General features: G+C 44.4%; 2 protein-coding genes across 2 annotated transcripts; one reads left to right on the top strand and one right to left on the bottom strand.

Moving 5' to 3' along the window:
* The first annotated feature begins 34,672 nt into the window (after positions 1 to 34,672).
* Positions 34,673 to 58,046, top strand: LOC311128321 (epidermal growth factor-like protein 7). The gene is made up of 9 exons (XM_084160428.1): positions 34,673 to 34,852; positions 44,601 to 44,847; positions 47,450 to 47,575; positions 51,698 to 51,810; positions 51,894 to 51,989; positions 52,133 to 52,333; positions 53,997 to 54,073; positions 55,350 to 55,512; positions 57,409 to 58,046. Exons 2-9 carry the CDS (start codon positions 44,777 to 44,779, stop codon positions 57,426 to 57,428), a joined length of 867 nt encoding a protein of 288 aa, XP_084016554.1. The 5' UTR covers positions 34,673 to 34,852; positions 44,601 to 44,776; the 3' UTR covers positions 57,429 to 58,046.
* A 4,328-nt stretch (positions 58,047 to 62,374) lies between these two features.
* Positions 62,375 to 107,657, bottom strand: LOC311127228 (1-acyl-sn-glycerol-3-phosphate acyltransferase alpha-like). Its single transcript, XM_084159024.1, has 6 exons — positions 107,256 to 107,657; positions 91,518 to 91,651; positions 64,784 to 64,959; positions 64,323 to 64,418; positions 63,340 to 63,412; positions 62,375 to 63,180 (listed from the first exon to the last, which is right to left on the bottom strand). Exons 1-6 carry the CDS (start codon positions 107,429 to 107,431, stop codon positions 63,014 to 63,016), a joined length of 822 nt encoding a protein of 273 aa, XP_084015150.1. The 5' UTR covers positions 107,432 to 107,657; the 3' UTR covers positions 62,375 to 63,013.
* Positions 107,658 to 144,179: the final 36,522 nt, after the last annotated feature.

Raw genomic sequence — 144,179 nt, 5'->3', positions numbered from 1 at the left:
AGGTGACAGCTGAGGCAAATAAAGGATGTTTTCTCTAGTTAAACACAGAGAGCACACACACACACACACACACAAACACATGCACACTCACACACGCACACACACACACACAGACACACACCTGTTTGAACACTCACAAGGACATTTCCCTTTCAAAGATGATGTGCCATTCACAGATAAGTAAAAACAAACGTAACTAATGTATGTACCAGCCAGGTACCTTCAATGGCATATTCTGGGACACACAACAAAGTATACTGTGAAAATAGAGAAAGAAGATTGTACAGTACAGAAGCTTAAAGGATAATTGAATTGAAACTGCTAATGTGAGACTCTGTTTGTAGTGCTGAGCGATTAACCAGTATGAAGGTTATTTTACTATTTTTTAACAACTAATTGATCAATGTCAGTTCAATTATTTGAATTTCATTACCTTAAGTTTGTTTCTGTAGAGATAAATCCGATCAAGCCCGGAACTGTGCGATGTAGTAGGGAGTTGTAGTTTCCAACAGGCCAATATTCTACATAGTTTAGTGCAGAAAACATAGTAATATTCTACAATGACCATAATCCATTGAGCGCCTACTTGTCTGGTTTCTTCTACAGTTACTACATAAAAGAGACAGAAGAATGCGTGATAGAGAGGCATAGAGTAGTTGCTTCGCAAAGTATCTCTACCTGAAAATACAACATTGATAGTTGGTTTTCAGCAGTCATAAGAGTATGCCTTATTTACTTTGAAGAACAAAATTGTGATTTTGTCAGACAGAATAGGCAGCAGCTCTATAGAGATGAGATGATGACTTGGAATTAAATAATAACGTAATCAAATAAAACAAATGTAATATACACAACAACTGAAATATTTTATTAATGTAAAGTAATGTGAATAAATTATGGTTAATAAGTGATAAACAGTCATGGGAAGTCACTACCATCATGGGACTTGTATTAATTGTTTTATTCTGTGTTGTTACAGCATTCAACCCACATAATTCATTTCATGTTTTTAATGTATTTATCAAAACCGAAAAACGTGATTAATTTGTATTGTATTAATCAAACCGAAACTGAACAGACCTCAAAAAGCATTAATTGCTCAGCTACTACTATGTTGGCAAGCGTGACCGAATAAGATCCCCTAAGTGGTACCGTGTAAGATCCCCTAAGTGGTACCGTGTAAGATCCCCTAAGTGGTACCGTGTAAGATCCCCTAAGTGGTACCGTGTAAGATCTCCTAAGTGGTACCGTGTAAGATCCCCTAAGTGGTACCGTGTAAGATCCCCTAAGTGGTACCGTGTAAGTGTGAGATCACCTCTGTTATGGAGTCCGTACCATCTGGGAACCCCCACTGTGACAGGGGTCTTGGGAACAACCTGCCTGGGTTGAGAGGAGGAAGGATGAGGAGAGTACACCCAAAATAAAACAACAGGAGAGAAGAAAAACAAACAAACACAGGGCTAGTCTTACAGCCACCTGCTCCACAGACCACTTCCCCTACACCCTAAACCATAAACTGTACTCAACCCCAGTAAACCTATAGCTACTAGTTGTAACTGCCAACTCACCCTAATCACCAAACCAGATTCTAAACCATTACAATCCCCCAGAAAAGGATTCATTATTTCAATCTGAGTTTGTTTCTTGTACTCTTTGTTTCTTGTGTTCCAATTAGAACAAAATAAGGTTTTCATAGCAATGCCATAGAAAAAACATTTTAGGTTCTCTGAAGAACCTTAAATGGGATGGTTCTTATTTTATACAAATAAGGTGTTGAGCCTTTCAAGTGAATGTTATTGTTACCAGTACCACCCATGACTGTGTTTGTAGCCTGGCCTCAAAGACATAACATAATAAAAGTAAATCTGTGGCACTCAAATTAGTATGATATGTTACGTAAGGAGGAAGGTTGCTCGGGGCAGATGGGTGGGCATATAACGCTAACGTCTTGCAATCCAAAGGTTGCATGTTTGAAACACATCACGGACAACTTTTGCATTTTAGCTAATTAGCAACTTTGCACCTACTACTTTTTAGCTACTTTTCAACTACTTAGCATGTTAGCTAACCCTTCCCCTAACTTTAACCCTAACCTTTATCCCTAACCCTAACCCTAACCTTAACCCCTAGCCTAGCTAACATTAGCCATCCAGCCAGTGTTAGCCTCAACAAATTGGAATTCGTAACATATCATACATATTGCAAATGCGTAAAAATATTGTGTGAATTGCAATTCGTAACATATCATACAAATTGTAATTTGCAACATATCATACGAAATGGATGATGGACATCCACAAATGAATACATACCATATGAAACGTAACATACATCATACTAAATGGAGGGAGACAGATTTACATTTACTATGTTATGTCTACCCGAGTCCAGGTTGATGTTTACTAGTGACAGAGACATGGTTGTTGCATTCATTCATTTTCAGCCCTGTGGCCGTCACCAAGTGAAGATCCAAAGTGAATGTGTTATCATTAAAATTAATATATATATATTTTTTAAAGGGGTAGATCAGCTTTAATATTGCAGATAGATTGTAACTTCCATCAATGTAATTGCCAGGACAACAACCTCTCTCCCTAAACGTGGTCAAGACAAAGGAGCTTATTGTGGACTACAGGAAACGGAGTGACAGACACGCCCCCATTCACATCGACGGGTCTGTAGTGGAGCGGGCCGAGTGCTTGAAGTTCCTCAGTGTCCACATCACTAAGGACCTATCATGGTCCAAACACACCAACACAGTCGTGAAGAGGGCACGACAATGTCTCTTCCCCCTCAGGAGGCTGAAAAGATTTGGCATGGGCCCTCAGATCCTCAGGTCTACAGCTGCACCATTGAGAGCATCTTGACAGGCTCTATCACCGCTTGTGCTCGGCATCCGACCACAAGGAGCTACAGAGGGTAGTGCGTATGGCCCAGTACATCACTGGGCCGAACTCCCTGCCATCCAGGACCTCTATACCAGGCGGTGTCAGAGGAAGGCCCTAAAAATGGTCAAAGACTCCAGCCACCCAAGTCACAGACTGTTCTCTCTGCTACCACACGGCAAGCGGTACCGGAGCGCCAAGTCTGGGACCAAAAGGCACCTGAACAGCTTCTACCCCCAAGCCATAAGACTGATGAACAGTTCATCAAATGGCTACCCGGACAATTTACATTGACCCCCTTTATTATTTATTTATCTTAATTGTATGTTATGTTATTTATATTTGAGTACCATAAGATTAATTAATCAATCAATCAATGTACATGCAAAAACATAGATATTGAAACAAATAAAATCAACCTGCAATAGAGCATGCCGGGAAATATGATAATGATGAGCGTGGTTTTGGTTCAACTTTGGTTATTAACACCAACACCAGGGTTCTTTTACACCACTGAGTGTTAATTTAACTCTTTAAAGTGTTAATTTAACTATTTAATCAACACTATAAATGTTACACTGAAAAATCAACACTAGTTAACACTGGCCAATTTGCTGTGTGCTATGAAAGGGACACATCTGCAGGCTTCCATACATTTCAACAACTTATTCGAATTCTGAATAACGGTAGATGCCACGTCAATAACTCCCCACTTAACTCAAAGGTTCATGGAACCTTAAGAACCATTTAAGAACCTTCATTATTTTCAGTGTGCCAAAGACACTTCATACATTTAAACTCCATGGTAACTCCATGGTAACATTGATTGTTATTCTCCTAGAAGCAGAGAAGACTAAAAAGAGTTATCACCTTCACAGCTTTGAGTTTTCACATCACACTCACTGAGATAAGATTTAATAACTCAAACTTTAATGAAGATGGACTGAAACCATCAATTATCAGGGCGCCACTCTGCTACAAAGAACACATTAGGAGTCTCGTCTGAGTTTGCATTGGGGGGGCACACACACACACACACACTCATTCACACAAGTCATTGATTAGGCTGTTATCAGAACACTAGACTACAATGTGAGCAGGGGTAAGACACACACACAGTGCATTGATTTAGCTGTGAAAGAGACCCAGTGCAGCGCTATCATCATCGTCTTTGTTTCCACTCCCACCCATCGACAGTATCAGCCCAGACACACTAATGTTAAACCACCCCTTCCTCCAACCCCTCCCCTCTGAATACTTACCGAATGTTTACTACACCTGGACATCGTAGAGTTCCCACTCTCTCTCTGTGCCACCCGGTGGACCACACTAAACAGGGCCGGAGAGGGAAGGAGCTGACACAGACAGACAGCTGGAGAATGTCTCCCCTGCTGGGCACATACGTACATCAATTCAACGTCTATTCCACATTGGTTTAATGTAATTTCATTGAAATAACGTGGGGAAAAAGCGTTGATTCAACCAGGGTGGACCCCACTACACTACTTACTGGGCTGTGCCATGACAGGAGGGGACCTCCCACATCAGCAGTCTATAAATCATTACCCCCTCCGTCAGTGGAGGAGTGGAACATGTCTTTACATAGACTAGGGTTGTGCCACACTGCTCCAGGGCACATGCTGTATGTGGATAGAAAGAGGGAACAGAAAGAAATAGGGGGTCAGTACTTCAGGACTCTCGTTCACTATGTGAGATGTGTTTTGGCCATATACAGTGAGGGAAAAAAGTATTTGATCCCCTGCTGATTTTGTACGTTTGCCCACTGACAAAGAAATGATCAGTCTATAATTTTAATGGTAGGTTTATTTGAACAGTGAGAGACAGAATAACAACAAAAAAATCCAGAAAAACGCATGTCAAAAATGTTATAAATTGATTTGCATTTTAATGAGGGAAATAAGTATTTGACCCCCTCTCAATCAGAAAGATTTCTGGCTCCCAGGTGTCTTTTATACAGGTAACGAGCTGAGATTAGGAGCACACTCTTAAAGGGAGTGCTCCTAATCTCAGTTTGTTACCTGTATAAAAGACACCTGTCCACAGAAGCAATCAATCAATCAGATTCCAAACTCTCCACCATGGCCAAGACCAAAGAGCTCTCCAAGGATGTCAGGGACAAGATTGTAGACCTACACAAGGCTGGAATGGGCTACAAGACCATCGCCAAGCAGCTTGGTGAGAAGGTGACAACAGTTGGTGCGATTATTTGCAAATGGAAGAAACACAAAATAACTGTCAATCTCCCTCGGCCTGGGGCCCCATGCAAGATCTCACCTCGTGGAGTTGCAATGATCATGAGAACGGTGAGGAATCAGCCCAGAACTACACAGGAGGATCTTGTCAATGATTTCAAGGCAGCTGGGACCATAGTCACCAAGAAAACAATTGGTAACACACTACGCCGTGAAGGACTGAAATCCTGCAGTGCCCACAAGGTCCTCCTGCTCAAGAAAGCACATATACAGGCCCGTCTGAAGTTTGCCAATGAACATCTGAATGATTCAGAGGAGAACTGGGTGAAAGTGTTGTGGTCAGATGAGACCAAAATCGAGCTCTTTGGCATCAACTCAACTCGCCGTGTTTGGAGGAGGAGGAATGCTGCCTATGACCCCAAGAACACCATCCCCACCGTCAAACATGGAGGTGGAAACATTATGCTCTGGGGGTGTTTTTCTGCTAAGGGGACAGGACAACTTCACCGCATCAAAGGGACGATGGACAGGGCCATGTACCGTCAAATCTTGGGTGAGAACCTCCTTCCCTCAGCCAGGGCATTGAAAATGGGTCGTGGATGGATATTCCAGCATGACAATGACCCAAAACACACGGCCAAGGCAACAAAGGAGTGGCTCAAGAAGAAGCACATTAAGGTCCTGGAGTGGCCTAGCCAGTCTCCAGACCTTAATCCCATAAAAAATCTGTGGAGCTGAAGGTTCGAGTTGCCAAACGTCAGCCTCGAAACCTTAATGACTTGGAGAAGATCTGCAAAGAGGAGTGGGACAAAATCCCTCCTGAGATGTGTGCAAACCTGGTGGCCAGCTACAAGAAACGTCTGACCTCTGTGATTGCCAACAAGGGTTTTGCAACCAAGTACTAAGTAATGTTTTGCAGAGGGGTCAAATACTTATTTCCCTCATTAAAATGCAAATCAATTTATAACATTTTTGACATGCGTTTTTCTGGATTTTTGTTGATGTTATTCTGTCTCTCACTGTTCAAATAAACCTACCATTAAAATTATAGACTGATCATGTCTTTGTCAGTGGGCAAACGTACAAAATCAGCAGCGGATCAAATACTTTTTTCCCCTCACTGTACATTGCAGCCTCCCAAACACTACAGATGGCCCCAATGACAGAGGAGGGAAGGAGGAGTGAGGGAGAAGGAGGAGAGGAGGGGTGAGCGAGAGAGGCAGTGAGGGAGAGGAGGAGTGAAAGAGAGGAGGAGTGAGGAAGAGGAGCAGTGAGGGAGTAGAGGAGGAGTGAGGGGGAGGAGGAGAGGAGGAGTGAGGGAAAAGAGGAGTGAAGGAGTGAGGGAGAGGAGAGGATGAGAGGAGGGGTGATGGGAGAGGAGGAGTGAGGGAGAGGAGGAGGAGTGAGGGGGAGGAGGAGAGGAGGAGTGAGGGAAAAGAGGAGTGAAGGAGTGAGGGAGAGGAGAGGATGAGAGGAGGGGTGATGGGAGAGGAGGAGTGAGGGAGAGGAGGAGCAGGTGGAGGCATGGTGGAGAGAGACAGAAACATTGCTGACAAACAACATGTAGCCTGCAGTGTGGCCGCATCTATGGAGTTAAGAAAGGAAACCCAAATCAGCAGGCTTGTTTTGCACCCCTCAACGCAACCCAATCAAGGCCCAGGGCGGTCGAGAATGAAGAATGTCTTTTGATTTACTTAAGGCCTTTAGATGTGATCGGCATGTTCGTACGGCTCCTGCAGTCTGTACAGTTTGTCCCCACTCCCTCTCTTTCTGTCTTGTTTCTCTCTCTCTTTCTCCTATCTCTCTATCATTTTCCTCAGTGCTCTACAGTAGGCTTGTGTTTGCCCCCTACAGAAACCTCAACACAAACTGGACACCATAAGTATATTATTTTCCAACACAACATTGTCATACCAGCAACAATAGTTAAGGCCATCCTGTTGTTCTCTTTCGCTCTCTCTCTTCTTGCCACCTTTCTTTCTATTCCACATCCCCAGTCTCAATCTACCCTTCATCCTCTCTCTCCATCTGTCCATCTCTCTGCCTATCAGTGTTAGTGTGACTCATATATTATTGTAGTGTTAACGTAGGAAAGCACCCAAGCCATGGGCCGGAAGGTCTGCTTTTGGAGATTGAGTCACTGCAGGCTAAATAGCCTTTCCTGTCTCCCACCATATATATCTCATGCTCTAATATAGCCCTGTAATTCATTACATCAACACAAGAGGCTTATAGTGCAGTTCACAATATAACTCCCGCAAAAACGAGCCTCTGTATGTTGTTTGTGTCAACATTTCGGTTGGAGACGTTTATCAAGACAGATATAGTTTATAGTCCACAAAAACACTTAAATGACCAACTCATGAAGTGTAGATTAGAGCTGGTTGGCAACATTTATATTAGCTATACTGATATACAGCTTTCCTGCCGTTGAGCATCCACGCCTAATGAGGTACTGTAGCTTCCATGATACTGAACAGCTCCTTCTGTCCAAGAACTTTCATTCTCGGGTGGTTGGGTGGAAGAAATTACAGTAACTGCTCCTCAAGAAAATGTCACTGATGTGCATATTTTATTGGGTTGTTTGCAGATGATTTTGAATGAGTTTGAACATTCTTCAAATGTAAGTGAGTGTGACAAAAAATATTTAAGGTTTAGGTGAGTGTCTGGCCCTTGACTGGCAGGGGGTTGGGAGGGGGGTGTCGGGGCATTTTAATGGAGTAAAGAGTCTGGCATTTGAGAGAGAGAGAGTGTGTGTGTGTGTGTGTGTGTGTCTGTGGGTGTGTGTTTACTTTGGTTGCTGGGTGGGTGTTAGGGTGTGGTGGCCGGCTGCAGGGTGCAGGGAGTCCAGTCTGCAGGGTCAAGATAAATGCAGAGAGAGGAGGGGTGAGGAGGTGAGATAGGAAGTCCTCTAACATCACTTCCTGTCTTTGTTTCAGCCGCTCTATTTTCAAGGCTTGGCATGTAAATCCTGTTGAGAGGTGAAGGAATTCAAAACAAGTTTATTAACCCCTACGTTGGGGGTGGAAAAGGCTTCTGAGTGTATCCGTGTGTGTGCGTGTGTTTGCGTGTGCATGCGAATGGGAATGGTTTGGTACCACACCCTCTCTACATCCTGTACCAGCCCTTCTGTACTTCTATCTCAGGCCAGGGCACTGAGGAATGCCAAGCCCCACAGTCCCACAGCACGCTAGTAGAAACACTCACTGACCCTAAAAGGAAATATGTGTGTGTGTGTGTGTGTGTGTGTGTGTGTGTGTGTGTATATGTGTGAACAGCAAACATAAACAGTGATTTACAAAGTGACCATCGCCAGCCCAGGGCTAACGGACAGACAAACACTGCCATACTCTTTATTATGTTATGGAAGCCCACAAAGACAGACCAAGGTTTACTTGCTGTGATAATAAGACAACAACCACATCTAACTTTTAAACTACAGTGTGTTACAACCCGTCTTACATTTTCATGGAGTTGGGCTGGTACTGCTGAGGAGAGAGGACCTCACACACAAACACACACACACACACACACACTTCTTTCCTACTGTATGGTTAGGAGTTTTTAAGTGGAAGGGTTTGTCTCCTATGGGACGTCAGGGAGATACCCGTCTCGGGCTGAGGCTCGACGTCGACAGAGGACAGATTTAGGGTAATCCTCTGTTCCTCTCCAGAAAGACCTCAATCACCCTAATGAGCCTAGGAAACTGCTGTCTGTCAGCAGTACAGGGATTTGAGGTGGACAAACCTTTTCCAACTTCTGTTCACACTATGGGAGAATGTGTGTTTTTGTGTGAATACCATGTGAATTTCCACAGCAAATTGTGTCCGCATAAATTGTGTGTGAGTTGTAGTGATGTACTTCTATTTTAAGTGCATTGTACTATATGAGCGTATTTGATAGCGCTTGGATGAATAATTTTCTATGTGAGTGTGAGTTTGAATGTGTGTGTTTGACTGTGTGTTTTTGTGTTTGTCTGTGTTTGTGTTTGACTGTGTGGACTGATATAGTAGGTGTTATGACCCATGATTTCTATAGGATTAATAGTCCCTTGGGTGAATGACCCCACATGGAAAAACAGTGTGGATTTAACAATCGCTTGGCTGATGGGTTGTTGTTCTTACCTGTGGGAGTCAATCAGCCTTCCCTTGTTTTAACACCCTCCCACCCTCCTCCCCTCCGTTAACTACCCTCTCTCCTTCCCTCGCTTACCAGCAAGGGTGGAAAAAGTACCCAATTGTCATACTTGAGTAAAAGTAAAGATACCTTAATAGAAAATGACTCAAGTAAAAGTAAAAGTCACCCAGTAAAATTCTACTTGATTAAAAGTCTAAAAGTATTGGATTTAAAATAAAGTGCATTCGGAAAGTATTCAGACCTCTTGACTTTTCCACATTTTGTTACGTTACAGCCTTATTCTAAAATGTATAAAATATTTTTTTGCCTCATTAATCTACACACAATACCCCATCAGGGAGGTGACCAAGAACCCGATGGTCACTCTGACAGAGCTCCAGAGTCTTTCTGTGGAGATGGGAGAACCTTCCAGAAGGACAACCATCTCTGCAGCACTCCACCAATCAGACCTTTATGGTGGAGGGGCCAGACGGAAGCATCTCCTCAAAAAGGCACATGACAGCCCGCTTTGAGTTTGCCAAAAGGCACCTAAAGGACTGTCAGGCCATGAGAAACAAGATTCTCTGGTCTGATGAAACCAAGATTGAACTCTTTGGCCTGAATGCCAAGCATCACATCTGGAGGAAACCTGTCACCATCCCTACGGTGAAGCATTGTGGTGGCAGCATCATGCTGTGGGGATGTTTTTCAGCGGCAGGGACTGGGAGACTAGTCAAGATTGAGGTTAAAGATGAACGGAGCAAAGTACAGAGAGATCCTTGATGAAAACCTGCTCCAGAGCGCTCAGGACCTCAGACTGGGGAGAAGGTTCACCTTCCAACAGGACAACGACCCTAAGCACACAGCCAAGATCTGCAGAGAAGAATGGGTGCAACTCCCCAAATACAGGTGTGCCAGGCTTGTAGCGTCATACCCAATTAGACTTGAGACTGTAATCGCTGTCAAAGGTGCTTCAACAAAGTACTGAGTAAAGGGTCTGAATACTTATGTTAATGTGATATTTCAGTTTTTACCTGTTTTTGCTTTGTCATTATGGGATATTGTGTGTAGATTGACGAGGGGGAAAAAACAATTTAATCAATTTTAGAATAAGGCTGTAATGTAACAACATTTGGGAAAAGTCAAGGGGTCTGAATACTTTCCGAATGCACTGTATAATTAAGTATCAAAAGTAAATGTAACTGGTAAAATACACTTAAGTATCACAAGTAAAGTGTAAATCATTTCAAATTCCTTATATTAAGCAAAACAGACGGCACCATTTTCTTGTTTTTTTATTTATTTACGGATAGCCAGGGGCACACTCCAACATTCAGACATAATTTATAAACGAAGCATGTGTGTTTAGTGAGTCCACCAGATCAGAGGCAGTAGGGATGACCAGGGATGTTCTGTTGATAAGAGCGTGAATTTGACCATTTTCCTGCCCTGCTAAGCATTCAAAATGTAACAAGTACATTTTGGTTGTCAAGGAAAATATATGGAGTAAAAAGTGTCATGAGCCCTCTCACTCCACCGGGTTACCACCTTAATTTGTTTCCACTATCTTCCACTCTGCTCACCACTCTCTCTACTCAGCCTAACTAGCTCCACCTGTCCCTGCTCTGCTCTGCTCTAATTACTCTGCCAGCTGCGCTGCATTACCCACTAACCTCTCCCAGTATTTAAAGCCCTGTCTTTCAGCTCTCCTTTGTCAGATCGTCTGCAAAGCTCACACCCGGAACCTGTTTGCTCACGCTTCTGGCTCACCCTTGTTTTGTGACCCCGGACCTGCCTGATCCTTGGATACTCTTCTGCCCCAGGAAAACCAGACCTGCTTTCTGCCATTACGACTCCTGACTACTCTTCAATCCCGGTAACTCTGACCAGCCTTCTGCCTTGCTACAACGTATTTGGATTTCCCTTGAACTGTACTGCTGCCTTGTTTCATCCGCCCCGTTGTGTCTGTGTTTCCCCCCCCCAGGACTTCTGGACCACCCACCACCGGCGTCATAGGACGCATCGCTGCCACTGGGGGGGGCACAGACCCAGCACATTGGACGGGATCCCTGTTACCCCTGGAGCCTTCACTCACTCCCTACTTCCCTTTTCCCTTAAGTTTTAATAAACTTTCTGGTGTGACGCAATTGTGGTCCTCTGGTCGTCTGTCTGAACCGTGACAGTACGATCTGACCATCATGGACTCAGCGCACACTTCCCCCGACATGGAAACCGACGAACCTGAGCAACCCACTGCCATGCTACGCCTGGAACACACTGAGAGAGGGCTAGCCCGCATGAGCGGCGACATCACCTCTCTGCTTCAGGTCGGCCACCAACAGCATCAGCAGTTCCAGCAGCACCAGCAGCAGTTCCAGCAGCAGCAACAACAACTCGCCATGATCATCCAACTCCTCACCAACCTTACCCCAGCCACTCCGCCCACCGGCCCGTTTCCAGGCAGTCTGCCCACCAGCCCTGCCTCCGAGTTACCTGCCCCGGTCATTGCAGCCGCTGCTCCGGAACCCAAGATTGGTAACCCCGAGCGGTTCAACGGCGATTCTACCCAGGTCCGGCCATTCCTGACTAGCTGCCGACTTCAGTTCTCCTTGCAGCCAAGGACCTTCGCCACGGAGGGGGCTAAGGTTGGGTATGCCATCACTCACCTGACGGGCCGAGCTCGACTCTGGGGAACAGCAGAGTTCGAACGTCAAACCCCCGCATGTGCAACCTTCGACCTGTTTGCTGAGGAGATGCTGAAGGTGTTTGACCTGGATTCACCAACCGCAGAGGCGTCTCGTGAACTGTTCAGTATTCGACAAGGCAGACGTACAGTCGCAGACCATTCCATCGACTTCCGAACCCTGGCAAGACGAAGTTCTTGGAACACACCATCGTTGGTGGACGCGTTCTTCCATAGCTTGGCTGACTATATCAAGGACGAGTTGGTCTCCCATGAACTGCCTTCCACTCTTGATGAAGCCATCGCACTGACTGTCCGGATCGACAGAAGGATACAGACCCGTCGTCGTGAGAGGGGGCGCCAAGGTCCACCAACTACCGGCATTCGGAGAGATCCGACTGGGCTCCTGTCATCTACTGCCACTCACCCAAGTCAGCTTGATCAGTCTGAGCCTATGGAGATTGGGCGAGCCTCTCTCACTCCTGCAGAGCGCCAGCGCCGCTTCACCTCAAACCTCTGCCTCTATTGTGGAGGTGATGGACATCGTGTGGTAACCTGCCCTTTAAAAGCCGAAGCTCACCGGGCATAGGGGGAGTCCGGTTGAGCTCAATGACCATCCAGTCCTCCGACCGCAAACCCCTGCTGCAAGTTCACCTCCGCCTCTCTGACTCAACTCACACCCTGGCTGCTCTGGTGGATTCTGGCGCCGAAGCCAACATAATGGACATCAAGCTGGCACGCCAACTGGGACTGGAGAACCTCCGTTTGACACCTCCTATTCCTGCCCGGGCACTGGACGGACACTTACTCGGGTCGGTCACTCATGTCACGGCCCCGGTCTCGATGGGTCTGTCCGGAAACCATCAAGAAACTATCCAGTTTCACCTGCTCCCCTCTCCAGGCCAACCCCTCATCCTGGGTTACCCATGGCTCCGCCGGCACAACCCTCAGCTCGACTGGGTGACCGGGGTGATCAGGGAGTGGGGAGAGGACTGCCACCGAACCTGCCTGCTTGCTGCCGCACTACCCCCTCGGCCAGTACCTACTAACTCCGCTCCTGACCTCTCCAATGTCCCAGAATGCTACCATGGTCTCAGAGAAGTGTTTAACAAAGCAAGAGCCACATCTCTGCCCCCTCACCGACCGTACGACTGTGCCATCGACCTCCTCCCTGGAACAGCCCCTCCAAAGGGCCGTCTTTATTCGTTGTCTGCTCCTGAAAGAAAGTCCATGGAGGACTACATCAATGACTCTCTGTCCGCAGGATTAATCCGTTCATCTTCATCTCCTGCTGGTGCTGGCTTCTTCTTTGTGGGGAAGAGGGACGGATCTCTTCGCCCCTGCATCGACTACAGGGGACTCAACGACATCACAGTGAAAAACCGTTACCCTCTGCCTCTGCTCACCTCCGCTTTTGAGTTGCTCCAGGGAGCCACTGTTTTTACCAAGTTGGATCTCAGAAACGCTTACCACCTAGTGCGGATCCGGGAGGGAGATGAATGGAAAACCGCATTCAATACACCAACAGGCCACTACGAGTATCTGGTTATGCCTTTTGGCCTCACCAATGCTCCTGCTGTGTTCCAGGCTCTAGTGAATGATGTACTGCGGGACATGTTAAACAAGTTTGTCTTCGTTTACCTGGATGACATCTTAATCTACTCCAGAAACCTGTCTGAACACACCCGCCATGTCCAGCAAGTCCTTCATCGTCTTCTGGAGAATTCCCTCTACGCCAAGGCAGAGAAATGTGAGTTTCACGTCAAGACAGTGGCCTTCCTGGGGTACATAGTGGCAGAGGGAAGTATCCAAATGGATCCTGCCAAAGTATCAGCAGTCACTTCATGGCCAGTTCCGGAGAACAGAAAGAAGCTGCAACAGTTTCTGGGGTTTGCTAACTTCTATAGAAAGTTTATCCGGAACTACAGTACCGTTGCTGCCCCTCTCACTGCTCTAACCAGCACCAAGCAACCCTTCACCTGGACCCCAGCAGCCGACAAAGCCTTCAGTACCCTCAAGGTAAGGTTCACCTCCGCTCCCATCCTCCAGATGCCTGATGTGGACCGGCAATTCATTGTGGAGGTGGACGCCTCGGATGTGGGAGTTGGTGCTGTGATTTCTCAGTGGGCTGCGGAGGATAGGAAGCTCCATCCCTGTGCCTTTTTCTCACGTCGGTTGTCCCCCTCTGAGTGCAATTACGACATAGGGAACCGAGAGCTGCTGGCTGTGAAGCTTGCCTTGGAGGAGTGGCGTCACTGGCTGGAGGGGTCCACCATTCCATTTCTCGTTTGGACCGATCATAAGAACTTGGAGTACATCCGCACGGCCAAACGGTTGAACTCCAGGCAGTCCCGCTGGGCCCTGTTCTTCACCAGGTTTAATTTCACTCTGTCATACCGGCCTGGATCACGCAACACCAAGCCAGACGCCCTCTCCCGTCAATTCCAGAAGGATGACACCCCCTCCAAGGATCCTGTGTCGATTCTGCCAAGTCCCTGCATCGTAGCAGCTCTGACCTGGGATGTTGAGGAACAGGTGCTGGAAGCTCTCCGTAACCAGCCAGGTCCCAGCACTTGCCCAGCTGACCGCCTTTTTGTCCCCGAAAACCTGAGGTCCCAGGTCGTTCAGTGGGGACATGACTCCCGCCTAGCTTGTCACCCTGGCTCCACCCGCACTTACAACCTGCTCGCCCAGAGGTTCTGGTGGCCCTCTCTGAGAAAGGATGTACGGGAATTCGTCCAAGCCTGCCCCATCTGCAACCAACACAAGTCGTCCTGCCAGCCCCCAGCCGGATTGCTGCAGCCCCTGCCTGTGCCCAGACGTCCCTGGTCTCACATCGCCCTTGACTTTGTCACGGGGCTGCCCCCTTCAAGTGGCATGACCGTCATTCTCACCATAGTTGACCGATTCAGCAAGATGGCACACTTCATTCCCCTCCCCAAGCTCCCAACCGCCAAGGAGACCGCCCAGGTGGTCCTGGAACACGTCTTCCGGATCCACGGACTGCCAAAGGATGTAGTTTCTGACCGTGGTCCACAATTCTCCTCCGCTTTTTGGAAGGAGTTCTGTCACCTGCTGGGAGCCACAGTCAGTCTGACTTCCGGATTCCATCCCCAATCCAATGGGCAGTCAGAGCGGGCAAATCAGGAGCTCGAGAAGGCACTGCGATGCATGACTTCACGCAACCCCCACTCCTGGTCGCAGCAATTGACATGGGTGGAGTACGCACACAATTCTCTGACCTGCTCTGCCATCGGTATGTCCCCTTTCCAATGTGTTTATGGATACCAGCCTCCTCTATTTGCCAGCCAGGAAGGAGAGGTTACTTGCCCATCTGCACTTGCTTTTGCCCGTCGATGTCGCCGCACCTGGTCACAAGCCCGAGCCACACTCCTCAGATCCGTTGCCAGCTACACTACCGGGGCCAACCGTCGGAGAGTTCCTGCTCCCACCTACCATGTTGGTCAAAGGGTGTGGTTGTCATCGAAGAACCTGCCACTCAGGGTGGAGTCGCAAAAGCTGGCACCTCGGTTCATTGGCCCATTCCCTATTATAAGAGTGATTAGCCCAACTGCTGTCCGGCTCCAACTGCCTAATTCCATGAGGGTGCACCCCACTTTCCATGTGTCTAAGATTAAGCCCATTCATGAGAGTCCGCTGGTCCCTGCTGCGCCTTGTCCTCCTCCTCCACGGCTCGTCGATGGTGGTCTGGTTTACACCGTCCGCCGCCTGCTTCGGTCCAGACGGAGGGGTAGGGGTCTCCAGTACCTCATTGACTGGGAGGGTTATGGACCTGAGGAAAGGACCTGGGTGCCAGCTAGTCGGATTGTGGATAGGACTCTCATCACCGCCTTCCACCAACGGCATCCTGATCAACCTGCAATCCGTAGGGGCCGCCCCAGAGGGGTCCCTAACCGTCCTGCCCGCTCGGCTTCCTGTCCTGTGCCTGATCCTGTCTCGGGACCTGTCCCATCTCCCGACCACGGCCCTCCGGCTTCCTCCGAGGATGAGGACGTTCACTCGGACCGTTCGGAGGAGTTCTAGCCCTCCTCCGGCTCCCCTCCTCCCGCCCGGCGTGGTGTTGCTCTTGGGACTTCTGGGGCCGTCCCTTGGGGGGGGGGTTCTGTCATGAGCCCTCTCACTCCACCGGGTTACCACCTTAATTTGTTTCCACTATCTTCCACTCTGCTCACCACTCTCTCTACTCAGCCTAACTAGCTCCACCTGTCCCTGCTCTGCTCTGCTCTAATTACTCTGCCAGCTGCGCTGCATTACCCACTAACCTCTCCCAGTATTTAAAGCCCTGTCTTTCAGCTCTCCTTTGTCAGATCGTCTGCAAAGCTCACACCCGGAACCTGTTTGCTCACGCTTCTGGCTCACCCTTGTTTTGTGACCCCGGACCTGCCTGATCCTTGGATACTCTTCTGCCCCAGGAAAACCAGACCTGCTTTCTGCCATTACGACTCCTGACTACTCTTCAATCCCGGTAACTCTGACCAGCCTTCTGCCTTGCTACAACGTATTTGGATTTCCCTTGAACTGTACTGCTGCCTTGTTTCATCCGCCCCGTTGTGTCTGTGTTTCCCCCCCCCAGGACTTCTGGACCACCCACCACCGGCGTCATAGGACGCATCGCTGCCACTGGGGGGGGCACAGACCCAGCACATTGGACGGGATCCCTGTTACCCCTGGAGCCTTCACTCACTCCCTACTTCCCTTTTCCCTTAAGTTTTAATAAACTTTCTGGTGTGACGCAATTGTGGTCCTCTGGTCGTCTGTCTGAACCGTGACAAAAAAGTACATTATTCTCTTAAGGAATGTAGTGAAGTAAAAGTAAAGGTAGTTAAAAATATAAATAGTAAAGTAAAGTACAGATACCCCAAAAAACGACTTAAGTAGTACTTTAAAGTATTTTAACCTAGGTACTTTACACCACTGCTTACCAACCCTCCTCCCTTTTCCTCCTCCCTTTCCTCTCCCTCCCCTCCACTGTGTGCTCACTAACAGCCAGTGCCTGGTTGTTGAAGTGTGTTTGTTGACAGCCTGTCACTCACACAATATGAGCGCATTAAGGCCAGGCACTCTTTGACATGTTTAAGAGAGTGCCACGCCCCATAAACGGACTGAGTAGCACCAGGCCCCTGGTCAGGGACACGGCCGTGACAAAGAAGGCCATTTGTCAGGCTTGTTTTCTAAAGCTTTTTGCTACTGTGTACATCTACTTTAACAGTCCTCCTCACTGACTGACTCAAGGTCTTTAGACTCTCTGTGCTACATACTGTATGTAGGATCTTAATTTGATCCCTACAGTCACAGCTAAATAATCCTGCATAAACAGGATTTGAACATTTAGTCCATAATGTTGCTTGATCTGTGGTTAGGCTATTAGCTGGCCAAAATTAGACTAAGTGTGGGTTTTCAGTGAATTTATGTAAATCATAAAGCTCATCTGCATTTCAAATAAAATAAAATAAAAATGTATTTGCCACATGCGGCGAATACAACCTTACAGTGAAATGCTTACTTACAAGCCCTTAACCAGAAATGCAGTTTTAAGAAAAATAAGTGTTAAGTAAAAAATAGCTAAGTAAAAAATACCGGTACAGATGCAATGTGCGGGGGCACAGGTTAGTCGAGGTAATTGAGGTAATATGTACATGTGGGTAGAGTTAAAGTGACTATGTATTGATAATAAACAGAGAGTAGCAGCAGCGTAAAAGAGGGGGTGGGGTGGAGTGAGGGGACAATGCAAATAGTCTGGGTAGCCATGATTAGCTCTTCAGGAGTCTTATGGCTTGAGGGTAGAAGCTGTTAAGAAGCCTTTTGGACATAGACTTGGCGCTCCGGTACCGCTTGCCGTGCGGTAGCAGAGAGAACAGTCTATGACTAGGGTGGCTGGAGTCTTTGACAATTTTTAGGGCCTTCCTCTGACACTGCCTGGTATAGAGGTCCTGGATGGCAGGAAGCTTGGCCGCAGTGATGTACTGGGCCGTACGCACTACCGTCTGTAGTGCCTTGCGGTCGGAGGCCGAGCAGTTGCCATACTAGGCAGCGATGCAAACAGTCAGGATGCTCTCGATGGTGCAACTGTAGAACCTTTTGAGGATCTGAATACACATGCCAAATCTTTTCAGTCTCCTGAGGGGGAATAGGATTTGTCGTGCCCTCTTCACAACTATTTTGGTGTGTTTGGATCATGATAGATTGTTGGTGATGTGGACACCAAGGAACTTGAAGCTCTCAACCTGTTTCACTACAGCCCCGTCGATGAGAATGGGAGCGTGCTCAGTCCTATTTTTTTCTTGTAGTCCACAATCATCTCCTTTGTCTTGATCACATTGAGGGAGAGGTTGTTATCCTGGCACCAGACGGCCAGGTCTCTGACCTCCTCCCTATAGGCTGTCTCATCGTTGTCGGTGATCAGGCCTACCACTGTTGTGTTGTCTGCAAACTTAATGATTGTGTTGGAGTCATACCTGGCCATGCAGTCATGGGTGAACAGGGAGTACAGGAGGGGACTACGGGTCGGTAGTCATTTAGGCAGGTTATCTTAGTGTTCTTGGGCACAGGGACTATGGTAGTCTGCTTGAAACATGTTGGTATTACAGACTCAGTCAGGGACATGTTGAAAATGTCAGTGAAGACACTTGCCAGTTGGTCAGCGCATGCTCGGAGTACACGTCCTGGTAATCCGTCTGGCCCTGCGGCCTTGTAAAACACAAACTGACCTTATCAACTGCCTATGTGGATTTGATCTCTAGCCTATACAGATACAGAACCCCTCTTTGCACCACCTGCCATTGATTCACAGCAGATTTCTCTATTCTTACTGCCCCACCACACACACACACACAAACACACACACACACACACACACACACACACACACACACACACACACACACACACACACACACACACACACACACACACACATACACACATACAGTGATATATATTATTGATGGCAAAATGCTACAAAAGTTGGCAGACCATGGGATATTGAATAGCCAACACATACTGTACGTCTCTATGTAACTTCATTCCTTGCTGAGATGCATCAGTGTCCCGTAACAAATATTTGCGCAAAAACTGTACATTAAATCACAGTTGATCTGAACTACAAGAGATCCTTTAGGACTATTGTGGTGTGAATGCCCACACTTCACACTCACCAGCCTCCTGAAACAACTTTAGGGAATGTTTTGGCTCAAATTCAAGATGTTCCAAACGCTAGAATTTGATTACTATGGTAAATAAGCCAATTGCTGTCACATGTGTTTCTGAGGGAGCAGAGTTTGGGTGGAATGTGTATAAAATCCCAATCTCTCCCTGGCCGCCGATGACAGTTTCTGACGAGGATTGTTGGCAACAGCAACAAGGGGAAGAAATCTGAACAGGAAGGGAGGGAAGCCATAAAAAGGCATGTTTAAAAAATGTGCTCACATTGATATGCACAGTGTGGGACAAAATTAGTCAAGGCTATTCTCATGTATTGTTATGATGTCTAAGCATTTTTACTGTAGGGGCATGGATGGTAAAACCAATATTGTAACATTGATACACTAGTAACAAACTTATCCATCCTACTACTCGACCAGATTACTAGTTTCCCTTACCCTCTCCTGAAGACCAGATAGAGAGGAAGTGAGATTGATAAAGGAGGGTAGCTCTAAAAAATAAATTCAAGTATGTCAAAGCATGACTTAGCTTTAAATGATTTGTCAAATCCCCTAGGATTTGTTCACATTTTGTTGCATTACAGGTGATTTTTTTTTGTCATTGATCTACACAAAATACTCCATAATTTCAATGTAAAACATTTGTTGACACATTTTTACAAAATAAAACAAATTAAATAACTAAAATATAGTCGTTGCATAAGTATTCACCCCCTTTGTTTAGGCAAGCCTAAATTAGATTACCCCTTCCTCTGTCCCCCATATGGGTGGCAGGTAGCCTCAAGGTTAGAGTGTTGGGCCAGTAACCGAAAGGTCGCTGCTTCGAATACCGGAGTTGACAAAGTGAAAAATCAGTTGCAGTGCCCATGAGCAAGGCACTTAACCCTAATTGCTCCAGGGGCGTTGTACAATGGTGTCCCTGGCCGTGACAAATATAAGCACCCCCCCCCCCCCCTATTTTCTATGGGATTAAGGTCTGGAGACTGGCTAGGCCACTCCAGGACCTTAATGTGCTTCTTCTTGAGCCACTCCTTTGTTGCCTTGGCCATGTGTTTTGGGTCATTGTCATGCTGGAATACCCATCCACGACCCATTTTCAATGCTCTGGCTGAGGGAAGGAGGTTCTCACCCAAGATTTGACGGTACATGGCCCCGTCCATCGTCCCTTTGATGCGGTGAAGTTGTCCTGTCCCCTTAGCAGAAAAACACCCCCAAAGCATAATGTTTCCACCTCCATGTTTGACGGTGGGGATGGTGTTCTTGGGGTCATAGGCAGCATTCCTCCTCCTCCAAACACAGCGAGTTGAGGTGATGCCAAAGAGCTCGATCTTGGTCTCATCTGACCACAACACTTTCATCCAGTTCTCCTCTGAATCATTCAGATGTTCATTGGCAAACTTCAGACGGCCCTGTATATGTGCTTTCTTGAGCAGGGGGACCTTGCGGGAGCTGCAGGATTTCAGTTCTTCACGGCGTAGTGTGTTACCAATTGTTTTCTTGGTGACTATGGTCCCAGCTGCCTTGAGATCATTGACAAGATATATTATATATATATTATGCCATTTAGCAGACGCTTTTATCCAAAGCAACTTACAGTCATGCGTGCATAAATGTTTTGTGTATGGGTGGTCCCGGGGATCGAACCCACTACCTTGGCGTTACAAGCGCTGTGCTCTACCAGCTGAGCTACAGAGGACCAGGTCCTCCCGTGTTGTTCTGGGCTGATTCCTCACCGTTGTCATGATCATTGCAACTCCACAAGGTGAGATCTTGCATGGAGCCCCAGGCCGAGGGAGACTGACAGTTATTTTGTGTTTCTTCCATTTGCGAATAATCGCACCAACTGTTGTCACCTTCTCACCAAGCTGCTTGGCGATGGACTTGTAGCCCATTCCAGCCTTGTGTAGGTCTACAATCTTGTCCCTGACATCCTTGGAGAGCTCTTTGGTCTTGGCCATGGTGGAGAGTTTGAAATCTGATTGATTGATTGCTTCTGTGTTCAGGTGTCTTTTTTACAGGTAACAAGCTGAGATTAGGAGCACTCCCTTTAAGAGTGTGCTCCTAATCTCAGCTCGTTACCTGTATAAAAGACACCTGGGAGCCAGAAATCTTTCCGATTGAGAGGGGGTCAAATACTTATTTCCCTCATTAAAATGCAAATCAATTTATAACATTTTTTACATGCGTTTTTCTGGATTTTTTTGCTGTTATTCTGTCTCTCACTGTTCAAATAAACCTACCATTAAAATGATAGACTGATCATTTCTTTGTCAGTGGGCAAACATACAAAATCAGCAGGGGATCAAATACTTTTTTCCCTCACTGTATGATCACACCGGTAATAGATCCGTTGTTGTATTACTTGTGAGGCACAGCTGAGTGAGCATACATTTAAATATTTCCTACTCATTCATTACTGCTGCACTGCTTGTCGTAGCGCTGAGTGGAAATAGGAAGAACGCGCATTTTATTGTTTATAAAAGTGTTGAATACGAAGTGCTGACAGTGCTGAGTAAGAACTTAAACATGAACTCCCTCATAAAAACTGCAGCTCTGCTGTATTCGTTGACAGCCTCTCTCTAGTCATGGTTTTAAACGTTTTGAAATCTCACAATGTTAACTTTGCTGTAGCTTTATTTTATGCCTGCTACGTTACTGCAGTTACGGTAATATGAGCCATCCGATTGGGCAGCGGTAGGTCTATACTGCACTTGATTTGCTCTCTGGGCCTGTCAGGAAGACAGAGTTTGTACCTTCAGACATATGAAATGGTTCAAAATGGCTACAGTTCGCCTACCCAGCGCGCAGGGCAGCTGAATCAGGTGCACCTACCGCCAACAGCCGAGACGAATACAAAAAAATAGGATCACAAGGCTTTATCTTGGGTTTTTTACAGAAATGTTTGGCGATCGACTAGGAATGCCTTGGAGATCGACCAGTCGATCACGATCGACCGGTTGATGACCACTGCTCTACAAAGTTGAGTGAAGTTCAATCTCATGCTTCTCTCTGTGGGCTGATATTTCTGCGCACAGTCCCGGGGGGAAATGCGCGGCAGTCTCGGGGCTTGGCCGGAACATTGGTTATGTGTATTCTTGTTATCTTTAAGGACTAGGGAGTTTTTCAGTATAAAAAATTTAGCTAAGCACAGGCAAAATCCTAAAAGAAAACCTGGTTCAGTCTGCATTCCACCAGACACTGGAAGATAAATTCACCTTTCAGCAAGACAACCAAAAACACAAGGTTCAATCTACACTGGAGTTGCTTACCAACTCCAGTGGTAAGAAATGGTTGGTAAGCAATGATCAACTACCAATTCGACAGAGCTTGAAGAATTTAGAAAATAATAATTGGCAGATGTTGCACAATCCAGGTGTGCAAAGCTCTTAAGAGACTTACCCAGAAAGACTCACAGTACTGACTCAGTGGTGTGAATACTCATTTTCAATACGTTTACAAAAATGTTTTCACTTTGTCATTATGGGGTATTGTATGTAGATAGTGAGAAAAAATCTATTTAATAAATGTTTAATTCAGGCTGTAACACAACAAACTGTGGAATAAGTCAAGGGGTATGAATACTTTTTAAGGCACTGTATAAGCGTGAAGCATGAGAAAGGATTAAGTGTAAGTGCGAGCTAACATGATAGTACCCCAGGAACCCAAAGTAGAATGCTTAAGAGTGAGGCTAGTGATTAAGGTGAAAAGACCAAATCAGAAACCATAAATCGCATGAAGGAACAAGAGTGATAGAATGAGTTGTGAACTCGCCATTGAAGGAACCATGGAAAACCAGTAAGAAAACAGCCTTGTGGAGACGTCAATATGGAGGGAACCGCCTTGTCTGAGGCTGCGAGCATATGCTGAAAAATAGGAAGTAGCAAGTACACTATATATACAAACGTATGTGGACACCCCTTCAAATTAGGCTATTTCAGCCACACCCGCTGCTGACAGGTGTATCAAATAGAGCACACAGCCATGCCCTTTCCAACAAGTCAGTTCGTCAAATTTCTGCCCTGTTAAGAGCTGCCCCGGTGAACTGTAAGTGCTGTTATTGTGAAGTGGAAACGTCTAGGAGCAACAATGGCTCAGCCGCGAAGTGGAAGGTCACACAAGCTCACAGAATGGGACTGCTGAGTGCTGAAGGGCGTAGCACCTAAAAATCGTCTGTCCTCGTTTGCAACACTCACTACCGAGTTCCAAACTGACTCTGGAAGCAACGTCAGCACAAGAACTGTTCGTCGGGAGCTTCATGAAATGGGTTTCCATGGCCGAGCAGCCGCACAAAAGCCTAAGATCATATTGCGCAATGCCAAGCGTTGGCTGAAGTGGTGTAAAGCTCGCCGCCATTGGACTCTGGAGCAGTGGAAACGCGTTCTCTGGAGTGATGAATCACATTTCTCCATCTGGCAGTCCGACGGACGAATGTGGGTTTGGTGGATGCCAGGAGAACGCTACCTGCCCGAATGCATAGTGCCAACTGTAAAGTTTGGTGGAGGAGGAATAATGATCTGGGGTTCAGGCCCCTTAGTTCCAGTGAAGGGAAATCTTAACGCTACAGCATACAATGACACTCTAGACAATTATGTGCTTCCAACTTTATGGCAAGAGTTTGGGGAAGGCCCTTTCCTGTTTCAGTGTGACAATGCCCCCGTGCACAAAGTGAGGTCCATACAGAAATGGTTTGTCGAGATCAGTGTGGAAGAACTTGACTGGCCTCCATTGAACACCTTTGGGATGAATTGGAACGCTGACTGCGAACCAGGCCTAATCAGTGCCCAACCTCACTAATGCTCTTGTGGCTGAATGGAAGCAAGTCCCTGCAGCAATGTTCCAACATCTAGTGGAAAGCCTTCCCAGAAGAGTGGAGGCTGTTATAGCAGCAAAGGGGGGACAAACTCCATATTAATGCCCATGATTTTGGAATTAGATGTTTGACGAGCAGGTGTCCACATACCTTTAGTCATGTAGTAGCTGAAGGTAGAGATTAAAACTGTTTTGATTTGATGAACAGTCGTGCTGATTGGATAGAAATGGGAAAAGATGGTACGAGACAAAGCAACTAGACGTAGTAGTGCCTAACTAATGCGATTCATCTGGTGTGTGACATGCTGACGCTAGGCCTATGATTTCAGCCCCACTAAGGAGTAACCTATTATCTGTAATGTAAACCCAATGAACTGCCGACTTTGAGCGTGAAAATCCCCCCAAAAGTAAACGGATAGGAAGCATTTGTAGTAAACCCATACTCAGAGCCAACTGTCTAACCCATAATGAGATCTGAGATCAGGCGCTATTGCGACGTGACCATAGAAACTGTAAGACCAACCATGAAAAGGCACTTTAGTAAAAGTGTTATGAGTGCTACCCAAACCCGTGCAGGTGCCAGATGAACCTTGCACACTAGCAGTAAAGGAACCAGCGTGGTAAACCCATTACTGGACACGATGTAGCCTGGGACCAGGTGTAAAGACGGCTGGATAGCCAACAGTGTCGGGTCGTTGGTCACAGCAGCCGAGAAAGGGGCCCGGGTCGAAGTGGTGGAGGAGCCGCGGAGGCTTCATGGGTGCAAAGGAAGCAGGAACAGCCTGGTCGGAGGAGCCCATTGACATGTACAGTGGGGAGAACAAGTATTTGATACACTGCCGATTTTGCAGGTTTTCCTACTTACAAAGCATGTAGAGGTCTGTAATTTTTATCATAGGTACACTTCAACTGTGAGAGACGGAATCTAAAACAAAAACCCAGAAAATCACATTGTATGATTTTTAAGTAATTAATTTGCATTTTATTGCATGACATAAGTATTTGATACATCAGAAAAGCAGAATTTAATATTTGGTACAGAAACCTTTGTTTGCAATTACAGAGATCATACGTTTCCTGTAGGTCTTGACCAGGTTTGCACACACTGCAGCAGGGATTTTGGCCCACTCCTCCATACAGACCTTCTCCAGATCCTTCAGGTTTCGGGGCTGTCGCTGGGCAATACGGACTTTCAGCTCCCTCCAAAGATGTTCTATTGGGTTCAGGTCTGGAGACTGGCTAGGCCACTCCAGGACCTTGAGATGCTTCTTACGGAGCCACTCCTTAGTTGCCCTGGCTGTGTGTTTCGGGTCGTTGTCATGCTGGAAGACCCAGTCACGACCCATCTTCAATGCTCTTACTGAGGGAAGGAGGTTGTTGGCCAAGATCTCGCGATACATGGCCCCATCCATCCTCCCCTCAATACGGTGCAGTCGCCCTGTCCCCTTTGCAGAAAAGCATCCCCAAAGAATGATGTTTCCACCTCCATGCTTCACGGTTGGGATGGTGTTCTTGGGGTTGTACTCATCCTTCTTCTTCCTCCAAACACGGCGAGTGGAGTTTAGACCAAAAAGCTATATTTTTGTCTCATCAGACCACATGACCTTCTCCCATTCCTCCTCTGGATCATCCAGATGGTCATTGGCAAACTTCAGACGGGCCTGGACATGTGCTGGCTTGAGCAGGGGGACCTTGCGTGCGCTGCAGGATTTTTTATCCATGACGGCGTAGTGTGTTATTAATGGTTTTCTTTGAGACTGTGGTCCCAGCTCTCTTCAGGTCATTGACCAGGTCCTGCCGTGTAGTTCTGGGCTGATCCCTCACCTTCCTCATGATCATTGATGCCCCACGAGGTGAGATCTTGCATGGAGCCCCAGACCGAGGGTGATTGACCATCATCTTGAACTTCTTCCATTTTCTAATAATTGCGCCAACAGTTGTTGCCTTCTCACCAAGCTGCTTGCCTATTGTCCTGTAGCCCATCCCAGCCTTGTGCAGGTCTACAATTTTATCCCTGATGTCCTTACACAGCTCTCTGGTCTTGGCCATTGTGGAGAGGTTGGAGTCTGTTTGATTGAGTGTGTGGACAGGTGTCTTTATACAGGTAATGAGTTCAAACAGGTGCTGTTAATACAGGTAATGAGTGGAGAACAGGAGGGCTTCTTAAACAAAAACTAACAGGTCTGTGAGAGCCGGAATTCTTACTGGTTGGTAGGTGATCAAATACTTATGTCATGCAATAAAATGCAAATTAATTACTTAAAAATCATACAATGTGATTTTCTGGATTTTTGTTTTAGATTCCGTCTCTCACAGTTGAAGTGTACTTATGATAAAAATTACAGACCTCTACATGCTTTGTAAGTAGGAATACCTGCAAAATCGGCAGTGTATCAAATACTTGTTCTCCCCACTGTATCTTGGAATTTCCCCTTCGCTGGTGAAGCCTAATCTGGAGCCTTTTCTTCCCTCTGGGGGACGACCTCTTCTCCAGCAAAGGGGATGCTGTCGTCTGGGAGTTGCAGAGATAAGCAGAGTACATCCATAGCCAGATAAGAGGAGCTCGTGGCTACTAGATGAATTAAAAGTGACATGCCATTCAGACCAGCCTTCCTGATTGAACTTTCGTAAACTACATTTCTAACATGTATTGACTCAGGGGGTTGAATACCTAACTAATCAAGGGATATTAGTGTTTTCTTTTTCTTCCATTTTAACATTACAGATCATTTTGTGTAGATCATTGACAAAAAAATGACAATTAAATCAATTTATCCCACTTTATAACACAATAAAATGTGAAGAAATCCAAGGGGGGTGAATTCTTGTGATACCCACTGCATGGTCCATAAAGCCTTCATCATTATTGCTTGTATAAAGTGAGATGGGTTGATGACTGTAAAATGAAGAAAAAAGGGGTCTTGGTGAAAAGAGGGGTTTGAGGTCTTGGATGCAGGATGTCCTGTTTGGCTTGACTGAATGGAAATCATGTAATCACTGTGGTAGTGGTGGGGAGAGGTCTAGAGCACAGGGAGAGGGGGGTGAAGAGTGTGTGTTGGGGGGGGGGGGGGGGCTATATGAGGGTCCCAGAGGGACTTTTCTTCCCATCTTACTCTCTTCTTCCTCTTCCTCTCTTCTTCCTCTTCCTCCTCATCCTCTCTTCTGTCTTATCTAAGCAACACGCAGTGTCATGACAAGGATTAGTATGCAGGGTGTGTGCTTTTATAACAATGTGTGTATGCATGATTATGTAGGAACAATAGGTGTGCATTTGCACATATCTGTACACACATACTGTACATATCTCAGTGTCGCCCTCACACATGCTCAGAAGCCTTACAGTACAAATCTCCACAGCATCCAGTCTCTTCATTCTAGTCTCCAGCATGTAGACAAACAGACAGAGACCGTGCAGCACATCATCATGTTAAAGTACTGTATCAAGTATCTGAAAGCGTCAGTAATGTTAAACTGAGCCCATTCTGCTGACTATGTTTGTACCCTCACATTCCTCCATTACTGGTGAGGACAGGCCAACCGTCTTAGAGTTGGCCAGAGACTCTAAACACAGCACAGATCCACAACTAAGATAGAGAAGGGGGGGAAGAGGGAGGGGGAGAGAGAACGAGAGAGACAGAGAGAGAGGGGGACGGGGGGGGACGGGGGAGTAGAGAGAGAAATAATTTTCTATCAATGCTCTGTTTATCCATTCATGTTTTAAAGAGCAGATAGATATCAGTGGTGGATCTAAGTGCCTGCAGCCACAGAAGAGACAGGAACAGACCAGGGCCAAACTGTGTAAACACACTGGTGATGTCATCAATACTCAGAGACAGGGAGGGAGATGTTCACTATAGTTCAGTAGCCAGGGAGAAATATCTGATGTCTCCCGTCTGAGAAAACACACACTGGTCACACACACACCGCCCGCCTGCACACACACACACACTGGCACAACCAGTGCTTTCTACATAAACACAATCCTATGCTATTGTGAAGCCAGATGATAAACCAGAAGCTGAATGTGGTGGGAACGCTACAGACCTATTTGTTTGTCAGCAACAATAATATTTACTGTATTGTATGCCCTTCTTTACCCCACCTCTCTCTCTCTCTCTCAGCCCTCTAATGCTTTACCTCTCTCTTATGACACTTTCTCTCACCTTAACCTCTCTCCTATACTCACACCTCTTAGGCCTCATCAGGAAAGTTAGTTCATGTTTCTAACCCTCTTCAGACCATAGCATGGGCACAGCGACCCTTCTCTCTACCCTCTCCAGGGTCAGTACTTCTGCCCTTTAGCCAAATCTGTCAGGTCCCCTTTGACGCACGTCCGCTTCCTGTACAAGTTAGATTTGTATTGTTCCAAGGGACCCGACTCCAGAATCTCACTACCACAGCCATTTCCAGCTTCCTCTCCAGGAGGAAGTGCTGCTTCGCTTCAGTTTTTTTTGGGTCTCAGCAATCGGCCTACAAAACTTTGCTTGCATCAGGCCAAGCCTTGATTTCAAAGAAATAAAATAATTCCTTGAAAAGAAACATACACACGCTCACACACTTGCACATTTTGCATCTCACGTTCCTTGAACCTTTCCTGCCACTCACCCTTGGCAGAATGTCCTGAGTGTGTGTTGGTGTGTGTGGTCACCTGCGACCCCCAGCCATGGTGCTACAGCACGTTGGCTTCTTCGTTGTCGCAGTAAAAACAGTATGTGTGCAGGTAGGGTCACATCGCTAGGCTACAACCCATATCGCTGGGCTCTTAACTAACCTCAGGAATAAAACTAACCTCAGGAATAAAAACATGCCTCACTTTAGCAAGTTTGGTATTTTTGTTTACAACTAATATGTTATTCTATTACTCTGGTGGTTTTGTAACGTCTCTGTTCACCAACATCAAATTATTACCAACAAAAATTTTAACCAAATGTTAACCTCTGAACAAATTTCATAACATCGTTTAAAGAGCCTTAGATGTAAAAAAGAAAAAGAAATAAGTATTTTACTAATAAATTCAGCATACAGTGCCTTCAGAAAGTATTCATACCTCTTAACTTATTCCACATTTTGTTGCATTACAGCCTGAATTTAAAATGGATTAAATTGATACATTAGGGTTCAATATTTTCTGGTTATTTTACAAATGTTCCATTCCGAGAATAAATCACTTTTCTCACCCGGTATTTCCCGCCAAAACCTGAAGTGTCATTCAAAAACATTATAAAGCATATACAGTACCAGTCAAAAGTTTCGACACACCTACTCATTCAAGGGTTTTTCTTTATTTTTACTATTTTCTACATTGTAGAATAATAGTGAACACATCAAAACTATGAAATAATAATAATAATAATATGCCATTTAGCAGACGCTTTTATCCAAAGCGACTTACAGTCATGTGTGCATCAATTTTTACGTATGGGTGGTCCCGGGGATCGAACCCACTACCCTGGCGTTACAAGCACCATGCTCTACCAATTGAGGTACAGAGGACCACATATGGAATCATGTAGTAACCAAAAAAGTGTTAAACAATTCAAAATATCTTTTGATTTTAGATTCTTCAAAGTAGCCACCCTTTGCCTTGATGACAGCTTTGCACACTCTTGGCATTTTCTCAACCAGCTTCATGACTAATGCTTTTCCAACAGTCTTGAAGGAGTTCCCATATTTTCTGAGCACTTGTTGGCTGCTTTTCCTTCACTCTGCGGTCCAACTCATCCCAAACCATCTCAATTGGGTTGAGGTCGGGTGATTGTGGAGGCCAGGTCATCTGATGCAGCACTCCATCACTCTCCTTCTTGGTAAAATAGCCCTTACACAGCCTGGAGGTGTGTTTTGGGTCATTGTCCTGATGAAAAACAAATGATAGCCCCACTAAGCGCAAACCAGATGGGATGGCGTATCGCTGCAGAATGGGTTGAAAGTCCAACGGACCTTTTCAAAGGCTCCTTGGTGATTTGGGCTCTTGAATATGGAATAACATTAGTTGCGTTAACAGCCCTGCTTTCGATTCTGAGGTTCCATCATCCAACCTTGCCAAAGATGCAAGGACCCTCCTCAATACTAACAGAGGCTACAGAGTTGACAGGGTTGCTGGTGGCACTTTTTTTTTTACTTTGGTTTTCTATATGACTGTAAGTCGCTTTGGATAAAAGCGTCTGCTAAATGGCATATTATTACTATTATTATTATTCTAAGTTCTCTGTCTGGCACACTTGACAAACTTTGGCAGAAACTCCCAAATAGGTATACGTTGAGATTACAACTAAATTTTGATGGGCTTCCTCTTTTCAAAAGTTAGACTATGCAGCTATGGCCCATATTGGGACTGATGCAAGGATTTAACATGAAGAAACCCTTTCTGATTGCACTTTTTGGTGGAACATCTAAACCAAATTCATTGGCAGCGTATCTAAAAGATTTAGTGGAAGAAGCAAAACAATTGCACTCTGGCTTTACGTTTAAAGGGAAACAACTCTTCATTACAATTAGTTCAGTAATGTGTGATGCCCCTTCACAGGCTTTCATCAAAGGCATCAAGTCACACACGGGCTATGCTGGGTGTGATAAATGTACAGCATATGGTTTGCATTTTCAAGGTAGGATGACCTTTCCTGAGACTAAATGTGCCCTAAGAACTGATAGGATCTTTAATGCACAGTCAGATGAGGAACATCACAAGGAGACATCCCCACTAAGCAAACTTAAGTTTTGGTATGGTAACATCATTTCCCCATGACTACATGCACCTTGTATGTCTTGGAGTGACAAGAAAACTGTTAGAGCTATAGAGTGGCAGCACTGGTCCACTTCAATGCCGGTTATCATCTCAGAGGGTTACTCAGTTGTCTCAGAATCGACTTTCTCTAAAAAGCTATACTCCCTCTGAGTTTGCAAGAAAGCCTTGGACTGTTGCTGAAAGACACAGGTGGAAGGCTACTGAATTCAGACCGTTTTTGTTATACACTGGGCCAGTTGTGCTGTACAATGTTTTGAGCGCACCGGTGTACAATAACTTCATGCTCCTTTCAGTTGCAATATCAATTCTTGCTAGTCCTTCCCTATGTGTTCAGATGTGTGTCTTTTGTAGAGCACTTTGGCCAGCTCTATGGGGTTAGGAATTTGGTAGACAATGTGCATGGACTTATGCATCTAAGTGATGATGTGAAACAGCACGGTCACCTTGATACTATCTCGGGTTTTCCTTTTGAATACTTCTTAGGTCAAATTTAAGAAATGGTTAGAAGTCCACACTTTCCTGTAGCACAAGATATAAGATGGATATCAGAGTTGGAACATATGAACTCTGATGGTTGTAGTGACATTTCTTACCCTAAAGTGAAAACAATTCACAATGATGGTCCTATTCCACAACATGTTACCTGTCCAGTCAGTGAATACAAGGAAATATATCTAGCCAAATTCTGCATCAAGGTTGTCACTGGTGACAATTGCATCAAAAGCAAAGACAGTATAGGTTTAGTTATAAATATATTTTTGATTAAAGGGGATCCCTATGTTGTATATAATGAGTTCACTTCTGTCACAGACTTTTTTGACTACCCAGTTAAATCATTACAGTTGGGAGTCTTCCTTCTGTCAGATTTGTCTTTGAATCTGAAATGTTTCAAGGTAGATGAAAGCCTTCTAAAGTATGTGCTCTTGCCATTTAAAAACACATTTGTGGGTATGCCCCTTCTTCATTTGGTTGACGGTTAACAGCTGCAATCTGTAACCTAACAGATATTGCCAGATTCTTGATTGTATTTTACAAACATAATATATAATACTGCTGCATTTTGGTTGGATGCCAGAGCTGAAAGATTGTTTTTTATAACATCAGTATGTAAATGGTTGTGTAAAAAGTGTGAAATATAAGTATTTGAACTATTCTAAATACAAATGTGTCTTTTAAAGTGCATGAATTTGTGTCTAAAGTAATGAGCACTACATCATTCATATCATATTGAAATATTAAGTAATATACATATACACTACAAACCTGTGATCATACATAAGTCACCAACTAGCATGGGAAAGTAAAACATGTCTAAAAAATAACCATGACACAAATACACAATCTAGTGGGCTAAATGTGGGACATTCAGAATCAGTGAGGGTCAGCGGTTACAATCAACACCACAGCCTGCATTTGGCTGGTCAGTAGAGCTAGTCCTCTTAGGAGAGTCTTACTTTCAATACTATAAATGATGCATATTCATCTCAATTTACACAGCATGTTTCACATTGTGGACTTTATATCCGTGGAGAAGAAGGAGACCGAAGTTGTGCCTTCATCATGGGTCCAGGATGGCATGAGCTACTGGCCACCTTTTACATCCACAGAACGCTGCACAAGGGCAGTGAAATGTCAAGAAGCACCTGACGAAACATGGGGTTTGTTTGATGTGAACATCAGGTACACTAGAGGTGAGTTAATGTTATATTTGCAGTCAACTATTTATAACTGACATCAACCTCCTGAGACAACAATATGTATCTGCAATCTAAACACAATACATTAATATTCCCTTCCAGACACATATGAAGAGGCTCGCTGTAAGCTTCCTATGGCTGTGGTCCAATCTGATCTTCAGACTGTGGAGGAGGATGACCTCCCCGCATATATGAAGAGAAAAGGAAGGTATAACAACTATAACAAATATGATTTTTTTTTAAACATCTCTCAGTGGATGGCCTAAATATCCAACATATGTTTACTTCACTGGTCATTCTTATGAGTTCAATAACCTTATATTTTTAACATCAGGGGCACAAATATGCAAATATTCAGTGCCACTGAAAGTGAGGATGAGGAGCCAAAGGAAAAGTTTCCACTCAAGGGCCAGTCAAACAACTCTAAGGGTTTGCCACCTGCACCAGTTATCAGACCTCCAGTGGACAGAAGAGAGACACCTGGGAATTCTGATAGGCCAACAAGGATTAAGCCAAATATTCAACAACAGCAGCAGCCAGTGTGTGATCGTAAGTGTTAGATGTAAGCTACATCAAAGTTGCCCACCCCTGATCTATAATGTGTTTGCGTTGATTATGTTGTTTATATTGATCTTTATTATCCTTTATAACTTTAACTACTGAAAGAATGTGAGGGATAAAACACATGTATTGTATTTTTGCAGCAATTCTTCGTGAGATCTTAACCTCCATAGAAATGACTAAGCAACAGCAAAAGCTGACTTTGACAGACCTTCGATTTCCAATGTCCTCGCTGGAAGACTTGAGGAGAGTTGAAGGCCAACTTTCAGATCAAGACTTAAAAAAGAACCGCGTATGACAAGATATCATTATATCATTACATGTATTGCTGAAAAGTAATTAACCAAGCCACAATCTGACCCAGAGTACCATTCCAGCTTTCTTCAAATTAGTATTATATTCATCATATACAAGTTTTTGTTTTTCAGACCATATATTTGGGACTGTCTGGAGGGATGACCACCAAGGAGAATGTGTGGAGAATCCTCTCAAAACTCCTTACAAATGGCCTGGCCATGAAAATGAATTGGAGAGGGGCCAATGGGAAACAGGCTTTTGAACCTCTTGCCTTAAAAAGTGTTGTTATCGGTAAGTTTGCTTTCAAGGCCACTGAATGGGGCAGAGAGGCATAATGTCACACTAGTGATTAATTAAATAAAACAGGCCAGCATGTCAATTTGATTGTTTTCAAGGCAGGAAGAATATAATGAACAGGAAATATTTAACAAAAAGCCATTGATAAAACTATTTTGTAGGGATAGGGGAGTTGCATAAACTATGAGTCATATTTCAGGGAGTATTTCAATAAGTGTTCTATTTTCTCTCTTTCTGATATTTACAAAGGTGCGTCGCAGCCATTCTGAAGTTCCTGATGTGGAGATAAGACGATGGATGCAGCTAGCCCCTGACAGAGATGGAGGGAGAAAAAGGAGAGCGCGAGTGAGAAGTGACCAGACCTTGGAGGAGTGATGGAGAAAACTGAATGCCTACCAGAGCTTAAATAGAAAGAAAGCTTAAATAGACAAAATCAAACTACTTCTCATTGTTTCTGTGATCAAAAAATTAAATTAACATTTAAATTAAATTCTTTAAGAGTCTTTCCTGTTTAAGTAGTATTTTAGTATTTTGATACTTTGTGCAAGGCAATTGATAAGCATTAAACACTTTGTGGATGGGTATAATTTGTATGTATAAAATATATAATAGTAATATTTAAAATTACTAAATTGGGTAATTTTATATACATTTATTTAAATTTGCATCGGGCCGCTTCTGGGGGGATTCTGGTAAAATGCCGGCAAAGTCGGCTGAATTCTGGTAGACGGAACCGGCCCTATGTACTTGGGCCGATTCTGGGCAGTCATTCAGTCAGTTCCCGCCCCCCGGAAGAGGGACGCTTTTGGGCCGATTCCTCATTGCTAGCTGGGCTATTTATTTGAAAAGTCTTTCAATTGTTTTATTTTAAATGTCAATCACTTCCTAAGTGACTCCCTTTAATTCGAATTGACCCCATCCCTGACAATAGTCAGAGCAAGACGCCTTTTCTTGTCCCCTTCAAACTCTGATCGTAGACTATAGGCCTAATGGGGGCAGAGAATGCTTTAAAAAGTGATTGACAAAGCGGTTTAAGCAGGATGAAGAGTGTTTGTGCAGTAGAATGGTTTTATCAGCGTGAAACACTCACAGGAATTCCGGTTTGGGATTGTCCATCCAATTCCTGAGTTCCACAGGAAGCTCTGCATAAAAAGCAACTGAAAAACGCCCAAAGTCATTTCATTTCTCTCCAGTCGGTTCACGGGGAGCATCTAAACATAACCGTTTAGTTATTTATTATTTTATTACAAAATACATTGTAACGATGGAAGAGTCCTCTAAACTGGCTGTCAAATGGTTGGAGTTGGTTCCCATGGCAGCATCTGCTCAGCGCGCGCGATACGCACCACCACATGACCTCATACTGAGGGGGTAAGAAGTAGTAGTTTTTTCGTTTATCTTAAAACTCATAATTTGATTAACTTTTGAAGAAAAAACGTATTTACTATACTTATGCAAGATGTTTTGATTGTGTTGATGAAACAAAGGTTGCTATTGAGCCATCTTCTAGGCCTACTGCCACCAGTAAAAGGACACAGGTCTATTTGGATGTAATATTAGACATGCATAGCCTAACCTTACTAACCACTCATTCAAAGATGCCACATCATTGCCATATCAATGGGACCCGTTCAGATCAAGCCACAGCCGACCACTACGACGGGCGCGAAACGACTAAGGGCGCGAAACGGAATAGCTTTATGATATGCTATGACCATTTATGCGCCTGTCTAAATGGAAATTGCCAATTCGTCGTGGGTGTGGCACAATGGCGGGGATGGAGGGGATGTAGCCTATACTTGATAACCTTGAGAAAATAGCTTGAGACATTGGGATATGATAGGCCTTCATGTTATTGATGTAATGCACTCCCAAGCATTATGTTAGTCAGCTCATTGCAAAAATATATATTTATTAATGTCTGAGAATGTTGTACGCTACAGCAACAATTAGCCTACATTTAACAATCTATTTAGAAAGTTGTCATATTTCAACAAAATGTATCACATTTTATATGAGAAAATTCCCATCATTTCAATGAAATTATGTTGAACCAACGTGATTTTAGACGTTGAATTGAGGTTTCTGCCCAGTGGGTTGTCATTTTCCCTGGTAGGCCTAGGCTATCAATAGCTCTGCTAGAAATAGACAACAAAACATTAATGGGGATGCTGCTATTTTTAGGACCTGTAGCCTAGTATTTTCAAAAGACGCCCAAAGCATAATCTCTTTCTCCAATGCAACTCCAGTTTCTTTCGCTCTAGGCCACGGTAGCGCTTGTAATAGCCTACAAATAAATTCATGTGAAATCTCCGTGTAGTAACGTAACGCGGGGAGTCCCCCCTCGACCCGTCGCGGTCGGACACCCAGCTGGCTAGAGCCGGAGGAGGTGCTGCCGCGGGTACCCCCCATGCGCACTCTGACAGTAGGTTTGTTGGCTACTTACGGAGACGGAACCTGCATCTCGACTGACAGAGATATTACTACAAGGCTATAACACAAGACGACTCACAGGGAAACGCTCACTAGGCTACTTACTAGCCTATGTTTAGTGAGTGGTTTCGACCGAGAAGGTTTTTTCCGTTTTGCTAGGCATTTCACATTTTGGGCAAGGAAACAGTGCATGGCTACTTAGCTGCACATGGTATAGTTGTACATTTGAAAGTGAAAAAGAATATCACTTAATTTCACAAAATTACAAGGAGCACATTGGAATTACTATATCCGAGACTTGTAAGTTGCACGTTTTCATTCCATTTCAGCCCATTAATTATATAGCCTACGTGTACGATCCGCTTACTTTTACTTTTGATATGACCATATCAATGCTATAATTTCTATAGGCTAAGCTTGATATACTTTGTGACTATGATTAACATCGGTAACTTTTGCATTATGTTGTAGGCTACTGAGAATAAGTGGATATAAGTGTATGTGCCTGCGTGTGCGTGCGTGTGTGTATGCGAGAGTGAGTTAGAAAGAAGAGCAAGAGCATCTCTGGCTCAGAGTCAAGTTTGCGGTGTGTGATCTAATGATGAAAGTATTGTAAAACACTGCCGTCTGTTGGCCACTGTAAGAAATGTGTCACTTGTGTCAACTGCTTAATTATATAATGATGCATTGACTAGACCAGTGTTGCCCTAGCACTACACAGCTAATTCAAATAACCAAATCATCATCAAGCTTAATCAGCTGTGTAGTGCTAGGGCAAAAATCCAAAACGTGCACCCAGGGTAGGACCTAGGACCGACTTTGGGAAACCCTGGACTAGACCAGGGTAATGAGGGCATGTTCCATCCATTGACTGCTGGCATAGCTGTTGTTTACTTTGAATGCCAAGCTCATTAGCAGAAAGAACAATATTTTAATTTCTCAACTAGATCAATATTTACCAGAGTTCACAGCCTGGTCTCGTAGACTAGACATAACATAGTAAATGTAGGGATGTAGCTCAGTTGGAGCATGGCATTTGCAATGCCAGGGTTGTGGGTTCGATTCCCACGGGGGGCCAGTATGAAAAAAATAAAAAAATAATGTATGCACTCACTAACTGTAAGTCGCTCTGGATAAGAGCGTCTGCTAAATGACTAAAATGTAAATGTAAATGTAAATCCCGGACACTCAAATTAGTATGATATGTTAAGTTTGGTAAGGTTACATAAGACAGATGGTTACTTAAGGCAAAAACGAAAGCAGGGTGGTTGGTCAGGGTGGATGGATGGGCGTATAACGCGAATGTCTAGCAACCCAGAGGTTGTGATTTCGAGTCTCATCACGGACAACTTTAGCATTTTAACTAATTAGCAACTTTTCTTCTTCTAACCCTAACTTTACCCCTTTTAGCTAACCCTTCCCCTAACCTTAACCCTTTAACCTAACTCATAAACTTAACCCTAACCCCTAACCCTAACCCCTAGCCTAGCTAACATTAGCCAGCTAGCTAACGTTAGCCACCTAGCCACCTAGCTAGATTTCTTAACATATCATATGTTTTGCAAATTTGTAACATATAATACAAATTGTAATTCAGAACATATCATATGAAATGGGTGATGGACAGCCACAAATTAATACATACCACATGAAACGTAACATTAAATGGAGTATCTCAAATGTACGTAGAGAATAATACGAAATGCTCTAAGACCAGGTTGGAGTTCAGAACACTTGAGCAATTAACCCATTCATCAGTCCAGGTGAAGCTGTTCAGTTTTGTTTTGTTTTGTTTGGCCAGGTCTGATTTGACTCAGAGTACTGTGTTCTCGGCTGGGGAGAGTTCTGGTTAGATCGTGCTGCGTGTGAACTGGAGGTGAAGTCACAGTGTGAACTGGAGATGAAGTCACAGTGTGAACTGGAGATGAAGTCACAGTGTAAACCGGAGATTAAGTCTCATTGTGAACCGGAGATGAACTCACAGTGTGAACCGGAGGATAACTCACAGTGTGAACTGGAGATGAAGTCACAGTGTAAACTGGAGATGAAGTCACAGTGTGAACTGGAGGTGAACTCACAATGTGAACTGGAGGTGAACTCACAGTGTGAACTGGAGGTGAACTCACAGTGTGAACTGTGTGTGTTTTAGGGCTCCATGCAGTCAGGGAAGATACACAGCATGTCTCAGTCAGAGTCAATGGCTTTGGTTTATGATTCTGCCAGTGTCAAATCTCACCTCATGCACTCTCACGCATCCCCAGGGGTATGACATAATTATCTTAGGTAATCCATTCAGGAAGGTAGAGGTGTGTGCTCTTCACCTTACAGCCAACACACTTTTTTATCTGAACATGGAAACGGCAGTGACTTTTGACCTGCCCTTGTCCTGCCCACCCTTCCCATTTTTATATTTTAGTAATTTAGCAGACGCTCTTATCCAGAGCGACTTACAGTAGTGAGTGCATACATTTTTCATTTATTTCCCCCCGTACTTGTCCCCCGTGGGAATTGAACCCACAACCCTGGTGTTCTTTGCATATCCCAACTCCGACCGGGGGAGTGGGGTCACGGCCAGGGTCTGCCATTATCAACAGCGACCCTGGATTTTTCACCATGTCGGCTCAGAGATTCGAACTAGCGACCTTTCGGTTACTGGTCCAATGCTCCAAACGCTAGGCTACCTGCGTTCCCCTACCATCCCCTCTCTATCTTTCCACAGGGGAGAAACCCTCAGACACAGATGTGGTAGTCTGTCCCCCCACCCAACTCACCGTCCATAACCCCTCCTTGGGCCTGACCTTGGTAACCCCCCGACAGGCACGTTGTGTTGTAAGTTGATCCCACTGTCTGAAGCCATTAGGGAGATATCTTCCACACTTAGACAGATAGGCAGCCCCCAGCCACTCTTCACCTGTCTGTATGTCTGTCTGTCAGCATGGACATCTGCCTGGGTGGGGTCACCTGGGACACTGCAGAGAGGAAGGGGGTGGAAGGGGGGCACTGAGATATTGGAGTATGGGGTAAAGGGAGAGTTGTTTGTATGGGTCTTTATTGTATAAAAGTCTTTCCTATATGGTGCTTTATCACCTGTGGAGGGGAGTGTCATGTTGTGTCTGTTGTGCAGGGAGAGTGAACCCAGGCATTGGCTGCTTGGCTTAATATGTTTCTATTAGAGAGGATAATGTCTGTAGAAATGGATTGTATGAAACCGACAAGATTGTAGGTTCAATTACGTGTTGATATCATCCACCTATATCTCAGGTTATTATATGTACTATATTCCCTGTGGGAGTATGACTTCGACTATTGGCAGCAGTAACCGGTCTCGCAGCCTTACATTTAACTACAATCTAATCATCAGCAACACGGCTGCCGGCTATGATGTTCTCAAACCACACCAGGCACTTTGTCAGGCAGCAAGGCTGTGATAGCTGCACACCCTAAGGTCTTCTTTGATACTTAACATTTGCACTTTAACTACTCTAAAGATAAGAGCAGACTGGAGCTAGGCTGTACTGTACTATCGCTGTGGCGATTTGTGAATGAACCCAATCTGAGTAAGGTTTGCGTGTTTGCTCTCTGGGAGTGGAGCCAATAGAGGATCAGTGAGACATGCACGCTGTCAGCCAGGGCTTAGCGGCACCTCCAGCCTAACTCTGTCTATGTCCCAAATGGCACCCTGTTACCTATATAGTGCACTACTTTTGACCAGGGCACATAGGGCTCTGGTTAAAACTAAAGTATGGGTGACATTTGCGATGCAGGCGAACTCTTTGTTCCCTGTCAAGCTAGCTGCTAGCCCAAGGCTAAGAGCAACCCCCCAGGGTAACATTAGTGTTATGCTATCGGCTAGAACAAGAACCAAGGCTCTGGCCTATATAGGATCAACTCCAGGTCTGCTTTTTCATCCCAAATGGCACCCTATTCCCTATATAGTGCACTACATTTGACCAGAGCCCTATGAGCCCTGGTCAAAAGTAGTGCACTATATAGGTAACAGGGTGCCATTTGGGATGTAACCCAGGTTAACTGTAGTGCCATCATACTGCTCTCTTGGAGGCTAAATCAACATTTAGAGTCAGAGTACCCCCAGCTCTTCTGAAGGTTAACCAAACTCCTGCTATAGTTCTCCATCAATCTAACAGAGTGTAAAGGGAGCTAGGAAGAGATTATGGGACAGAGCTGGAGGTAGACCTATCTTCACTTTATGTTCTGAAATACAGGTCAGTGTGAGTTCACCCTGGCCTCACAAAGGATCTGTCTCTGTGTGTGTATGTGTGTGTGCGCACGTGCATGTGCGTTATATGTATGCATGTGTGTGTGTGTGTGTGTGTGTGTGTCGCCTTGGTGTGGGTATGTGTGTGTGTGTGTGAGTCAATAGACAATATAACAGAGCTATAACAATGTCCTGGGTTTTAGGGCGGATCAGGGGTTCTAATAAAACCACTAAACCAGCGGTGCGGTTTCTCAGGGCATCATGTGGTCCTCTGTAGCTCAATTGGTAGAGCATGGCGCTTGTAACGCCAGGGTAGTGGGTTCGATCCCCCGGGACCACCCATACGTAAAAATGTATGCACACATGACTGTTAGTCGGTTTGGATAAAAGCGTCTGCTAAATGGCATATTATCTTATTATTATCATCCAGACCGCCCTGTTGGCTCCATGGCTGAGTCCCAAATGGCACCCTATTCTCTACATAGTACACTACTATTGACCAGAGCCCTATCTGCCCTGGTCAAATGTAATGCACTACATAGGGAATAGACACCCCATGATGTCACCTTTCTCCCTGTGGCCTGGCTGTGGTGGGGAGTGACGGGTAAACAGCCCTCTCATTTTTATTTTTTATTTTACCTTTATTTAACTAGGCAAGTCAGTTAAGAACAAATTCTTATTTACATTGACGGCCTGCACCGGCCAAACCAGGACGATGCTGGGCCAATTGTGCGTGGCCCTATGGGACTCCCAATCACGGCCGGTTGTGATACAGCCTGGAATCGAACCAGGGTCTGTAGTGACGCCTCAAGCACTGAGATGCAGTGCCTTAGACTGCTGCGCCACTCGGAAGCATGACATGTCATCATCAAATCAAATCACATTTTATTTGTCACATGCACCGAATACAACACAGTGAAATGCTTACTTACAAGCCCTTAACCAACAATGCAGTTCAATAAATAGAGTTAAGAAAATATTTACTAAATAAACTAAAGTCAAAAAATTTAATTAAATCAAAAAGTAACACAAGTTAATTACATAAAAATTATGAGGCTATATACAGGGGTACCGGTACCGAGTCAGTGTGCGGGGGTACAGGTTAGTCAAGGTAATTTGTAAAGTGACTATTCATAGATAATAAACAGTGAGTAGTAGCAGTGGAAAAACAAAGGGAGGAGGGGGGTCAATGTAAATAGTCCGGGTGGCCATTTGATTGTTCAGCAGTCTTATGGCTTGGGGGTAGAAGCTGTTAAGGAGCCTTTTGGTCCTAGACTTGGCGCTCCGGTACCGCTTGCCGTGCGGTAGCAGAGAGAGCAGTCTATGACTTGGGTGACTGGAGTCTTTGACAATTTTTTGGGCCTTCCTCTGACACCGCCTAGTATATAGTTCCTGGATGTCAGGAAGCTTGGCCCCAGTGATGTACTGGGACAGTAGGGGTCCAGTGCCAGAGGAGTCTACAGGATGTTGGTTAGCAGGGAACATTAACCCAGCAAAGAGAGCATGGTCAATGTTTACACCCACACATGGACATAGACACACGCGCCCGCCCACCCACCCACACACACAACCTACCGCCCGACAAACCATCTAGCTCACAAGCCCAAAAAAGCCCAAATGATTGTGCTGTTATCCAATACATATATGATATAGGCTACTGCACATTACACATGACAGAAAAACATAAAAGCCCATAGATGTAGCTAGCTATATGCTCTCTTGGGTAAATAAATGAAACTAGCTCCAGTAGGTTAATCTTTTTGTGTGTGGACTGTATTACAGTACTGTATTGTATTATACTGGATTATATGACTGGAATTACACACATGATAAAGCAGAAGAGAACATGCAAATCTGGTGCAGCACATGCAGCCTACAAAGTTACAAGTAGAGGCTAGCGAATTCGATTTTAATTTGGAAAAATAATAGCCTATTTGTATAATTAGTAGGCTGACACATAGATACCTTCCATAATATTTCCCCTAATGTTATTAGCCTACCTCCTCTTTCTCTCTCTATTGTTGCTTCATTCCTTCCTCGCTTTCAACAGTTAAATGAAATAAGTTTTGTGGTCCTTATCTTCATCATTCTAATGGCATCCTTGAATAATATAGGACTAGAATTAGATGCAGAAGGCTTTCACTTCACCATCGCGCGTTCACTCTTCTTTCGAACTACCCGTGAGTTCTATTGGCTGCTGTATTTAACATTCAGTAAACAAGAGCTTGCGTCCCTCTTCGAATAGTCTATTGGTTTAAGAAATGCTATTCTAGTCTAGCTTTTCCTGCATGGGACTCCAAGAGCTAAGAAGCATTTTTTAACGAGAGAGGCCAGCGGAACACAGGTGCGTGCGTATTGCGCAAGAGACAGAGGCTACAAGTCAGAAGCGCATTATGCATAACCCATCATTAATTAGCTAAATATAAGGCTAATACTGCATTGAATTATATTACCTGAAAGAGGTAGGCTAGGACATCTATATATAGGGCTATATATCAATCTAGAACAGGATTTTCTATTTTGGATGCAATTTGAATGGAGTTGAAGGAGAGAAAGAGACTGCGAGAGAGTGCTCGGCGTGCACTGATTTAAAGCAACGATATTTGAGTGATGGGCTGTTTTAAAACTGCAGCTGCAATAAATAAACACAATCTTTGCAATAAAAAAATGAGGTGACCCCGAAGGTGGCCAGATGGAGATGGGTAAATTACATGCATTCTGTCTTTATATTACTGTAGCATAGGCTATGCTGCACCAAACTAGGCCTATCTGTCACAAGAAAAAAAGTTACCATGATGAGATGATAGGTATATAATGCATTGTGAACTGCGCTCCATACTGAGATGGGCTGTCTGTCCCCACCCTGAGCGTTGATGATTCATCATGCAGAGGCCATAGAGAAGCCAGATTTAGACATTGCATATAATTTAACAGTTCCATTTCACGCCATGCTGTTCATATATATAATTTATTATAATTTACTGGTTTCTCACTGTTATTTATCTCGGGGAAAATGGAGTGGTTTTGGGCGGTAAATCTCGGTAACCGGGTTCCCGCCATTCAACCCTAGTGTGAATGTAGTGAATGTTGAACGAGTCATTTGCAGTCAAGTGAAATACATGTCAGTGCTGGTATGTTAATCACTGGCACATTTCTTATAATACAGAGCGAGTCGTACTGTTTCTCTGAGTCTCTGACTTGACCTCTCTCTCTCTTTTTTTTCTGTCTTTCTGTGTGTGTGTGTGTCTACCTCTCAAACCCCCCACCTGTACCCCATTCCATTACAACATCTTAGGCCAGGATTCAATCTGATCGTCTCATTTTGGCAATGCACCATTTAAAGGCAATGTTACCGCAGTCGCAGAGACGGCATTCAAACAATGCAGATGTTGGCTCAATCAGAAATGTCAACCGCGCTACAACGTGGATCTTCCGGATTGAATCCTGACCTTATTTTAGTAACAGAGCTACACTCTTCACTGCAGATTCAACCTTGGCATAGTATTAGAACAGTATGCACCATCTGTTTTAACTTAAATTATTACATTGCCCATTGCTCTTTATGTTACACTATCACTCCAGAACTCGATTTGAGGTTCAAAGTCAAGCAGTAAGTCTGTAATATTTCAGCGTGCTCAACCCTACCTGCCCTTTAAAGCGAATTGTTTATGACTAAAGTGTGGTAGATGGGGGTTGGAGACTGGGCTCTGACACTGTTTAATGTCCTCTATTAGGACCTTTCACCACAGCTCTACTGGTCTAATGCTTTCAGGGTAGCTCTGGGTGAAGCTCTAGTGGAAGTTTAGGGGTGTTAACCCCAGTGTCCTGGCTAAATTCCCAATCTGGCCCTCATATCATCTTGGCCACCCAATCATCCTCAGCTTCCAATTGGGTCATTCATCCCCCCTCCTCTCCCCTGTAACTATTCCCCAGGTCGTTCCTGGAAATAAGAATGTGTTCTCAGTCAACTTACCTGGTAAAATAATGGTAAAAAAAAGAAGGGGGGCGAGGAGGAGTGGGAGGAGGAGGAGGAGGGAGAGTGGGTGGGTGGTTTGAGTGTTCTCACTGACACGACACAGCTGACAGTATGACAGCATTCATTGGTCAGAGTGAGTCTCTCAAGTGGCCCATATTACGCTATAGAGAGATGTTTTCTGGAATGTTAGGAGATGGATTCTGTTTGCGTGTTTATAAGTGGGGGTAACACTTAAGCCTTCCACATCAGATATGAGAGTGGAGAAGGAAGCTAGTACTGTCTCTGATGTTAGAACTCAGTGAACTTATTTCTATCAAGGATTCTCTAAAAGGTGATATATGTTGCAATGACCAACTGGGGTTCAAACCCGGGTCGTCTGTGCATCACAAGTGGAGTGGAAACGTCAAGTGGAAATGCATGAAAGAGTGAACAGAAGTTACTCTTCACTTTCTGACCCCTAACCTCTGTGTTTGTCCCTCTGTGTGTCCCTACAGGTAGCTGTCATCATCCTGCTAGAGGTCTAACACAAGGGGCTCTAACATCAGAGAGAGAGAGAGTGAGAGAGACACAGCCACAGCCCTTCTCCCCTTCCCCTCATCCTCCTTTCTTCTCCCATCGGACAGAGAGAGCGAGGGAAAGACCGAGTGAACGTGAGAAAGAAGAGGGAGACATGTACCAAACACTCCTCATCTCCTCCTCACTCTTCATCCTCCATGTGATGGCCACTCCACAGTTCCATGGGTAACCGCTCCCTCATTCCATTTCCTGTGTTTGTTATTGGCCGTCACTCATTGGTCGGTTAAGATATTGGTCCTTGGGATGGCTCGGCTACATGGGCCTCTAGCTTCAGTTACACACCAACCATTTACGCAGTTAATTGAAGGCTACAGTGAGAGAAAAAAGTATTTGATCCCCTGCTGATTTTGTACGTTTGCCCACTGACAAAGACATGATCAATCTATAATTTTAATGTTCGGTTTATTTGAACAGTGAGAGACAGAATAACAACAAAAAAATCCAGAAAAACGCATGTCAAAAATGTTATAAATTGATTTGCATTTGAATGAGGGAAATACGTATTTGACCCCTCTGCAAAACATGACTTAGTACTTGGTGGCAAAACCCTTGTTGGCAATCACAGAGGTCAGACGTTTCTTGTAGTTGGCCACCAGGTTTGCACACATCTCAGGAGGGATTTTGTTCCACTCCTCTTTGCAGATCTTATCCAAGTCATTAAGGTTTCGAGGCTGACGTTTGGCAACTCGAACCTTCAGCTCCCTCCACATATTTTCTATGGGATTAAGGTCTGGAGACTGGCTAGGCCACTCCAGGACCTTAATGTGCTTCTTCTTGAGCCACTCCTTTGTTGCCTTGGCCGTGTGTTTTGGTTCATTGTCATGCTGGAATACCCATCCACGACCGATTTTCAATGCCCTGGCTTTCAATGCCCTCACCCAAGATTTGACGGTACATGGCCCCGTCCATCGTCCCTTTGATGCGGTGAAGTTGTCCTGTCCCCTTAGCAGAAAAAAACCCCCAAAGCATAATGTTTCCACCTCCATGTTTGACGGTGCGATGGTGTTCTTGGGGTCATAGGCAGCATTCCTCCTCCTCCAAACACGGCAAGTTGAGTTGATGCCAAAGAGGTTGATTTTGGTCTCAACTGACCGCAACACTTTCACCCAGTTCTCCTATGAATCATTCAGATGTTCATTGGCAAACTTCAGACAGGCCTGTATATGTGCTTTCTTGAGCAGGGGGACCTTGAGGGCGCTGCAGGATTCCAGTCCTTCACGGCGTAGTGTGTTACCAATTGTTTTCTTGGTGACTATGGTCCCAGCTGTCTTGAGATCATTGACAAGATCCTCCCGTGTAGTTCTGGGCTGATTCCTCACCGTTCTCATGATCATTGCAACTCTACGAGGTGAGATCTTGCATGGAGCCCCAGGCCGAGGGAGATTTACAGTTCTTTTGTGTTACTTCCATTTGCAAATAATCGCACCAACTGTTGTCACCTTCTCACCAAGCTGCTTGGCGATGGTCTTGTAGCCCATTCCAGCCTTGTGTAGGTCTACAATCTTGTCCATGACATCCTTGGAGAGCTCTTTGGTCTTGGCCATGGTGGAGAGTTTGGAATCTGATTGATTGATTGCTTCTGTGGACAGGTGTCTTTTATACAGGTAAAAAGCTGAGATTAGGAGCACTCACTTTAAGAGTGTGCTCCTAATCTCAGCTCGTTACCTGTATAAAAGACACCTGGGAGTCAGAAATCTTTCTGATTGAGAGGGGGTCAAATACTTATTTCCCTAATTAAAATGCAAATCAATTTATAACATTTTTGACATGCGTTTTTCTGGATATTTTTGTTGTTATTCTGTCTCTCACTGTTCAAATAAACCTACCATTAAAATTATAGACTGATCATTTCTTTGTCAGTGGGCAAACGTACACAATCAGTAGGGGATCAAATACTTTTTTCCCTCACTGTATATATTTAAAATGGTTATTTGCTTCACTTAACATTCTCACCCTGAGTAAATGTATACTGATATACAGTTAAACATTAACGACGGTGACACTTTGGGACCACCAAAGCTCAACCTGCCTGTCTTAATACTATTAGACCTATGTCAACTCTAAGGAGATGCAGGTTCTATCTTTGAGATCTCAGTTGATTTGGCCAGAGACCAAAACAAACTACAACCCTCACGAAAGATCAAAGGGCGATGAAAGGTTAGAGGTGACTCTCAACTCTGACAGGTTCAGTGGCAATTACATTGGCCAATCAGCATCAATTACATGTCAGTTAACTGCCATTGACACAGAGACCTCGAGGTCACGTCATCAACTTAGGGTTAAAATGCTTGACCGACTGATTAGTTCTCAGACTGGTTAAGAGAGACCACCACACCAGGTTTTAAACCCAGTCTCAAACTGTCCCTGACACAGCACATTCTATAGGTGAACGCTTCAGAGGGAATAGAGAGTAAGTGGTGTAATTTCACATTTTAAACCATTACAATTCCTGTCAGTGATTTCACTTCCAACATTAAGTAAATGGTTCATTTGATGTCAAAGATTTATGATTATGTTGAATTTCATGACTTGGAGTGTAGCTAGCTGTTAAACCTAACACAGTGACAGACTGATAACAACAGAGTCCTAATTTAATATAATATATGCCAATTAGCAGATGCTTTTAACAGTTAAGCATGCATAACTTTTTTACGTATGGGTGGACCCAGGAATCGGACCCACAGTTCTCATATGTTCCAAAGAATACCTCACTAGTCTCTACCTGTGTGTGTGGTCTCACCTGTGTGTTCCTACCTGTGTGTTGCAGGAGGAGGATGTGTGGCACAGATATCCATCACAGCAGTGTCGTCACCACGACAGAGTCGTTCGTCCAGCCCGTTCACAAACCCTACATCACCCTGTGTCAGGGGCACCGCCTCTGTAGCACCTACAAGTAAGAGACACAGCCATGACTCTCATGACCACTACTGTCGCTATCACTGCAAACCCACTGGGCACACACTAGTTGAGTCAACGTTGTTTCCACATGACGTTGAACCAACGTGGAATAGACATTGAATTGACGTCTGTGCCCAGTGGGAACATCCCACCTAATCTTATCATAATACCATGTACAGTAGAGGTGTGCCGATTAGTCGGACAAAATGAGTATCGTAAAGGAATATGGGCAATTTTCTGGATACAATTATGATTGGAGTATTTTTTGTAATTATCCGTGATCGGAAATAAATTACTTTTCGGGTGCCAGAAGGCATCTTTCTCATGTCAGTCAGTCAGGTGAGGTGCTACGTAGTCTAAATAACTCAACTGGCTAGTTTGCCTGTCTGTAAAGAGAAGGGCGGGCTGTACGTTGATTCTGCTGAACTAATTGGATAGAGTGAAGCTGTATTTCTCGGTCCATTTGCTTCATAATTTCACCCGATCACTTTCACTTCTCTGTTTTGGTCTGATCATTCAGACTGCTGCTGCCCAATGTTCTCTCTAAGCTGCATGCGTGCGCGGCTGCGCACCTCCTCCAGGACTGCCACGCAGAACAAATGCCAGGCCACGCAGAGACGCAAGAGATTGAACTTCACTGAGTCCGCCCCTTTAGTTTGCACTATATAGATCAACGTTTTTTCTGTGATCGAATCAACATTATATCAGCCCCTTTTCAATGCAACAATCCAAAACAAATCTAACTTTGCAAGATTGAGTCTGTGATTTTGTTGTAGGCAGAGCCAGAGTGCAACGGAGTAGAATTCTATTGGCGGGGGTAGCCCAAGTGCAGTCTTTCAATCACCTGACAGTGAATGCGCTTTTCAGATCAGTTCAGATCAGACCGCAGGGTGGTGTGCACATTTGTTGATCTTCTTTGCTAGTTACCGAGTTATTAGCTGGGTTATAGATAAGTATAGGTCAGCAATGGGGAGTTACTGCTTCCTACAAGAGCACAAAATGTGTAGGCTACATTTCAAGCTGTCTTTGAAAAACCAGTCAGGTAAAAATCTTATGTCTTAATTAAAGGGGCAGTGTTGTATTTTGAGACAGGCTTGAATATGCAAATAAGCCAATAGGCAGAGGGGTTGCCTACATTGTCAAATTCTCTGTATAGTAATAATAATAAATGGTATTTTGTAAAGTGGTTTCTTGCATTATGCAACACAATACAATGCAATTTACAGTCCCCTATTTGGCCCATGGTGTTACAGACCAAGTAAAAAAATCATAAATTAATGTCAAGCTCTTCATAATGTAAAAAGGTTTTTAAAAGTCTCATGCAATGTAGGCCTGCATTGGACACCACATATAGGCTACTGTAGACTATATCATAGAAATCAAAAGCTATTTCCATGTGAAAATGTTATGGGATTTGCTCCATTGGTTTTGTTGTTAGGCCTACATTATACTTAAATAGCCACAATAGCCTATTGCCTACTGTCTAAAACTGTAAGGGTATAGCCTCAGTTGTCACCTTAAACGCAAGTTCAAATTTCCGCTCACAAGACCTAAAATTTGCTCAGTGCCCCCCAACATTTGAGGGAACATTACTGCTACCTTTTGTTAGTCTGCTACTATGATACATCATATGGCAAGGACGTTTGCTATCAAACTATCATGTGCATAATATCTAACAAGCAGGGCGAGGGTAGGGAAAAATATGGAATGCTGACGCGCATTCTGACTGATAGCAAACTTGTTGAGGATACAGACCACTCTATGGCTCCTAATCTGCAGCTTGTTTGGTCTATAAACGTGCAGGGAGATAGGTATTTTTCCAACATCTAGTTAGGCATATTAAAACGTTTAATTTTTTTTAGATCATGAGTATCATCCGATTCGACTATCAACTGTAAATTTACAGAGTATGGCCATGTCAGCACACCCCTAATACCATGCTAATGACACCACAAGGTCCATATCACTGCCCATTCAACTCTGCCCAAACAGGACATCATTTATTAACTACACAAGCAGGGACCATCGTCCAGTCTGTTCCCAGCTGTACCATATTTAATATATGCCATTTAGCAGACGCTTTTCTATTTTTTATTTTTATGTATGGGAATCGAACCCACTATCCTGGCATTGCAAGAAGAGCCATGCTCTACCAACTGAGCTACAGAGGACCACATATTTAGCATTGTCTATACAGTCTGGCCTCAGCCAACCTCATGCAATACATTAATCTCTGACACAGAAGATGTTACGGTGAGGTTATACAATGTTCTACAATGTTTATTTGTTAGCTGGGCTACGCTCTAAAGAAGGTAAACAACTCCTGATATGTTTTGACAGAGTTGATGAGTCTTATCCCTCCAGTAGAAGACCTGCCGCTGTCCTCGCTCCATCTCTGTTTTTGTCTCTCTCTACCCCCGCCTCCATGTCTCTCTCCTTCCCCCCCCCCTTGTCTCTCTCTCCCCTCTCTGTCTCTCTCTCTCCCCCTCCCTCTGTCTCTCTCCCTCTCCCCCCTCTCTCTGTCTCTCTCTCCCCCCTCTCTCGGCACTCTCCCTCTTTCTCTCCCCCTCTGTCTCTCTCTGTCTCACTCCCTCTTTCTCCCCCCCTCTCTCCATGTCTCTCTCCGTCTCGCTCCGACTCCCCCCCTCTCTCTCTGTCTCTGTCTCTCTCCCCCACCCCTCTCTCTGTCTCTCTCTCCCCCCCCCCTCTCTCTATGTCTCTCTCCGTCTCGCTCCGACTCCCCCCCCTCTCTCTATGGCTCTCTCTCTCCCCCCCCTCTCTCTGTCTCTCTCTCTCTCCCCCCTCCCTCGCTGTCTCTCTCTCTCCCCCCCTCTTACCCCCCTCTCTGTCTCTCTCTCCCCCCTCCCCTCTGTCTCTCTCCCCCCTTTACCCCCCCTCTCTCTCTGTCTCTCTCTCTCCCCCCTCTCTCTCTCTCCCCCCTCTCTCTCCGACTTCCCCCCCGTCTCTCTCTCCCCCCTCTCTCTCCCCCCTCTCTCTGTCTCTCTCTCCCCCTCCCCCCCTCTCTCTCTGTCTCTGTCTCTCTCCCCCACCCCTCTCTCTGTCTCTCTCTCTCCCCCCCCTCTCTCTCTATGTCTCTCTTTGTCTCTCTCTCATATCATACTTGGACACAGAAGTGGGTCACGGCGGTACATATTTTGGTGGAATATAAATATCAAGCAATTTGTGTAACTACGGGAAATGAACAGCCAGCCCACAGAGACCACTGCTGTGTTTATCTTGGACAACCTCTCCCTCTGTGCTTACGCACTCTTTCATTCTTTCCCTCCTTCATTTCTCTCTCTCCTTCATTCTCCCTTTCCCTTGTTCTCTCTCTCTCTCTGCACAGTAATGTGGGCAACGCAGCAGACCTCTCCCAGCCGACAACTATAATTATAAACTTTCCTTCCCACCATGAGGCTGATGTTACTGATTAATTTGTGAGACATCTTTTGTGAGGCTCCCTCTCTCTCTTTCCCTCTCTCTCTCTCCCTCTCGCTCTCCCTCTCTCTCTTTCCCTCTCTCTTTCCCTCTCTCTCGCCCTCTCTCTCTCCCTCTCTCTTTCCCTCTCTCTCTTTCCCTCTCTCTCTCCCTCTCGCTCTCCCTCTCTCTCTTTCCCTCTCTCTTTCCCTCTCTCTCGCCCTCTCTCTCTTCCTCTCTCTCTCCCTCTCTCTCTTTCCCTCTCTCTCGCCCTCTCTCTCTTTCCCTCTCTCTCTCTCTCTCTCCCTCTCACTGAGGACAATGCCAGGAAACATTTGAGCAGATTTCAGTGAAACAGCAGAACACAGAACTGGCTTGGCGTCAACCTCACCCCCTACCATCCTTTCCACATCCTACCCCCCTTGTCACACACACACTTGGTAACCATTGGTCCATGGTCTAGCCTAAGATTCCTGTGAATTCTCATTCTACATTCTTCTCTGCTGACATGGAGAAAACTCCAGGAGCTCCGCACGCACACAGTGTTGTCAGACAGGGGAATCGGACCAAATGCTACTCAACAGTGTTAGACTAGTCTCAATTTCTCAGGATCATTACTCACACCCATTTGACTGGCTCTGTGTGGGCAGTAAAGACCCTGTCTGACCTAGCTGTCACTTTCTGTTGTGTGTTTCTCCAGGACAGTGTACAGGGTGGCGTACCGTCAGGTGACCAGAGCAGTGCCAGTCTCACATTCTTACCCAGAATGCTGCCCGGGCTGGCGACGACTCCACTCACACAACTGTAACCAAGGTAACGGGGGCTTACACTCTCCTAGTATGCTGTGTGTATGTGTGTGTTTTCATTTTTATTCAGTTTCTCTCTGTCCTCTCCAGCGGTGTGTGGCCAGTCCTGTGTGAACGGAGGAACATGTTTAAGACCCAACTACTGTGCCTGTCCTCTGGGCTGGATGGGACGCCACTGCCAAACAGGTACACACACACACACACACACACACGCGCTCATGCATGAACACATACGCTCTCTCGCACGTGCGCAAGCATACACACTAATGCTTGTACACTAAAATAAACAATATCAGTGACACCCAGTCTCTCCTCCCTCTCTCTGTCAGATGTGGATGAGTGCAGTGAGCAGCAGCCCTGTTCTCATCAGTGTGTGAACATGGCAGGTAGCTACCGCTGTGTGTGCAGAGAGGGCTACAGGCTGGCAGGAGACGCACACTCCTGTGAGAACCTTCCTCCTTCTCCTGCCCCTCCCACCCGCCCCAGTCAGACAGCAGCAAACGATCACAGACCCCCCTCCAGTGATACAGGTACACCTCCACCATTATCTTTATCCGCAGACATGATAATCAATCACGTGTGTGTGTGTGCTATGTGTGTGTGCGTGCAAGCATGTGTGTGCGTGCATGTGTGTCGTGTGTGTATGCGTGTGTTTCAGCAAAGCCTCCTATGGGAGTGAAGAGGAGGACAGACAGGACCACAGCCAGGCTCTTGGTCCATTATTACTTTTGGTACGCGCTATGCCAAACTCTACTCGTACCGTGAGTAATAATGCACTGAGACTGGTACAGACTGCGAAGTGGACCGCATGCAGTCAACAACCAACAAAGTGTGGTCGGGTATGGTATGACCAGATGGACCACACTGATAACCAGTATAACAAAGATTGATAGACCAACTGTAAGTGGACCACATGCGGTCAGCAACCAACAGTGTGTGGTCATGTACAGTACGGTATGACCTGATGAACCATGCTGATAACCACTATTTGAACATCAGCTAACCGTTTGATGTTGACCAGGTATGGGCAACTTTGATGGGGGTGGGGGCCACAAAAAATCAGAACTCATCATGAGTGGCTGCAGTGGCTTCTGGGTCTGCATACCCACATCCATACCCACACATGCAGTCAGAGCCGGCCCTAGTCTTTTGGGGCCAGGGTCCCTAAGCTAAATGTTGTTCTACTATTCTAACTATCTGCGGGAGGGGGGGGGGGGGGCAGTTGCCCATCCCTGATGTAGACTTACCTTCCCCATCTTTAACTTAGGAAAACTTCCAACCGTTACAAAACGTTCCTTTAGTATCGAGTGAAACATCTTCCTCTCCAACACTTTCACACACTCAAGCTATTCTCTAAACTGCTGCATATTACTGAAGAAAAGGAAAAACATAGTTCCCATAGATGTGCTGTGTTTGGCGTAACTTAGCAACAGGCTAAAATAACCTCCCCTGTCTAGAAGTGTCTGGATGGAACCCAAGAAAATTCCCATTTCTCTCAGACTGTGTTAGCCAGTAAACTGTAGTACAATGAGCATACAGTACAATACTGTACGCACATAAAGAAAGACTAATCATTTCCTCTACTCTTATGTCTGTCTGTCTGTCTGTCTGTCTGTCTGGATAGAGGTGAGATATACAGGAGAGATTGTCTTACACACTAAAAGACACAAAGAGAGAAAAACAGCAGTAAAAAACATGACAGATTGTACTTGGTGAAAGTGACGCCGGGGGAATATGTGCAGGCTCAGTACAGTTCTGTTCTCCTTGCCAACAAAGTGCAAGGCCAGCAGGCTGCCGCAGCATCAACATCAGCAGCAGTATTGTCTTGGTTAATGGTCATATTATATCCATGAACTGTTCATATCCAGGCTGAGGTCTGATGTTGATGAAGATCACCAAGATAAACATGGGAATAAATGCCCTGCTCAGACCGTAACAGCTCACGTCTGAACCCCTCCTTCCTCCCTCCCTCCCTCCCTCCCTCCATCTTTTTTCTTCCTTCTCTCTCGCTCTCTCTTCTTGGCCTGGGACTCCCGCTCTCATTCCAGCTTCATCTGCTGGGGGTCATTCCTCCCCCTCCTCCCTTTCCGCTCGTCTCAGTAGTTCACATCTGGGAGAGATTGAGCTGTTAGAGGGTGTTTTAGATACTGGTGATCCACAGTATTTTCATGTGTTTGTGTGTGTTGTCTACAGGTGGAAGGTTTGGGCTGACTGAGAACGTCACAGAGGAGGTCCAGAGCCTGAAGAAAAGAGTAGAGCTGCTGGAGCAGGTATGACTGCACCCCCTGTCCTCTACCATCACCTGCAACACAGCTATGCTTTGGGGAATTTTCAGGACTTTCTGGGGAGTAAAAATGTATTCCCATTCAAAATCCTATTTTCCCTAAACCCACACTCTAAACCTAACCCTCAAGCCAAAAATTGAATTTTAACAAATTCAGGACATTAAAAAAGTCCTGACTTTTCAAAAAATATGTTGTTTTCCTACCTTGTCAGAACATTCTGGTGACTTGTCAGGAGATTGTGGTCCTGATAAAGTAGGAAAACATTTGTACACACACATTCACACCCTCTCACAAACAGGCGTACATACCCTCTCCCTCCCTATCCAGTGTACATGCCCCTTGTAAAGTCCCCCTTAAACCCTTGCCAGTGCCCCTCTAGCATCTACCACCCACCCTGAACCATCCCCAGGCAGACACAAGTTAGACTGTTACGCTGGTGTATTATCAAATACCACTCAAGATGTAATCATTAACATTTGTTAATCAACAGAGAACACACGCACTCACAAAACCCAGTATCCTTTGAAACGCCAGACTGTCATAGTGACCTTTTAAACGTCTTTGAGTTTTTCATTAGAAGTCGTTAATGCTCCGTGCATTACAGTAAAAGTGAATGAGGGGATGCAGGCAGCTGAAATGGGAGGATCCGTATAATATAGCAGTACTTTCACATTACAGCGACCGCTGCGATGGCAAGACGGTCTGTATTGCTGTCATCCTCTCTGTTGTTGTGTTAGTCACATACAGTACAGTGGTGCTGGGAACACATTGATTGATTAGTTAATGATGTTTAACAGTATGAAAGCACTTGGGCACCCCTAACTAAACCCCCTCATATTTTCTCCCTCCCACTGCCCTTCTCCTCTCTCCCTCTTCCAAACCTCTCCCCCTCTCTCTTCCCTTCTCTCTCCTGTCTCCCTCTTCCAAACCTCTCCCCCTCTCTCTTCCCTTCTCTCTCCTCTCCCCCTCTCTCTTCCCTTCTCTCTCCTGTCTCCCTCTCCCAAACCTCTCCCCCTCTCTCTTCCCTTCTCTCTCCTGCCTCCCTCTCCTCCCTCTTCCAAACCTCTCCCCCTCTCTCTTCCCTTCTCTCTCCTGCCTCCCTCTCCCAAACCTCTCCCCCTCTCTCTTCCATTCTCTCTCCTGCCTCCCTCTTCCAAACCTCTCCCCCTCTCTCTTCCCTTCTCTCTCCTGCCTCCCTCTTCCAAACCTCTCCCCTCGCTCTCCCAATCTCCTCTCTCCCTATCCTCTCCCTCCTCTCCAGAAGCTCCAGTTGGTCCTGGCCCCCTTCACCAGTCTGTTCCCCATGTCACTGGACGAGGGCGTGTCTGAGAAAACCAGCTTCCTGTCCCACTCCTTCCAGCAGCTGGACCGCATCGACTCGCTTAGCGAACAGATCGGCTTCCTCGAGGAACGCCTCGGAACCTGTGAGTGGATAAAGACAAAGTTTTAAACGTTTTTTTCGTTGTACTCCTCTTGTTGGACAGGACAAAGTGGCCATATACAGTTGAAGTCGGAAGTTTACATACACTTAGGTTGGAGTCATTAAAACTCGTTTTTCAACCACTCCACAAATTTCTTTTTAACAAACTATTGTTTTGGGAAGTCAGTAGGACATCTACTTTGTGCATGACACAAGTAATTTTTCCAACAATTGTTTACAGACAGATTATTTCACTTATAATTCCAGTGGGTCAGAAGTTTACATACACTAAATTGACTGTGCCTTTAAACAGCTTGGAAAATTCCAGAAAATGATGTCATGGCTCTGATAGGCTAATTGACATCATTTGCGTCAATTGGAGGTGTACCTGTGGATGTATTTCAAGGCCTACCTTCAAACTCAGTGCCTATTTGCTTGACATCAAGGGAAAATCAAAAGAAATCAGCCAAGACTTCAGAAAAATAATTGTAGACCTCCACAAGTCTGGTTCATCCTTGGGAGCAATTTCCAAACGCCTGAAGGTACCACGTTCATCTGTACAAACAATAGTACGCAAGTATAAACACCATGGGACCACACAGCCATCATACCGTTCAGGAAGGAGATGTGTTCTGTCTCCTAGAGATTAACGTACTTTGGTTCGAAAAGTGCAAATCAATCCCAGAACAACAGCAAAGGACCTTGTGAAGATGCTGGAGGAAACAGGTACAAAAGTATCTATATCCTGTAGCTCAGTTGGTAGAGCATGGCACTTGCAACGCCAGGGTTGTGGGTTCGTTTCCGGTGGGGGGCCAGTATGAAAGTGTATGCACTCACTAACTGTAAGTCGCTCTGGATAAGAGCGTCTGCTAAATGACTTAAATGTAAATGTAAAACGAGTCTTATAACGACATAACCTTAAAAACCGCTCAGCAAGAAAGAAGCCACTGCTCCAAAACAGCCATAAAAAAGCCAGACTACGGTTTGCAACTGCACATGGGGACAAAGATCGTACTTTTTGGAGAAATGTCCTCTGTTCTGATGAAACAAAAATAGAACTGTTTGGCCATAATGACCATTGTTATGTTTGGAGGAAAAAGGGGGTCGCTAGCAAGCCGAAGAACACCATCCCAACCGTGAAGCACGGGGTGGCAGCATCATGCTGTGGGGGTGCTTTGCTGCAGGAAGGACTGGTGCACTTCACAAAATAGATGGCATCATGAGGAAGGAAAATTATGTGGATATATTGAAGCAACATCTCAAGACATCAGTCAGGAAGTTAAAGCTTGGTCGCAAATGGGTCTTTCAAATGGACAATGACCCCAAGCATACTTCCAAAGTTGTGGCAAAATGGCTTAAGTACAACAAAGTCAAGGTATTGGAGTGGCCATCATAAAGCCCTGACCTCAATCCTATAGAAAATATGTGGGCAGAACTGAAAAAGTGTGTGCAAGCAAGGAGGCCTACAAACCTGACTCAGTTACACCAGCTCTGTCAGGAGGAATGGGCCAAAATGCACCCAAACTTATTGTCGGAAGCTTGCGCAAGGCTACCCGAAACGATTAGCCCAAGTTAAACAATTTAAAGTCAATGGTACCAAATACTAATTGAGTGTATGTAAACTTCTGACCCACTGGGAATGTGATGAAAGAAATGAAAGCTGAAATAAATCATTCTCTCTACTATTATTCTGACATTTCACATTCTTAAAATAAAGTGGTGATCCTAACTGACCTAAGACAGGGAATATTTACTAGGATTAAATGTCAAGAATTGAGTTTAAATGTATTTGGCTAAGGTGTATGTAAACTTCTGACTTCAACTGTAATGGCTTGAAGTGGATGTGAAGTGATTTGGTTGACTATGGATAGTAACATTGATTTGTCCTGTGTTGCTAAAGGTTCCTGCCAGGAGAATTAGACACAACAGGACTGGGTCACCCTCACCAACCAGACATCTCCACATAAGTCTGAGTCCACAACACAATAACAATAGGAATGGAATGCATGCCCCAGCCCAGCGATATGGGAGGACGAGGAAGAACATTAGTAAAACATAGGCCTACTCGTGTATTCCTGTTCCTATACCAGCCCAAAGGCTAACCCTAACACTAGCTCTATGATGGGCAACCCTGTCAACCAACCCTGTCATGTGCTATATGTCAGTGACACAGACAACCCATTTAAATGTCCCTTTCCTTCACTCCCAACAGCGTCATTTCATGTCATTGCTGTATTACGGAGAGACATAGAATAGCATCACCACCTGTGACAGGGTTACAGGGGCCTCATTCTCCCATTACCACATTACCTGAGAGTCAAAGTTCAAACTGCCAATTTCACTCTGAAATATCTGGTTTCCATGTTTTAGGTTCACATCAGTCCACTGTCAGAGCTCCCATGGTGGGGCTCGCATGGACAGCTGTATTTATGTTTTTAAGTTATAATTCCTTGTGCTTATTTCATAGAGCTACCTACAATAGATAGTATTTTGTTTTTTACCTTGTTTTGTAAATTTTTGTAATAAAATTGATTAATCAAAAATGTCTAGTAGAAGACTTGTGTGTGCTCCACGTGGAAGAAGAACAAGAGATCTCATTTGAACACATTACTAGTTGCCGATTTCAATTCTATGGAGAGATAGGAAACAGTCTCGCAGGGTCCAAATCTCGTCTGCGAAGCCTGGGTCTCCGAGGCTAGGAAACACACAGCAATAAATAACTACATCAGCTCCTTAAGAAAAAATTAATGACATTTATTGATTATTTTCCAAGGAATTCATCAAACACATTTATCGATATTTCTATGAAATCAAGAAACACTACATCATCGATATTAACCAGATACTACAATGGGCTTCTATGTTGTCGTGTGTGTCCGTACACACCACACACACACACACGGCTCAGCAGGATGTCGTAAGACAAAGATGCTTCGGCCAGCTCAATTGTTCATAGTCATCTAAAGCTACCAACAGATTACACTTTAATAGCTTTGGTGAAATTCATATATTTTGATAAGATTTGTTCTTTTTAAATATAACCACGCAAACTCAACATGAAAAGTGCTTTATTCATATTTAGAATACTTTAAATCTTTCTCCAATATCTTAAATATAATTTTGTAAACAACAGCCAGATCAACCGACCAGGCTCTCTCAAGAAGTGCTGCAGAGCCTGTTGAGTTAACATATGATCGTCATCGAGTCAATGACGCTTTTAGCTGACACACTAGAAAGTTAAGCTACAAAATGACCATGAAAATTATCATAAAAAGATTAACAATAGGCTAACTATTGACCATTGTCTAAAAATCAATGACAGTATACATTTGGTTGAAACCAATTTGGTAGCATCTTTGATGAACATTCAAACCTCTGTTGTAAGATTTAAAAAAAGACACCACTCCATTTGAAGATAAGCAACAACAAAAACCATGAAAGACTTACTCTCGTTAATATATAGTTCTATTAACAAAAACAAATGTCACAGATTAATTTGATGTATTCGGACCGACTGGCGTATGTATATTCCTTACATTGTGGTACTGGCCTTCAAGAACATAAAGATGAGGAAAGCCCGAGCCTTGAGTTGATTTACTCCTAGGAGCCAAGTAAGCCAAGAGCCCAGCAGGTACCGGTAAAGCTACTGCAGCCACTCGACTATGAAGAGGCCTCGTATACAGGTTTAATACCAGACAAAGAATAGATGATTTCACTCCTACAGCATGAGCGGCTCAGCAGAGTTGGAGTCAATCAATTCCATTTTTCAATTCAGTCAATTCAGGAAGTAAACTGAAATTCTAATTACAAATTTTTCAGAGAAGCATTGAGGATAATTGAAATTGAAATGTCATTTGTTTTTGGAATTGACTGAATTTAAATTGATTGACCCTCAACCCTGTTCCTCAGGAAGTTTGGGTGCACACCAAAGAAAAATGCTGGAGATAAACGAATTAAACACTTAATTTTACCTTAATTCTAAATAAATACAATTAATAATTGACATTTCTTAGTGTCAGAAACCGACTGTATGCAAGACAACATTCCATTGAAATAAGTTATACTTGAAAATTCAAAAAGGATTGAAAAAGAAAGTGTTAAATGCAATAAGTAGTACACAAATAATCCTGAAATACATTCTCAGACCGGTGTTTTTGACGGGCAAAAAGTTTCAAGTGACGTCATATTAGCCAACTGTAATGTAAAGGCAGTGAATATAAAAAATGTCAAGATCTGGATACAAATTATAATGATAAGAAGCTGCGTTGCCATACATCAAAAGTATTTCAGTCATTCCAGTCACCTGTCTATTAATTACAAAATATAAAACCTCACAAGTTTACGAACTTTGATTATTACTACCTTGAAAACAAGGCCAAAAACATTCAGCCAATTCCTTCCTTCCTTTAAAAATAGACAACGCCTTTTCCCCTCAGAGTTCTACATATGATACACCATCCATCGATAAAAACATCAATTTAATATTCTCCTATGCCTGTATCCCTCTTCCCCATTCCCCTATATTAGGAAAAGCACCGGTTTATCAAGTATAAAGCTAAGGTGACCACTCTGACAGCAGCCCTTCTATACTGAACAAAAATATAAACGTAACATGTAAAGTGTTGGTCCCATGTTTCATGAGCTGAAATAAAAGATCCCAAAAATGTTCCATTGGCACAAAAAGCTTGTCTCTCAAATATTGTGCACACATTTGTTTACATCCCTGTTAGTGAGCATTTATTTTTTGCCAAGGTAATTTAAGTGTGGCATATGAAGAAGCTGATTAAACATCATGATCATTACACAGGTACACCTTGTGCTGGGGACAATAAACGGCCACTCTAAAATGTGCAGTATTTCTGTCTGTAATAAAGTTTTTCCCCCTAACAAATTCTGATTGGCTGGGCCTGGCTCCCCAATGGGTGGGCTTTGCTCCCAAGTGGGTGGTTCTATGCCCTCCCAGGCCCACCCATGGCTGTGCCCCTGCCCAGTCATGTGAAATCCATAAATTAGGGCCTAATGAATTTCAATTGATTGATTTCCTTCTATGAGCTGTAACTCAGTCAAATCTTTAAAATTGTTGCGTTTAAATTTTTGTTCAGTATAGTTACCAGGTAACAATAAGGAACATTTTGCCAAGCAAAGAATGCACAAGACTTAGCTAATAAAGAAATGTTACTGTGCTGTTTAGCAATTGTCAATTTCCTGGGAAAATGAATTATACAACATATTTGGGTATATGTTACTGAACTATGGGGACTGCTTTCATGATGGTTACCAAAATACAGGTTGGTGTTGATTCCCATTTCACCTCTTCTGAGATGTGTTTTGGGGGTGTAGGCTGGGACAAGCAGGGTTTATTAGTAGTTAGTAAACATTCAAGTTAAGATTAACATTAAAACAAAAGAGAACTTAACCACGTCAAACATGATTAGATTTGAGATGTTAAGCCTCCTGATATCATTACGATACCATCGTCTCTGCAGTGCAGCGAGGACTGAAACCGTAAAACCGATCAATCACTAACAGATCACGGGGTGGTCACACTTTAACCGTCACGTGTTACATTTAAAACACTCCCCTAATTAGAACACTTCGTACTGTACCCGTGTTACATCTAGATCACTCCCCAATGTGTTCTTTTAAACACTAGCACACTTTTGCCAACAAAAACCAGAGTTTCTATTGGACAAATTCAAGTAGATCCCGCCCCGTTTCGTTCCGTTTGCTCCATTTGCTTTGTTTGGCTCTTAAAACGGTTTCCGATGCAATATGTAATGAATACATCCCAGAACTCTTGCACTTTGGAACAGTTTTTCTTGAACAGCTGGACATTGCACTTCATGAAATCACCTTTGACACTTCTTCAATAGGTTCTCCACGCACGAAGAACAGAACTTTAAGACATAAAAGTCACATAAAAATAAAAACACCATATGATGTAGAAATAAATAAAGAGAAATATAGAACACAGCTGAAAAAACAAAAACACTTTGCTCAATGTTACATGCAGGTTATTTCTTAGGTGGTTAGAAAATTAAAAATAAGAACATCTGTGTAGTACACCAACAATGCACAATGTTTGGAAACTGATGAGTCCAGTAAAGTCCATGAATTCATTGATGATGGTTCTCGTCTTCGTTGTTCTTTGTACATGTTTTGTATCCCTTGTCGTGGTACAGTATATCATGGTACAGTATATCAGTGTACAGTATATCACTGTGGTCCTCTGTAGCTCAGCTGGTAGAGCATGGCGCTTGTAACGCCAAGGTAGTGGGTTCGATCCCCGGGACCACCCATACACAAAAATGTATGCACGCATGACTGTGAGTCGCTTTGGATAAAAGCGTCTGCTAAATGGCATATTATTATTATTATTATTGAGCTATTGTGATCAGGTGGTTGAGAAGCCAGTGTGGTATATATTTATGTATGTATGTATGTATGTATGTATGTATGTAACGATATAGAGTGGATTCCACTGAGACACAGATAAGGAACAAGTCCCTAGTCAACTACTGTTGACCTCTCCTCATGTCTCTGTTGCCCTCCACCTCCCCTCCAGACCCTGGTTCTACAGACCCCCTGGTCCAGACCCTGGTTCTACAGACCCCCTGGTCCAGACCCTCTGTTCCCCCTCTCCTTCACAGAGGCAAGAGGCTGGAATGCAGAACAGGGGAGGATATACTGGGGTTGGGTGGGATGTGGTGCTGGGCGGGGGGTGGTTGTGTGTTTTAAGCAGGGTGGTTGTGTGTTGTGCGTGTCTTTAAGAGCGCATTAACAAAAAAGGTATAAGTATCCACTGGTGACATTTATGACAATCAAAAGTCAAGCCGGAGGGAGGGAGGGAGGGAGGGGGAAAAAAGACAACCATAAAGCCTCTTAAAAACAGATCAACAAAACAACAAAAAGGTGGACAACAGAGCTATCCTAAAGGAATGCATGATGAACTCACATCACATCCATACCGTTCTATTCTAACCTGCAGAGCAAACAGAGCTGCTGCAGTGAGAGGTCAGGGCTGGACTGTACTGGGCTGGGTCGGACCAGGAACCAACCACAACCAAAACTAGACCAGGCCAAAACAACAGAAAACAGAGAAGAGATCATGACAGAGACCCGGTGTGCGTTCTGTCCTGGTAGAGATACACTCAAATATATTGGCACCCTTGCGCGATTCACTATTTATTTTAAGATAAGTTGACATTTAAAAACATTTGGTGTTCACACATGTATTTGTTTGATTTACAACTGCACAGGCCCAATACACTTTTTTATTGTATTACTGATATTGAGATTATTCACTTCAAAGTAAAAGAATGTGCCTACAGGGTAAAAAAGGGAAGACAGAACATTCTGCTCCACTGTAAAGTGCGAGGGTGCCAATATATTTGACTTCATTTGTAAGTAGGTAGGTAGGGAGCTAGGACGATGCGGAGGGGAGAGAAGAGGGGGAAAGAGTTTGGTATCTCGGACAGGAGAACGAGGAGGAGGGTTGTTCATGTTTAGTGGTGCGAGGAGGGCCCGTTGCTCTGGGTTACGGGGGCAGAGCCAGAGATGTCCAGGAAGACAGAGCGCATGAGGTCGTAGGACTTGTCGGAGAGGTCGGCCACGTCGTCTGACGTCATGCCCTTCGTCTCGATCTTTGGAAGGATCTTCAGTGTGATGGTCCCTGGTTAGAGCATAGCATCATCATCATCACAATAACCCTCATCATCGTGTTTGCATACAAGCATAGGACAACATCTTTCTATAAATAATATAATGAGCCATTTATGTCAAGAGTAGCTGTGGATAAGCCCTTTTCAATATGAACTACAAACATCTGTACCCGAGTTGAACTGCTTTTCTTTCCGTAGGTAGAAGTTACTGTAGGAGGAGAACACGATGGGAATGATAGGAGCCTGGAACAGAGAGAAAGAGAAGCGAGAGAGAAAAGAGAGAATTACCATGACAGTTCGTTCCACATTCGATTTACCAAAATACCATTATATTTTCCAAGATCACAAACCAACAAGTATAATCTACTTTTCAAGGATGTTTCACTCCCTCAGGCAAGACAAAGACAAACAACATGAACACAAAGACATGCATGGCTGACTGGGCTACACACATCTATGGGCACGCGGGCACAGGCACCATCTCCTCCAGCCCTGCCGAGGCAGATCTAGAGATAGCGTTAGCTCTGCATTGGAGCACAACAGTCATGTGCTAATGATATTGTAAACACCTCAGATGTTTATGTGTTAGTTAATATGGACCAGCAGGTCTTTCTCTCGGATCTATCCACTGATACACATCTACACACACAACCTTTGAGCATGCAGGCGCACAAGGCCTACATTGAACACAGGCTACAAAGACACTGTACAATAAGCACACATTCGCACACACTTCAACACCTCATAACCTGGAGTGAACCTGCAGCGTTTGTTTGGCTCTGTTTCATGTAACGTTGTTCTTTAATTTATTCCACCCGTCTGTCTCCCTCACCCTCTCTCCCTCCAACACTCATCCTATATCGCCCTCTATCTGCTACTTTAGAAACCCTTTCCATTAGGCGCTCTGGGTCTCTCTCTCCCTCTGTAACGCTCCCTTGGTCTTTGCTTCTCTCAGTCTCTCTCTCTCCTTTGGCGCTCTCTCTTACTCTGGCTCTCTCTTTGTCTTCCATCTATGCCAAAGGTAGTGAAAATGTCCTCTGCAATTCAGATAATGTTCAGTCAGTATCCATGCTAAGTTGTTAGCTCCCCCTTGTGAACACCGGAATAGAGGCATGCACGCACACTCTCAAACACACACGGCCCTGTGGCTCACTTGCGCTTGCACTGCCAGGTGGAAGGCTCCCTTCTTGAAGGGCAGCAGGTCACCCCTCTGGTTCCGCGTACCCTCTGGGAACACCCACAGACGGATCTACAGGGGGCAAAGGCCACGGGTTAGGGGTCAAAGGTGAGGCCCATGTGGAAGCATGGACACAGTATGTGAATATCAGTGGTGGAGAGGTCTAGACACGAAGCCAGAAATAAGCATGGGGGAAAAAAAAGAAATATCAAGTATACACACTTGAATGGGTTACGTTTCAGGATATATTGGCTTGGGAATTAAATAAGTCAGTCATTCAAAGTCTTATGATCTAACAGTATGTCACTCTCTGACATCATTACCAATCATACATTTTTGGGCTTTTAGAATGGAAGTAGTCGTTACATTGAAGGCTCCAGAGCACAGCAGGGGGGTACGTATTAATCCGGTCCAATAGGTTAGTTCTGTTGAATTACCTGGTCGTCCAGCATGGTCTTGGCAGCGTCGGCCATGACACTCTTGGCGTCGCTTGTCTTCTGGCGGTTGATGAAGACAATACCGCCCAGCCAGCACACGATGCCCACAGTGCCTGCGTACACCAGCTCCTTCTTGGCAACCATGGTGCAGCGATCTGGGAGGACCTCCATTAGACCTGGGGGTTGGAAAGGTTCTGTTAGTGGATCTGTTACAGGACCCGGTAGGATCTCCATTAGACCTGGGGGAGAAAATTATCTTTGAAAAGATCTGTTAGCGATTAGGATCTAGCCTATTAGATCTGTTTGGCATTTACACAGGCAGCCCAATTCTGATATTTGTTCACTAATTGGTATTTTGACCAATCAGATCAGTGCTGAAAAAGATCTGATGTGAAAAGATCTGATGTGATTGGTCAAAAGACCAATTAGTGAAAAAATATCAAAATTGGGCTGCCTGTGTAAACGAACCATTCAAGGATCTTTTAGATCTGATTTCTGGGATATTTCATCTGTATGAAATCTTCGTCATGTGGGGTTGAATCTAAACGTACAATCCAACCATGCATGTAACTGAATGTTTTGCAAAATGATTTCATTGACACCACTGAATGATTTGGAATGAGACTTAGGCCTTTAATGCACAGTGGTCTGACTCTTAGACTTTGGCCTTTAATCAAATAAATAAAATGTTATTGGTCGCGTACACATATTTAGCAGATGTTATCGAAGGTAAAGCGAAATGCTTATGTTTCTATCTCCAACAGTGCAGTAATACCTAACAATACAAACAAAACCCCAAAATAAAAATAAAGAAATCAAGAAATATCAGAACGAGCAATGTCAGAGTGCTGAATATTTAAGGGATAATCAACGAGGGGCTGTGCGTTCTATGGAAAATAATGAACAACGTAGGTTTGTTACACAACGCGCTAACGGAGTGGAACTAACCATCCACAGAGTTGCATTCTTTTCCAGAGAACACATAGCCCCTTGTTGATTATCCCTTACATATTCCGGACTCTGACATTGTACCATGGCTATAATCTAACACATTTGCCGCAGAAATGTGTTCAACATCCACTGAAGTAGCTAGCAAGCTTACTAGATAGCTACTGTAGTGGCCTTGGTAACCTAACAAACAGACTTGCTGGTTTAGCTAACCAAACAATCAGTCCTAGCTCCCTATTATGAATATTCGAATTCAACAACGCCAATAATGTTTTCAATTCGACTTCGATTCGATTTCAAAAGCAGCTGAAACATAAAACATGTAAGAATGAACTATAACCATTAAATTCTTTGTGCTTGATATACCGTGCGTTATAGGGAAATAATGCACTCTAGAATGTACTTCAAGCCAATCAGAAAAAGGATTCAACAATGCAATGGTATAAAAATATAAGTACACTGAACAAAAATATAAACACAACATGCAACAATTTCAAAGATTTTACTGAGTTACACAGTTCCTATTAGGAAATCAGTCAATTTAAATAAATAAATTAGGCCCTAGTCTATAGATTTTACATGACTGGGAATACAGATATGCATCTGTTGTTCACAGATATACATACCCCCCCAAAAAAGGTAGGGGCATGGATCAGAAAAGCAGTCAGTAGGCCTATCTTTTAGGGCTGTCCTTTCGACCAATCGACTGGTCGAAGTTTTAAAACGTGTATTTTTCTATATAGTGCATTCGGAAAGTATTCAGACTCCTTGACATTTTCCACATTTTGTTATGTTACAGCCTTATTCTAAAATGGATTTTTTTTAAAATCAATTTACACACAATACCCCATAATGACAAAGCAAAAACAGATAAAAAAAAAAAAAATTTGCAAATTTATTAGAACGAAAAAACGGAAATACCTTATTTACATAAGTATTCAGACTCTTTACTCAATACTTTGTTGAAGCACTTTTGGCAGCAATTACAGCCTCAAGTCTTCTTGGGTATGACGCTACAAGCTTGGCACACCTGTATTTGGGGAGTTTCTCCTAATCTTCTCTGCAGATCCTCTCAAGTACTGTTAGGTTGGATGGTGAGCGTTGCTGCACAGCTATTTTCAGGTCTCTCCAGAGATGTTCGATCGGGTTCTAGTCCGGGCTCTGGCTGGGCCACTCAAGGACATTCAGAGACTTGTCCCGAAGCCACTCCTGCGTTGCCAGACACTCAACTCAGTTTAAAGTGGGCAAAAGTAGTGACATTTTTTGACATCCTCCAACGTCTACATAATTTGGTCAGATGTAAAGACTAATGAGCATGAAAACTTGCTGAAGGTTGTTAAATAATTGGCAGATTTATCTAACCAAACCCCTATGTACAGTATGTTCCAACTAACATACAACTAAACAGCTTTTTTCCATCTACGTAACATTGCAAAAATCAGAAATTTTCTGTCCAAAAATGATGCAGAAAAATTAATCCATGCATTTGTTACTTCTAGGTTAGACTACTGCAATGCTCTATTTTCCGGCTACCCGGATAAAGCACTAAATAAACTTCAGTTAGTGCTAAATACGGCTGCTAGAATCCTGACTAGAACCAAGAAATTTGATCATATTACTCCAGTGCTAGCTTCCCTACACTGGCTTCCTGTTAAGGCAAGGGCTGATTTCAAGGTTTTACTGTTAACCTATAAAGCGTTACATGGGCTTGCTCCTACCTATCTTTCCGAGTTGGTCCTGCCGTACATACCAATACGTACGCTACGGTCACAAGACGCAGGCCTCCTAATTGTCCCTAGAATTTCTAAGCAAACAGCGGGAGGCAGGGCTTTCTCCTATAGATCTCCATTTTTATGGAACAGTCTGCCTACCCATGTGAGAGACGCAGACTCGGTCTCAACCTTTAAGTCTTTACTGAAGACTTATCTCTTCAGTAGGTCATATGATTGAGTGTAGTCTGGCCCAGGAGTGTGAAGGTGAACGGAAAGGCTGGAGCAACGAACAGCCCTTGCTGTCTCTGCCAGGCCGGTTCCCCTCTCCACTGGGGTTCTCTGCCTCTAACCCTGTTGCAGGGGCTGAGTCACTGGCTTGCTGGTGCTCTTTCATGCCGTCCCTGGGAGGGGTGCGTCACTTGAGTGGGTTGAGTTACTGACGTGATCTTCCTGTCTGGGTTGGCGCCCCCCCCCTGGTTTGTGCTGTGGTGGAGACCTCTGTGGGCTATACTCGGCCTTGTCTCAGGATTGTAAGTTGGTGGTTGGGGATATCCCTCTAGTGGTGCGGGGGCTGTGCTTTGGCGGAGTGGGTGGGGTTATATCCTTCCTGTTTGGCCCTGTCCGGGGGTTTCTTCGGATGGGGCCACAGTGTCTCCGGACCGCTCCTGTCTCAGCCTCCAGTATTTATGCTGCAGTAGTTTATGTGTCGGGGGGCTGGGGTTAGTTGGTTATACCTGGAGTACTTCTCCTGTCTTATCCAGTGTCCTGTGTGAATTTAAGTATGCTCTCTCTAATTCTCTCGTTCTCTCTTTCTCTCTGAGAACCTGAGCCCTAGGACCATACGTCAGGACTACCGGGCATGATGACACCTTGCTGTCCCCAGTCCGCCTGGCCTTGCTGCTATTCCAGTTTCAACTGTTCTGCCTGCGGCTACGAAACCCCTACCTGTCCCAGACCTGCTGTTTTCAACTCTTAATGATCGGCTATGAAAAGCCAACTGAGAGACCTGAGCCCTAGGACCATACGTCGGGACTACCGGCCGTGGTGACTCCTTGCTGTCCCCAGTCCGCCTGGCCTTGCTGCTATTCCAGTTTCAACTGTTCTGCCTGCGGTTATGGAACCCCTACCTGTCCCAGACCTGCTGTTTTCAACTCTTAATGATCGGCTATGAAAAGCCAACTGAGATTTATTCCTGATTATTATTTGACCATGCTTGTCACTTATGAACATTTTTGAACATCTTGGCATGGTTCTGTTATAATCTCCACCCGGCACAGCCAGAAGAGGACTGGCCACCCCTCATAGCCTGGTTCCTCTCTAGGTTTCTTCCTAGGTTTTGCCTTTCTAGGGAGTTTTTCCTAGCCACCGTGCTTCTACACCTGCATTACTAGCTGTTTGGGGTTTTAGGCTGGGTTTCTGTACAGCACTTCGAGATATTAGCTGATGTAAGAAGGGCTATATAAAATAAAATTGATTGATGATTGATGTTTGTGTGTGCGCGTATACATTTCTGTCTTGTCTGGATAATAAAGTATGATATATATATTTTTTTATCTTCTTCTTCACAACAGCTGCAGATATAAAGGACAAATTCTGCATCATAGGATGAATCTACAGCAGGCAGGTCAAGAAGGTGGAGGGGGGCAGAGGCTGATGCTGCTTACATCTGTTGATGGGTACTTCACCCGGCTGGACTTCCTGGGGGACACATTTAGACCATGGTAAAGCTAGAACAATATGGCCAAGCCATCTTCAACTACAAGACCAGTAAGTGTTCCTATTGAGAAACACTGATTTAGATCATGTGATTCAACTACTTTTAGAAGATGCTTTTGGAAAAAATGTTATTTTACGAGAACCAGCACACAGCCACAGTCTGATCCATCTGCAGTTTTTGGGCTGCTACCAAGGAGATGCAACAAAGACTTCGCTAGATGGCCTAAAGTGGACATCCATCAATTGCTGCTAAAGTATATTTTTCAAGATTTAAGTAGTGAGTGAGAATTGAGAGAGCAGAGATATTGAAATGTTGAATTATATGTTTGTGTTTATATGCATTTATTGTGCATACATTAATTATTACAATCGATTAACCTACAGATGTGACTCATTACCCTAAACATTTTTTTTTTATTATTACGATGGATAAGTAAAAACATTATGCATGAAATGGAATTCAATAGATTTTAATTGATATAGGCAACAACAACAACAAAAAGTTGCCATAATAGTTTCTGAAATAATTAGGGCTACAGCAATGTGGTGTTAAAGTGTGACAGTGGTTATTGGAAAAGGTTCCGCTGCCAGCTGACTGCACCCTCTGGCGAGTTGAAGTTGTCCTTGTTCTCTGACATTCTTGACTTCACTGGCTTAATTATGGCTGGAACCTGCCCCGATATCCAGCATGGACTCTGTAGGAGCCTCGGAGCGCCACTGGACAACAGTGGTGGAAAAAGTACCCAACTGTCATACTTGAGTAAAAGTAAAGATACCTTAATAGAAAATTACTCAAGTAAAAGTCACCCAGTAAAACACTATTTGAGTAAAAGTCTAAAAGCATTTGGCTTAAAATATACTTAAGTATCAAAACTAAATGTAATTGCTAAAATACACTTAAGTATCAAAAGTAAAAGTATAAATCCTTTCAAATTCCTTATATTAAGCAAACCAGGCACAATTTTCATGTTTTTTATTTATTTACAGATAGCCAGGGGCACACTCCAACATTCAGACATAATTTACAAACAAAGCATGTGTGTTTAGTGAGTCCACCAGATCAGAGGCAGTAAGGATGACCAGGGATGTTCTGTTGATAAGTGAGTGAATTGGACAATTTTCCTGTCCTGCTAAGCATTCAAATGTAACGAGTATTTTGGGGTGTCAAGGAAAATGTATTGAGTAAAAAGTACAATATTTTCTTAAGGAATGTAGTGAAGTAAAAGTTGTTAAAAATATAAATAGTAAAGTACAGATACCCAAAAAAACTACTTCAGTTGTACTTTAAAGTAATTTTACACCACTGCTGGCCAGGCATCACCACTCCACTCCCCACATCCTCCCTGTCCACCAACTCTGGAGGTGAGCACACCGCACTCTTCTGCGACCTCAGGAAGTTGAGAAGAGCCGTTGCGGCCAGGATGAGATCAGGACCGATCTCAAAGGCATTTTCCACACAGCGCCTTGCTCTTCAAAGCCTTGCTTGAAAAAAGAAAACCATGGAATTATAATACACAAAACACACATTTGCTGGAGAGGCTGGATCAGCAGCCAAATGAATACGGGGTTGGCTTGGTTAGATACATCTCCCTATTATTTAACAAGCTTCAGCAAGTTTTCAGGCTTATTAGTCTATATATCTGACCAAATTATAAAGATGTTAGAGACTGTCAAAATGTCAGTACTTTTGCCCATTTTAAACTGAGTTGAGTGTGTGTCTGGCTTCTTTCCTTGTCTGCTAAACAAACTTTAGGAGGCAGGGCACAGCCTGGTTGCAAGCAAACAGTGTACATACAGTGCCTTCGGAAAGTATTCAGACCCCTTGACTTTTTCCACATTTTGTTACGTTACAGCCTTATTCTAAAATGGATTAAATTGTTTTTTCCCCCCTCATCAATCTACACACATATTAATACCCCATTATGACAAAGCAAAAACAGGTTTAGAAATGTCACATTTACTTAAGTATTCAGACCTTTAACTCAGTACTTTGTTGAAGCACCTTACAGCCTTGAGTCTTCTTGGGTATGACGCTACAAGCTTGGCACACCTGTATTTGGGGAGTTTCTCCCATTCTTCTCTGCAGATCCTCTCAAGCTCTGTCAGGTTGGATGGGGAGTGTTGCTACACAGCTATTTTCAGGTCTCTCCAAAGATGTTCCATCAGGTTTAAGTCCAGGCTCTAGCTGGTCCACTCAAGGACATTCTGAGACTTGTCCCGAAGTCACTCCTGCATTGTCTTGGCTGTGTGCTTAGGGTCGTTGTCTTGTTGGAAGGTGAACCTTCACGCCAGTCGCTCTGGAGCAGGTTTTCATCAAGGATCTCTCTGTACTTTGCTCCGTTCATCTTTCCCTCAATTTCCCAGTCCCTGCCGCCGAAAAACATCTCCACAGCATGATGCTGCCACCACCATGCTTCACCGTAGGGATGGTGCCAGGTTTCCTCCAGAAGTGACGCTTGGCATTCAGGCCAAAGAGTTCCATCAGACCAGAGAATCATGTTTCTCATGGTCTGAGAGTCGTTTAGGCAAACTCCTAGAGGGCTGTCATGTGCCTTTTACTGAAGAGTGGCTTCCGTCTACCATAAAGGCCTGATTGGTGGAGTGCTGCAGAGATGGTTGTCCTTCTGGAAGGTTCTCCCATCTCCACAGAGGAACTCTGGAGCTCTGTCAGAGTGATCATCGGGTTCCTGGTCACCTCCCTGACCAAGGCCTTTCTTCCCTGATTGCGCAGTTTGGCAGGGCGGCCAGGTCTAGGAAGAGTCTTGGTGGTTGCAAACTTCTTCCATTTAAGAATGATGGAGGCCACTGTGTTCTTGGGGACCTTCAATGCTGCAGAAATGTTTTGGTACCCTTCCCCAGATCTGTGCCTCCACACAATCCTGTTTCCGAACTCTACGGACAATTCCTTCAACCTTATGGCTTGGTGTTTGCTCTGACATGCACTGTCAACTGTGGGACCTTATATAGACAGGTGTGTGCTTTTCCAAATCATGTCCAATCAATTTAATTTACCACAGGTGGACTCCAATGAAGTAGAAACATCAAGGATGATCAATGGAAACAGGATGCACCGAAGCTCAATTTCGAGTCTCATAGCAAAGGGTATTTCTCCCTGTTGCTATGGTGTCTACTAATGGCAAACACTCAAGTCCATTACCTAGTTTCTGGGGATGTAGACAAGAGGACGGCCTATCCCCAACGTTATTCATTCTGTCGCTAGAGCCTTTAGCACAACATCTAAGGCAGAATGTAATTGCTTCTCCTGTACTGATTAAATCTTCCTCTCATTTCATTCACTATATGCGGATGACTTTCTCCTATATACGACAAATATTCAGAATTCAATCTCATCTTTATTATCCACATTTGAAGAATTCTAATTGCTGTCCGGGTATAAGATTAATGCTGATTTTTGTCCAATTTATGTTGCTTAATGAAGCGGCCAAGAAAGTTTCACTTCCCTCAACAATTCCTATGAAAACACAGTTCACTTATTTGGGTATTAGTATACAAACATCTTTGCATGGTCTGGTGAAGTTTAATTATGACAAACTTTACAAGGACGTTGAATGAGATTTAACCATTTCGGAGAAGTTGCCTGCTTCTTTTACAAACTAGGGTTGCTTCCATAAAGATGAATGTCTTGCCATGTATTAGTTTCCTGAATATGATGATCCCACTCCCTCTACCAGTAGGCTATTGGGAATGATTGATAAACGTATACATAAATACCTTTGGAATGCCAACCATCCAAAGATTAGGTTTGAGGTGTTACAACGACAGAAGTGTAATTTTGGACTTGCATTACCAAATTGTTGTATTTACCACCAATCTTTCCAGTTACGCCCACTTAGATCATGGTTTGATTAGTCTACATCAGTCTCTTGGAGAACTATGGAGGAATAACTTATTTCACCTATTAGATTGCAGGATGTGTTATTTTCTGGTATATCTAATAAGAAATGCATGTTGTATTTTGGTTCTATTATTTATAATACAATAGAGCATTTTAGGAAGGTTGAGAAGTGTGTAGGTGGTAACTGGAAATGGCATCTCCATACCCCTCTGTGGCATAACAAGACTATCACTTCCGGTAATTAACCTTTTGAGTCTAGAGCCTGGTCTGCAAAAGGGGTCAATAATCTAGGGGATATATTCAACTCAAAAGGGTCTCCTTAGTTTTCAGGAACTCAGTCTTCCTTTTGATTTGCCAGGGTCATTATTATTTCTATATATTAGACTGCAGTCAGCGCTTCCTGCCTATGGTGTCCCATGGGGTACAAGTTTGGGAAGGTACCCGGTGAGACTGGATTTTTACATTCTCGTCCAGAGGTTTTGTGTCTGCTATTTATTCTCATCTTCACCTATTAAAGCAGAAATATCTTTCAATGGTTAAAGCAGAAAGATCTTCCAATGGTTAAAGCATGGGTAAATGATTTGGCTGTCGATGATGAGGCTATTGATTGGGAGAATGTCTGGGAGAATATATTTCACTTGAAGAACCCAAACTGTCAATTCATTCATTTAAACTTGGTCAGATCTTACTGGACACCACTTGTAAGATTTCATGCACAACAGGCTCAGAGCCCATACTGTGACCTATGTAACCTCAATACACTTGGCACATACAAACATATGATATGGGATTGTCCTGAGGTTTACGAGTTGGAGGAAAGTGTTGTATATTCTCTGACATGATTGATAAAACTGTACCCCTTGAACTAATTATGCTGTTGCTTAACGACGATACAGGTATGCAGCTGAATGAGAAACAGTGGAAAGTTAGGCTAGCTGGGTTGAATGCTGCCAAAAAACTTGTTCAGCGCTGGTTGCCACCACATTAACTTCATATGGGCTCCCGAGTGGCGCAGCGGTCTAAGGCACTGCATCTCAGTGCTTGAGGCGTCACTACAGACCCCCTGGTTCGATTCCAGGATGTATCACAACCGGCCGTGATTGGGAGTCCCATAGGGCAGCGCACAACTGGCCCAGCGTCGTCCGGGTTTGGCCGGTGTAGGCCGTCATTGTAAATAAGAATTTGTTCTTAACTGACTTGCCTAGTGAAATAAAAGGTTAAATATATAAGGAAATGGCTAGCATAGTTTCAGGACGTAATTATGTTGGAGTTATCCACTGCCCATGTGAATAAAGCCAGTCCTAGCACTTTGGAAACATAGAAAGTAGCCGCCTCAAATCTCTAAACTGATGGATATGATGTAGGTGTGTGATGTAAAATGCTTACTTGATGGTGTTGTAATAGGAAATGACTTGGCTGTGTAGTGCAGTGTTTCTTTTAATTTGATAAAAACCATATCTATCTATCTATCTATCTATCTATCTATCTATCTATCTATATATATATCTATATTTGATGGGTTGTCCAAGGTTGGGGATAGGGTGGGGCCGACAGGGGTATGTTTGGAATGGATGGGAGGGTGTGTAAGTAAAAAAAGAATAATAAGGAAGTGTAATATTGTATTTGTATGACTGTATTGCCCTTGTTACCCAATGAAAAACAATTGTTGGCAAAATTGTTTGTATTTTTCATACATTTACAAAAAATTATTACAACCTGTTTTTGCTTTGTCATTATGGGGTATTGTGTGTAAATTGATGAGGCTGTAACATAAAGTGTGGAAAAAGTCAAGGGGTCTGAATACTTTCCGAATTTCAATTTTAGTCATTTAGCAGACGCTCTTATCCAGAGCGACTTACAGTTAGTGAGTGCATACATTTTTTCATACCGGTCCGAATGCACTGTATATGATGGTGTGTGTATAGACAGTTTATGAATCGAAAAGGTGTGTACAGCAGTAGTTATATAGGCTGAGCCTTGACTAGAATACGTGCCTTCAGAAAGTATTCATACCCCTTGACTTATTCCATCCACATTTTGTTGTGTTACAGCCTGAATTCAAAATGGATTTTTTTTAAATTCTCACCCATCTACACACAACAACTCATAATGACAAAGTGCCCCCCCCCCAAAAATACATTTTTGCACATTTATTGAAAATGAAATACAGAAATCTCATGTACTTAAGTATTCACACCCCTTTGATATGACACTCCAAATTGAGCTCAGGTGCATCCAATTTCCTTTGATCATCCTTGAGATGTCACTACAATTTGGGAGTCCACCTGTAGCCAATTCAATTGTTTGGACATGATTTAGAAAGAAACATACCTGTCTATATAAGGTCCCACAGTTGACAGCGCATGTCAGAGCAGAAACTATACCATGAAGTCCAAGGATCTGTCCATATATCTCCGAGATAGAATTGCGATGATGCATATACAGTGGGGAGAACAAGTATTTGATACACTGCCGATTTTGCAGGTTTTCCTACTTACAAAGCATGTAGAGGTCTGTAATTTTTATCATAGGTACACTTCAACTGTGAGAGACGGAATCTAAAACAAAAATCCAGAAAATCACATTGTATGATTTTTAAGTAATTAATTTGCATTTTATTGCATGACATAAGTATTTGATCACCTACCAACCAGTAAGAATTCCGGCTCTCACAGACCTGTTAGTTTTTCTTTAAGAAGCCCTCCTGTTCTCCACTCATTACCTGTATTAACTGCACCTGTTTGAACTCGTTACCTGTATACAAGAAACCTGTCCACACACTCAATCAAACAGACTCCAACCTCTCCACAATGGCCAAGACCAGAGAGCTGTGTAAGGACATCAGGGATAAAATTGTAGACCTGCACAAGGCTGGGATGGGCTACAGGACAATAGGCAAGCAGCTTGGTGAGAAGGCAACAACTGTTGGCGCAATTATTAGAAAATGGAAGAAGTTCAAGATGACGGTCAATCAACCTCGGTCTGGGGCTCCATGCAAGATCTCACCTCGTGGGGCATCAATGATCATGAGGAAGGTGAGGGATCAGCCCAGAACTACACGGCAGGACCTGGTCAATGACCTGAAGAGAGCTGGGACCGCAGTCTCAAAGAAAACCATTAGTAACACACTACGCCGTCATGGATTAAAATCCTGCAGCGCACGCAAGGTCCCCCTGCTCAAGCCAGCGCATGTCCAGGCCCGTCTGAAGTTTGCCAATGACCATCTGGATGATCCAGAGGAGGAGTGGGAGAAGGTCATGTGGTCTGATGAGACAAAAATAGAGCTTTCTGGTCTAAACTCCACTCGCCGTGTTTGGAGGAAGAAGAAGAATGAGTACAACCCCAAGAACACCATCCCAACCGTGAAGCATGGTGGTGGAAACATCATTCTTTGGGGATGCTTTTCTGCAAAGGGGACAGGACGACTGCACCGTATTGAGGGGAGGATGGATGGGGCTATGTATCGCGAGATCTTGGCCAACAACCTCCTTCCCTCAGTAAGAGCATTGAAGATGGGTCATGGCTGGGTCTTCCAGCATGACAACGACCCGAAACACACAGCCAGGGCAACTAAGGAGTGGCTCCGTAAGAAGCATCTCAAGGTCCTGGAGTGGCCTAGCCAGTCTCCAGACCTGAACCCAATAGAAAATCTTTGGAGGGAGCTGAAAGTCCGTATTGCCCAGTGACAGCCCCGAAACCTGAAGGATCTGGAGAAGGTCTGTATGGAGCAGTGGGCCAAAATCCCTGCTGCAGTGTGTGCAAACCTGGTCAAGACATACAGGAAACGTATGATCTCTGTAATTTCAAACGAAGGTTTCTGTACCAAATATTAAGTTCTGCTTTTCTGATGTATCAAATACTTATGTCATGCAATAAAATGCAAATTAATTACTTAAAAATCATACAATGTGATTTTCTGGATTTTTGTTTTAGATTATGTCTCTCACAGTTGAAGTGAACCTATGATAAAAATTACAGACCTCTACATGCTTTGTAAGTAGGAAAACCTGCAAAATCAGCAGTGTATCAAATACTTGTTCTCCCCACTGTATCTGGGGAAGGGTATACACATTTCTAGAGCAGGGGTCACAATCAAGTTCAGAAATATGCATTTTCAAAACGCAGACCGTCAAAAAAAAATCTGCGTTTTATACAGTGGGGAAAAAAAGTATTTAATCAAATCAAATCAAATCAAATTTTATTGGTCACATGCGCCGAATACAACAGGTGCAGACATTACAGTGAAATGCTTACTTACAGCCCTTAACCAACAGTGCATTTATTTTAAACAAAAAAGTAAGAATAAAACAACAACAAAAAAGTGTTGAGAAAAAAAGAGCAGAAGTAAAAATAAAGTGACAGTAGGGAGGCTATATATACACAATAGAATAAAGTGACAGTAGGGAGGCTATATATACAGGGGGGTACCGTTGCATAGTCAATGTGCGGGGGCACCGGCTAATCAGCCACCAATTGTGCAAGTTCTCCCACTTAAAAAGATGAGAGAGGCCTGTAATTTTCATCATAGGTACACGTCAACTATGACAGACAAAATGAGGAAAAAAAATCCAGAAAATCACATTGTAGGATTTTTAAAGAATTTATTTGCAAATTATGGTGGAAAATAAGTATTTGGTCAATAACAAAAGTCTCTCAATACTTTGTTATATACCCTTTGTTGGCAATGACAAAGGTCAAACGTTTTCTGTAAGTCTTCACAAGGTTTTCACACACTGTTGCTGGTATTTTGGCCCATTCCTCCATGCAGATCTCCTCTAGAGCAGTGATGTTTTGGGGCTGTCGCTGGGCAACACAGACTTTCAACTCCCTCCAAAGATTTTCTATGGGGTTGAGATCTGGAGACTGGCTAGGCCACTCCAGGACCTTGAAATGCTTCTTACGAAGCCACTCCTTCGTTGCCCGGGCGGTGTGTTTGGGATCATTGTCATGCTGAAAGACCCAGCCACGTTTCATCTTCAATGCCCTTGCTGATGGAAGGAGGTTTTCACTCAAAATCTCACGATACATGGCCCCATTCATTCTTTCCTTTACACAGATCAGTTGTCCTGGTCCCTTTGCAGAAAAACAGCCCCAAAGCATGATGTTTCCACCCCCATGCTTCACAGTAGGTATGGTGTTCTTTGGATGCAACTCAGCATTCTTTGTCCTCCAAACACGACGAGTTGAGTTATTACCAAAAAGTTATATTTTGGTTTCATCTGACCATATGACATTCTCCCAATCCACTTCTGGATCATCCAAATGCACTCTAGCAAACTTCAGACGGGCCTGGACATGTACTGGCTTAAGCAGGGGGACACGTCTGGCACTGCAGGATTTGAGTCCCTGGCGGCGTAGTGTGTTCCTGATGGTAGGCTTTGTTACTTTGGTCCCAGCTCTCTGCAGGTCATTCACTAGGTCCCCCCGTGTGGTTCTGGGATTTTTGCTCACCGTTCTTGTGATCATTTTGACCCCACGGGGTGAGATCTTGCGTGGAGCCCCAGATCGAGGGAGATTATCAGTGGTCTTGTATGTCTTCCATTTCCTAATAATTGCTCCCACAGTTGATTTCTTCAAACCAAGCTGCTTACCTATTGCAGATTCAGTCTTCCCAGCCTGGTGCAGGTCTACAATTTTGTTTCTGGTGTCCTTTGACAGCTCTTTGGTCTTGGCCATAGTGGAGTTTGGAGTGTGACTGTTTGAGGTTGTGGACAGGTGTCTTTTATACTGATAACAAGTTCAAACAGGTGCCATTAATACAGATAACGAGTGGAGGACAGAGGAGCCTCTTAAAGAAGAAGTTACAGGTCTGTGAGAGCCAGAAATCTTGCTTGTTTGTAGGTGACCAAATACTTATTTTCCACCATAATTTGCAAATAAATTCATAAAAAATCCTACAATGTGATTTTCTGGAGAGAAAAAAAATCTCAATTTGTCTGTCATAGTTGACGTGTACCTATGATGAAAATTACAGGCCTCTCTCATCTTTTTAAGTGGGAGAACTTGCACAATTGGTGGCTGACTAAATACTTTTTTCCCCCCACTGTATTAGAAGTCAAGTGTTTTTTGCTTCAATAGTGATCAGGGGCGCGCAACTAAAGTTTTCCTTCAGAGAAAATACATTAGTGCAACACATTCGGCGGAAAATAGCTTCATTTTTATCAGATGACAACAGAAGTGCAACGCTATTTGGCTAGCAGACACACAAGCTAGCAGGTCCACTTCCAAGATGGCGAAGTAGTGCAGTCCTGTTTCTGTCGTGTGTCTGTAAATAGCCTGTAAATACCCTGTTTTTTGTATTTTTCGTACATATTTCCCTATCAGACTTTTCATCCTTCTACAAAATATACTTTCCTGCAACCCGCCTCACTCAATGTGGAACAGATTCTATTATTGACTTACCTTCTATCTAGAATCTAGAATCTCCAGTTGAAACTAGCTAGCCAGCTAACTAGCTACTTGCTATTAGCCACAGCTAGCGGTGTTTCACCCAGAACATTGGATTTTTTTCCGCGGGATTAATTTTAATCACTGGACATTGATCACCGGATATTCGGCCAGTCTGCACAGCGCGTTATCGACCCAGAACATATCAGTTTTTCCGCCGGAATCACTGGACCTTTAACTCCGGATTCATCGCTACCAGCTGGCTACAACAAAACGGACGCTGTGGTCTGGCTAATCATCCTGAGCTAGGCCCATCTCCCGGCTATCTACCTCTCTGTCAACCGGACGGGACCCCCTAGTGTTGACACGGAGCCCCGCCGATCCTACACGACTGGTCTGCCGACGAAATCGTCTGATGTGGTTACGACGTTAACCACGAAGATTCCATCCATCTGCTAGCCCTGGCCCGCTAGTACACGCTAGCCGTGGCCTCTTACTCATTAGCGCTTCACCACCGGACCTTATGATAACTCAGCTATACAGCTGATATCTGCTGGACTGTTCCTTTTTACGGTACTACATCCTGTTTATGTTTAGCCTCAGCCCAAACATGGTTAGTTTATTGTTGTTTCGGTTATTTCTAATGTACTATATCACTGTAGACCCCCCAGCCTAGCTAAACCTGCCTTAGATAGCTCCTTTGTCCCTCCCCCCATACACTCAGAGACCGACTCAATTGATGCCTCTAGAGATACTATCTCTTTCATTGTTACCCAACGCTTAGGTTTACCTCCACTTTACTCATATCCTTCCATATCCTTGTCTGTACATAATGCCCTGAATCTTTTCTATAACACCCGGAAATCTGCCCCCTTTATTCTATGTACCCAACGCACTAGAAGACCAGTTCTTAAAGCCTTTAGCCGTATCCTTATTCTAGTCCTCCTCTGTTCCTCTGGTGATGTAGAGGCTAACCCAGGCCCTGCAGCCCTCAGTATCACTCCTACTCCCCAGGCGCTATCATTTGATGACTTCTGTAATCGCAAAAGTCTTGGTTTCTTGCACATAAATATCAGAAGTCTACTTCCTAAGTTTGAGTTATTCACTGCGTTAGCACACTCTGCCAACCCTGATGTTCTAGCAGTGTCTGAATCCTGGCTCAGGAAGGCCACAAAAAATTCTGAAATTTCCATCCCCAACTATAACATTTTCCGTCTAGATAGAACTGCCAAAGGGGGTGGAGTTGCAATCTACTGTAGAGATAGACTGCAGAACTCTATCATACTATCCAGGTCTGTGCCCAAACAGTTTGAGCTTCTACTTCTAAAAATCCACCTTTCCAGAAATAAGTCTCTCACTGTTGCCGCTTGCTACAGACCCCCCTCAGCCCCCAGCTGTGCCCTGGACACCATATGTGAATTGATTGCCCCCCATTTATCCTCAGAGTTTGTACTGCTTGGTGACCTAAATTGGGATATGCTTAATACCCCAGCCATCCTACAATCCAAGCTAAATGCCCTCAACCTCACGCAAATTATCAACGAACCTACCAGGTACAACCCTAAATCCGTAAACATGGGTACCCTCATAGATATCATCCTGACTAACATACCCTCTAAATACACCTCAGCTGTCTTCAACCAGGATCTCAGCGATCACTGCCTTATTGCCTGCGTCCGTAACGGGTCCGCGGTCAAACGACCACCCCTCATCACTGTCAAACGCTCCCTAAAACACTTTAGCGAGGAGGCCTTCCTAATTGACCTGGCCCAGGTATCCTGGATGGATATAGATCTCATTCCGTCAGTAGAGGATGCCTGGTTGTTCCTTAAAAGTAATTTCCTCTCAATCTTAAATAAACATGCCCCATTCAAAAAATACAGAACTAAGAACCGATATAGCCCCTGGTTCTCCTCAGACTTGACTGCCCTTGACCAGCACAAAAACATCCTGTGGCGTACAGCATTAGCATCAAATAGCCCCCGCGATATGCAACTTTTCAGGGAAGTTAGGAACCAATATACACAAGCAGTCAGGAAAGCAAAGGCTAACTTTTTCAAACAGAAATTTGCATCCTGTAGCACTAACTCCAAAAAGTTTTGGGACACTGTAAAGTCCATGGAGAATAAGAGCACTTCCTCCCAGCTGCCCACTGCACTGAGGCTAGGAAACACTATCACCACCGATAAATCTACAATAATCGAGAATTTCAACAAGCATTTTGCTACAGCTGGCCATGCTTTCCATCTGGCTACCACTAACCCGGCCACCAACTCTGCACCCTCTGCTGCAACTTGCCCATGCCCCCCCCGCTTCTCCTTCACACAAATTCAGACAGCTGATGTTTTGAAAGCGCTGCAAAATCTGGACCCCTACAAATCAGCTGGGCTAGACAATCTGGACCCTTTCTTTCTAAAACTAGCCACCGAAATTGTCGCAACCCCTATTACTAGTCTGTTCAACCTCTCTTTCATAACGTCTGAGATCCCCAGAGATTGGAAAGCTGCCGCGGTCATCCCCCTCTTCAAAGGGGGTGACACTCTAGATCCAAACTGCTACAGACCTATATCCATCCTGCCCTGCCTTTCGAAAGTATTCGAAAGCCAAGTTAACAAACAGATCATCGACCATTTCGAATACCACCGTACCTTCTCCGCTATGCAATCCGGTTTCCGAGCTGGTCACGGGTGCACTTCAGCCACGCTCAAGGTCCTAAACGATATTATAACCGCGATTGATAATAGACAGTACTGTGCAGCCGTCTTCATCGACCTGGCCAAGGCTTTCGACTCTGTCAACCACCGTATTCTTATTGGCAGACTAAATAGCCTTGGTTTCTCAAATGACTGCCTCGCCTGGTTCACCAACTACTTCTCAGATAGAGTTCAGTGTGTCAAATCGGAGGGCCTGTTGTCTGGACCTATGGCAGTCTCTATGGGGGTGCCACAGGGTTCAATTCTTGGGCCGACACTTTTCTCCGTGTATATCAATGATGTCGCTCTTGCTGCTGGTGACTCTCAGATCCACCTCTACGCAGACAACACCATTTTGTATACATCTGGCCCTTCATTGGACACTGTGTTAACAAACCTCCAAACGAGCTTCAATGCCATACAACAATCCTTCAGTAGCCTTCAACTGCTCTTAAACACTAGTAAAACTAAATGCATGCTTTTCAATCGAACGCTGCTAGCACCCGCCCACCCGACTAGAATCACCACTCTCGACGGGTCTGACCTAGAGTATGTGGACAACTACAAATATCTAGGTGTCTGGTTAGACTGTAAACTCAACTTCCAGACTCACATAAAGAATCTCCAATCCAAAGTTAAATCTAGAATCGGCTTCCTATTTCGCAACAAAGCCTCCTTCACTCATGCTGCCAAACATGCCCTCGTAAAACTGACTATCCTACCGATCCTTGACTTCGCCGATGTCATTTACAAAATAGCCTCCAACACTCTACTCAGCAAATTGGATGTAGTCTATCACAGTGCCATCCCTTTTGTCTCCAAAGCCCCATACACTACCCACCACTGTGACCTGTACGCTCTTGTTGGCTGGTCCTCACTACATGTTCGTCGTCAAACCCACTGGCTCCAGGCCATCTATAAATCACTGCTAGGCAAATCCCCGCCTTATCTTAGCTCATTGGTCACCATAGCAGCACCCACCCGTAGTCTGCGCTCCAGCAGGTATATCTCACTGGTCATTCCCAAAGCCAACACCTCCTTTGGCCGCCATTCCTTCCAGTTCTCTGCTGCCAATGACTGGAACGAATTGCAAAAATCTCTGAAGCTGGAGACTCTTATCTCCCTCAATAACTTTAAGCATCAGTTGTCAGAGCACCTTACCGATCACTGCACCTGTACACAGCCCATCTGAAATTAGCCCACCCAACTACCTCATCCCTATATTGTTATTTATTTTGCTCTTTTGCACCCCAGTATCTCTATTTGCACATAATCTCTTGCACATCTAGCATTCCAGTGTTAATACTATTGTAATTATTCTGCACTATAGCCTATTTATTGCCTTACCTCCATAACTTGCTACATTTGCACACACTGTATATATATTTTCTGTTGTATTTCTGACTTTTTTTTTTTTTTTTTACCCCATATGTAACTCTGTGTTGTTTTTATTGCACTACTTTGCTTTATCTTGGCCAGGTCGCAGTTGTAAATGAGAACCTGTTCTCAACTGGCTTACCTGGTTAAATAAAGGTGAAATAAAAAAATAAAAAAATAAAAAAAGTAAATGAGCTTACAATGAAAAAGCAAGGTCTTTTTTGCAAAAACTATGCATGGCCAACATATGTCTAATGTTTATCATAGAAATAATGTAGCCAGCTACATTTCCTAATGTTTTGTTTAAAGTTAATCTTGCATTTACTGGAGAAAAGTATGCTACACCGAGAAAAGTACTAACACATCAGTCTGTCTGCTCATAGAATGCCCATTCGTGAATTCTCATTTGAGTGGAAAAGTGCAACTGAAGTACAAAATTTGTCTGATGCCGAGCAGAAATCACAAGAAGCATTTTAGAGCTGTGTTTACAAAACGCTGCAAGATATTTATGCATTTTATAAAAACAATTGTGTGTGAAAAACACATAATTCTGCATTAACACGACCCCTGTAGAGTGTGCCTAGAGCTGGCCTTCAGACCAAACTCAGCAACCAGGCCAGAAGGACCTTGGTCAGGGAGGTGACCAAGAACCCAATGACCACTCTGACAGAACTACAGAGCTGCTTGCTGAGATGGGAGAACCTGCCAGAAGGACAAAAGTCTCTACAGCACTTCATCAATCTGGCCTTTATGGGAGAGTGGCCAGACAGAAGCCACATGACAGCACGAAAGACCGAGCATAAGGCAAAATATTCTGTGGTCTTATGAGACAAAAATTGAACTCTTTGGCCTGAATGCAAAGCGCAATGTCTGGAGAAAACCAGGCACAGCTCATCACCTGTCTAACACAATCCCTACCGTGAAGCATGGTGGTCGCAGCATCACGCTATCGGGATGCTTTTCAGCGGCAGGGACTGGGAGACTGGTAAAGATGGAGGAAACAATGAATGGAGCCAAATACAGGCAAATCCTAGATGAGAATCTGTTTCAGAGTGCAAACGACCTTAGACTGGGGGCGAAGATTTACGTTCCAACAGGACAATGACCCCAAGCAACACAGCCAAAGCAATGCTGGAATGGCTTCAGAACAAGAATCTGAAAGTCCTTGAGTGGCCCAGCCAAAGCCCAGACTTGAATCCCATTGAAAATCTGTGGAAAGACTTGAAGGTTGCTAATCACCGCCGATCCCCATATAACTCAACAGAGTTTGAGAAAATCTGCAAGAAGAATGGAAGAAAATCCCCAAATCCAGATGTGCAAAGCTGATACAGACATACCCAAGATGACTCAAAGCTGTAATCGCCGCCAAAGGTGCTTCTACAAAGTATTGACTCAGCGGTGTGGATACTTATGTAAATGTGATATTCCTGTATTTGATTTTCAATAAAATTGGCAACATTTTCTAAAAACACGTTTTCACTGTCATTATGGGGTATTGTGTGCAGGTGGCTGAGAAAAATATATATTTAATCCATTTTGAATTCAGGCTCGAACACAAATGGGGAAGAAGTCAAGGGGTATGAATACTTTCTGAAGTGGGTAAAACAGTATGTAAACATTATTAAAATGACCAGTGTTCAATGACTATGTATAGGGGCAGCAGTCTAAGGTGCAGGGTAGAGTACCGGTGGTAGCCAGCTAGTAACAGTGACTAAGTTTAGGGCAGGGTAGTGGGCGGAGGCAGGCTAGTGGTGACTATTTAACAGTTTGATGGCCTGGAGATAGAAGCTGTTTTTCAGTCTCTCGGTCCCAGCTTTGATGCACCTGTACCGTCTCTGCCTTCTAGATGGTAGCGGGTGAATAGGCCGTGGCTCGGGTGGCTGAGGTCCTCGATGATCTTCTTTGCCTTCCTATGACCCCCGGGGAGCTGTAGATGTCCTGGAGGGCAGGCAGTGTGCCCCTGGTGATGTGTTAGGCTGACCACACCACCCTCTGGAGAGCCCTGCAGTTGTTGACACAGCCCGACAGGATGCTCTCAATGGTGCATCTGTAGAAGTTTGTGAGGGTCTTAGGGGCCAAGCTGAATTTCTTCAGCCTCCGGAGGCAGTTGCACATTCTTCACCACACCGTCTGTGTGAATGGACCATTTCAAGGTTGTCAGTGATGTGCACGAAAAGCTTAAAGATCCATGTCATTTTCCTGGCACCACTCCGCCAGGGCCCTCACCTCCTCCCTGTAGGCTGTCTCTTCGTTGTTGGTAATCAGGCCTACCATTGTTGAGTCAGTGGTCTGATTATTAGACTTTGGCCTTTAATGCACAGTGGTCTGATTATTATTGTGAGTCTATAGAGGATGTTGACACATGAATGGTGTTCTCTCACCTATCTGGGATGAGCTTTGGCCTGTTGGCCATCTTCTCACACTGGCCTTCTAAAGGCACAGCTTATATGTCATCTATTTGCAGTGCTCTACACTGACCTTTTTCACAAGGTCAGTGTAGAGCATTTCCTGCACTTTTATTATCATTTCCACACTGTGCCATGCAGTATGATATGGGCAAAAAATATAGGCCTAGTTAATTGGTGAACTGTTGTAAATATGATTATTCTAATTATAGTTGGAATATAGTGGGCAGGACCTTGAATACATTGTTGTTTGACATGACAAAGAATGAGTAAACCAGGGAGGAATTATTGACAGCGTAGGAACCAAAGTGTTGGTCACCTACCCTTACTTCATGTAGTTAGCTAGCTAGCCAACATATTCAGTTAGCTAGCTAGCCAACATATTCATGCTTCGCATATTTCTCTCTGATAAGATACGGTTGCACAAACATGCTTATCTGGGCCTACACCAGCACCAGTCAGTACTAGCTAGCTACGTTTGCTCTGACTCTTAGTACATTTAGCACACTAGCACGCTAGCTAGCTAACACAAATTATTTTAGGAACACCTTGCTAAGAAAACACAAACTAGAAAATAGTTTGCAGACAGTAAGATACACAAATTAATAGTATATAGAACGCTTGTGAAAGCAGCATGTCACCAACATTGTTGCATCCATCTGACCATACAGAGTGAACTGCAAGAAAGTGCTTGTGACTCCGTGGTCGAGCAACTGCTCTCTCCTTGAGTGACAACAGGCAGGGCTTGGTGTGGTTAGCGGCGTGCAGCAGCAGCAGGACAGGGAGAGAGATGACTCAAGTATCAAACGGAGTAAACTATAAAAACTGATATTATACATGCCGGAGTTGCGTATCACATTTAACAAACCAAACATTGAAATACCGTTATAGAAAGTAAAGTAAAAACTCAAACCGGTCCGTGCATCAACGCCGGTATATAGTAAAATACGGTATACCGCCCAGCCCTAATAGGTAGCATAAACGTAACCACATGTAACATACGGATTTGCATTAGTATATGCATCAAAAGTCCCAACGCAAAGTTAGCCTAAACATCAATTTTCTATTACATAAAAATGATCAGAATTCGGAAGAATGCCGAAGTCATTTCGGAAAATGTTTTTCCAGGTTGTGATGTAATATGGAGGACCCGGCAAGCCAGCCTATTCCCTATAATGTAAACTCCAACAGAAATAACTTCAAAAGTATACCTTCAAATTAAACCAAACCCTTGGAAATACATAACGCCATCTAACCAGTTATCAAAGAATGTTAGCTATATGCAGTTATCTTAGCCAGCAAGCTAGCCAGCCAGCTAACGTTAGCTATTTAACCAAGTAGCTATTAGCCTAGCCAGCCTAGCCAACCATCACGGTTATGGTCGGCAAGATAGAGCCCAACTACTGGAGACCAGCTAGAACACAACTAACATATAATCGCGGAATAAAAGCAAAGAGAGAGCAGAGACTTACAGATTGATGGTTGGGGCCCATCCGATGGTAAAACGTTTAATTGAGTGCAGGCTGAGTTCGCTACCAAAGCGAGGGGGAGGTGGGCGCTTCACTGGGCCGAAAACCAAAATAGATAGATTCCAGATGCAAGTCAGCTAGTGCGGTGGCACCAAGCCAAGGTGGAAAAAGTTACAAAACTCCCATAGCCTACTTCACAGAGAACGTGCCGAAACATTAACAAAACAAAAAGGAGAATGAATGTTAGCTCAAATTCTTCAACTGATGATCAGGTGTAATGATGTTCAATAGTGAGTATACTCAGTGGTAAGCAGGAAACACAGACTTCGTCAAAGTATTAGAAGGATCCTTTAGTAATGCAATTTGCAGGCAGAAGTTAGTACAGAGCAAAGTATTGATAGCTCTCCCCAAGTTCTGCAAGGTGTCTAAGACTTATAAAGCCTCCTCAACCCTTCCTAGCGTGACTTCCCCTAACAACAACAGCTTAATAAATCTACCTATCCCTGTAAGCGCCAATCATCTTGTCAGTATTTTAATAATTTATAAAACATGGGTTTGACCGATACTTGACTCCTCATACTGGAACTAGACAGTATCATCTTGCCACATTCGACATTTCATAAGGGCTGTGGGTAGTTTAGAAATTATCCGGAAAAAAGTTAATGAATATGTAATAACCCCAAAACATAACTATGTTTGTACGTACAGGTAACCAGATCATGACTATAACTAAGTTAATAAGTATTTGACCATGCTGTGTTACATTGGTGAGTAAAAACTCATGCTACCTACCCTTTAAAGCTAGAATGGTGCTCCTAAATTAAAATGTCAGTTCTCACAGAAAAATATTTAGTCACATATGCAAGTAAATGGTCACACTGTAGAGCCCTGTATTTGTTTGAGGTGGCTGATGCAATCAGTAATGTTTTGCATTTGACTGGTCTGGTATTTGGTACTGGGTCTGGTATTTGGTACTGGGTCAAGACGCCATGGGTTGTAGTGAGTTGTAGGGCAGTCCCCGACTAAAAAAAAATATTGATCGACCAAGAGTCAAGTCATCTGTTCTTTTGACCAATCGACTGGTCAAAAATTGTAAACTTGTATTTTTCAATATATAGATATGTGTTTTAATAAAATCAACTATATGTAGGCTACTGAGCTTGTCTGATGCTTTAAGTGCACTGTGATTAAATAATTAAGACACACAAATGACTCAAGAGGGAGCCAGAAATCAAGATAGCCTAACCAGAAGAAGAAAAACCTGTTCCCGAACCACCTCCTCCAGCTGCTGCTGGCCTTCGCAGATTTTGTCATTAGGCTCCTGAAGTTGCCGTTAATAGGCTACACCAGGGGTCGGCAACCTTTTCCATTTGGAGTGCCAACTTATCTTACCATTTCTATCGTTCTGCGTGCCAGTTATGATTTTCATATGCACATTTCCGTGGAACAGTTTCATTTCTTTTATAATAAAGTCTTCATATCTCAAAATCATTGTCATGTGATTAATACAAATTCTATCTAAATAAAAATTATACAAATCTAAAAGTAACTTCTATTGCCAACTATGAAAAATAGCCTACATAAAGCCATCAAATAAAAACATTGCAGCCTGCAGGTAGAAAATATCTTGATAAAAATAAATCACATTGGCTAGGCATGGCCTGTCTGCAAGGAACTTGAAACATTTTATCAACTTGGTCCAGCCTCAAGCTTGCACTAACAAACTTGCAACATTGTATAAAGTATTCTGGACCCTCAGAGTTTCCCAGCCAGTGAGATCCAGACACACAGCTGTAGGCTATTTGCGCAAGGGATAAGAAGTAATCAGGTAGGCCTCTTTTATGACGTTTCCATCTGATCAGAGCAATACTTTCTTTTCCCCTTTCACCCAGAGTGGTTATCGAAAGGGAGAGAGCTGGAAAGATTTATAAAATAGGCTACATTGAGGAACTACTGTCATTCTCAATGGACGTAAAAACAGACTTCGTTTACTTGCTGTTTTATGTGAAGAGAAAATGACTTTGAGAAGCTCCACAGCTCATTAGTGGTGGTGAGTTAAGACAAACATAAATACTATCAGATCCCCAAATGGGCACATTTATGAGCCTACATTTGCGCGCAGGCTAGGTAGCCTAGGCCTACTTCAATGCGTAAAATCAGGTGTGCGTCCTTACTCAACATTGACAGGAGCGCTCCAAACAAAACACAATGAATAAATTGCCAACTCGTATTTTTGCACTGTTCGACTAAATAATTATTGGTCGACCAACAGCCTATCGACCAAACAATAGACTAAATGGGGTCAGCCCTAGAGAGTTGTCTGTAGCCAATGTAATAAGCAGTGTATTGATTGTTTGAGCGAGTCTGATCTGTATCGTTGGCATGCGTCTGTCTGGTTGGTTGGTTGTTTTGGTGTCCTGTCAACCCAGTCGGCCCAGCAAGACATGGAAACAGACAGACAGGAGGTCTGTCTCAAACACACACAACTGATTCCTGTGTGTGTGTGTGTGTGTGTGTTAACGAGATAGAAAGAGAGTGACCTGTGCTTTCCATTAAGCAGCCAACAAAGTGCTCTTTGAGGCCAGGAGCAGAGAGAGAAGCTAGAGGCAAAAGGCCGGGATTGTTCATGAGGAGGGAAGCTAGGGACAGAAGGCCGGGGTTGTTCATGAGGAGGGAAGCTAGGGACAGAAGGCCGGGGCTGTTCATGAGGAGGGAAGCTAGGGACAGAAGGCCGGGGTTGTTCATGAGGGGGGAAGCTAGGGAAAGAAGGCCGGGGTTGTTCATGAGGAGGGAAGCTAGGGACAGAAGGCCAGGTTTGTTCATGAGGAGGGAAGCTAGGGACAGAAGGCCTGGTTTGTTCATGAGGGAAGCTAGGGACAGAAGGCCTGGTTTGTTCATGAGGAGGGAAGCTAGGGACAGAAGGCAGGGGTTGTTCATGAGGATTGGGATCAGCAGGTGTAGCAGTAGTTCAGTGGATGATCTATTATGGGAGGTTGGTATGGTAGATCAGCAATCAGCCTCCTGCTGTGTTCTCTCAGCTCTAATGAAGCACCTCTCTCCTTCTCTCCCGCTGTCAGACACAATCTTCTTCTCTCTTTCTCCCTCCCACGCGCTCCATCTCTCACCCTCCCCCTCCCTTACGTTCCTGCTGTCAGTCTCCTGGCTTGCAGCCATCTCACATCACGCAGTCACCACCAAGACACATACACCGACTCCTCCAGCCAGTTGTTAACGCAACCCCCCCCCCACACACACACACACACACACACTTAAATCAGTGTGACACACTAGGAGCCTAACCTAGGCCCTATGGGAATCGAGTAGGACACATGCTAAGAATTCCTCTCCTCCTCTGCTCACTGACTGGCGTGGTGGGAGAGACTAACTGAACAACTCTGAATAGACATCGCATTCAAAAAAGGCTTTTCATTCAAAGGACTTACAACGTAAACAAAATCTCCCATGAGGGGATCCCAAAGATGATCAACTTTGATGTGAAAATACATAACACAATCTGCATTCAATAACTAAATACAGCCAGTCAGCCACCTCATGGCACTAATTAAGGCTAGTGCTGCACAATCCTCTGGTGCCAAGCATAATGCAGCTTATATTGATCCATGCCTTTCTCTACTGTCAAACATCTGTAACCACATTATTTACAAAATACACAGTCTTAAAATAGTGCTGTTGATTGATTAAACGCACCAGTCTAGCCCTAGTGTTAGGTTACACAGTCTCTGTTGGATTTAGACTAACTTCCTTAGACAGCCATGTCAGTGATCAGAGCTTGTGTGATGCTATACCAACTGATAGCTGTCAGTCTTGGCCCACAGAAACCATGAGTATCATTCTCCACCATCCTCGTCTCTCAGAATAACAGAATAGAGTGCTCTGTGACTGGGAGCACGCCACACCATTACTAGAAGATTCCCTTATGAAGTGAGCTATGGAGGGTAAGGTGGAGTTAGTGAGAAGGGAGAACCCCAGTGTTTGCATTCAATACAAGAGGGAAGAGACTCAGAGAGACTAGGGAACCGCCCCGATCCTATTCAAAAGTGTTTGTGTGTGTGTGTGTGTGTGTGTGTGTGTGTGTGTGTGTGTGTGTGTGTAAGCTCGCATTTCTGTGAATGTGTGTCGGTCCATTCGTCAGTCCATGTGTGTCTCCTACCCAGTACGTCCAGGGAGCTCTGGTGGTTGGAGATGATGACGTAGGGTCCCTCTGTCTGCAGGTGTTCCAAGCCGCTCACGTCAAACCTCAGACCCAGGAAGTACTTCACGTGACGAACCAGAGACCGGATCACCCTGGAAACAAAGGAAGGAACAACAATAATCAATTAAATCTTTATTTGAAAACTGTTTTCAGTGTCAAACGGTGTGACTAGAAACAAAACATAAAGACATCAACGGCAGTGTTTCAGAGCATCAGTTCTGCTCAGCCCGTGGTCACCAAGTGAGCAGACTGACTACCTACGAATTGTAATGAGTAGGCTAGTTACACTATATACACACACAAAATGTGTATATATGTGAACACCCCTTGAAATGAGTGGATTTGGCTATTTCAGCCACACCCGTTGCTGACAGGTGTATACAATCGAGCACACAGACATGCAGTCTCCATAGACAAACATTGGCAGTAGAATGGCCTTCCTGAAGAGCTCAGTGACTTTCAACGTGGCACTGTCATAGCATGCCACCTTTCCAGCAAGTCAGTTCGTAAAATTTCTGACCTGCTAGAGCTGCCCCGGTCAACTGTAAGTGCTGTTATTGTGAAGTGGAAACGTCTAGGAGCAACAACGGCTCAGCCGCGAAGTGGTAGGCCACACAAGCTCACAGAACAGGACCGCCGAGTGCACTCACTACAGAGTTCCAAACTGCCTCTGGAAGCAACGACAGCACAATAACTGTTTGTCGGGAGCTTCATAATATGGATTTCAATGGCCGAACACAAGCCTAAGATCACCATGCACAATGCCAAGCATCGGCTGGAGTGGTGTAAAGCTCGTCGCCATTGGACTCTGGAACAGTGGTGAATCACGCTTCACCATCTGGCAGTCCGACATACGAATCTAGGTTTGGCGGATAACAGGAGAACGCCATCTGCCCGAATGCATAGTGCCAACTGTCAAGTTTGGTGGAGGAGGAATAATGGTCTGGAGCTGTTTTTCAAGGCTCCTTAGTTCCAGTGAAGGGAAATCTTATCGCTACAGCTCCAGTAAGCATTCTAGACGATTCTGTGCTTCCAACTTTATGGCAACAGTTTGGGGAAGGCCCTTTCCTACCTTAAGCATGACAATAGCATCGCAGTGCTAACTGTGCCACTAGAGATCCTGGTTCGAATCCAGGCTCTGTCGCAGCTGGCCGCGACCGGGAGACTCATGGGCGGCGCACAATTGGCCCAGCGTCGTCCAGGGTAGGGGAGGGAATGGCCGGCAGGGATGTTGATAGAGCATGGCGTTTGCAACGCCAGGGTTGTGGGTTCGATTCCCACGGGGGGCCAGTATAAAAATAAAATATATGTATTCACTAACTGTAAGTCGCTCTGGATAAGAGCGTCTGCTAAATGACTAAAATGTAAATGTAATGTCCCTGTGCACAAAGCGAGGTCCATACAGAAATGGTTTGTTGAGATCAGTGTGGAAGAACTTGACTGGCCTGCACAGAGCCCTGACCTCAACCGCATCAAACACCCAACATCAGTGCCCGACCTCACTAACGCTCTTGTGGCTGAATGGAAGCAAGTCCCCCGCAGAAATGTTCCAACATCTAGTGGAAAGTCTTCTAAGAAGAGTGGAGGCTGTTATAGCAGCAAAGGGGGATGGACCAACTCCATATTAATGCCCATGATTTCGGAATGAGATGTTCGACGACTAGGTGTCCACATACTTTTGGCCATGTAGTGTATATTAAAAGTATAGTTCCTCACAGTAAGCTATTTTAAAAATCTTTCCCAACTATCTCCCCCTCAAGTCACCATTTCCTCAGTGTGAAAGAGCAATGGAAGTTATAGGCCTACTGCTGCATTGGCCTATAGGATATGAGTTCCATCTCTTTCGCCGCTAATGGCTCACGGTGTATCAATGTGTCCATATGGCAGAGGCTGGTGATGTCGCATTAGTTGACTTATCATTTTAATTCCAATTTTTATGATTAACCACGCGAAAATGATTTTGAGAAACGAAAACGTTATTATTGAAATGAAACTGTTCCACGAAAATGCACATATGAACATACGGCAACTGTACCGCCCACAACCGCAGGGCTCTCCAGAGGGTGGTGCGGTCTGCCGAACGCATTACCGGGGGGCAAACTACCCGCCCTCCAAGACACATACAGCACCCGATGTCACAGGAAGGCCAAAAAGATAATCAAGGACATCAACCACCCGAGCCACTGCCTGTTCACCCCGCTATCATCCAGAAGGCGAGGTCAATACAGGTGCATCAAAGCTGGGACCGAGAGAATGAAAAACAGCTTCTATATCAAGGCCATCAGACTGTTAAATAGCCATCACTAGCACATTAGAGCAGGGGTGTCAAACTCATTTTAGCTCAGGGGCCACATGGAGGAAAATCTATTCCCAAGTGGGCCGGACCGGAAAAATCATGGTATATATAACTTAAAAACAACAACTTCAGATTGTTTTCTTTGTTTTAATACGATCAACATACAACATAAAGCTGGAGCCTGAGGACAGTGTGTCCAAAATAGTACAAGCACAACATCACTATTAATCATAAAACACGTCAAGTTTATTTGAAAATTCTAAAGAAAAAGAACACAAACACACACTGCCTCAGTGATTAACAGAACTGTTTCACAGATCACAGAACTATATCAGGGTGTCATTTCTCAGGCAGAAATGTAGATAAAAATAATGAAATCCTGTTCCCCAAACAAGTGCAAGAACCACAGAGTCAAGAATAGGTTAAATATACAAATAAAATAAAATCAATTAAAAACAATAGCACATCAACATAAAAACATATAAACATAAAGCTGGAGCCTGAGGACAGTGTCCAAAAGCACAACATCACTATTAATCATAAAACACCTCAAGTTATTTGAAAGTTCTGAGGACAAAAAACACAAACGCACAATGCCTCAGTGATTAACAGAACTGTTTCACAGATCACAGAACTATATCAGGGTGTCATTTCTCAGGCAGAAATGTAGATAAAAATAATGAAATCCTGTTCCCCAAACAAGTGCAAGAACCACAGAGTCAAGAATAGGTTAAATATACAAATAAAATAAAATAAATTAAAAACAATAGCACATCAACATAAAAACATATAAACATAAAGCTGGAGCCTGAGGACAGTGTCCAAAAGCACAACATCACTATTAAATCATAAAACACCTCAAGTTATTTGAAAGTTCTGAGGACAAAGAACACACAAACACACAATGCCTCAGTGATTCAAAGAAGTATATCACAGAACTATATCAGGGTGTCATTTCTCAGGCAGAAATGTAGATAAAAATAATGAAATCCTGTTCCCCAAACAAGTGCAAGAACCACAGAGTCAAGAATAGGTTAAATATACAAATAAAATAAAATCAATTAAAAACAATAGCACATCAACATAAAAACATAAATCTGAAAGCGTTGCTCAAACTCCCGTAACAGTCCCGTTATTTTATCTTTGAACCGCTTCATGTCTGCCACATGTTGGGTCGCGCACACATTTTTCAGACAGGGGAAGTGAGCTGCATCACCACCGGCAAGTTGCGTCTCCCACAATGACAGCTTCAACTTGAAAGAACGTATGCTGTCATAATACTGCGTGACAACTTTGTTGCGCCCTTGCAGCTGTTTGTTCAAGTTATTCAGGTGCTCTGTAACATCCACCATAAATGCAAGGTCCTGCATCCATTCTGCGGAATGAAATTCTAACACTGGTTTGCCCTTTTCTTCCATGAACTGTTCAATTTCTTCTCGTAAATCAAAGAAACGCCTCAGCACAGCACCTCGGCTTAACCATCTTACCTCAGTGTGGTATGGCAGGCCATAGATGTGGTCTTTCTCTCTGAGAAGGCTGTCAAACTGACGGTGATTCAGGCTTCTGGATCGGATGAAATTAACAGTTTGGATGACCACCTTCATGACGTTATCCATCTTTAATGACTTGCAACACAAAGCCTCCTGGTGCAAAATACAGTGAAAAGTCAAAAAATCACGTCCTCCATTTGCAGATTGCACTTTCTCTCTGAACTTTGTCACAACACCTGCTTTTTTCCCGATCATTGAGGGCGCACCATCTGTAGCCAGGCTGACAGCGCGGGACCAGTCCACTCCGACCCTGTCCAGCGCGCCGACGAGTGCGGTAAAAATATCAGCTGCTGTCGTTGTATCTGTCATCGGCACCAACTCCACGAACTCCTCGGTGACGGTCAATGTGTCATCAACTCCGCGGATGAAAATGGCCAGTTGTGCAACATCTGTAATGTCCGTGCTTTCATCAATTGCAACCGAAAACGCAATAAATGACTTTACTTTTTGCTTCAACTGGCTGTCCAAATCCACTGAAAGATCGGAAATCCTGTCTGCAACTGTGTTTCTTGTCAGGCTGATATTTGCAAAAGCCTGCCGCTTTTCAGGGCACACAATCTCCGCTGCCTTCATCATGCATGTTTTTACAAATTCACCCTCACTAAATGGTTTTGAAGCCACTGCGATTTCATTAGCAATGAGGTAGCTAGCTTTCACTGCAGCGTCACTGATGTCTCGGCTGTGAGTAAACACAGACTGCTGTTTCTTCAGACCCGCCAACAGTTCATTCACCTTCTCTCATCTCCGCTGTCCTTGAAAGTTGTCATATTTGTCGGCATGAAGACTCACATAGTGGCGACGAAGGTTATATTCTTTCAGCACTGCAACATGCTCTGAACACACCAAACATACAGCTTTCCCATTCAATTCCGTGAATAAATAGAAGGATGACAATTTTTCTTGGAACACTCTGCACTCTGCGTCCACTTTTCTCTTTTTTGACAGAGACATATTGGGGCAATGAGGGTGCCAAAGCACATAATGTTAAAAGTAGAAGCCGTAATAAATATCGCGGGCAAAACAAAGTAGCTCATTGGCTGCACGTGCTTGACCTACTTGCTCTGCCCTGGTATAAACAGTTTGCTTGCTTAACACAATTGCTATTGCGCCATCCAGTGGACGCAATTGGAACAGCAGTTTATTTTATTGAAAAATTGCAGCGCATTTTTATACTTGACAAAATTATTATAATTTTTTTAAATAATTTTTATTTTATTTATTTTTTCAAAATCATCTCGCGGGCCGGATTAAACCCGTTTGCGGGCCTGATCCGGCCCGCGGGCCGGACGTTTGACACCCCTGCATTAGAGGCTGCTGCTGCCTATTGAAATCACTGGCCACTTTAAGAAATGGAACACTAGTCACTTTAATAATGTTTACATATCTTGGACTACTCATCTCATATGTATATACTGTATTCTATAATATTCTATTGTGTCTTAGTCCATGCCGCTCTGTCATTGCTTGTCCATATATGTATATATTCTTAAATCCAATTCCTTACTAGTTTTGTGTGTTTTGGGTATGTTGTGAAATTGTTAGATATTACTTGTTAGATATTACTGCACTGTCGGAGCTAGAAGCACAAGCATTTCGCTACACCCCCTATAACATCTGCTAAACACGTGTATGTGACAAATACAATTCGATTTGAAAATCATAACTGCCACACAGAACGGTAGAATAAATCGTAAGCTTCCCCAAACTTGAAACTCACGCACTGCCTATGAAGTCTTTATAAAATCATTGCCCCCACGTTTCCATGGTCGGATCCTGCCTATAGGCTACTTTGAAGCAAGGTAAGACATGCCTCATAATATGAACTAAAACATTCAGGTTTCAAACAATGAAGTATGTTTTCAAAATGCATACTTCCACCAGCTCACATTGTAAAGTGGCGGGTGACGTGCTGATAGCCTGTTGCCTGCACTTGAATGGTGAATGGGAGGCGTGCTTCAATTACAAGTTGAGAAATAAAAATAGTAGCTCTTTTTAATCGTGCACCAAAACAGTTAACACGCGATTGCATTTAGAATTGTTGTGCAATAAATAGGCTTATAAAAGCATGTTTTACTCCAGCAGCAACCAGCTCAGATCTGTATGCTGTGTGTGATAGATAAATAAGATACATGATGATAACGGAAATACACACAAGCCAATTTAATTCCACTAAATTATGCTAATTAACCTATAGACCAATAAGCATGACGATCAAATACATTTATATCAACTGGTATTTCCATCAATGAATAAAAAGCATTATTTTGCAATGTGATTATTTCCTCATTTTATTTTATTTTATTTTTCGGCCAAAAGCCGGCAATTGCCAGCTAACGGAAACCCTGAGCACAAGTTACAATAACATAGTTATATGTACCATTACGTATAATAACATGGTTAGACTCATCTGCTGTTCTTGTTCTTACACAACCATAATAAGTGGAAGGAAATGGTTCTCTTAGAGTTGGGGTCAGGTATAATATAGCCTACCCTACTACCCTATGTAACAGATATGAATAATGATAGCCTACACCATAGACAATGGCATTTAATCATAAGCACAATGTTGTCTACTTCCACCCTAATACTATTTAGTTTCACACACAGTAGACCGGCCTGAGATGTCTGTTTTTTGTTTTTCTTATTACTGACTATGTATCTTAGTAGGCTGAGGCTCTCTCTCTGCTCTCTGTCAGGAACGCTGAAGAGAGGAGGGCAAGGCAGCCGTAGCATAACCTCCCCAATCTGTCCTGAACACGAGGCTCGCAGTGCATGCTCTCTAACAGATGGCCTTCATTACTGGAAGACTACAGCCTCTGTCCCTAAAGGATGTTTGGGATGAAGGAAGGAGAAGGAGGAAGGAGAAGCACCTGGTTTCTGTTTACTCCAGTCTAGTGTTTAGCGTACTGTCCACCTCTGTTTATTCTTTACTGGCCCCTCCGTGTGGATTTAGAATACGATCAACACTGCTCAGTCATGTGTAGGGTAGAGTGCAATTATTTTTATTTTTTATTTATTTCACCTTTATTTAACCAGGTAAGCCAGTTGAGAACAAGTTCTCATTTACAACTGCGACCTGGCCAAGATATAAAGCAAAGCAGTGCGATAAAAACAACAGAGTTACATATGGGGTAAAAAAAAAACATAAAGTCAAAAAATACAACAGAAAATATATATACAGTGTGTGCAAATGTAGCAAGTTATGGAGGTAAGGCAATAAATAGGCTATAGTGCAAAATAATTACAATAGTATTAACACTGGAATGCTATATGTGCAAGAGATTATGTGCAAATAGAGATACTGGGGTGCAAAAGAGCAAAATAAATAACAATATAGGGATGAGGTAGTTGGGTGGGCTAATTTCAGATGGGCTGTGTACAGGTGCAGTGATCGGTAAGGTGCTCTGACAACTGATGCTTAAAGTTATTGAGGGAGATAAGAGTCTCCAGCTTCAGAGATTTTTGCAATTCGTTCCAGTCATTGGCAGCAGAGAACTGGAAGGAATGGCGGCCAAAGGAGGTGTTGGCTTTGGGAATGACCAGTGAGATATACCTGCTGGAGCGCAGACTACGGGTGGGTGCTGCTATGGTGACCAATGAGCTAAGATAAGGCTGGGATTTGCCTAGCAGTGATTTATAGATGGCCTGGAGCCAGTGGGTTTGACGACGAACATGTAGTGAGGACCAGCCAACAAGAGCGTACAGGTCACAGTGGTGGGTAGTGTATGGGGCTTTGGAGACAAAACGGATGGCACTGTGATAGACTACATCCAATTTGCTGAGTAGAGTGTTGGAGGCTATTTTGTAAATGACATCGCCGAAGTCAAGGATCGGTAGGATAGTCAGTTTTACGAGGGCATGTTTGGCAGCATGAGTGAAGGAGGCTTTGTTGCGAAATAGGAAGCCGATTCTAGATTTAACTTTGGATTGGAGATTCTTTATGTGAGTCTGGAAGGAGAGTTTACAGTCTAACCAGACACCTAGGTATTTGTAGTTGTCCACATACTCTAGGTCAGACCCGTCGAGAGTGGTGATTCTAGTCGGGTGGGCGGGTGCCAGCAGCGTTCGATTGAAAAGCATGCATTTAGTTTTACTAGTGTTTAAGAGCAGTTGGAGGCTACTGAAGGAGTGTTGTATGGCATTGAAGCTCGTTTGGAGGTTTGTTAACACAGTGTCCAATGAAGGGCCAGATGTATACAAAATGGTGTCGTCTGCGTAGAGGTGGATCTGAGAGTCACCAGCAGCAAGAGCGACATCATTGATATACACGGAGAAAAGTGTCGACCCAAGAATTGAACCCTGTGGCACCCCCATAGAGACTGCCATAGGTCCAGACAACAGGCCCTCCGATTTGACACACTGAACTCTATCTGAGAAGTAGTTGGTGAACCAGGCGAGGCAGTCATTTGAGAAACCAAGGCTATTTAGTCTGCCAATAAGAATGCGGTGGTTGACAGAGTCGAAAGCCTTGGCCAGGTCGATGAAGACGGCTGCACAGTACTGTCTATTATCAATCGCGGTTATAATATCGTTTAGGACCTTGAGCGTGGCTGAAGTGCACCCATGACCAGCTCGGAAACCGGATTGCATAGCGGAGAAGGTACGGTGGTATTCGAAATGGTCGGTGATCTGTTTGTTTAACTTGGCTTTCAAATACTTTCGAAAGGCAGGGCAGGATGGATATAGGTCTGTAGCAGTTTGGATCTAGAGTGTCACCCCCTTTGAAGAGGGGGATGACCGCGGCAGCTTTCCAATCTCTGGGGATCTCAGACGTTATGAAAGAGAGGTTGAACAGACTAGTAATAGGGGTTGCGACAATTTCGGCGGCTAGTTTTAGAAAGAAAGGGTCCAGATTGTCTAGCCCAGCTGATTTGTAGGGGTCCAGATTTTGCAGCTCTTTCAGAACATCAGCTGTCTGAATTTGTGTGAAGGAGAAGCGGGGGGGGCATGGGCAAGTTGCAGCGGAGGGTGCAGAGTTGGTGGCCGGGGTCGTGGTAGCCAGATGGAAAGCATGGCCAGCTGTAGCAAATTGCTTGTTGAAATTCTCGATTATTGTAGATTTATCGGTGGTGATAGTGTTTCCTAGCCTCAGTGCAGTGGGCAACTGGGAGGAAGTGCTCTTATTCTCCATGGACTTTACAGTGTCCCAAAACTTTTTGGAGTTAGTGCTACAGGATGCAAATTTCTGTTTGAAAAAGTTAGCCTTTGCTTTCCTGACTGCTTGTGTATATTGGTTCCTAACTTCCCTGAAAAGTTGCATATCGCGGGGGCTATTTGATGCTAATGCAGTACGCCACAGGATGTTTTTGTGCTGGTCAAGGGCAGTCAAGTCTGAGGAGAACCAGGGGCTATATCGGTTCTTAGTTCTGTATTTTTTGAATGGGGCATGTTTATTTAAGATTGAGAGGAAATTACTTTTAAGGAACAACCAGGCATCCTCTACTGACGGAATGAGATCTATATCCATCCAGGATACCTGGGCCAGGTCAATTAGGAAGGCCTGCTCGCTAAAGTGTTTTAGGGAGCGTTTAACAGTGATGAGGGGTGGTCGTTTGACCGCGGACCCGTTACGGACGCAGGCAATAAGGCAGTGATCGCTGAGATCCTGGTTGAAGACAGCTGAGGTGTATTTAGAGGGTATGTTAGTCAGGATGATATCTATGAGGGTACCCATGTTTACGGATTTAGGGTTGTACCTGGTAGGTTCGTTGATAATTTGCGTGAGATTGAGGGCATCTAGTTTGGATTGTAGGATGGCCGGGGTATTAAGCATATCCCAATTTAGGTCACCAAGCAGTACGAACTCTGAGGATAAATGGGGGGCAATCAATTCACATATGGTGTCCAGGGCACAGCTGGGGGCTGAGGGGGGTCTGTAGCAAGTGGCAACAGTGAGAGACTTATTTCTGGAAAGGTGGATTTTTAGAAGTAGAAGCTCAAACTGTTTGGGCACAGACCTGGATAGTATGATAGAGCTCTGCAGGCTATCTCTACAGTTCTATCTAGACGGAAAATGTTATAGTTGGGGATGGAAATTTCAGAATTTTTGGTGGCCTTCCTGAGCCAGGATTCAGACACTGCTAGAACATCAGGGTTGGCGGAGTGTGCTAACGCAGTGAATAACTCAAACTTAGGAAGTAGACTTCTGATATTTACGTGCAAGAAACCAAGACTTTTGCGATTACAGAAGTCAGCAAATGATAGCGCCTGGGGAGTAGGAGTGATACTGAGGGCTGCAGGGCCTGGGTTAGCCTCTACATCACCAGAGGAACAGAGGAGGACTAGAATAAGGATACGGCTAAAGGCTTTAAGAACTGGTCTTCTAGTAAATTGGGTACATAGAATAAAGGGGGCAGATTTCCGGGTGTTGTAGAAAAGATTCAGGGCATTACGTACAGAAAAGGATATGGAAGGATATGAGTAAAGTGGAGGTAAACCTAAGCGTTGGGTAACAATGAAAGAGATAGCATCACTGGAGGCACCAATTGAGTCGGTCTCCGCGTGTGTGGGGGGTGGGACAAAGGAGCTATCTAAGGCAGGTTTAGCTGGGCTGGGGGGATCTCCAGTGAAATAGTACAATTTGAAATAACCGAAACAACAATAAGCTAACCATGTTTGGGCTGAGGCTAAACATAAACAGGATGTAGTACCGTAAAAAGGAACAGTCCAGCAGACATCAGCTGTATAGCTGAGTTATCATAAGGTCCGGTGAACAGCAATAGGATAGTTCGGAGGCTGCTAAAGCACTAGCGAGTAAGAGGCCACGGCTATCGTGTGCTAGCGGGCCGGGGCTAGCAGATGGAATCTTCGTGGTCGACGTCGTAACCACATCAGACGATTTCGTCGGCAGACCAGTCGTGTAGGATCGGCGGGGCTCCGTGTCAACACTAGGTGGTCCCGTCCGGTTGACAGAGAGGTAGATAGCCGGGAGATGGGCCTAGCTCAGGATGATTAGCCAGACCACAGCGTCCATTTTGTTGCAGCTAGCTGGTAGCGATGAATCCGGAGTTAAAGGTCCAGTGATTCAGTGATTCCGGCAGAAAAACTGATATGTTCTGGGTCGATAACGCGCTGTGCAGACTGGCCGAATAATAGTCCAGACTAGAGCTGGCTGGTGAGTGGTGCAGGCCACGGACAATGGTGAAAAACCGCTAACGGTAGCTGATAGCAAGTAGCTAGTTAGCTGGCTACTCCCGTCCGGCAGACCTAGAGGTAGATATGAGCCTGGATCTAGGCTAGCTCGAGGCTAACTGGTGCTTGCATCGGGGGCAGTGGTGATTAGCCAGACAGCAACATCCATTCGGTTGCGGCTAGCTAGTTGCGATCCGTTGATTAAATTAATCCCGCAGAAAAAAAATCCAATGTTCTTGGTGAAATACCGCTAACTGTGGCTAATAGCAAGTAGCTAGTTAGCTGGCTAGCTAGTTTCAACTGGAGATTCTAGATAAAAGGTAAGTCAATAATAGAATCCGTTCCACATTGAGTGAGGCGGGTTGCAGGAAAGTATATTTTGTAGAAGGATGAAAAGTCTGATAGGGAAATATGTACGAAAAATAAATAAAAAAAAACAGGCTATTTACAGACACACGACAAAAACAGAACTGCACTTTATTCGGGGTTCAAAAATCAAAAACACCTCTATCTCCTCACTATCGCAACGATAAAACCGTCTAATCTTGTGCAAAGGCATGTGTGATTGTGCAAGCTGCTATTCTTATGAAACACAGCACAGTGGTAAAGAGGAAGAAATGTGCCTTAAAAATCGGTTGCAATCGCAATGTCAACAACTGACATATCACAACGGTTATCCTCTAATAATCACGTTCAGGTTGTCAGTTAACTTCTGAATGTCATTGCATGACTGCTCTCTAAAATACTAATTTTAACCCTTGTTTTGAAGAATGCCAAAACGAGCAAAGCCAACAGTATCTTCTACAAAAGTCTTCACTGTCTAAGTGTTTCACTGAAATGTTAATTGAGCAAGGTGAGGGTGACCTCAAATCTATCCCAAAGTATTGTTCCAGTTTCAACAGACAAACGTGCCAAAGTTCCAGTCTAAGCAGTCCGAGAGACAGTTGACATAACCCAGAGAAAATAGTTGACAACACACTGCAATACACTACACAGCACGTCATGGCTCACTAGCACACTGACAGGTCTGTAGTACATTTTACATCATAAGCAATTCCCCTTGAGCAGCCTAGGAGACTGTAGGTTAGTTAGTGTCTAAATCTCGTTTGTTTGTTTCCATCCCAAAACTCAATGTGATGATTCAGGTTGGAATCTTGCAGCAACATTCCGACAGGGACGCAGACAGTTCTATCGCTGTCCTGGCTGAGACTATCTATTCTAGACTAATTGCTAGAAATGCTTTTGGCCATGTGATAATGATCAACACACCAGTGCTAGTTTGGCAGGAAAACAAGGCCAACCTAAAGGCTTTCAAAGACACTAAGCAGTGAGTGGGTGTTTGACCTAGGGCTGTAAACCAGGGTCATTCACACAGAGTGAGCCAGCGTCAAGAGTCAAGACCTTCCCAGTTTCCACTACCAATTTGAGGGTTGATGACTGTGACAGGCTGTGCTATCCTTCCGTGTTGAATCAGTGAACTCTTTCGAATACGGCCTGCCCCCTCTCGGTCTGTGTCACTGTGTGTCTGGGTCTAAATCTTTCTCTTCTTCTCACACACTCACTCTCTCTGTCTCTCACGCACATGCAAACACACTCACACACTTGTTGGTGACTGTGAATAGGGTCCAGCTCCAGAAAACCTTTGGGTTAATAGAGAGAGAATGCTGCCAGGTGCAACATGACACCACAGCCAATACTTCTGGTCTGCACACACCTGGCTGTGAAACAGTTCAGTTATTACAAGAGCACTGAACGTGAGCCAGGTCAGTCTGCCAGTTGTGTTATCACTAAAATAACAAGGACAACAGGCAGCACAAGGCTGGGGGATGACATACATTGATTTCTAGGGGACCTTTCAGAAGAGATAAGTTATAACCAGTCGGTAACACGACCCTGAAAGGGAGGGACAATCTATCTTTATTTTATTTCACCTTTATTTAACCAGGTAAGCCAGTTGAGAACAAGTTCTCATTTACAACTGCGACCTATCTGACCCCCACTCCTCTCTTATTAAATACCGGATAGTCACTTGTGTCCAACCGGCCGTGTCTCACTAGCCACAGTACAATATGTCCCAATCCACCTGGCCAGAAGACCAGTGGACTGACACATAGTCCCTGTGCCCAAGAATGCCAAGGTATCCTGTCTAAATGATTATCGCCCTGTACCACTCACATCTGTAGCCATGAAATGCTTTGAAAGGCTGCTCATGGCTCACATCAACACCATCATCCTAGACCCACCAATTCCCATACCACCCAAATGGATCCACAGATGACACAATCTCTATTGCACTGCACACTGCCCTTTCCCACTTGGACAAATATATCACCTATGTGAGAATGCTGTTCTTTGACTACAGCTCAGTGTTCAAAAACATAGTGGCCTCAAAGCTCATCACTAAGCTCAGGGCCCTGGGACTGAACACCTCCCTCTGCAACTGGATCCTGGACTTCCTGACAGGCCACCTACAGGTGGTGAGGGTAGGCAACAACACATCCGCCATGCTGACCCTCAACACGGGGGCCCCTCAGGGGTGAGTGCTTAGTCCCCTCCTGTAGTCCATGTTCACCCACGACTGCATGGCCGCACACGACTCCAACACCATGAATAAGTTTGCAGACGACACAACGTGGTAGGTCTGATCACTGACGACGATGAGACAGCCTATAGGGAGAAGGTCAGAGACCTGGCAGTGTGGTGCCAGGACAACAATATCTCCCTCAACATCGACGGGGCTGTAGTGGAGCGGGTCGAAAGCTTCAAGTTCCTCGTTGTCCACATCACTAAGGATCTATCATGGTCCAAAAACACCAACACATTCGTGAAGAGGGCATGACAACGCCTCTTCCCCCTTAGGAGCCTGAAAAGATTTGGCATGGTCCCTCAGATCGTCCAAAAGTTACACAGCTTCATCATTGACAGCATCTTGACTGGCTATAATCACCGCTTGGTATCACAACTGCTTGGCATCCGACCGCAAGGCGCTACAGAGGGTAGTGCGGACGGGCCAGTAGATCACTGGGGCCGAGCTCCCTGTCATCCTGGACCTCTATACCAGGCGGTGTCAGAGGAAGGCCCTAAAAATTGTCAAAGACTCCAGCCACCCAAGTCATACACTGTTCTCTCTGCTACCGCACGGCAAGCGGTACCGATGCTCCTAGCCTGGAACCAACAGGACCCTAAACAGCTTTTACCACCAAGCCATTAGACTGCTAATAGCTACCCGGACTATCCGCATCGACCCTTTTTGCACTCACTTTTTTGACTGATCACATACACTGCTGTTACGGTTTACTATCTGTCACTTTATTCCTAGTTATATGTACATACAGTATCTACCTCAAATACCTCGTACCCCTGCACACCGATATAATACCTGGTACACCTTGTATATAGCCAAGTTAACATTTACGTGCACAGTAATAATTCGATATTAATAACCCCCTAGTCTCAAATTTGCATAATAATAATACAAATCCCCATAAAAGCCCTCAGTTTAAGCTAGATAGGACCGGGTGATATGGTCAAAATATCATATCACCTTTTTTTTTTTTTTTTTACAGTATGACTGTATTTAACGGTATTTTAGGTTTTAGAATACAAATTCTCTTTATGAGTAGTGTGTGACCCTACGGTGGCAACACATACATTTTATGTGATTTCAATGGGTCTTTCTCCATTCTGATTGTTCTTTGCCATTATTAAATTAAACTTAAACCAAAAATAATTATTTATTTTCATTTTCTGCACTCATTTGAGATAATTTCCACAATCCCAGGTAGGGCTGGACAATATTCGCAACAACAAATAATTCTAGGCCTTCATTTTAACCACCAAATGTTGCAATTGCGATTTGACTTGCCATTTACACTGAACAAATAAATATGTAATACGCAACAACTTCAAAGATTTTACTGAGTTAGTTCATATAAGGATATAAGTCAATTGAAGAAATTTGAGGAAATGATTTGACGAACTGAAATAAATTCGTACAAATTTCTAAATGCCTGTTTTTGCTGTCATTATGGGGTATTGTTTGTAGATTGATGAGGGGGGGAAACAATTTAATCCACTTTAGAATAAGGCTGTAACGTTACAAAATGTTGAATAAGTCAAGGGGTCTGAATACATTCCGAATGCACTGTGTCCAATGACATTAAACCAACTGATGAAATAAAACATCCTCTTGCCTTGGTCCTGTTTAGACTTGAAACAGACATAAAATCGATGCCAACAATGCATGGATTAAAGTGGCATTTTTTGCAGTTGTTGTTTTACATCTGTGCAAAGAAAAAAACACGCCTGTTGGATACATGTTGTTTCGACCTGATTCCAGCCACAGAAATGTCGGGCCCTGAGGCCATGTCTGAATGCCAGATGTAACGACAACGTTAGCAAGCTACCTAGCATTAGCCTCGTGGTACGGTACAGAACGTCCCAAACATCTGGCAATGCATTGGAGCTAGCTCGCTCGCTAAACGGTAGCCTTCTTAGCAACCGCTGGATAGCCATCTCGCATTCCGTTTCAAAATGCAACAACGAACAGGTGAAAATATGCGCAAATAGCTTTTCTGCAAGTAGAAAAAATTGTGATGTTATGGTTGCATTATTTCAGTCTTTGGCACGCTATCTAGCTACTGTAGCCATCTTCCATTCCCATGAGCAAACGTTAGCTAGCAATGCACCGCTCGCGCTGTTGTACAACCTGGAACTTACCTCATGTTTTCGATGTCCCTGCCGCCGCTTTTCAGGATAGTAAGGGGAATCGCAATCGCAGCCAAAACCATCATATAGGCCACGTAGAAAGACTTTTTGAAATAAAAAACAAAAGTGCTGCTGGTCCATAGCAGGAGTGGGACCAGCAGCAGTAGGAACACCAAAGGCGCATCCATACTGATTCCTCCACGGATACTGCCAGAAAAAGAGTATCTGATGGTGACTAGCTAGTGTGCAAGCGTTAGCAGCACTGTCTGGCACCGACTAACATTACAACTGTCAAGAGGCAACACACCACTTCGATGGTGCACGACTCGTTCTCTAGATAAATATAACGCGACCCTTTTAAGCGTGGACAACAAATAAGACAACACTGTTCAGTCAACGATGGTGAAAGGTAGCCTCATGTAGAGGTTCCGAAGTGAAATTGACGTGGAATTTGATGTTTTCTTCTGTTTCCGGTTGCACCTTATATGGTTCCTCGGTCACCGCTCTCAGATCACATCCAGTGACGACAGTCCAGCCCAAAGCAAATACTGTAGTAAAGGTTTCCAGAAGTAAGGGAATGTAGAAAAGCAAGCTTTGTACTGTGACTAATATTTTCTGGTAAATATGTTTTGAAATGTCAAGTCTTTAAAATATATATTTTTTATGACATTACGGTTTCAATAGGAGTAGCCTGCAGGCTGCAGTTATACATTCAGCTAATGACTTAGGCTGCTGATCTCATTCTCTCTGAGATTTGTTTCCACATGTATTTCCAAAGCAAAATATAGTGGGCACATTGAAAAATGCATTATGTTGCTGTTGATGCCTGGGGCCAAACTCAGGTCAAAACTCATGTTATTTGTCATCCACTTAAAATCTTCATAAGATATTTGTTGGGCTGTGCAGCATCTTATCTCTCTATCTCACTTTCTCTCTCTCTCACTCTCTGCATGTGTGTGTAACTATTTAAAGGAAGGAAATATATATGCAATATCTTTGTTGTTCTGTCCTTTTAAACATGTCTGAAGTTGGCTTTCAAATCTAGTAGCTGTGCTACTAGAGATCCTGGTTCGAATCCAGGCTCTGTCGTAGCCGGCCGGGAGACCCATGGGGCGGCGCACAATTGGCCCAGCGTCGTCCAGGGTAGGGGAGGGAATGGCCGGCAGGGATGTAGCTCAGTTGGTAGAGCATGGCGTTTGCAACGCCAGGGTTGTGGGTTCGATTCCCATGGGGGGCCAGTATGAGAAGAAAAAAATGTATGCACTAACTGTAAATCGCTCTGGATAAGAGCGTCTGCTAAATGACTAAAATGTAAATGTAATATGACACAGAAAACACAGACTTTGATTTGTATCTAAACCAGGATGACTCATGTTTGACTCACACACACCGTGGGACTGAGGACGCTCTGAAATACATGTTGGTGGACTCCCTACCAGGAGTGCGAGATGGACCTGATCCATAACTTACTACATTTGCACACACTGTATATAGATTTTCTATTGTGTTATTGACTGTACGTTTTGTTTATCCCATATGTAACTCTGTGTTGTTGTTGTTTTTATCGCACTGCTTTGCTTTATCTTGGCCAGGTCGCAGTTGTAAATGAGAACTTGTTCTCAACTGGCTTACCTGGTTAAATAAAGGTGGGGAAAAAAATTAAAACAAATGGTTTGAGGTCTGCAAAAGAAAAAGCAGGAAGATGAGCGGTAAAGCCAAACATGCATGTCTGCAACAAAATCCTAGTCAACTATGGTCCAAGCGTAACCAGATTTCAGCATTTCTGACAGTGAAGAGACATTTACACGTTTATCCCTCTTATAAATCAAGATGTTAAGGCGTCAATGTGCCAGATTAAGACTACAGATATAACAGGATTAGTTGTGATAATCCAGGAGCGTAATCTAGCCCTGCCCGGCGCCTCATCCTTCAAACCATGTATCTGCAGTTTGTTAACTAGAGACGCTTTGGACCATGGCCAGATAATTAATCCCTGAGGGACTGCAGTGATTCTTACTATACCACTACTACTGTTCTACTCAATCAAAACCTGTAACCCTGCAGCTTCAGGAGTAGGCAAAACAGCATTGAAAAACAACATCGATTCATTATGATTGTCATTCACTTTCATTATTTACACAGTCAACATTTTTTTTATGGTTTTTATAAAATCAGTAGTTGCAGTAATCTGATTGGAAGAAACCTCATAGGAAGTTATTGGATGATTTATATTTATGACTACTCTATCATAGAAAATCGTTTTATGGTTTTGGACAAGAGCCCAAAGATTTCCGTAGAAAATACTGTGTTGTTTATTGCTTATGTATCAATCCATTTTTTACTTTTCATGTTGAACTGAGTTGTTTTTTCCCCAACTGCTTCTCCTCATGTGAGATCACCCTGGTACCTAGCTGAGAATTATTATTGCGGAGTAGGGAATTCTCAGCCTGTACCCTATTTTTGTCAATCATTCAAGGTACTCTGTCTCCACCTACTGGAGATCAGATGGACTGCAACCCATTTAAGTCAAACTCAGTTACAAGAACGAAGTGTGACTCTTATACTGCTGTGACTAATAGCGTAAATCCTTTTTTGTTCCACTGTGGATGTCTGTGTATTACAGTCATGTCTGTTTCCCTGAATAATCTACAGTTATCATTGGGTCTGACTTCACAAGAATCAAATCAGAGAGCATATGTAGCCTACATGTATATGAGTTTCACCTAATTCCTGACATTTTCATGACAGTGACCTGAAGTCAAAGAGAAGGGGGCAGTATCTAGTAGCCTCTCAGGTATTACCATGTCCCCCCCCCCCCCCCCCCCCCCCCAGAGATCCTTAGTTCTACAACTATAGCAGCTAAGGGAACAATGTAACTACACTGCATTGTCACTTCAAATGTACAGTGGGGAAAAAAAGTATTTAGTCAGCCACCAGTTCTCCCACTTAAAAAGATGAGAGAGGCCTGTAATTTTCATCATAGGTACACGTCAACTATGACAGACAAAATGAGAAAAAAAAATCCTGAAAATCACATTGTAGGATTTTTAATGAATTTATTTGCAAATTATGGTGGAAAATAAGTATTTGGTCAATAACAAAAGTTTCTCAATTCTTTGCTATATACCCTTTGTTGGCAATGACACAGGTCAAACGTTTTCTGTAAGTCTTCACAAGGTTTTCACACACTGTTGCTGGTATTTTGGCCCATTCCTCCATGCAGATTTCCTCTAGAGCAGTGATGTTTTGGGGCTGTCGCTGGGCAACACAGACTTTCAACTCCCTCCAAAGATTTTCTATGGGGTTGAGATCTGGAGACTGGCTAGGCCACTCCAGGACCTTGAAATGCTTCTTACGAAGCCACTCCTTCGTTGCCCGGGCGGTGTGTTTGGGATCATTGTCATGCTGAAAGACCCAGCCACGTTTCATCTTCAATGCCCTTGCTGATGGAAGGAGGTTTTCACTTAAAATCTCACGATACATGGCCCCATTCATTCTTTCCTTTACACGGATCAGTCGTCCTGGTCCCTTTGCAGAAAAACAGCCCCAAAGCATGCTGTTTCCACCCCCATGCTTCACAGTAGGTATGGTGTTCTTTGGATGCAACTCAGCATTCTTTGTCCTCCAAACACGACGAGTTGAGTTTTTACCAAAAAGTTATATTTTGGTTTCATCTGACCATATGACATTCTCCCAATCCTCTTCTGGATCATCCAAATGCACTCTAGCAAACTTCAGACGGGCCTGGACATGTACTGGCTTAAGCAGGGGGACACGTCTGGCACTGCAGGATTTGAGTCCCTGGCGGCGTAGTGTGTTACTGATGGTAGGCTTTGTTACTTTGGTCCCAGCTCTCTGCAGGTCATTCACTAGGTCCCCCTGTGTGGTTCTGGGATTTTTGCTCACCGTTCTTGTGATCATTTTGACCCCACAGGGTGAGCTCTTGCGTGGAGCCCCAGATCGAGGGAGATTATCAGTGGTCTTGTATGTCTTCCATTTCCTAATAATTGCTCCCACAGTTGATTTCTTCAAACCAAGCTGCTTACCTATTGCAGATTCAGTCTTCCCAGCCTGGTGCAGGTCTACAATTTTGTTTCTGGTGTCCTTTGACAGCTCTTTGGTCTTGGCCATAGTGGAGTTTGGAGTGTGACTGTTTGAGGTTGTGGACAGGTGTCTTTTATACTGATAACAAGTTCAAACAGGTGCCATTAATACAGGTAACGAGTGGAGGACAGAGGAGCCTCTTAAAGAAGAAGTTAAAGGTCTGTGAGAGCCAGAAATCGTGCTTGTTTGTAGGTGACCAAATACTTATTTTCCACCATAATTTGCAAATAAATTCATAAAAAATCCTACAATGTGATTATCTGGATTTTTTTTCTCAATTTTTCTGTCATAGTTGACGTGTACCTATGATGAAAATTACAGGCCTCTCTCATCTTTTTAAGTGGGAGAACTTGCACAATTGGTGGCTGACTAAATACTTTTTTTTCCCCACTGTACACAACCGGTCAAAAGTTTTAGAACACCTACTCATTCAAGGGTTTTTCTTTATTTTTACTATTTTCTACATTGTAAAATAATAGTGAAGCCATCAAAACTATGAAATAACACATATGGAATCTTGTAGTAATTAAAAAAGTATTAAACAAATCAAAACATATTTTATATTAGAGATTCTTCAAATAGCCACCCTTTGCCATGATGACAACTTTGCACACGCTTGGCATTCTCTCAACCAGCTTCATGAGGTAGTCACCTGGAATGCATTTCAATTAACAGGTATGCCTTCTTAAAAGTTAATTTGTGGAATTTCTTTCCTTCTTAATGTGTTTGAGCCAATCAGTTGTGTTGTGACAAGGTAGGGGGGGGTATACAGAAGATAGCCCTATTTGGTAGAAGATCAAGGCCATATTATGGCAAGAACAGCTCTAATAAGCAAAGATAAATTACAGTACATCATTACTTTAAGACATGAAGGTCAGTCAATACGGAACAGTTTCTTCAAGTGCAGTCACAAAAACCATCAAGCGCAATGATGAAACTGGCTCTCATGAGGACCGCCACAAGAATGGAAGACCCAGAGTTACCTCTGCTGCAGAGGATATGTTCATTGGAGTTAGCAGCCTCAGAAATTGCAGCTCAAGTAAATGCTTCACAGAGTTCAAGTATCAGACACATCTCGACATCAACTGTTCGGAGGAGACTGCGTGAATCAGGCCTTTATGGTCAAATTGCTGCAAAGAAACCACTACTAAAGGACACCAATAATAAGAAGAGACTTGCTTGGGCCAAGAAACACGAGCAATGGACATTAGACTGGTGGAAATGTGTCCTTTGGTCTGGAGTCCAAATTTGAGATTTTTGGTTCCAACCGCCATGTCTTTGTGAGACGCGGTGTGGGTGAACGGATGATCTCCACATGTGTATTTTCCACCGTAAAGCATGGAGGTGGAGGTGTTATGGTATGGGGGTGCTTTGCTGGAGACACTGTGTCAAGGTGACGTGTATGCGGTGAACGAAGTCAAGCGCAGGACACCGAGCTACTGGCAGACGTACTTTACTAGCACAGTAAAGGAACATACAAAACAAACCTCCTAACAGGGAGGAACAAAACGCGCATACAAACAGCAACTGCCGACCTCAGGGAAAACAATCACACACAACAAACAATGAGAGACAGGGGTACTTAAAGGGAATACAATGTAACATAATGGGAAACAGGTGTAAACAATAAAGACCAAACAAGACAAACACTGAAACATCGATCGGTAGTAGCTAGTACTCCGGGGACGACGAACGCCGAAGCCTGCCCGAGCAAGGAGGAGGAGCAGCCTCGGCTGAATCCATTACAGTACCCCCCCCTTGACGCGCGGCCCCAGCCGTGCGCTGACCCCGGCCTCGGGGACGGCCAGGAGGACGCGGAGCAGGGCGAGTCGGATGACTCCGGTGGAAATCCCTCAACATGGAGGGATCTAGGATGTCCCTCCTAGGGACCCAGCACCGTTCCTCCTGACCGTAGCCCTCCCACCACGAGATACTGCAGGCCCCCCATCCGACGCCTCGAATCCAAGATGGACCGGACTGAGTACGCCGGAGCCCCCTCGATGTCCAGTGGGGGTGGAGGAGCCTCTCATACCTCACTCTCCTGGAGTGGACCAGCTACTACCGGCCTGAGGAGAGACACATGGAACGAGGGGTTAATGCGGTAATTAATGGGCAGTTGTGACCTATAACATACCTCGTTCAATCTCCTCAGGACTTTAAATGGCCCCACAAACCGCCGACCCAGCTTCCGGCAGGGCAGGCGGAGGGGCAGGTTTCGGGTCGAGAGCCAGACCCGATCTCCCGGTGCATACACCGGAGCCTCACTGTGGTGGCGGTCGGCGCTCGCCTTTTGCCGCCTGATAGCCCGTTGCAGATGGACATGCGCAGCGTTCCAGGTTTCTTCCGAGCGCCGAAACCACTCGTCCACCGCAGGGGCTTCGATCTGGCTCTGATGCCAAGGTGCCAGGACCGGCTGATACCCAAGCACACACTGAAAAGGCGTAAGGTTAGTGGAGGAGTGGCGGAGTGAGTTTTGGGCTATCTCTGCCCAGGGGATATATCCCGACCACTCCCCCTGCCGGTCCTGGCAATAGGACCTCAGAAACCTACCCACATCCTGGTTCACTCTCTCCACCTGCCCATTACTCTCGGGGTGAAAACCTGAGGTAAGGCTAATCGAGACCCCCAGACGTTCCATAAACGCCCTCCAGACTCTAGAGGTGAACTGGGGACCCCCATCAGACACTATATCCTCAGGTACCCCGTAGTGCCAGAAGACGTGTGTAAACAGGGCGTCAGCAGTTTGTAGGGCTGTAGGGAGACCTGGCATAGGACTGAGACGGCAGGCCTTCGAAAACCGATCCACAACGACCAAGATCGTCGTGTTCCCCTGGGAGGGGGGAAGGTCCGTGACAAAATCCACCGATAGGTGAGACCACGGCCGTTGTGGAACGGGTAGGGGTTGTAACTTCCCTCTGGGCAGGTGTCTAGGCGCCTTACACTGGGCGCACACCGAGCAGGAGGAAACATAAACCCTCACGTCCTTAGCTAAAGTGGGCCACCAGTACTTCCCACTAAGGCAGTGCACTGTCCGACCAATACCGGGATGACCAGAGGAGGGTGACATGTGAGCCCAATATATTAATCGATCACGAACCTCGAGCGGCACGTACTTCCGACCCTCTGGACACTGTGGGGGAGTAGGATCGGTACGTAACGCCCGCTCAATGTCCGCATCAACCTCCCACACCACCGGTGCCACCAGACAAGACTCCGGAAGTATGGGAGTGGGCTCAATGGACCTCTCCTCTGTGTCATATAGTCGGGACAGGGCATCTGCCTTAGCGTTTTGTGACCCTGGTCTATAGGTGAGCTTAAATACAAATCGGGTAAAAAACATAGCCTGGCGAGGGTTCAGCCTCCTCGATGCCCGGATGTACTCCAGGTTACGATGGTCAGTTAGAATGAGAAAAGGGTGTTTAGGCCCCTCAAGCCAATGCCTCCACACCTTCAGGGCTTGAACCACAGCTAACAGCTCCCTGTCCTCCATGTCATGATTGCGCTCCGCCGGACTGAGCTTCTTAGAATAGAAAGCACAGGGGCAGAGTTTTGGTGGCGTACCCGAGCGCTGAGACAGTACAGCACCGATCCCAGCCTCGGACGCATCCACTTCCACTTGGAACGCCAAAGAGGGATCCGGATGTGCCAGCACTGGAGCCGAGGTAAACAGGTCCTTCAGATGTCTAAAAGCCCTGTCCGCCTCAGCCGACCACTGCAGACGCACCGGACCCCCCTTTAGCAGGGAGGTAATGGGAGCTGCTACCTGTCCAAAGCCCCGGATAAACCTCCGGTAGTAATTGGCAAAACCCAAGAACCGCTGCACTTCCTTCACTGTGGTGGGAGTCTGCCAATTACGCACGGCGGAAACGCGGTCAATCTCCATCTCCACCCCTGACGCAGACAACCGATGTCCCAGGAAGGAGATGGACTCCTGGAAGAACAGACATTTCTCCGCCTTCGCATACAGGTCATGCTCCAACAGTCTACCAAGCACCCGACATACCAGGGACACATGCTCGGCTCGTGTAGCGGAGTATATTAGAATGTCATCAATATACACCACTACACCCTGTCCATGCAAGTCCCGGAAAATCTTGTCCACAAACGATTGGAAGACTGAAGGAGCATTCATTAAACCGTATGGCATGACGAGGTACTCATAGTGATCCGAGGTGGTACTGAATGCTGTCTTCCACTCATCTCCCTCCCTAATGCGCACCAGGTTGTAGGCGCTCCTGAGATCCAATTTTGTGAAAAATCGCGCCCCGTGTAATGACTCCGTCATACTAGCAATCAGAGGGAGAGGATAGCTGTATTTGATTGTGATCTGATTGAGACCACAGTAATCAATACACGGGCGTAAACCCCCATCCTTCTTCTTCACAAAAAATAAACTTGATGACGCAGGGGAAGTGGACGGCCGTATGTATCCCTGTCTCAGAGATTCGGTGACATATGTCTCCATAGCCGCCGTCTCCTCCTGAGACAGAGGATACACATGACTACGAGAAAGCGCAGCGCCTACTTGGAGGTGAGGTGGTAATTGAGTCGCCTTCTTTTTACAGAAGGCGAGTGCCAAATCGGCATATTATTTATTATATTATATTATATTATATTCAGGTGGAATGTGCATGGTGGGAACTTGGAAACCCGAAACACTGATCAGACCATCCCTTGAGAGCCCTCTGTTGCCATGACATGTTGGGGTCATGAGATGTTAACCAGGGAAGCCCCAACACCACGGGAAACGCAGGAGAATCAATCAAATACAAACAAATTATCTCCTCATGACCCTCCTGCGTTTTCATCCTGAGAGGCGCTGTGACTTCCCTAGTCAATCCTGACCCCAAAGGGCGGCTATCTAGGGCATGGATGGGGAAGGGCACATCAACGGGTACAATAGGAATCCCTAACTTATAGGTGAACTGGCGATCGATAAAATTCCCAGCTGCGCCTGAATCTACTAGCGCCTTATGCTGGGAGTGAGGAGAAACCTCGGGAAACACAACTTTAATACACATATGGGCAAGAGAGAGCTCTGGGTGAGTTGGGTGCCTACTCACCTGGAATGACTCATCAGTGCGCTGCCTACTGCCTCGATTCCTAGGAGACCCTCCCCAGCACCGACCAGCAGTGTGTCCTCTGCGGCCACAGTTGGTGCAAGGGACGGCCTCTCTCCTGGTCTCTCTCCTGGTCTCCCTAGCACCAGCACCTCCGAGCTCCATAGGGGTCGGCTCGGAAGTGATGGGGGATGGCGTCTGCGGGTAGCCAACAGGGTATCCAGGCGAATTGACATGTCCACCAGGCTACATCTGTAGTGGTCGATGAGGGCCCTCTCATTCCATCCCGCGTTGGCAGCCAGCGTCCGGAAGTCCAGTGCAAACTCCTGTGCGCTCCTCTTCCCCTGTCTGAGGTGGAATAGATGCTCACCCGCCGCTTTACCCTCTGGTGGATGATCGAATACTGCCCTGAAGCGGCGGGTGAACTCCGCATAGTTGACAGTAGTGGCGTCTATTCCCCCCCACTCGGCGTTGGCCACTCCAGCGCCTTGCCGGACAGACAGGAGATGAGGGCGGACACGCTCTCGTATCCCGAGGGCACCGGGTGGATGGTTGCCAGGTAGAGTTCAACCTGGAGCAGGAAACCCTGACACCCTGCAGCTGTGCCATCATAAGCCCTCGGGAGCGAGAGCCGAATCCCACTGGACCCCGGAGGTGAAGCGATGGGCATCGCCGATGGTGGTGGTATCGTCGGAGGAGGTGTAGGCAGACCCCCTCTTTCCCATCGCTCCATAGTGCTCACCACCCTTTCCATGGCGGTGCTGAGAGCCTGGATCATGGCCGCTTGTTGTTCGACGCGTTCTTCCATTGATCCAGCTGGCACCGCCGCTCCTGCTGACTCCATGTGTGGTGTGTGATTCTGTCAAGGTGACGTGTATGCGGTGAACGAAGTCAAGTGCAGGACACCGAGCTACTGGCAGACGTACTTTATTAGCACAGTAAAGGAACATACAAAACAAACCCTCCTAACAGGGAGGAACAAAATGCGCATACAAACAGCAACTGCCGACCTCACGGAAAACAATCACACACAACAAACAATGAGAGACAGGGGTACTTAAAGGGAATACAATGTAACATAATGGGAAACAGGTGTAAACAATAAAGACCAAACAAGACAAACACTGAAACATCGATCGGTAGTAGCTAGTACTCCAGGGGCGATGAACGCCGAAGCCTGCCCGAGCAAGGAGGAGGAGCAGCCTCGGCTGAATCCGTGACACACTGTCTGTGATTTATTTCGAATTCAAGGCACACTTAACCAGCATGGCTACCACAGCATTCTGCAGCGATATGCCATCCCATCTGGTTTGGGCTTAGTGGGACTATCATTTGTTTTTCAACAGGACAATGACCCAACACACCTCCAGGCTGTGTAAGGGCTTTTTTACCAAGAAGGAGAGTGATGGAGTGCTGCATCAGATGACCTGGCCTCCACAATCCCCCAACCTCAACCAAATTGAGATGGTTTGGTATGAGTCGGACCGCAGAGTGAAGGAAAAGCAGCCAACAAGTGCTCAGCATATTTACATTTTAGTCATTTAGCAGACACTCTTATCCAGAGCGACTTACAGTTAGTGAGTGCATACATTATTTTTTATTGAATTTTTCATACTGCCCCCCTGGGAATCGAACCCACAACCCTGGCGTTGCAAATGCCATGCTCCACCAACTGAGCTACATCCCTGCCGGCCATTCCCTCCCCTACCCTGGACGACGCTCGGCCAATTGTGCCCTGCCCCATGGGTCTCCCGGGCGCGGCCGGCTACAACAGAGCCTGGATTCAAACCAGGATCTATAGTGGCACAGCTAGCACTGCGATGCAGTGCCTTAGACCACTGCGCCACTTATGTGGGAAGTCCTTCAAGATTTGGAAAAGCATTCCAGGTGAAGCTAGTTGAGAGAATGGCAAGAGTGTGCAAAGCTGGCTTCAAGGCAAACGGTGGCTACTTTGAAGAATCTAAAATCTAAAATATATTTAGATTTTTTTAACACTTTTTTGGTTACTACATGATTCCATGTGTTATTTCATAGTTTTGATGTCTTCACTATTATTCTACAATGTAGAAAATAGTTACAAAAATAAAGAAAAACCCTTGAATGAGTAGGTGTTCTAAAACTTTTGACCGGTAGTGTACTGTATATGTGATCTAAATTCCTAGTTGGGTCATGGGGTGGGGGCTTTCCAATGAGTTGGATCTGCGGTTGTCGTGACGTTGTCGGGACCGAATGGTCTTATTTAAAAGGACCTTATCACGGTCTCTCACACAGTGCACAACCATGCACTGACTCGCACAACAACCCGTTTAAAATACACAATTTTACCATTCATCCCGTTCCCACAAGTTACGTTTGTTATATTTCCTATCAGTGACAAAGCAAGTAAACGTACAGAACTAGAACCACTGGAGTGAGTGAGTGGTGTTTTATTGTGCTTCTGTGTGTTTGACGTACAGGAGCCCTCGGACTGACCAGCCATCCTTCACGGTGGTGACTCAGGTGTTTGGTCCTGTCAGAAAGAATAATGACTCGGCGATGGTTTGAAAATGATCAGATTACACCCCCCCCCCCCAACTCCAATGAATTATAAATAGACCATAAAAGCATCTCCAATGAATTATAAATAGACCATTAAAGCATACCTCCAGGGGCTTATGGAACGACACATATTGAGCGACACATATTGTCAAAGATATAAACTAGTGCTACTAACTTGGTGCTAGTAGTTGTGGCTTTTAGACAGTCTTAGTGACTTAAGAACAATAGTCTGCTCATGCTATTACAGCTGCTAGGGGTGGATGGGGTGCAGTGAGGGGAGACAGCCCTATAGATTAACTGAGCACGATCTTCACAGACACACAGGAGATGTCAGTCTCTGTCTCTCTCTCTCTCTCTCACTCAATTTATTCATCTCATTTGATTATTTCAATAAAAGAAGAGGAATGTTCGAGAAAGAAAAGGAAAGGAGAGACAGAGAAAGATAGATAAAAAGATGTGTTCACTGTCATCTCTATGCAAGTCCCCTCTGACATGTGTGAGAGACAAAGTGCCACTATGAAACCAGTTTTACAATGTCTGTAGCAAATTGAGTTACAAAACCATGATGCATCTGCAAAAATCAACTATCATTCTGAGGACTAAGATGTCTAGCTTTTTGGCAAAGTGTATTATTTTAAAAACATTTGACATTTTAGCCAGAATTGTGTTCATTTGCACCACAAATTCTCATTACCGAAATGCGTCTGGATAAAATGTGCGGGTAATTTTATAAAATTGTACTTTAGAAAAACCTAACTTATTTGAATAAATACAAAATATGTTGCTGTAGTTTGTCCATGAATCATAAACATTTTATACCATTTATTCACCAATCCTGCATCATCTAGAGGAGTAGTAGAAGTGAAGTTAATTTATTCGCTTACATACCTTCAGAATGAGGTTCTTATTCTCAAACACCCCCTTTACCGCACTTTGCCTTCTCATTACCAAAACGGATAAAAAGCTCAAATTGGAAAATAAGTCTGATTGAATTTTATTATAATTGCATAATTTCATTAAAAATATTTTTACTTTCAGTTTTATGTTTAACTCAGGCCTTTTCATTAGGGGAGAAATGTTAAAAAAATATTAGACATTTATTTGTTCATTACTTTTTGGGACTGTTACCGTAATGAGAATGTTGTGGAAATTGTGGTAGAATGCATAATATCTGATAAAAAAAACATAATAATAATAATAATTATGAAATAGATAAGTACAGATCCTAATCTCAGTGTTTCAAGAGGACATTTAGTGAAAAATGATATTTGAAAAATGTTCGGTCAAATGTTCGCTCAAATGAGAATGACCCATATCCTCTTTCACTGCAAGCCATCATAGGATATAAAAGCCCACAGCTGTCTGGCCCTAGTGTTTATTTACAGAGAGTGCATCAGGCTGTGGTGGTGAAGTGTGTGCAGTTAGACAGACCATGGACCATTACGACACATCTCAATTATACATGAAGACAGTGGGTCATTAGGACACATCTCAATTATACATGAAGACAGTGGGCCATGGGTCATTAGGACACATCTCAATTATACATGAAGACAGTGGGCCATGGGTCATTAGGACACATCTCAATTATACATGAAGACAGTGGGCCATGGGTCATTAGGACACATCTCAATTATATATGAAGACAGTGGGTCATTAGGACACATCTCAATTATACATGAAGACAGTGGGCCATTGGCCATTAGGACAAATCTCAATTATACATGAAGACAGTGGGTCATTAGGACACATCTCAATTATACATGAAGACAGTGGGCCATTGGCCATTAGGACAAATCTCAATTATACATGAAGAAATGGATCCTAATGGGCGGCAGGTAGCTTAGTGGGTAAGAGCGTTGTGCCAGTAACCGAAAGGTCACTGGTTCTAATCCCCGAGCCGACTAGGTGAAAAATCTGTCGATGTGCCCTTGAGCAAGGCACTTAACCCTAATTGCTCCTGTAAGTCGCTCTGGATAAGAGCGTCTGCTAAATGACAAAAAAAATAAAAAAATTAAGGAAAAAATATTGAAAAATAAAACAATTTAAAAAAGGACAGTGGGTCATTAGGACACATCTCAATTATACAGGAAGACAGTGGGCCATGAGGACACATCTCAATTATACATGAAGACAGTGGGTCATTAGGACACATCTCAATTATACATGAAGACAGTGGGCAATGGGTCATTAGGACACATCTCAATTATACATGAAGACAGTGGGCCATGGGCCATTAGGACACATCTCAATTATACATGAAGACAGTGGGTCATTAGGACACATCTCAATTATACATGAAGACAGTGGGTCATTAGGAAACATCTCAATTATACATGAAGACAGTGGGTCATTAGGACACATCTCAATTATACATGAAGACAGTGGGCCATTGGCCATTAGGACACATCTCAATTATACATGAAGACAGTGGGCCATTTGGACACATCTCAATTATACATGAAGACAATGGGCCATTAGGATAGATCTCAATAATAAATGAAGACAGTCAGAGGAAAAGGGGTATAATAAAGCGATATTAAGAGAGAGCGAGAGAGAGACAGGACCACAAATACAAATTCCACCTAGACACTGTTGCCCTAGAGCACACAAAAAAACGATACATACCTCGGCCTAAACATCAGCGCCAGAGGTAACTTCCACAAAGCTGTGAATGATCTGAGAGACAAGGCAAGAAGGGCATTCTACTCCATTAAAAGGAACATCAAATTTGACATCCCAATTAGGATCTGCCTAAAAAATACTTGAATCAGTTATAGAACCCATTGCCCTTTATGGTTGTGAGGTCTGGGGTCCGCTCACCAACCAATAATTCACTAAATGGGACAACACCAAATTGAGACTCTGCATGCAGAATTCTGGAAAAACATCCTCCATGTACAACGTAAAACACCAAATAATGCATGCAGAGCAGAATTAGACCGCTACCCGCTAATTATCAAAATCTAGAAAATAACCATTAAATTCTACAACCACCTAAAAGGAAGTGATTCCCAAACCTTCCATAACAAAATCATCACCTACAGAGAGATGAACCTAGAGAAGAGTCCCCTAAGCAAGCTGGTCCTGGGGACAGCAACGGCAACACAATTAAACCCAACCAAATCATGAGAAAACAAAAAGATAATTACTTGACACATTGGAAAGAATTTAAAAAACAGAGCAAACTGGAATGCTATTTGGCCCTAAACATTGAGTACACAGTGGGAGAATACCTGACCACTCTGACTGACTCAAAATTAAAGGAAAGCTTTGACTATATACAGACTCAGTGAGCATGGCCTTACTATTGAGAGAGGCTGTCGTAGGCAGACCTGGCTCTCAAGAGAAAACAGGCTACGTGCACACTGCTCACAAAATGAGGTGGAAACTGAGCTGCACTTCCAAACCTCCTGCCAAATGTATGACCATATCAGAGACACATATTTCCCTCAGATAACACAGACCCACAAAGAATTCCAAAACAAATCCAATTTTGATAAAGTCCCATATCTATTGAGTGAAATACCACGGTGCCATCACAGCAGCAATATGTGTATCCTGTTGCCACAAGAAAAGGGCAACCAGTGAAGAACAAACATCACTGTAAATACAACCCATATGTGTTTATGTTAGGCCTACTGCTGCTAGGTAGCTCTCTCTCTGCTCTCCCCCTCCCCTCTGTCTGTCCTTGATTGCAGGAGTGAAGTCTGGTGTGCGGGAGTCAGGGTTCCAGCTGCAGCTCATTCACCATAATCACCTCAGCCTTTAAGACCCGGTCAAACTTGCCACTCATCGTCAGATCATAGTCAAGATGACCATGTTAGTCTCGCTGTCGACGCAACCTGTTTGTTTTCGCTCTTTGTGTTTTTGGCCTGTTCTATTTACTTTTCTCCTGTGCCACAGATTATTGGAACCTGACTCCTGCCTCCACTTCACTCCTGCCACCACCATCCTGCTTTCCACTACCGGACCTCCCTTTTGGACTCACCACGGACACTAGGACATTACGGTACCACACCTGCCCTGACCTGGATCTGTCACCCTCCCTGTAACCTGGACTTGCTCTTCCCCTATTATTGGAAACCTGGACTAATTGAACATTGTAAATAAACCTGTTAAACCTTCTCTGGCTTGGTGTAGTTGTCTGCATTTGGGTTCAAAACCTGTTAAATCATGACAGTATGATCTGACCAACATGAACCCAGCAGACAGTAGCTCGGATACCACCCCAGAGTGCACTCAAATTTGGACTGCCATAGCCAATCAGGGCATTTTACTTGGCCAACATGATACCCTGTGTAAGACTATTGCTGAGAACAGTCAGGTGCTGCTTAATCAGGTTCAATTACTCACCAATCAAGTGTCTGCCCTTACTACCCAAGTTAATAATGCACCCCTCGGGCATGGCATACAAATTGCTCCTTCTCCTGCTCCACCTGTTTTTCCTACCCCTTCAGCCCAGATCAGAGAGCCTTTTGTTCCTGCTCCAGAGCGCTATGACGGGAACATGGGAACCTGTGGCGATTTTTTGACTCAATGCTCGTTAGTGTTTGAACAACAGCCCCTCACCTACGCCTCAGAAAGAGCCCGTATTGCCTACCTTATCAACTCTACTAGCGGTTCCGCTCGTGCCTGGGGATCCGCGGTCTGGGAGAGTCAGTCGGACATTTGCAACGCTTACGGTGCCTTCACCACTGAGATGAGGAAGGTTTTTGACCACCCCTTACGGGGCAAGGAGGCTGCAAAACGGTTGTTTTCTCTTCGGCAGGGGGCTCGCAGTGTGGCGGAGATGGCAGTGGAGTTTCGGACTTTAGCGGCAGTGAGTGGTTGGAATGACGAGGCATTACAAGGAGTGTTCATCAATGCTTTGTCTGAGACTTTAAAAGATGAATTGGTGTCATATGCTGAATCGCCTACGCTGGATAATCTTATTTCACTCACCATCAGGTTGGATAATCGGATTTGGGAGCGCCGCCGGGAGAGGAGTGTTAGTTCCAAGCAACCTGTCTGTCGTCAACAAACTCCTCCCCGCATCTTCCCTACGGAGAAAGCCGTGTCTTCCCGAGTCGATACAAGGAGCACTGAACCCGAAGCCATGGAGGTGGGTCGTGCACGGTTGTCCTCAGAGGAGCGTGCACGTCGTATTCAGGCTCGGGTCTGCCTGTATTGTGGAGAAGCTGGTCATTTCGTTCCTTCCTGCCCAGTTCGTCCGGGAAAAGGGCCGGCTCATCATTATTGGGAGAAGTTTTGGTGAGCCGAGCAGCGGATTCTTCCTCTTCTCCCCGCATTCTGCTCCAGGCATCCCTCCAGTGGCAGTCCCATAATTTCTCTGTTAGTGCGCTGGTTGACTCTGGTGCCGATGAAAGCTTTTTGGATAGAGAGTGGGCTCAACAAATGGATTTGGAGACTGTTCCTATGGACTGTCCGCTGCAGGCTAAGGGTCTAAATGGACAATTGTTGACCCGTATTACTCATCAGACTGTTCCTGTTTGTCTCAGAGTGTCGGGTAATCATCAGGAGAACATTCAATTCCATATAATCGACTGCCCACAGACCCCCCTGGTCCTTGGTATCCCCTGGCTCATAAGACACAATCCACACATTGATTGGGTGACCGGTAGAATTGTTTCATGGAGCACATTTTGTCATGTGAATTGTTTGTGTTCTGCTCAGACCCCTGCCAGCACTGTGCCTCAACCTCCACTGGAGTCCATGGATCTTTCTGCTGTCCCTGACGTGTATCATGACCTGGCATCCGTTTTCTGCAAACACAGAGCTACTTCTCTTCCTCCTCACCGGCCTTACGACTGCGCCATTGACCTCCAGCCAGGAGCCCCGCTCCCCAGCAGTCGCCTGTACAATCTCTCCCGCCCGGAGACGGAGGCTATGGAGAACTACATTCGGGACTCCTTGGCGGCAGGTATTATTCGTCCTTCCTCGTCACCTGTAGGAGCGGGATTCTTTTTCGTTGCTAAGAAGGATAAGACCCTCAGACCCTGTATTGATTTCCGTGGACTTAACAACATCACCATTAAGAACAATTATTCTCTGCCATTAATTAATTCTGCTTTTCCCCTCCTTCATGGTGCAACTATCTTTACCAAACTGGATCTACGAAATGCGTATCACCTGGTGCGCATTCGTAAAGGTGATGAATGGAAGACTGCCTTCAACACACCCTTGGGACATTTTGAGTATCTAGTTATGCCTTTTGGGTTGTCCAATGCCCCTGCTGTTTTTCAGGCACTAGTCAATGATGTCCTTCGGGACATGTTGAATCGGTTTGTTTTTGTCTATCTGGATGATATCTTGATTTTCTCAGAGTCCTCCCAGGAACATGAACTGCATGTGCGCCAGGTGTTGCAAAGGTTGTTGGAGAACAAACTGTTTGTGAAGATGGAGAAATGTGAATTTCATGTGTCTGAGACCTCATTTTTTGGGTTACATCATAGCTCAGGGGGAGTTGCGGATGGACCCAGCTAAGATCTCTGCTGTCACGGACTGGCCAGCCCCCTCCACCCGCAAACAACTTCAACGATTCCTGGGGTTTGCGAACTTTTACAGGAGGTTCATCAAGGACTACAGCCGCATTGCGGCGCCACTCACCGCTCTCACCTCCATCTCACGACCGTTCGCTTGGAATGAAGGGGCCGAATCAGCGTTCGAAGAACTGAAACATCGCTTCGCCTCGGCTCCCATTCTGATGCAGCCGGACCCCGACCGCCAGTTTGTCGTGGAGGTGGATGCATCCGACACTGGGGTAGGTGCGGTGTTGTCACAACGTTCTCCTGAAGATAACAAACTGCATCCCTGTGCTTTTCTTTCAAGGAAACTTTCTCAGGCAGAGAGGAATTATGATGTTGGCAATCGTGAACTGCTCGCCGTTAAGCTGGCTCTCGAGGAGTGGCGACATTGGTTGGAGGGGGCGGAACAACCCTTCATCGTTTGGACGGATCATAAGAATCTGGCTTACATCCAGTCAGCGAAGCAGCTCAACCCCCGTCAAGCCAGGTGGGCACTATTTTTTGGGAGATTCAATTTTTCTCTGTCTTACCGTCCTGGGTCACGCAACGTCAAGCCTGACGCCCTGTCTCGAGTTCATTCGGCTGTTGATACTGGTAGTAACCCTGAACCCATCTTGCCTCCTACCTGCAGTATTGCGGCCATCACATGTGACATCGAAGGGATTGTTAGACAGGCTCAACATCATCAAGCTGACCCTGGGAGGGGTCCTCCTAACCGGTTGTTTGTCCCTGAGTCTGCTCGCTCCCAGGTACTTCAGTGGGCTCACTCGTCTCCCCTTACCTGTCACCCTGGAGTTTCGCGGACCCTTGACTTTGTGCGACGGAAGTTCTGGTGGCCCACGATGGAGGCGGACACTCGAGCCTTCATTGCTGCTTGTACGGTATGTGCACGAAGTAAGAACTCCACCCAGGCCAGCGCTGGTCATCTACGACCTCTTCCTATACCCAGCCGGCCCTGGTCGCACATTGCTATGGATTTTGTCACTGGACTTCCCCCCTCGTCTGGTAAGACTGTCATTCTTACTGTGATTGATCGTTTTTCGAAGTTCGCTCATTTTTTGGCCCTACCTAAACTGCCCACTGCCAGAGAGACGGCTGATATTTTGGTTGTGTTCCGCTCTCATGGTCTACCCACGGATATTGTCTCTGACAGGGGTCCCCAGTTTGTCTCCCAGGTATGGAAAGCTTTCTGTAAAGCTTTGGGTATCACATCCAGCCTGTCCTCTGGATATCACCCCCAGACCAACGGGCAAGCCGAGAGAGCGAACCAGGAGATGGAGACCGCTCTCCGCTGTGTCACAGGGTCTAACCCTGGGTCATGGAGCTCCATGCTCCTCTGGGTGGAATATGCTCATAACACGTTGACTAACGCTTCCTCTGGTTTGTCTCCCTTTCTGTGTGCTCTGGGTTATCAACCACCCCTGTTCCCTTCTCAAGAAAGGGAACTGGCGGTACCCTCGGTGCAGTCCCACATGCGCCGCTGCTTCAAGGTCTGGAGGAAGGCCAGGGTAGCTCTGTCCCGAGCTTCGGCGTACATGCAGAGGCAAGCCAACCGTCACCGGTCCCAGGCTCCCGGTTACTCTCCTGGTCAAGAGGTATGGCTTAAGTCACGTGACCTTCCATTGAAAGTGGAGTCTAAGAAGATGGCGCCTCGTTTCATAGGACCGTTCAAGATACTGTCTATTGTTAACCCCTGCGCGGTTAAGCTACAGCTTCCTGCCTCCCTACGGGTTCATTCCACCTTTCATGTTTCCCAGATTAAGCCTGTGTCGGTTAGCCCTCTGTGCCCGCCCTCTCGTCCCCCTCCTCCGCCCAGGATCGTGGGTGGGGGTCCGGTCTACACTGTCCGGCGACTTCTGGATGTTCGCCGCCGGGGTCGTGGTTTCCAGTACCTGGTGGATTGGGAGGGTTATGGTCCTGAGGAACGTTCCTGGGTGCCCAGGAGCTTCATTGTGGATTCTGCTCTGGTCCGTGAGTTTCATAGGTTACATCCTGATAAACCCTGTCGGCCGCCAGGTGGCGTCCGTAGAGGGGGGGGGGGGTACTGTTAGGCCTACTGCTGCTAGGTAGCTCTCTCTCTGCTCTCCCCCTCCCCTCTGTCTGTCCTTGATTGCAGGAGTGAAGTCTGGTGTGCGGGAGTCAGGGTTCCAGCTGCAGCTCATTCACCATAATCACCTCAGCCTTTAAGACCAGGTCAAACTTGCCACTCATCGTCAGATCATAGTCAAGATGACCATGTTAGTCTCGCTGTCGACTCAACCTGTTTGTTTTCGCTCTTTGTGTTTTTGGCCTGTTCTATTTACTTTTCTCCTGTGCCACAGATTATTGGAACCTGACTCCTGCCTCCGCTTCACTCCTGCCACCACCATCCTGCTTTCCACTACCGGACCTCCCTTTTGGACTCACCACGGACACTAGGACATTACGGTACCACACCTGCCCTGACCTGGATCTGTCACCCTCCCTGTAACCTGGACTTGCTCTTCCCCTATTATTGGAAACCTGGGGCCTGTTGCACAAAAGTAGAATTAAGACATCCGGGATAAATGACTCAGCTGAGCTCAATGAAGCCAAAACATGTGCGTCCAGGCTTAATTGGTTGCACAAAGACCAAGCCAGGATGAGCAGACACGGATTCATTAAGCCAGGTGAAACCAATCCTGGATAGGTGCGCGCTCACGGCTCACTCAAATAGACCCCGCCACAGATCACAGATTAACTGATTTACCATGGCAACTAGAGCCGCGTACTTTTCCCCGTCGGAAGCACAAATCCTCATGGAGGCATACGAGGAGGTAAAATATATAATTAAGAAGAAAGGCAACACCGCCACAGTGATAAAGCAAAGAGAAAAAGCGTGGCAAAGTATTGCAGACCGCCTGAATGCGTAAGTAGTGCACAATTACACACTCACCGCTCCGCTGAAACATCACAATTACAATTCAAATATTTAATTCACATCTCCAAAAATGCAGTTGTACTGTAATTATGAAACGGTTAAATTTTTAATTGAAATGCACTGCAGATATGAGTGAAATTGTGTAAAGTAACTCCATCACACTGTATAAAGCTATGATAAATTTTTTGATATTTTTACTGAAAACAAGACAAAAATACCAAGTAATTTTTTGCAGTGTGACTCCATTAAATGTGTGTGTGTGTGTGTGTGTGTGTGTGTGTAGATTAAACATGAACGGGCCAAAACGGACATGGCAGCAGGTCAAAATCAAATACAAGAACATTCTGCAGAATGGTATGGTCCCTGACTAATATTTAACAAAGCACAAGCATATATTGTACCCAGAAGGTGCCTGCTCACACATTGTCTGTACTGTTTTAGCAGTGAAAAAGAATACCCACAGACAAGGCACGGGTGGTGGGTCACCAAAGGCTGACCTTACCCCAGCAGAGGACATGGCCTTGGAGCTAAATAAAGGCAGGCCCGTCTTAGAGGGGATCCCTGGGGGGTAAGAGACGAGCATAGGTTCCTCCCAAGATGCCACCCGCTTCATTCAAGGTATGTCCTTCCATCTCTACATGGGATACAACCACATTCATATTGAATCAATTTGGACTGTCTGACTTTGGTTTACCTATTGCCTTGCAGTGTCTGGCAGCACTGTGTTCCTGTTAGAGCCACCAGCACAAGCACCAGACGATGCTGATCCAGTGAGTACTCCATCAAAGGCATACTGTAGGCCTGGCATGTCTTGTCTACTAGCTTCAATATGAATCCGATTAAATGTGATAGGGTGAAGGCCCCAGTGCAGCAGCAACAGCACATGATGGAGACGATGATGAGGAGGAGACCATCTCTCTGGATTCCAGAAGGCATGAGGTATCATGTTAAGACTGTGAAAGTACTATTTACTCTACAATGGTGAGGAGTCCTCATCAAAATCAAAAAATCTAATTTCTTTTACAGGACCCAGATGCTATACAGTGGGAAAACCAGCCTGGCAACATAGTGCGTATTAATAAAAGGACACCACATCCTGCCAAATTCCAGCTGCGCTAATTGTATTGTGTTCACAGAGCTCACAAGCTATCAGAAAGTTGTATGGCAACCACCTCCGGCGCCAAATAGAACTGGCAGACATAGACATTCAGTACAAGAAGAAAAAGATGGAAAATCTTGCACTGGAGTCCGAAATAAAAAAGAGGACAATTAGGAAACTGGACCTTGAAATAAAAAAACTTGAGAGGGAGGTGAGATATGCCTTCAATGTACACTGTATGCTAACTGTAACACAAATGTATTAATCATTATTTTTCTTTCCTCCCCCAGCTCCAAGAAGATGACACAGCTCAAAATAAAAATTAGGTATATTCTCGTAAAGTCAAGTGAGCCATGACATATGAGCTCTTATTGTGAGCACACAGGACGGTGGCATCTTTCTAAGTTTTTTTTTATTTTCCCAGCAATCAGTACAACCAAGTCATCGTTATAAGGCATCGCCCTCTTTTGCCCACCCCCCCAGCACCAGGTGTGGCCACTAGCCTATATGAAGGCCCAAAATTGTGTGTTCCTTTCTGCTCTGACAATGGCATGCCCATTCGTGCGAGATGTGGTGGATGAAGAAGCACTTGTGCTGAGGAGAGCCTTCAGGCGAGAAAGGGTCTTCAGGGACCGGTTGGACCCACTGGCCTTCCCTGATGACCATCTATATGAAAGATACAGGTTTTCTGCAGATGGCATCAGGTATCTATGCAGACTACTGGGTCCCAGGATTAAGCACCGCACTGCACGGAGCCATGCACTGAGTGTGGAGCAAATGGTTTGTGTGGCCTTGCGCTTTTTTGCTAGTGGAGCCTTCCTGTACTCAGTGGGGGATGCAGAACAGCTGAACAAGGCCACAATTTGCCGCACAATAAGGAGTGTGTGTCTGGCTATCAAAGCATTAGCAGATGTCTTCATCTCCTTCCCTGGCCACAGAAGACTCTGTGACATCAAAGAGGAGTTCTATAGGATTGCAGGTAAGAGGATCTACAAATTACAGGACAACTGTTAACACATAGTAGGATACTCATTACTTTGTGTGACAGGTTTCCCCAATGTCATTGGTGCAGTGGACTGCACACACATAAGGATAAAAGCCCCCTCAGGTGCCCATGAGGCCGATTTTGTGAATAGGAAATCCTTTCACAGCATTAATGTTCAGGTGAACATAACTTTTTGATATTGTCCATTGACGAACACTCTGCATTGCCAGTGATGTGCATTGATTGGTGTAATATTCCTCATCTTATGATTTCAGATGGTCTGCAATGCTGACTGTGTGATCAGCAATGTTGTGGCAAAATGGCCTGGCTCAGTCCATGACTCCAGAATCTTTCGGGCCTCTGAAATCTATCAGTGCCTATCACAAGGTAAGCCACACAACCCCTATTTATAACCATCATGGCTGTGTCAAGAATATCACTGTGTTTATGAGGTAGTAATGATGAGATTTTGTGTTGACAGGTGAATTCTCTGGTGTGTTGCTGGGAAACAGGGGGTATGGCTGCCAGCCTTTTCTCCTGACACCTTTCACAGACCCCCAGGAAGCACAGCAGGCCTACAACCATGCCCATGCCAGGACCAGGGCCAGAGTTGAAATGACCTTTGGCCTCCTGAAGGCACGCTTTCACTGCCTTCACAAATTAAGGGTCAGCCCTGTTAGGGCATGTGATATTACTGTGGCTTGTGCTGTCCTCCACAATGTGGCCTGCCTGAGGAAGAAGAGGGCCCCCAGAGTGCCACCAGCCATGGACTGGGACAATCCGGCAATCTTCCCTGATGACGACAGTGGTCGGCTGCTGAGGGACCAATATGTGTTGAATTATTTTAGTTAGTATGTGTGCTTTCAATTTTGGTTAAATATGTCCTGCGGTGGCAGAGGAATTTGGGTTTTTTTGGGTTCGTTTTTTTACGAATTTGGCCTCTTATGATGTTTGTGCGGTATACTGTGTGTAATACAAGGCTGCAGGGAGGCTACTGCATCCATTCATTTGTCTGTTCAGTTGATGTGTATGGATTTGTCCTGCATTTATTTTAGTGTGCAGACATGCAGGGTGTGTTATATACAGACCTTTGAATGTGTATGTATAATTTTGTATAATATGCTTGGATTCTGTGCATTCCATCTTGTAGAGTCACTGTGACTTCAGTTTCGAAAGGAGCTGATGGTTTACCTGCTTTGTTTTGTCCTTATTCAATAAAGGAACATAATGTTACACATTGTGTTTTTATATTCATATGGAATGTGTATTTGTTTATATGACAGAGTACTAGGGCCACACTGAAGAAAAAGGATAAAGTCATACATTTATGAGGCTGGTTCTTTCTGCAGAAAAGCTACATATTGTTTTTACAGTTTTGATACTTATGACAATGTGATACTTAATATTCTGGCACATCAGCATGTCTTTGTTTATGAAACCATACTGAAGTACAATTTCACGAAATGCCCCACATCTGTCATTTTAACAACTGTCCTCCTTTAAAACAACTGGTTACAATATTATGACTTGTGTTTTTTTCCCCTCTGTGGCCCTAATATTCTATCATTTTATATATAGCCTTATAGTCTATGGGAAACTGTAAATTATCTAATGATAGCAACATCATCTAAAAATCGTTTTTTATCCAAAATCATTGAAATTAATGATCACAAACGTTTAAATAATGACAGTGGGTCTAGTTATATGTGATAACAATGTATAGTGAGCAGTGAAATAACTATTGGTTTCCATTTGTGGTGACTGCTGACTGACAGTAGGGATGAGATTAAATAGATCCTGGAATTTAGCCTGGTCTGGAGCAGGCTAGCTCCACAGAATAAATCTCCATGGTAATTTATACCATAACATATCCTCCTGCCCCCTATCCATCTTTAGTGCAACCGGATTACGGATCAATTGAGCCAGGATCACCAAGATATCCTGGCTTAATCCCTTATCCTAGTTTTGTGCAACAGGCCCCTGGACTAATTGAACATTGTAAATAAACCTGTTAAACCTTCTCTGGCTTGGTGTAGTTGTCTGCATTTGGGTTCAAAACCTGTTAAATCATGACAGTTTATTTATTTTCCTTTTTGTACTTTAACTATTTGCACAACATTATAACACTGTACATAGCCATAATATGACATTTGAAATGTCTCTTCCTTTTAAACGTTTGTGAGTGTAATGTTTACTGTTTTGTTTATTATCTATCTCACTTGCTTTGGCAATGTAAACATATGTTTCCCATGCCAATAAAGCCCTTTGAATTGAACTGAGAGAGAGAGAGACAGAGGGAGAGAGATAGATAGTTGAACCCAAATGACTATGTCTGTGTCTCACTCACTCACTCGCGCACACACACACATACACACAAAAACACATACATTCATGCTGCACACACATCACAACTGCTGCTACGAGACTCTTATTATGATTGCTAAATACTGCACAATTTAAACACATGCCCCCCAATACCCCTTCCCCAAAACGTGTGTAAATATTGGACTTGTGCCTTCCTGTATTATACTTGCTAAAATGTTTATTATATTCTACTGAGCCATTTACTTTATGCTCGTATTCTTATCTTTTACAAATGTTTTATTGTTGTTGCATTATTGAGAAGTAAGCATTTTGTTGGACGTGTATACCATGTGTGTACTTATGACTAATAAAACTTGAAACTTGGTGTGTGTTAAATGTGAAGGAGCAATGATGTCAGATTTATGTTGGAAGTCTAAAAGCTGTGAAGCCAGCTGAGACCTAGTCTGGCTAACACATAACTCCTGAAGTCGTCCTGACTTCAGGGTCTGGAATGGCTCTTTGATGTTGTCGGCACAATGTGTTGATAATGAATAATGTCTCTCTCACTCAAACAGCCACACACAGCCCCCGAGCGCCGCACCGTTCCATTACAACAGTTGGATTTTCAAATCCAAACAACAAGAGGTCTCAACACCGGAGAAATACAAAAATATTTGAGAAAACCAATCAAAGCTGTCACACAATTTCTGAGCGAATATTGTATGAACAAACGGCCTCCTTTCCAGACCAGTGTGGTCACAGCTCTCCCTGGGTTTCCAATAGATTATATAGCCACAAAGTCAAAATTGGCTATATGGTAAAAATTCATGATTTCTGTTGTTGCTTTTTGGTCTTAATTTAAGGTTAGGGTTAGGCTAGGCATAAGGTTAGCAGTGTGGTTAAGGTTAGGGTTATGGTTAAGGTTAGGTTTAAAATCAATTTTTAAGAAGACAAATTGTAGAAATAGACAGGGTTTGGCCAAAATATGACTTTGTGGCTATAGAAGCTAGTGACGACCCTCCAGTGGTGTAAAGTACATAAGTAAAAAATACTTTATAAAGTACTACTTAAGTATTTTTAGGTGGTATCTGTACTCTACTATTAATATTTTTGAAAACGTACTTTTACTTCACTACATTCCTAAAGAAAATTATGTACTTTTTATTTCAACTACTTGTTAAATGTTTAATGCTTAGCAGGACAGGAAAATTGTCAAATTCAAGCACTAATTAAGAGAACATCCCTGGTTATCCCTACTGCCTCTGATCTGGCGGACTCACAAAACACAAATGCTTCTTTTGTAAATTATGTCTGAGTGATTAAGTGTGCCCCTGGCTATCCGTAAATTAAAAATATTTTCTTAATATAAGGAATTTGAAACAATTTATACTTTTACTTTTGATACTTAAGTATATTTTAGCAAATATATTTACTTTTTATACTTAAGTACACTGAAAAATATATATAAAAGCAACATGTAACAATTTCAAAGATTTTACTGACTTACACAGTTCATGAGGAAATCAGTCAATTTAAATAAATTCATTAGGCCCTAATCTATGGATTTCACATGACTGGGAATACAGATATGCATCTGTTGGTCACAGATAACTTTTTTAAAAGGTAGGGGCGTGGCTCAGAAAACCATTCAGTATCTGGTGTGACCACCATTTGCCTCATGCAGCGTGACACATCTCCTTCGCACGGAGTTGATCAGGCTGTTGATTGTGGCCTGTGGAATGTTGTTCCATTCCTATTCAATGGCTGTGCGAAGTTGCTGGATATTGGCGGGAACTGGAACACGCTGTCGTACACGTCGATCCAGAGCATCCCAAACATTATCAAATAATGGCATGTCTTGTCAGTATGCAGGCCATGGAAGAACTGGGACATTTTCAGCTTCCAAGAATTTTATACAGATCCTTGCGACATGGGGCAGTGCATTTTCATGCTGAAACATGAGGTGATGGAGGCGGATGAATGGCACGACAATGGTCCTCAGGATCTCGTCACGGTATTGCTGTGCATTCAAATTGCCATCGATAAAATGCAATTGTGTTTGGAGCACTCTGTTCACAACGTTGACATCAGTAAACCACTCGCCCACACGACGCCATACACGTGGTCTGCGGTTGTGAGGCCGGATGGACGTACTGCCAAATTCTCTAAAACAACGGAGGCAGCTTATGGTAGAGAAAATAACATTACATTCTCTGGCAACAGCTCTGGTGGACATTCCTGCATGCCAATTGCATGCTCCCTCAAACTTGAGACATCTGTGGCATTGTGTTGTGTGACAAAACTGCACACTTTAGAGTGGTCTTTTATTGTCCCCAGCACAAGGTGCACCTGTGTAATGATCATGCTGTTTAATCAGCTTCTTGATATGCCACACCTGTCAGGTGGATAGATTCTCTTGGCAAATTAGAAATGCTCACAGGGATGTAAACAAATTTGTGCACGAACTTTGAGAGAAAAACTTTATGTGTGTATGGAACATTTCTGGTATCTTTCATTTCAGCTCATGAAACATGGGACTAACACTTTACATGTTGCGTTTCTATTTTGTTCAGTGTATATTTCAAACCAAATACTTTTAGACTTTTACCCTCTCCCTGCGCTGTGAGTCACGTGGGTCGCGTCAGCCAGGCTATTTTAAATATTGTATTACTCATACTAGCATTTATTTTGAAAGTTTACACAAATACTAGTATGTTGATAGCTATAGTCTGGCACAGTTGATGCTTCATAATACCCATAAAACCTAGCGGTCAAACATGGAAATGGTTCCAATAATTATTTTACCATACATTTTTCACATAGTGAATTTTAAAAACACTTCAAACTAAGTATGTGTTTGATGAAGCTTGTAATTCTCTCTCTCTCGGTTTTATCAATATATTTTAAATTTACTCCAAAAAAATTTGAAATGTTAATTAGCAACAGGGAAGACCTCAGCAACAAAACAAATTCCTGTAGGAAGCTTCGACACTGTCAGCTACTGTTCACCAGCGCGATCAGAGACCTGTGCCCAATCCATGATGAATCTATGTGCTGTATTGAAATTAATTGAATAAAGTGTTGAACTTCTTCCTTCCCCTTTCTCTATCTTAGCTAGCCACTGATTACACTTTAGCTAGCTAGTTAGCAGAGCAGCAGATCAAACAATTATTGTTGTATTACTTAGCCTAAATCATTTTTTGTACAGTATGTCGACTTTGGTGTCTATTTCAGAATTTATGGCATTTTTCAAGGATGAGCATAAGAGCATTACAAGGGAAGAAGACCACTATAAGACTGGACATGTGGATAAGTGCTGCTATAGTGAGGGGCAACTTACCAGACTTAGATGAGTGATAACTACACTATATATAAAAAAGTATGTGGACACCCATTCAAATTAGTGCATTCAGCTATTTCAGCCACACCCGTTGCTGACAGGAGTATAAAATCGAGCACACAGCCATGCAATCTCCAAAGACAAACATTGGCAGTAGAATGGCCTTCCTGCAGAACTCAGTGACTTTCAACGTGGCACCGTCATAGGATGCCACCTTTCCAACAAGTCAGTTAGTCAAATTTCTGCCCTACTAGAAATGCCCTGGTCAACTGTAAGTGCAGTTATTGTGAAATGGAAATGTCTAGGAGCAACAACGGCTCAGCCGCGAAGTGGTAGGCCACACAAGCTCACAAAACAGGACCACATAAAGCGTAAAAATCATCTGTCCTCGGTTGCAACACTCACTACCGAGTTCCAAACTGCCTCTGGAAGCAACGTCAGCACAAGAACTGTTAGTCGGGAGCTTCATGAAATGGGTTTCCATGGCCGAGCAGCCGCACACAAGCCTAAGATCACCATGCGCAATGTCAAGCGTCGGCTGGAGTGATGTAAAGCTCACCGCCATTAGACTCTGGAGCAGTGGAAACGCGTTCTCTGGAGTGATGAATCAAGCTTCACCATATGGCAGTCCGACAGACGAATCTGGGTTTGGTGGACCAGGAGAACGCTACCTGCCCGAATGCATAGTGCCAACTGTAGAGTTTAGTGGAGGAGGAATAATGGTCTGGGGCTGTTTTTCATGGTTCAGGCTAGGCCCCTTAGTTCCACTGAAGGGAAATCTTAATGCTACAGCATACAATGACATTCTAGACGATTCTGTGCTTCCAACTTTGTGTCAACAGTTTGGGGAAGGCCCTTTCCTGTTTCAGCATGACAATGCCTCCGTGCACAAAGCGAGGTCCATACAGAAATGGTTTGTCGAGATCGGTGTGGAAGAACTTGACTAGCCTGCACACAGCCCTGACCACAACCCCATCTAACACTTTTGGGATTAATTGGAATGCCGACTGCGAGCCAGGCCTAATCGCCCAACATCAGTGCCCGACCTCTTGTGGCTGAATGGAAGCAAGTCCCCGCAGAAATTGTTCAACATCTAGTGGAAAGCCTTCCCAGAAGAGTAGAGGCTGTTATAGCAGCAAAGGGGGGACCAACTCCATATTAATGCCCATGGTTTTGGAAGATGTTCAACGAGCAGGTATCCACATACTTTTAGTCATGTAGTGGAAGTTCCAGAATGTTGTCATTGATGAGAATAAATCTAAAAATCTATTGACGTTCAGAATTATTGACTTTGTTTACAGACATCCAGCCTGTATAGTAGTTGCATGACCTGATACAAATCACACAGTCTTGATTTACAGGATCCTTTCCACTGTATGATTGATATATCAAGTGATAAAATTCCAAGTTATCAATTAAAGTTTATGGAAAAACTGCACAGTTGATTAAATATTATTCAGTTGTAATGTCATCAATCAAATCAAACTTATTTTATATAGCACATTTCTTACAACAAATCCTTTTCAAGGTGTTCAAAGTCATGCATTGAAAGGCATGTGGCACTTAACATCCTTCCTCTTGGCAGGTCTCTATAGGTAACCAGGGGATTCTCTACCACAAGTGAATGCCTCTGTGGAGCTCATAAGTGTAGCCATGCAGCCTATTTTGGCGGTTCACAATATCGACTGTACAGATGTGGAATGCGAGTGGAGGAAGCCAGCCGTGCCCAACCAGGTGCAGTCAGTGGAGAACCTGTACCCGGCCGAAGACTACAACCCTCTGTCCCGAGAGCCCACAGAGGACTATCTTCAGTGGCTAAGGGCCAGCAATTATGGAGCAGGGGTTAGGGCCAAGCTCGTTACTCTGTCGCTGCTAAAAAGGGTCCTCGGATCACAGGGGGTGTTGTCTGTAAAGTGGGGCACAGATAACAAAGAGGAGGACATCAAGGCATTCAAAATGGCTACAGGAATGGATGTGCAGGAGTCAGGGCTTTGGTTCACGGTGTCTGGGATCCTGGGTGCCTCACCGGATGGTCTGGTGGGCACCACAGCAGTGGAGGTCAAGTGTCCCTATGGTGCATGGGACCTTACCATTGAAGAAGCAGTGAAGTCTAAGGATTTCTGTATCAAGGAGGGAGGGTCTTACCGCCTCTGTGAAGACCATCCTTACTAACACCAGGTCCAAGATCAGCGCCACATCACTGGAAGGGACACCTACTTCTTGGTTGTGTGGACCACCAAAGCCTCCATCACCATCCCCATCCAGCGTGATGACCTCTGGCAGACTCATATTGCTCCTCCTGTCAGTGCCTGTTTTCAGGGAAGCCAATGGTCCAAAAATATTCCACATAGTTCATCCACACACATTAGGGTCCCAGAATAGGTACAAGTTACATACACGTTTTGCTCATAGCAGCCAACTAAAGTAATGTAGTTAACTTTATCATAGGCACAGTGGCAATTTATATCTGTGATGTTCAAATGATTTCTTACCCCCTGTGTCTTACTTGCTGAAGGCCCCAGTCATCCCTGCCTGTACCTGAGATTGTTGATAAACAAGTGAACAATGAATAAATATCATACACAAATAATAGGCTCCTAGAATAGATTACATTCATGTTTTGCACAAAGCAGCCAACTAAAATAATGTAATTAACGTAAGTTCAATCACAAAGTCTGGTCTGAGTGCATCTCTTCAGTTTCATTCAGTAGTACAACACAAATCAAAGCAGCCAACTAAAGTAATGTAGTTAGCTTTATCATGGCCACAGTGGGAATGTACATCTGTGATGTTTAAATTATGTCTTACCTCCAGAGTGAGAAGAGAAGACAGGCTAAGTGCACACTGCCCACAAAATGATGTGGAAACTGAGCTGCACTTCCTAACCTCCTGCCAAATGTACGACCATAGAGACACATATTTCCCTCAGATTACACAGACCTACAAAGAATTAGAAAACAAATCAAATTTTGATGAACTCCCATATCTATTGGGTGAAATACCACAGTGTGCAATCACAGCTGCAAGATGTGTGACCTGTTGCCACAAGAAAAGGGCAACCAGTGAAGAACAAACACCATCGTAAACACAACCCATATTTATGTACATTTATTTTTCCCTTTTTTACTTTAACTATTTGCACATCGTTATAACACTGTATATAGACATAATATGACATTTGAAATGTCTTTATTCTTTTGGAACTTTTGTGATTCTAATGTTTACTGTTCAGCAAGTGAAATAAACATTTTTACTGTTCAAAAAATGTTTATTTTTGTTTTGTTTATTATCTATTTCACTTGCTTTTGCAATGTAAACATATGTTTCCCATGCCAATAAAGCCCCTCGAATTGAGAGTACATGACTTCCAGCAGATCTCCTTGCTGAGGCTGATGTTGATCATGCACTACTTCTCGTTGAGTGAGCCTGATGTTCCGCATGTCACGCCTCATGTCTAAAACATTGGGAAAAGGGGACATAAAGTCAAAATGTCGATGCATCTACAAATTCATCATTTTTCACAATATTGTATCATATTTGATGAGTTACTGAACTGTCCGTACACAGGCTCGATGTGCTGTAGTCTCCACAACTGGACGCTCGCGCTCAGATCACACTGGCACAGGATGTCCATGCATTGGATGGTCTGAGGGATACACTCATGTTGGACTGGTAAACAAAGACACATTTGGTCAGTGGTAGGTCTTTTTCAATGCTGTATCACCATCTTTATCCGTACAGAAAATGCATTGCTTATCATAACACAAACACACCTTGGACAATGTGACAAGTGGTACCTCAACACTCAATCCTCATGCCTCATTGTTGTTCTTCTTTCCCAATCAACAGTCTGGATTTTCCTCTTCTGTCATGGTGGATGAGCTACCTTTTCTGGTAAATACAGGGCCATTTCGCTTTCCCACCAGAAAATGGTGGTTGTAGACCAGAGTGTTGTCACTAGGTTTCTGATCCCCGCATCTGAAAGACAAAAAAAATATTTTATTTTACTAGCTAGCTAAATTGATTTCGAAAACGGTAACATCTACATTAAAATACCATAACCCACTGACTTGATTATAGTAACGATAAAATAGACTGGGCTTTGGTCTGTCTGCACATCTAAAATCCTACTATGTGGATGGGACATTTCTGCTGGGATGGAGGAATTATCTGGAATGCTCAACTAGATGATCAGGACAGTCTAGGGTACTATTTGCCTGAAGAGGTAAAGTATTGCGATGAACTGTACTTCTGATTCTAATTCTCAAGAGGAAAGTTAAAACCCTCAGCCGTGAGGTCACTGAGGAGGACCAGTGATAGGGGGATGTGAGGTCACTGAGGAGGACCAACAGTGATAGGGGGATGTGAGGTCACTGAGGAGGACCAGTGATAGGGGGATGTGAGGTCACTGAGGAGGACCAACAGTGATAGGGGGATGTGAGGTCACTGAGGAGGACCAACAGTGATAGGGGGATCGTCTGAAAGGGACTGACATGCAGGGATGGAACATAAGGATTTTGGACATTGGCCAGCAGACCACGATTTCTACTAGCAACATTCAGGTCCTAAATCTGTGGCATGCAATGTTTGTAAAGGCAAAATTTCACTGCTGAGTCAGGCTAGTTTGGCACATTTTCTACTAGCCATTTACTGCTGTGTCAGGCTAGTTTGGCACATTGTCTACTAGCCCAATCTGAAAAGTACTAGCCTCGGGCTAGCTTAATTTCCATCCCTGCTGACATGTATAACTGACACAGTTCATTTGATTAGTCATGTACAACAGATGCATTCATGGAACAGAACCGTTCGTGTTTTGTATGGGAAAACATTGAGCCCACAAGTGTGAGGACAGACGCTGGGAGACGAGAAGCAAGTACAGGGAGTGAACATTTAATATAAACAGACATGAAACCAAACAGGGACAGGGTCTGGACAAAGGGAAACAAAGACATTAATGCTGACACGGGGATCACAACTGAGGAACAGACAGATATAGGGGAGGTAACTCTCCCGAGTGGCGCAGTGGTCTAAGGCTGTGCCACTAGAGATCCTGGTTCGAATCCAGGCTCTGTCGTAGCCGGCCGCGACTGGGAGACCCATGGGGCGGCGCACAATTGGCCCAGTGTCGTCCAGGGTAGGGGAGGGAATGGCCGGCAGGGATGTAGCTCAGTTGGTAGAGCATGGCATTTGCAACACCAGGGTTGTGGGTTCGATTCGCATGGGGGGCCCGTATAAAAAATAATGTATGCACTCACTAACTGTAAGTCGCTCTGGATAAGAGCGTCTACGAAAATTACTGTAAATGTAATTAAACAGTGATTGAGTCCAATGAACGTAACGATGGCCCATAATAATGGGGGGAGGGTGAGCGGGAGCAGGCGTGACAACAAGTCCTTTGTGAGCTATTGTTGGCTCACTGTTCGTGTACACACTTTTCCACGTGGTGACATGCTAGCTAATCCCACCAGGGCAGGGATATTTAACTTTAGTTGTTGGCTCAGTGTTCGTGTAGTCAGACTTTTCCCCAGACCCCACGGCTGGTGACATGCTAGCTAGTCCACCAGGGCAGGGATATTTAATGTTAGCTAGTTAAATCAAATCAAATTTTATTGGTCACATGCGCCGAATACAACAGGTGCAGACATTACAGTGAAATGCTTACTTACAGCCCTTAACCAACAGTGCATTTATTTTAAACAAAAAAGTAAGAATAAAACAACAACAAAAAAGTGTTGAGAAAAAAAGAGCAGAAGTAAAAATAAAGTGACAGTAGGGAGGCTATATATACAATAGAATAAAGTGACAGTAGGGAGGCTATATATACAGGGGGGTACCGTTGCATAGTCAATGTGCGGGGGCACCGGCTAGTTGAGGTAGTTGAGGTAATATGTACGGCTAGTTGAGGTAGTTGAGGTAATATGTACATGTGGGTAGAGTTAAAGTGACTATGCATAAATACTTAACAGAGTAGCAGCAGCGTAAAAAGTATGGGGTGGGGGGGCAGTGCAAATAGTCCGGGTAGCCATGATTAGCTGTTCAGGAGTCTTTTGGCTTGGGGGTAGAAGCTGTTGAGAAGTCTTTTGGACCTAGACTTGGCACTCCGGTACCGCTTGCCGTGCGGTAGCAGAGAGAACAGTCTATGACTAGGGTGACTGGAGTCTTTGACAATTTTGAGGGCCTTCCTCTGACACCGCCTGGTATAGAGGTCCTGGATGGCAGGGAGCTTTGCCCCTGTGATGTACTGGGCCGTACGCACTACCCTCTGTAGTGCCTTGCGGTCAGAGGCCAAGCAGTTGCCATACCAGGCGGTGATGCAACCAGTCAGGATGCTCTCGATGGTGCAGCTGTAGAATTTTTTGAGGATCTGAGGACCCATGCCAAATCTTTTTAGTCTCCTGAGGGGGAATAGGCTTTGTCGTGCCCTCTTCACGACTGTCTTGGTGTGTTTGGACCATGATAGTTCGTTGGTGATGTGGACACCAAGGAACTTGAAGCTCTCAACCTGTTCCACTACAGCCCCGTCGATGAGAATGGGGGCGTGCTCAGTCCTCTTTTTTTTCCTGTAGTCCACAATCATCTCCTTTGTCTTGGTCACGTTGAGGGAGAGGTTGTTGTCCTGGCACCACACGGCCAGATCTCTGACCTCCTCCCTATAGGCTGTCTCATCGTTGTCGGTGATCAGGCCTACCACTGTTGTGTCGTCGGCAAACTTAATGATGGTGTTGGAGTCGTGCCTGGCCATGCAGTCATGGGTGAACAGAGAGTACAGGAGGGGACTGAGCACGCACCCCTGAGGGGCCCCCGTGTTGAGGATCAGTGTGGCAGATGTGTTGTTACCTACCCTTACCACCTGGGGGCGGCCCGTCAGGAAGTCCAGGATCCAGTTGCAGAGGGAGGTGTTTAGTCCCAGGATCCTTAGCTTAGTGATGAGCTTTGAGGGCACTATGGTGTTGAATGCTGAGCTGTAGTCAATGAATAGCATTCTCACGTAGGTGTTCCTCTTGTCCAGGTGGGAAAGGGCAGTGTGGAGTGCGATAGAGATTGCATCATCTGTGGATCTGTTGGGGCGGTATGCAAATTGGAGTGGGTCTAGGGTTTCTGGGATTATGCTGTTGATGTGAGCCATGACCAGTCTTTCAAAGCACTAATTGCTAAGGTTAGGCACAATCGCTAGCATTTCACCGCCTGTTGGGAAAGTCTGACTACACCATGGTGAGAGACGGTGCAACGTTAGCTAGCTTACGTTAGCTAATGTAGCCAACTAGCCAACCAAGGTGCCTAACTAGTTTGCGGCAGGATGTGTAGTTCTGTATGATAGCCACATTAGCGACCAATTAGCATTTCATTTTTGGGGGGTAATTACAGGTGAATATATTGATAAAAGTTACCTTGTCCGAGAGAGATTTGTGCGGTTATCAAAACGTCACGCCAGGGTAAGCCTACACGAAACACAGACCTTATGTGAAGAAGTTCTAAAATCCCCTACAGAAGAATGAATGGTGGAAAAACGATTGGAACCATTTCCGGGTTTTACCGCTAGGTTTTATGGGTATTATGACTCATTCTGTGGTACTAAATTGTGTAGGCTATATTTAAATAATAAATGCTAGTGACTCCTTACTCTGCCCACTTCATTCACTGCAATGCAATACACTGTTTATGGGATACTTTTTCTTAGCCAATTATCTACTCCACATTCAAAGTTTATGTTCTCAAAATTGCAGTCAGTGCAAGAAAGCCATGTATAGCCAGGGTAAAAAACTATTATAATATTTCAGTCAGGTAGAATTTTTCTATCTCTACAAGCCAATATGTATCCCATGTACAGTCTATTACAGTGTATTGCATTGGGGGCTATGGAGGGGTGGAGGGAAAAGCCAGAAGCAGGCCGTGCGACATAGTCCCCATCCAAAACTAATCATATTTGGTTAGTACAGACCCTACTGCGTATTTCCCACCCCACTTTAGCTGAGAGGTAGAACATATTTATCTCTACAAGCCTATATCAAATAAAATAAAATAAAAATTGCCACATGCACCGAATACAACAGGTGTAGACCTTACCATGAAATGCTTACTT

This window comes from Coregonus lavaretus (genome assembly GCF_964263955.1).
Source record: "Coregonus lavaretus genome assembly, chromosome: 4".
Lineage (NCBI taxonomy): Eukaryota > Metazoa > Chordata > Actinopteri > Salmoniformes > Salmonidae > Coregonus > Coregonus lavaretus.
Note: the sequence above shows the minus strand (reverse complement) of the source record. Positions and strands in the feature narration are given on the sequence as shown.

Excerpts from the sequence above, each read along its gene's own strand:
- LOC311127228 (XM_084159024.1), bottom strand. The coding sequence starts at position 107,431 with ATGGATGCGCCTTTGGTGTTCCTACTGCTGCTGGTCCCACTCCTGCTA. Across the intron at positions 64,419-64,783 it reads AGACCATGCTGGACGACCAG|ATCCGTCTGTGGGTGTTCCC; the intron begins GTAATTCAACAG and ends TGCCCCCTGTAG. Across the intron at positions 63,181-63,339 it reads AGAAAAGCAGTTCAACTCGG|GGACCATCACACTGAAGATC; the intron begins GTACAGATGTTT and ends TGCTCTAACCAG.
- LOC311128321 (XM_084160428.1), top strand. The coding sequence starts at position 44,777 with ATGTACCAAACACTCCTCATCTCCTCCTCACTCTTCATCCTCCATGTG. Across the intron at positions 44,848-47,449 it reads GCCACTCCACAGTTCCATGG|GAGGAGGATGTGTGGCACAG; the intron begins GTAACCGCTCCC and ends TGTGTGTTGCAG. Across the intron at positions 52,334-53,996 it reads ACCCCCCTCCAGTGATACAG|GTGGAAGGTTTGGGCTGACT; the intron begins GTACACCTCCAC and ends TGTTGTCTACAG.